General features: G+C 42.1%; 7 protein-coding genes across 14 annotated transcripts in view; 5 read left to right on the forward strand and 2 right to left on the reverse strand.

Moving 5' to 3' along the window:
* Positions 1–1,987: 1,987 nt before the first annotated feature.
* On the forward strand, positions 1,988–11,356 carry unc45b (unc-45 myosin chaperone B). 2 transcript variants are annotated; one of them, XM_053421256.1, is made up of 20 exons: positions 1,988–2,093; positions 2,808–2,969; positions 3,054–3,090; positions 3,186–3,361; positions 4,439–4,528; positions 4,645–4,812; positions 4,942–5,107; positions 5,205–5,375; positions 5,739–5,910; positions 5,991–6,291; positions 6,524–6,618; positions 7,131–7,272; positions 7,355–7,495; positions 7,603–7,730; positions 8,144–8,210; positions 8,424–8,537; positions 9,201–9,316; positions 9,404–9,521; positions 9,645–9,800; positions 11,084–11,356. In XM_053421256.1, exons 2-20 carry the CDS (start codon positions 2,808–2,810, stop codon positions 11,354–11,356), a joined length of 2,793 nt encoding a protein of 930 aa, XP_053277231.1. In that variant the 5' UTR covers positions 1,988–2,093. The 2 variants fall into 2 exon arrangements, with proteins under 2 accessions (XP_053277231.1, XP_053277230.1); XM_053421255.1 differs by lacking the exon at positions 1,988–2,093 and adding an exon at positions 2,332–2,391.
* Positions 11,357–37,360: 26,004 nt separating this feature from the next.
* Positions 37,361–62,826, forward strand: LOC128437702 (phosphatidylinositol 4-phosphate 5-kinase type-1 beta-like). The gene is given in 16 exon segments (XM_053419893.1): positions 37,361–37,668; positions 37,764–37,832; positions 38,981–39,111; positions 42,160–42,277; positions 45,935–46,087; positions 46,563–46,862; positions 53,526–53,728; positions 54,095–54,178; positions 55,566–55,614; positions 55,747–55,773; positions 55,775–55,832; positions 56,688–56,848; positions 58,396–58,455; positions 58,458–58,549; positions 60,841–60,964; positions 61,592–62,826. Coding segments are annotated over 15 exon segments (1,632 nt in total). The 5' UTR covers positions 37,361–37,668; the 3' UTR covers positions 61,595–62,826.
* A 167-nt stretch (positions 62,827–62,993) lies between these two features.
* LOC128437701 (ceramide transfer protein) lies at positions 62,994–83,198 on the reverse strand. Of its 3 annotated transcripts, XM_053419889.1 has the most exons (19): positions 82,829–83,198; positions 82,552–82,744; positions 81,962–82,096; positions 79,078–79,194; positions 72,120–72,227; positions 71,752–71,890; positions 71,070–71,153; positions 70,793–70,950; positions 69,027–69,119; positions 68,772–68,858; positions 68,429–68,521; positions 68,094–68,171; positions 67,346–67,441; positions 66,831–66,963; positions 66,676–66,746; positions 66,446–66,574; positions 65,707–65,836; positions 65,113–65,250; positions 62,994–64,709 (listed from the first exon to the last, which is right to left on the reverse strand). In XM_053419889.1, exons 2-18 carry the CDS (start codon positions 82,639–82,641, stop codon positions 65,123–65,125), a joined length of 1,869 nt encoding a protein of 622 aa, XP_053275864.1. In that variant the 5' UTR covers positions 82,642–82,744; positions 82,829–83,198; the 3' UTR covers positions 62,994–64,709; positions 65,113–65,122. The 3 variants fall into 3 exon arrangements, with proteins under 3 accessions (XP_053275864.1, XP_053275863.1, XP_053275865.1); XM_053419888.1 differs by having other exon boundaries at positions 82,552–83,198; XM_053419890.1 differs by lacking the exon at positions 68,094–68,171 and having other exon boundaries at positions 82,552–83,196.
* On the forward strand, positions 72,125–94,475 carry polk (polymerase (DNA directed) kappa). 3 transcript variants are annotated; one of them, XM_053419886.1, is made up of 16 exons: positions 72,125–72,272; positions 74,017–74,094; positions 86,512–86,641; positions 86,954–87,073; positions 87,225–87,377; positions 87,821–87,952; positions 88,089–88,239; positions 88,373–88,633; positions 89,475–89,599; positions 89,799–89,965; positions 90,060–90,092; positions 90,202–90,298; positions 90,930–91,101; positions 91,256–92,239; positions 93,287–93,335; positions 93,474–94,475. In XM_053419886.1, exons 3-16 carry the CDS (start codon positions 86,513–86,515, stop codon positions 93,553–93,555), a joined length of 2,655 nt encoding a protein of 884 aa, XP_053275861.1. In that variant the 5' UTR covers positions 72,125–72,272; positions 74,017–74,094; position 86,512; the 3' UTR covers positions 93,556–94,475. The 3 variants fall into 3 exon arrangements, with proteins under 3 accessions (XP_053275861.1, XP_053275862.1, XP_053275860.1); XM_053419887.1 differs by lacking the exons at positions 72,125–72,272; positions 74,017–74,094 and adding an exon at positions 85,630–85,758; XM_053419885.1 differs by lacking the exons at positions 72,125–72,272; positions 74,017–74,094 and having other exon boundaries at positions 85,868–86,641.
* Positions 94,476–94,760: 285 nt separating this feature from the next.
* ankdd1b (ankyrin repeat and death domain containing 1B) lies at positions 94,761–100,723 on the forward strand. Of its 2 annotated transcripts, XM_053421715.1 has the most exons (15): positions 94,761–95,265; positions 96,164–96,264; positions 96,383–96,481; positions 96,591–96,689; positions 97,131–97,235; positions 97,348–97,449; positions 97,595–97,693; positions 97,964–98,062; positions 98,518–98,616; positions 98,809–98,907; positions 99,013–99,111; positions 99,352–99,447; positions 99,786–99,987; positions 100,173–100,304; positions 100,408–100,723. In XM_053421715.1, exons 1-15 carry the CDS (start codon positions 95,091–95,093, stop codon positions 100,461–100,463), a joined length of 1,662 nt encoding a protein of 553 aa, XP_053277690.1. In that variant the 5' UTR covers positions 94,761–95,090; the 3' UTR covers positions 100,464–100,723. The 2 variants fall into 2 exon arrangements, with proteins under 2 accessions (XP_053277690.1, XP_053277691.1); XM_053421716.1 differs by lacking the exon at positions 97,595–97,693.
* poc5 (POC5 centriolar protein homolog (Chlamydomonas)) lies at positions 100,460–110,180 on the reverse strand. Its single transcript, XM_053421714.1, has 13 exons — positions 110,052–110,180; positions 108,270–108,353; positions 107,619–107,772; positions 106,824–106,931; positions 106,476–106,675; positions 105,218–105,394; positions 104,857–104,961; positions 104,059–104,238; positions 103,427–103,610; positions 101,919–102,055; positions 101,542–101,643; positions 101,233–101,403; positions 100,460–101,142 (listed from the first exon to the last, which is right to left on the reverse strand). Exons 2-13 carry the CDS (start codon positions 108,351–108,353, stop codon positions 101,008–101,010), a joined length of 1,737 nt encoding a protein of 578 aa, XP_053277689.1. The 5' UTR covers positions 110,052–110,180; the 3' UTR covers positions 100,460–101,007.
* Positions 110,181–122,741: 12,561 nt separating this feature from the next.
* The window catches only part of sv2ca (synaptic vesicle glycoprotein 2Ca), a 20,711-nt gene continuing 15,691 nt past the window's right edge, over positions 122,742–127,761 (forward strand). For both annotated transcript variants that reach the window (XM_053421202.1, XM_053421203.1), the window contains exon 1: positions 122,742–123,339. In XM_053421202.1, coding sequence (XP_053277177.1) covers positions 122,742–123,339 — 598 coding nt within the window. The remainder of the gene's footprint in view (positions 123,340–127,761) is intronic.

Genomic DNA, 127,761 nt, shown 5'->3' on the forward strand with positions numbered 1-127,761 from the left:
GCATGTAATTTACTCATAAAATGGAGGGTTTGTATTGTGATATTGCTCTTGAAGTAAAGGACCTGGTACAATAATCCCTATTTGTCAGCGTAATTGTCACTCAAACTGTAAGATATGTTTACACCAGCAGGTGGCACCAAAGCTCTAATAGTCCACAAATGACAAATGCCAAGGCCCAAAATGAGCTTTCTCCTCTTTGTGCTGCATTTGCATGTTAGAGAGAGAGAGAGAGAGAGAGAGAGAGAGAGAGAGAGAGAGAGAGAGAGACATTTAATAATGCCATTTCATCCTGTAATGAAACTTCAATTATGTCCTATTTTAAATAAAAGACATCAAATTGTTAAAGTTTATTTAGTTAAACCTTACACCCTAACCCCTCACCAGCACGTCCACTCTTCATCTGCCAATTGGCTTGCTGCTCCCTCACTGCGAGGGACAAGTAGCCTCTCAATGTATACAAGTGTATATGTAGGTACGGTTTATATCTGTTGATGTTTTTATGTTATGTTTGTGTGTTAAAAGCCCTGTGATTGTTCTCTGCAACTGGACATAACAATCTCCATTATCAGCATTTATCACTGTTGACATTCCTGCATGACAACCAGTGAGAAAATTGTATTTTACATTACATTTGGAGCATTTTACAGTTAGTGTATATAACATCAGTGAGTGGCCATATAAGGGTTCAGTATCTTACCCAGGTACACTACGGCAGGATTGAACCGCTGACCTTCTGGCTGGAGTACAAACACTCTACCCCCTCATCCAACAGTCTCCCATTGCTGGTGATCTGATAAATTAAACGATGAGTCATGAGACTATTGTGATATGCACATAAAATTAACACAATAGGGCCCTGTATCAGCCATTTCTCCCTCTGACTTGTCAACTCTCGAAATTCTGTAATTCTTTATCAACAGGATGTCCCAGTATGTCTATGAAAAGCCAAAAGCTGGTTTAAAATGCTTACAGGGACTAGAAGAGGGGATCATATTACTCCTGTCTTATCTTATCTGCATCATATACAAAGCCCTAACAATCAGGCCCCTTATTAAATCAAAGAGCTCATAGAAGCGTATTGTCTCAATACATGTGTGTCGGGGAAAGTTGCAGTGAATGAATATCTGGGCTTTACCTCTTTGGGGGCATTTTGTATTCTTCAGTTGTACAGATATCATGATGTATCATTACATGGTTGTCAATATATTATTGCAGAATCACTGTACCAATATTAATATATTATTTATATACATTATATAAAATGGGATCGTGGGCCATGTGTCACGTTTTGTATCATATCATGAGTAGCGCTGCTATTCCCACCGCTAATAATATACATTGACTTTTGTAGTGGGATGACATCCTGACTTCAGTCTCACTGGGTTCTATATAATCGAATGCATTCTATGTAATAAATCAGCTTATAAATTCCCAGATGCTTTTTCCTATTTACACTCACAGTGAGACTGCAGCCTATCCCAGCACGCACTGTGAAGGAGACTAACACCCAGTTCATCAGGTCACCACCTCACTGGAGTGTGGGATTCGGGATCATTCTCTTTCCAGAAGCTACCAGATTCTTCTGTTTGTCACACAGCTGTCGGTCCCTCCTCCCCTCACCGCCACTTTGGCATCAGGCATTTGCTGGTGAGTTCTCAGCTGTCTGAGCTTGAAATAGATCTTATCAGGAGCAGACCACCTCTGACGGGGGTCAGTCTAGCATAATTCATCGAATGGGAAATAACAGTTTCATTCACGAGGCCTTTTATATTTTCAAAAACACTAAAATGATATTTGTTGCAACACAAGTAATCATGGTTTATGATGACCTTCTGTTCAAATGATCTTTAAGGGGCCTTTGTATGCTTGGAATGAACCCCCTGTGTGTGATGGATGGTCCTACTCAGTCCTGTCCCATCTCATTGAGCTGCAGTATAAATATAATTTGAGGTGTTGGTGGGGGGAAACTTACACCAGACAGAAAAAGTCTGAACCGAACACTGGAGACTGGAGGTGAAGGCCGTCTACGTGGGACAAAAAAACTGAAGAACGGATCCATAGAAGAGGATCGAGCAAGACACACAATCCCTAAGGTACAGCACAGCTTCCACAGAAAACTTTTGGTCCCTGTTTTTGCCTGTGTCCATCAGGCATGGATAGGGTGCTTAGGATAAGAGAAGAGTGGGGGGTGGACTGTGCCATATCAGGGGGAGCATGAGGACGTGGTGTCTGTCTATCAGGAAAGAAGCATTTGTTTCAAGGCTCCACTTGGGGTCCGAGACCATGCCCAAATAAGGCCTGCAGGGCTGGCCATTTAAAGTTAGGGATAGCATGTGCGTGGCCATTTGCCACAGGAGAGCCAGGTCAGCAGGACACCTTTTAGCAAAAATGGTAAGTTTTAAAGATTTAAATTATATTATTATATTAACAGGTTACGATCGCTGTCCCATAAATAAGTACTGCTTTTGAACTGGTTCCATACTTATATTCTATTGATATTTACAGTTACAATGGGCAAAAGTATAAAACTGTTCAGGAGGTTTGTTTTAAACCTTTGTATCGTTTGAAATGTTCATTTTCTAACCAGAACCCTCTGTATGTGATTGGAAGGTTTCAGTTTAATATGACGTTTGACACATGCCACATTAACCTGAAATTGTGAAATTGTGCTTTTGCTGGTGAGGTGATGCTGTCAGACACAAGAAGCGTCTGCGTCTTGTCGCGCATGCTGATGATCAATTAACATGAAATTAGAGGATTTATAAGGATTTTTTTATTTTATACATGATGATTGAATTCTCCCCCAGATGGGAGACGCAATCCAGTTAAAAGACGAGGGAAACAAACACTTCCAGGCTGGAGAAATTGACAAAGCCATTGACTGCTACACCGCAGCCATCAAGCCATGCAAAGACAAAAAGGTGCTGGCTGTCATTTACAGGAACAGATCAGCATGCTACCTCAAAAAGGTAAGCAGTTTTTGTTAAAGCAGATTTGTAATTCCTCCGGTGAATAGACTGTGATTTTAATGTTTTCTATTTTTGCCGTTCAAGGAAAACTATGCCATTGCAGCATCTGATGCATCAAAAGGTACCATAATCAATATAAAATCTAAATAACCCAATAAATATTAATTTGAAAATGAAGGTTCCACAAACTCATTGTGACTTACCCTACTTTTTTAGCAATTGATGTAGATGCAGCGGACATTAAAGCTTTGTTCCGGCGATGTCAAGCTCTGGAGAAACTGGGGAAACTAGACATGGCTTTCAAAGATGTGCAGAGATGCGCCACCATCGAACCAAAGAACAAGACCTTCCTGGAGACTCTCCGTAGACTGGGGGCAGAAATCCAGGCCAAGGTCAGTATTAACCAGAACATCAAAGCCACGCACTCATTCATACAGGGCAGTATATGACTGCATACATCACTATACATAAATACATGCAGCATTCACTGCTTTCGAATAAAAAATCTGTTATTACTATTACATTTCATTTAGCTGATGCTTCTATCCAAAGCGACATACAATAAGTGCATTCAACCATAAGGGTACAAACCCAGAACAAAAAGAATCAAGAAAGTAAAATTTCTTAAAAAAAAGCAAAACTACAAAGTGCTATAACTAAGTGCCTTTTAAGTGCTCCTAGATTGTTAGTTTCAACATTTTATTCAAGGTATAGTCGGAAGAGTCAGTGGAATTTTCCTCCAAACTGATAGATTTATTTAACAGCCAACATTCGGCTGAAAAGAAAATCATATTTACCCCTGTCTGGGAGTTTTTTTTTGTTTTTTGGTTGGTTTGTTTATTTGTATGCAAGATTACACAATATATTTTCGATGGATTACCAAATAACTTGGTTGAGGGATGTGGTATATGTCGGGGAAGAATCCATTAAATGTTGGTGTGGATCCACATCAGGGGGCGTTTTTCATTTTTAGGGGGATTGATAATCATGAGTGTGCGAAAATTGCTGCAGATTCAATAAAAATCTGAATCCATCATGAATCATGAATCATTCAAATTTTATTTGTATAGCATATAGGAAAAGCTACCCCCAAAAAAACCTATGATTAGGGAAAAAACATTGAATCCTCAGAGAGAGCCACATGCGAGGGTTCCCTCTCCCAGGACGGACAGAAATTCATTAGATGCCTTATGTAACTGAGCACATCAACAAAATAACAATATTTACAACATTGATTGTAATGGATTTAAATGGGGTTTCATAAGGTGACTGTTGGGCCTTGACAGAGGTACATGCAATAAATGCTGTTCTAGTTGTGACTGCTTTTTTCATGGGATAAGTATGAAATGTTTGGACACAAAGAAAATGGGCAGGGAATGATCAAGGAGAAATGATCACGGGAAATGATCACAGGAAATCATTCCAGGATATCACAGAGCCTTCATTGACAAAACATTTTTTCTCGACAGCTTAAGACAACATTCTCTACAGATTCGAGAGTACAGAACATGTTCGACATCCTCCTCGATGAAGAGATGGAAAAAGACAAGCGGGAAAAGGTGGGTTTTATTTTAAATCTGAATAAAAAATAACTGGGAGATTAGTTAGTTTCCTGGATTTCCAGCAGCGGATTTAACCCTACTTCCACTTTTTGACTCGTTTCTTTTATGTCTAGGCTGCAAATAACCTGATTGTGCTGTCGAGGGAGGACGCGGGAGCAGAAAGGATTTTCCAGAACAACGGAGTCCCTCTGCTGCTCAGTATGATAGAGACAAGCAAACCCGAGATGATCCTGGCTTCTGTCCGTACTTTGTCAGGGATGTGCACAGGACACAAGGCTCGCGTGAGTATAGTCTTATAAATCGCATCTTCTGAATAGAGTCAATATTTTGAAGTGTAACTCCTGCCTATATGATGCACTCAGAAATATGCTTTATACTATTTACATGTTTCTTTTCACTCCCCTGGATAGGCCATGGCTATTGTGAACATGGTAGGGGTTGATAAGATGTGCAGCATCATGGCAGTCGACAATGAGGAGATTGCACTGGCAACCTGCAACCTCTTCCAGTGCATCAATGACTCCCTCACTGGTGGAGACTCTAAGGATTATGGGAAAGAAGAGGCCTTAGTTTTGGGTGAGACCACATCCTCGTCTGTAACTGAGTGACCTCAGCTGTTGGTATTTTTCTCCCTAGCACTACTCACACTTTTCTATCATCTGTCCCTATGCAGACACATCTAAAGACCTGAAATCCATCCTCCTCTCATTGCTGGAGATGGTTCAAAATGCGAAGGTGTCCGGCCATGGCAGAGACCAGGCGCTGAACCTCCTGGCCATGAATGTGCCGCGCAAAGAAAAGAGAGGGAGAGATAACAGTAGAACCCTCTTCACCATCGATCACGGTGAGACATGGCTGCATCACATCGCTCAGAATCCAATTAGACCTGGTTTTAACATGCGGCCAGAGTGAGCCAATCACAAATGGTTGAAACTAAAAGTCCGAACGCACTCAAATGCGTCCTCAGTAAGTCCTGAGATCTGATCACACTGACCACATTCAGAGGTGGACTAGGATGCATGTGACCAGATTCTTTTCACTGTGTGAACCTAAGTCCATCCTTGGCCACATATGTAGGACTCAGCTGACGTCCTCTGACCTGCTGCAGTTTAAACGTATTTTCACAGTCATGTTGCTAGAACCTTGACTCTCTGACATGATGTATTCAGCAGATATCCATGAATGCATCTATGTGCTTGTTCTCCAGGTCTGAAGAAGATCCTCAAGGTGTGCGGTCAGGTTCCTGAACTGCCAGACCAGCTGCCCTTGACAGACAACACACAGCTGATCGCCAGCGTGCTGCTCAACAAGCTGTATGATGACCTCTCTTGTGACCCAGAGAGAGACAACTTCAGAGACATTTGTGATGACTACATCAAGTACGTCCTTAGCACACTGATCCCCGAGTGGCTCTTTTTGCCATCAAGACATAACTGATTATAATGTCTCTGTCCCACAGAGCCAAAATTGACCCCAACAACATGGACAAGACCATTCATGCTGTCAACACAATCTCGGGGCTGCTGCAGGGTCCCGTTGACGTCGGCAATGCACTAGTTGGACGGCAGGGCATCATGGAGATGATGGTGGCACTGTGCGGCTCAGAGCGGGAGGTGGACCAGATGGTTGCCGTGGAGGCGCTGATCCACGCGTCCTCAAAGATGGCCCGCGCCTCCTTCATTGTTACCAATGGCGTGTCGATGCTCAAGGATATTTACAAGAAGACAAAGAATGAGAAGATTAAAATTCGTGCGCTGGTGGTGAGTGTCCCAAGGAAAGAACAGAACATAGAGGAAGTTTGCTAATATAAGACAGTGTATATATATATATTTTTAATTTTTTTTCCACGGTATGAACATAAAGGAAAAGTAAATATAATAATATACTGTTGTTCAGTTGGACTACAAAGTTGTGTTGGAATGTAAGAAAGTTTGATGAGAGCACATAACTTGTGTCTATGTGTATAAATGCTCATCTCAATGTCCCCTGCAGGGTCTCTGTAAACTGGGTTCAGCTGGAGGAGATGATTACAGTTTAAGGCAGTTTGCTGAGGGCTCCACAGAGAAGCTGGCCAAGCAGTGCAGAAAGTGAGTACTCACACAGAGACAATAAGCAAATGTACAATAACTATACAAAAGTTGCAATGGATTTATTCCTAGATATATAGCAGAATATCCCGGTACCCTGCAATCAATGTGCACAACTTTGTCTCATTCAATTTCCTATTCTGAAACCAAAATCAGGCAATTGGTCTGTTTTAAAAATAAAACACCATTCTGCCACTGAAATAAAAAATTGTATTGAAGCATTTTCAGACATGAAATATAATTTGTAAAGAAAGGATCAAAATTCTTTGTGTTCATAGGTTTATTTTTTCTTGATTAGAAACCCTCTTCTAATCATACCCTCTCAACCCTAAATCAAGAAACAGAGAGATTAAAACTTAAGAGGTTATAAAACTATTTCCTTTTACAAAACCTAATTTTTGTCTCAGAATATCAGAAAATCAATTGACACTGAAGTACACTGATTGGCCAACCTACTACTTGACATCATCAGGATACAAACTTGGTGTTAAACCTTTCCTTTGTTCCTACAGGTGGCTCTGCAATCCCCAGATTGATACCAAAACAAGGAAGTGGGCTATCGAGGGTCTCGCTTACCTGACTAATGATGCTGATGTGAAAGATGACTTTGTTGAGGACGAGCTTGCCCTGAAAGCCATGTTTGAACTGGCCAAGGTATATAAATTATAATCAGAAGCGAACCTGCAGTATATTGGATTAGATATGAGTAGAAATAACATTTCTCTTTATTTTCTAGTCGAAGGACAAGACGATCTTATACTCAGTAGCTTGCACACTGATCAACTGCACAAACTGCTATGAGAAGAAGGAAATCCTCCCAGAGCTGGTCCAGCTTGCCAAGTTCTCCAAGCAACATGTGCCTGAGCAACACCCTAAGGTAAAAGAGGAGGCACAGAAAACTCTATCAGGCAGCCGAAATGGGCAGGGCGGGTATTGTCACACGTTCATGTGCATAAACACACTTTGCATACCGTTGTTTCTCAGGACAAGAAGGACTTCATTCAGAAAAGAGTGAATAGGCTGCTGAAAGCTGGTGTCACATCTGCTCTAACTGTAATGGTCAAAGCTGATAACGCCATCTTGACCGACCAGACCAAGGAAATGTTAGCAAGGTGAGGGAAGCTACTGTGGAACTCACTGGAAACACACAATGAACGATGTGACTCAACACAACATGCGATGAGTCATATCATTTATTCTGCAACTAAAAAACGATTTTAGCATTTTTTTCCTCACTTTTTCACATAAATGTTTCTTCAGATAGGATCGGGGAATGAAAGCTAAAAACAACAAAAAAACATAAACTTTGTTCATATAATTCATTTAGGTGTTTTCCAAGTTAAGAATGAAAAATGTAAAGCAAACAATAAACAGTTAAAAGCTATTTGAAGATCACACAGCATAAGAGCACAGATACAGAAATAGAACAATTAACATATGAGAAAAGACTTAAAACAAGATAAGTAAAACACATACAACAAATAAGAATACCTTTCTATTCTTATTTTGTATTTCTTATCTACAGGATTTTCTTGGCATTGTCAGAGGATTCCAAAGCTCGTGGTATCATTGTAGCCCAAGGTGGTGGAAAGGTGAGCGATCGGTTTGGAAATCAATGTTGCATGAATCTACAACATGACACAAAGTCCTTCCACTGTATTCCACAGCTGAATACCCAGAAAAATGTCTAAAACAAGAGTTCATATTTCCTTTACTGCTACAAACCAGACCAACTGGTTCTTTCATAGTATCCACGCTGATGTTTAGCCACTGTCTTTGAAATCAAACTGTTGCTCTGCCCTCAGGCTTTAATACCACTTGCTCTGGAGGGGACAGCTGTCGGAAAGGTGAAGGCATGTCATGCCCTCGCCAAGATTGCAGCTATTTCCAACCCAGAAATCGCCTTCCCTGGGGAGAGGGTAAGATTCGCTGCTTTGTTTTTGAAAGGGGAATGGAAATGTTCTGAGTCACTTCTGCTGGAAGACAGGGCGGGCCCTGGCAATGTTGGAGCCCTAGGCGAGTTTTCAGATTTATGACGATGGTCTTCACAGCTGACTGACCTACGCAAGCCTATAGCCACCCCCACAGGAGATTGTGTGCTTGTGTGCTTGTGTGTTTCTGTCTGTTTAGTCACAACTGACAAATGTGTGGAATAAGTACATAATTAAAGATGGGGAATGTGGGGGCAAAGGTCGGGGAAATTGAAACTCCAGGATAACAGCTTTGCTGCCGGTGCGAACAGATTGATTAACATGGGCTTGGAAAAGAGGCGCACAGCTTTCCGAGGAGCTTTTCGTTGCTTCTGCATCCAGTGTGTCCCCGGGATTAGAAGACGAGGGTGTGACATTACTGCATTGGTTAACGTTTATATCACGTCATCATAAATCAACCTATTGTGGCGGCCTCTCTGCATTTGGCGCCCTAGGCAACGGCCTATGTCACCTATGCCAGGAGCCGCCCCAGCTGGAAGATGCAGAGCTTTCTCAGTGTTTCAGATTGCTGTGATCTTCTGTTGGGGGTTTAAATTATCGTAACTATTAGATTTAATCTAATAAATCTGATAACTGTTGCTTTGTTGACAGGTGTATGAGGTGGTGCGGCCTTTGGTGACCCTCCTCAACACAGAAAATGATGGACTGCAGAACTTTGAAGCTCTGAAAGGCCTCACCAACTTGGCCGGCTTCAGTGAAAAACTGAGGTGACAACTCTTTCCTCAGTAATAATTGTCTTCAGTGCAGCTTTCGGGTCTGCCTTAGTGTGGTTACATTGTCGTCCTGTTTTCTAGAGTAAAGATTGTGAAAGAGAAAGCTCTACCCGAGATCGAGAACTACATGTTTGAGGACCACGACCAGATCCGACAGGCCGCCACTGAGTGCATGTGCAACCTTGTGTCATGCAAAGAGGTGAGAACTGAAAAGTTGACAAAATCCTTACTTCATAACTTATGGTGTGCAGTCAAACATGTGCAAACTGCGGCTTGGTTTCTAGCAGGTGCGGCTTAATGGAACATTTCAACTTTGTTTTAGGTTCAGGAGCGTTACGTGGAAGACGGCAATGATAAGCTGAAGCTGCTGATTCTGCTGTGTGGTGAGGATGACGACTGTCTTCAGATAGCTGCAGCTGGAGCTCTGGCCATGCTCACTGCTGCTCAGAAGAAGCTCTGCACCAAAATGACCCAGGTGGTGAGTACAACAGTGTTTGTATGCCCGTAGCCAGCTATGAGGTCAACAAGGTCTGGACCTCTATAATTGTTATATGTAATAATTGAAACATTTTCACGCACCCGTGCTCAGAAATCCTGTGGTTACCTATACCTCATGAACTTACATCTGGCACTTCTAACCATGGCAAATAATGAGGACCACACACACTTTGAAGCACAATTTGACCTAATTTAACTCACTTCTGCCATTTCCGTGAGTCCGGTTCCATGTGAACCTTCTAATGAGAGTAAAGGTGCAGCCTGAATCTGTCTGTGAATGCGATGTCATAGTAAAAAACTAGGACACTTGTAATCTACCCTCTTGGTTGTTATTTTTGGGGCATCATGCAGTGCTGCCTCATCTATGCTTTGTGGCCAGACATATTATGCACCCCACCATGTCTACCACAGCATTGTTTGTGCCACTGAATGCACAAGGACTGAGGGAGTGAAAGTTTGTGAATTCCGCACACTTTAATTGGGATTTAACAAAATAGCCAAACATCGGTAGCTGGTTTTAACACAGACCTTAATGTGGTTAAGTTAGATCATAAATACAAAAAATGTTTGGACAGTGGGGTTAAGACTTTCTCCAGATTTTGCCTTTTACACATGAGGAACGCAGAAGGACATTCTCTGGTTCAGACGGCAACTGGAACATCTCAGGAGTGTTCGGGTGGTGGGTGGCTTCTGGGTAGATCATGCAGGAGACAAGGCATAACAAATATATTCCCCATATTTAATGTTTTTTCACCCTATCACGTGTTATCGGGTGTTATCCTGCTGTATTCTAACATGAGCTCACTCTGACATTATCCAGAGATTCTAATAGGGAGCTGTCACAAAAAACTACAGTGCATGTCTGAAAGCAGCTTACGTCTATAACAATGTGAGAGGGGACTTAATAACAGAGAAGTGGACTCACAAGTAGTCTCCATTGGTCAGCCTCCAAAAACAATGGATCCTTCAGTTTAATGCAACTTTATGGCATTGCATCTCAGGCTCGATAGGCCGAGTTTGTAATGGAGGCTGTTATAATTTTGTTGAAATAATAGAGATGAAATTAATTTGCCATCATCAGTGACATAGCTTATTTTTTTGATGTTTGAATCATTGGAAATCTCTTTTAAAACAAAAAAGGAAAGAAAATCCCTTCAAAACCCGGATTTCAACCTATCGACTCCGCTGACATATGCATGCAACTTGTGTTTCCTTTTGTTTTCATCATTCACACACTTCACCATGTCTGAACTCTCCCCACAGACTGAACAGTGGCTCGAGATCCTTCAGAGGTTATGTCTCCATACCAACCCTAAGGTCCAGCACCGCGGCCTGGTTATTGTCTACAACATGCTTCACTCCGACAACAACGAGCTGGCCAAGAAGCTGATGGAGAGCGAGCTCCTGGAAATCCTCACCGTGATTGGCAAGGCGGAGGATAATCCCATGAGGCAGGAGCCCATTGACGTGGCGCGCACATGCCTTGTTAAAGCTATGGATCTCGGCCTCATCAAACCCTTCACTAACCCTTCTTAAAATGATGGCAACAACCAGAACAGCACCAATGGACCTTTTTCTTCGTTCCCTCTGTTAAATAGAGACATTTTTCAAAATGCTTTTTCAACATCAAAAATATTAAAGGATTTAACAACCTGTCTCCCTCCATGGAGCTTGTCTCTCTGTTCAACATATGTCCCTGGATGACAAAAGCAAAAAAAATAATACTTTCATAACAACTAAATGTTTCAGTTTCAATATGTAACAAATAAGCCGACAATCGCCTACCTACCTAACTACCAACCTGCTTGTGTGCGTTTGAGATGGCCCTCCTCCCCATTCTTCACTGAAACAGAATGGAGGTGCATTTCAGCTGGGAAGCTTTCCTTTGGGGAGGCACAAGAGGCTGAAGACAAGCCCAAGAGAAAAAGACAGAAAGGTGTTGATGATGAGAGAGACTGTGATGGAAATTCATCTTGAGATTTGAAATAAGGAAATTCTCAGACTGGAGTTGCCATTGAGTCTTTATAATAGTAAGCTCTGCAGAGTTTACACGGGTGCTCAGGATGGAACAACTGGCTGCGAAGGTGAAAAAGCCAGGACTTATACCAAGAGGCGTTTCACAAGACAGTATGAGAAAAAGAAGACATGCCAGAATTAATACAAAGAGGTGCTTCATAAAACGTGATATGAAAAATATATGAAATCCTCCTCAGTGCCTATCTGCTGTGTCCGTCCGCTGTAGCAAACTCCCTGTTTGCCAAGGCCACTGTAGTGGGACAACTGGTCAGTTGAATTTTCCCTTACACTCCCCCATTTGATCATCAATACAAATATGATCACTAACGAAAAAACATCAAGAAACATCATAATCATTATCAATAACAAACATCAAATCATAGAAGAAAATCTGACGAGTCTGCAACCCTGGCACTTTGCGTACATACAGAATCACTGGCGATGAGGCCACAATAGGTAGCCACTGCTGTTTTTGTGGAAAGATAAAAAAGGTTATTTTCCTGTAATGGAGCAAGCATTTAAAATGAAAAAAATATGGAAGGAAATCAGGTCAAATAAAAATCATCTTCTAATAAACCATTATCAAAATTGTACATACTGTATTGATTGGCAAAAGTAACTTATATTAAAATATAATAAAACGTTAAATGTCAACATAAAGTATATCTAAGGTTGAAAATATCCAGTAAAAGCGTTTAAAATAAATGCTAGGAAGTAAAATTGATAAGTCAATAAAACAATCAAATTTCATTGTATAGACCATTCACAAATCACAATTTGTCTCATAGAACTTAAACATGGTGTGACATTTTATGCCCTTAACCCTCATAAAGCGTAAGGAAGAAAACTACTCAAAAAGAAACCTTTTCACAGGGTGAAAAAAAAATAAGTAGAAACCTTAGAGAGAGCCACATGTGAGGGATTTCTCACCCAGGATGGACTGAAGTGGTATGTATATATTATTAAGTATGTACAAACTTCATAAAGTTATTTACATCAACCTTAGAAATTCACAGAGATTTAAATTAAGGCATCACACAATATGAAGTTGAAAGGATAATGGCAGTAGCTGTTTTTGTCTAGTGAAATCACTAAGAAACACATAAGCAAGCTGGAGGGAGAAAATAACATAAAAAGAAATGAAAATGAAAAATAAAAAGTGTAAAATAAAACTCAATTTGAGTATCGTCATCAGAATCATCTGTGCTGTCAGTGTCCAGGTAGGGAGGGATGGGGAATAAGTTACAGATCAAGGGGACCTGAATCACTGTTATGGGTCTGAGAGGACACTGTAGGAAAAGAGGAGTTCGTTAGATCATCAGAGACATTTACAGGAGTGAGTTTAGACAAATTAATGGGCAAAACACTAATCAAGGAGATCATGAGTAACACGAATAGTGAGCCTCTAAGGCCACACAAACCTGGATGTCAAAATGGATGCCATGGTTGTGTCCTTGTTTTCAAAATTAAAAGCAAACCAGTACTGGCTGTCCTTGTGGACAGGAACACAAAAAAAGAAGAAGTCTACAACGGAAAACCATGCTGCATAAGGCTTAATTTGGGAAAGCAGCGTGTATGATTGGGAACAGCCTTCAAATCCTGCACAAACCGCCACTCAGTAGATTGACCTTTGTCTCTAATCTTCTTAACTGGGAACAGTGGAGTGCGGACCGGTGAATCAGGGCAGGGGACATTTACACCAGCCTGCAAAAAGGATTCAAACCCAGGACGTATCCCCTCCACTGCTTCTTGTCTGAGTGGATATTGTTGTTTATATGGCCTATAATCAGATTTTGGGGTGATTTTGACTGGATCACAGTTTCTTATGATGAGGCCCACATCATATTTGTCCTTTGCCTACAGTGTTTCAGGGAGATCTGAAAGTAAAGTAGAAACATCAGAGGGGCTGAACAACATTGCATAAGAATGAAGGTGATTTTCAGTCACAACAAATGAGCGTGTGGCTGGAGAACAGAAGGTTGGAGACATTTTTAGATCAAATGCATTCAGACTGGGGGAATACATTACGTCAGGCGTGGTTGTGGGTTGCCAATCAACGACAGACTGGCATGATCTGACAAATGGGCCTAAGTCTTGCCACTGGTCATCATGGGACTTCGAGAGCGGGATGTGAGGGCTGGAATTTGAGACGCAAATCAATGCCAACTGCTGGTCAGTGAGTGAGACGGTAGCTGCACTTCTGGAACCAGACCAAAAAACAGTAGAGAATCATCAGAAAAAAGCAAAGACAGATATTCATAAACGTGATCTGCTATATCTGTCACATGTGAAGTGCAGTGCAATGAATCAGTGTGCATGAAATCAGAAAAAGGGGTGACAAGAGAGTGTGACCTGGAGAGCAGATCAGTGGAGGCATTTATAGGAAGTTGCAACTGATATGCAAACAGCTGCTCATGTGTGGTCTGTGACATTGTGAAGGTGGGTGAAAAATTATTGTGTGTAACAATTATTGGGCAACAGGGAGACAACAGAAAATCATGTTCAAACCTTGAGGGATGGGATGTTTGTCTAACTGAGCGGCGCATTTGAAAGAATATAAAGCAACCACTCAGCTCAGAAGATGTGGGCAAATCTGACATCCCAACCACAGAATAACCTGCACCAGAGTCAACCATGAAATTAAGTTTGTGACCGTTAACTTGGAGTTAAGGCATTTTCTTAAAGGCATTACTATTGTACTTAACATAAGAACCACAAAGTTGTGTGTAATCTGGTGTGTGTGTGTGTGTGTGTGTGTGTGTGCGTGTGTGTGCGGTTAGTAATGCAAGCTGATACTTCTTTGCAGTGGCATGTATTTGTGTGTGTGCTGGAGCTTCTGTGTGTGTGTTTCACTTCCCTTTCTCTGATCCTCGGTGGGTAGGCTGGACGTCTTCTGCAAAGTTCAGTCATCTTTGGGTATTTTGGGTTGTCGAGAGAGCTTCTCCCACGGCCACGTCCGCGCCCCTCTCTTCCTAGTTCAGTGAGGTTGGCTCTGCTATCAGTGCTATCTTGTCTGCTTGGCCTTGACAGGGTAGACACAGCCTGCATCATGCCGCTGTGTTGATTAAACAGGACAGTCAGACTTGTAAGGAAATCTCCTACGATTTCGTCTGGTTGTTGTTTGCACCCCGTTATTTGGGACATTTTTATTGGGGAAGGTGGTCCTCAGGGCGTTGAGGAGTGTGTTGAGAGCGTTGACGTATGTTGCATTACCCGCATCATCCCAGTCTGGTGGACAACAATTTTCATAACCTTATTAATTAGCTGTGTGAAAAAGGACTCATCAACTATTTTCACAACACTCTAATTTAAGACGTGGACGTCTCCACGAATCCTTGTTTCTTTCGCGGCTAAACAGGAGAAAGCCTTCAACTAGGATGATTGCCACAAAATGGGTCAGATTAACATTAATAATCCACAATAATCCAGAGAGAATGACTAATACACCCGTTCCAAATAAAACCCTTTAAATGTATTATTTCTTATGTTTGATTTCGTATCTGAGAAATCATCTAAACAGTTGTGAAAATCAGAATTTCAACATCTCACCAGATTTAAGATGACCAAAGAGAGGTCTTTGGATCCCTGTGAAGAAGGTCCAGAACCCCAGTCACTTTGGTCCTCTCGTCTCTTAAATGTTAGAGGTAGAGGCAGAAGATTTCTCTCCCGGGTGGCCAGCCACCGAAGACTTCTGGGGTCCAGACGATCTTTCAAGGGATCCTGTTCGTGACGCCAATTTGTGATAGAAATTCATCTTGAGATTTGAAATAATGAAATTCTCAGACTGGAGTTGCCATTGAGTCTTTATAATAGTAAGCTCTGCAGAGTTTACATGGGTGCTCAGGATGGAACAACTGGCTGCGAAGGTGAAAAAGCCAGGACTTATACCAAGAGGTGTTTCACAAGACAGTATGAGAAAAAGAAGACATGCCAGAATTAATACAAAGAGGTGCTTCATAAAACGTAATATGAAAAAGATATGAAATCCTCCTCAGTGCCTATCTGCTGTGTCCGTCCGCTGTAGCAAACTCCCTGTTTGCCAAGGCCACTGTAGTGGGACAACTGGTCAGTTGAATTTTCCCTTACAAGACGGACCAGGTATTGCCCACTGTTCCCACCCAGGATAGAATCAGTATTATATCGCTGTGCTGTTAAATACAAAGACTGTTCTGATCCTGTTCAAACAATGTAATAACCATATATTCTTTGGCTATTATAATGGGACTTACAGGCTCAAGTTAACTACACACCTAGCGGAAGTATCATAATAATATGGTATTTATTCTATAACACATTTCGCTTATGTGGATGCACTGTTTGAGATACACTTCTATAATTTAAATACCAACATTATGCAAACTCAAACCCAATATTCTGGTGATACTGCCTACAGGGCGGTAATGATTAAATCCTGGCTACGGGCCAGGAAGGGATAGTTCCAAATGACGTGAGATCAGCCCACCCTGTCTGTGCCAACCACAATTAATCAGCACTTTCAAGACGGACACAAATATAACTACTGGCTGCTGAACACACTCACTCCTCCTGTGGCTGAGCCTGACTTCTATTTAAGGATTGGAGTGTGTCAGTGAGTGGATTCTTTGGAAATGGTTGTCGAACAAAGGCTGGGAATCAGCAGAGCGTTTCGAGGGTTCAACTTGCCATACCTGTGAGTCGTGTACTTTGTGTTAGCAGTTACTTCAGATGGTTAAAGTTTTAAATTTGTGAGCACGTGCTGCTAGGTTTCCACGCGATTGTCTGTGTCAGTGTATATCTGGATGACTTTTTACTGTCTTTCTGTTGAATGGATAAGATTGACTGGTTTCCATCTAATACATATGCATGGATATCGATATATTGTGCCTATATCTATACATATATACATATATATATACGGTGGAATAAGTTAATAATAATGCCAGAATGGAAGGAGAACAGGAGCAAGGAAGAAAGGAAAGTCGATAAGGAGATAAAGCAGTGAGCATCATGACATCGTAGCTTTATCTCCAGCAAAGTATAGTGAGTGTTGCTGTGTGTTAAGGCTCAGACCCCGGGGAGGGTGTCGAACCCTGGGAGAGTTAAGTGATTTCATTTCAATTGTAATTTATGTTAAATGTTATTGATTTCAAAAGGACCAGCTTAAAGCCGAGTATTGGGGTGGGAGTAAACAGCTGAAGGACCTTGATCAGATCCCCAGGTGCCTTTGTATGTGCCCTGATGCACGTGTGAGCTCATGGTGGGAAGAGAGTTTACTGTAGTGCAATATTGTGTGTTGTGCCCTGTTTGAGTTGCAGTGCTGTATTAAGTTGCAGTGTCCCAAGAGTGTTTAACTCTCTTGTGGTGTGCTAGATTGGCAGAGCCCTTCCACTAGTTTTCTGCCCATGCGGGGGGGCACTTTGGGGGAATAAAGGACTCAGACTGTGATTAATTAACCCGGTGTGCGAAGCTCTGGCTGTATGAACTAAACAATAAAGGTTATCATTTTCTATTACTCCAGGTTTCCAACTCCTATTATTGCGTATTAGTGACACCACTGCTGTCCCATTAAATCGCTCTTCACCTCCACATCACTAACAAACACCTCCATGGGAACCCAGTGGAGCGCTTTTAGGATCGCAAGTACCTCGGCACCTTCTTTGACATAACTGAAATTCTCTTCCAACACAGAGGAGATTCTTAGAAGATGTCAGGCAATACCTCCAAAGGAAGTTATTGACATATACCACATACATTACACATACATTTATTGACTACACCACATACATTCCTTTGACCTCTTTATTAAACTCTGCAGAACAGTCAACACTTTGTACCACACATCCCAGCTCCCTGTTTCAATTCACACACACACAAAGTAGAACACCAACAGCAGATAATGAGCAGACCTTGGCCTAAAATCTCTCTCCCCCACAACACACTAAGGCAGCTGCGTTGAGACAGGAATATTATGACCTCTGGTAGCCACGACAACGGATTGCACGTACGATATCTTCATCAGGCGACATTCCAAGAGGAGGAGGCACTGCCCCGTCTAGATGCAGCGGCCTCCATCTAGTTTCGACCAATCCAAGACGAACCCCAGTCACGCCCAATATATCAATATATAACCTATGTGCGCACTCTGTTTAAGCGCCTCTTTTCCTGTGCAGGCTCCTGCGTAGAACTAGAGACCCATGCACGTACAGTAGCACGGATTGTTCAACCAGCCTCATTACACTGAATTAGCCGAAAGCGAGAGGACGGTGAGTCACTGCTGTCTCATGTGTGTGTGTGTGTGTGTGTTTGCGTCCTTGAGACCTGTGAGTTGTTTACTTTGTGTTATCAGTTACTTCAGATGGTTTTTCATTTGTGAGCACGCGCTGGTAGGTGTCCACGAGATTGTCTGTGTCAGTGTATATCCGGATGACTTTTTACTGTCTTTCTGTCGAATGGATAAGGATGAATGGTTTCCATCTAATATGTATACATGGATATGGATATATTGTACCTCTATCTATACATACATTTGTATTTGGTGGAATTGGTTAATAATAATACCAGTATGGAAATAGAACGGGAGCAAGGAAGAAAGGAAAGTCGACAGCGTGTGTCGCGGATCTCATTGAGAGCGACGCGTGAGACAGAGAGCAAGAAGACGGCTGTCCGTCGGCCAGAGACTGCTCTCTGTTTGTCCGTGTGCTTCCGTGAGAACCGTGAGTGTGCACTGTGTGTTATTAGTTGCTTCACTTAAGTAGGTTAGAGCTCTTTATATGTTTTAGCAGACACACCTGTAGCGGAGCTGGAATCAGAACCGGCAAAAAAGAACAAGTTCCTTGAATACAGTCCTTACATCCAACCCTCACCACACTCAGCATCTGGGGTTCAAAATTGGTAAAATTATACATTATTTGTATAATTGTTTTATTTGTGTGTAGGCCTACTACGAAGAGCACTTTGCAATTGTTAATTGTGGTACTTGTACTTTTACTTTTGATACTTAAGTACATTTCAACACCACAGGCTTAAGATTTAATATTAGCTACTTTAAGACTTTGACTGAGCATCATGAAGGGATCCACCCATTCTGCCAGACACAAGGTGTGGTTAGCAACAAGGATTTTGGGGGGCAGGTGCTCAAATAAAAAAAAAAAGGGCACCCATCGCCAAAATGATTAATGAAATTAAAAATAATAATACAGAATAAATAAATAATGGCTCCCCTGGACCAGGTAGGGTTACTGATTCTCCCTCATCTGTTTTACAAGTTCGTGGCCTGATTCAAGATAAAAGAGAGCTGCTACCCTGAGCTGCTTGCTGCAGTTCCCTGTTCTTCTGCTTTTGCAGTCTCTCCTTTCTTGGCATTATGCTGCAAATTTTGTAAATGAGATAAATCAATGTTGTGCATAATAATCAAGAGTGACTTACATAATCTCCATAAAGCTGACAACACAGTACACACACATTTTTACTGTTTTCTGACAGATTTGAAGCATAAGCAGCATTACACTAATAATATACCACAATATACCTCACCAGACTGTCATGTAGCTCAACTTAAGACATATCTTTCATATCAAAAATTACGATTTTAAATGAAACAAAACTAGTGAACTTGTCTAATTTGTAGAACAGTAAAAGTGCCTTTAAATTCTCTGTCTGTCTGTATCTCTCTCCCTCTCTCTCTTCATTAAACATGACAAACGTCAGTAAACAGCTGGACAAGGCTTTGATATCACGGATTTCGTGAGTTTTTTGTTTGTTTATATTTTAGGGAACGTCGGACCAGTTGCGACTTAACGTTTTCAGCGGCGCTAATGTTGTGGCTCATTTATCACCAAACAACGTCGGAGGATTGCACAAACACCATCATTACGTGTTTGTCTGATGCTGCGGGTCAGAGGAGAAGTGGCTGCAGCCGTTTGGCGCTCAGCTGCATGAGGAGGAGGAGGAGGGAGAGGCGTGGGGGGGGGGATTGTGAGCGCCGCGGAGCACGTCGGGGCGAAATTCTCACAAGAACACAAATAAATGCCCGTCAGATATCAAAAACACATTTGGGAGGAATTGATGACAGAGAGAGTCATTTTTATTCTGAAATATTGATGAATGAAGAAAAACTTGGACTCCTTCAGAAGGGCACTTTTCTCATCCAGGGCAAAAGGGCCAGTGCTTGAGCAGCACTAGGGGTCTATCTGTGCACGTGCCTGGTTAGCAACAAAGTGTAGTAAGTGTTGCTGTGTGAGTACGTGGAGAAGCTTCACTGCGTAGGAGACCTTATCTGAAGCCGGATGAGACTGTGATTAATTAAACCTGTGTGCAAAGCTGTGGCTGTATGAACTAAATAATAAAGTTTATCATTTTCTATTACTCCAGGTTTCCTCCTCCTGTCATTGTGTACACAGTAAAATCATTGTGTGTACGGGCTCTCTACGTTCTCTCACATCCGAGACGAGGTTTATTCCAACATCATCAGAGGGATTGTGATTCAGAAAGCTCTCTCCACACTGACCTCCAACATGAACAGTAGGTGTCTGACAACTCAGCAATTTAAACTGAGATTAATAAAAACAACCACAGAGCCTCTAATTTTATGTTGTACCTTTTGTGTTGACAGTTCAGATCTTCACCGTTCTGCTGTCTCAGTTTATTTCTGAACTCGTTCAGTGCTTTCCAGCTGCAGCAGGTCAGAGAACTTTATCTCTTGTGATTACAAAAAGCCAGAGAATAAACAAACAAAACAAAACTATTCACGTGTGTTGTATTTGCCAGGTAGAAAAGGAGTTAAGCAGTTTTACTGTGAGGATCCAGACTGCGCAGCTCATGTGGCTAGGGTGTTCTGCGACAACGTGCTGGTCTCCTTTGCTGCTCCCATCGAAGAATGTGCCGGAAACCTACCACCGGATTCTGTCTGCCAGCACCAAGGGCGGGCATTCGTGTCCACCGTTTCAGGAGGAACCTGTGATTTCGAAGGAACTGACGTTTATATTAAGACCAAAAAATGCACAGGTATTTACTTCTACTCTCAAGAATCCATTGTATTTTCAAACTGTACTAATACAGGTTTTCATTGCACACTATGCTTGAACATTGAACATTTTCATTTGTCCAGAGGATTTCACAGATTAGGTCTGTTCAGAGAAAATTTAACACTCAAAGTTGTAATAATGTGATGATTATCTCTATGCCGCAATAAACCACATCAACAGTGGTGAATGCGGCAGATGACATCAGGAAGCTCCAGTTTCCTGTTTCACAGATAGTTACTAAAATAAGTAGGTGTACTTGTGGGAAAATACGTCTGCACAGAATGATAAGCAACTTCAAGTTTCTTTATGCTTTTGTTTTCTTTATAGTTTGACAAAAAAAAATGAGCAGAAAAGAGAAGTGTGAACAGAAACACCTTCGCTCAGTGTGTACACTCATTAAAGCTGCGTAAAGGAACGTTTGCTTATGCGTACATCCTGGTGTTTTGCTTGTGAATATCATCATTATCTGTCTTCTCATCTGTGACCAAGATAATTTACCTTATTACTGACACCAGGATTACTGTTACACAATTAGAAGTCAGGACATTTTTGTACATTTGTCCTCTTTGTATATTGATAAATATCTTTGCTGGTGTCTGTAACTGAAACTACACTGACTAATAAGACTTTGTAACACGTGTCTTGTTTTCTCAACTAGACCTCGACAGCACATGTGTTTTTACCAGTGGTGAGTTTTACCTGCAGATACACCCGTCACATTAAGCTAATACAGGTTTTCATTGCACACTATGCTTGAACATTGAACATTTTCATTTGTCCAGAGGATTTCACAGATTAGGTGTTCAGAGAAAATTTAACACGCAAAGTTGTAATAATGTGATGATTATCTCTATGCCGCTAGAAAGACAATAAATCACAAAGGTTAATGCGGCAGATGACAGCAGGAAGCTCCAGTTTCCTGTTTCACAGATAGTTACTAAAATAAGTATGTGTACTTTTGGGAAATACGTCTGCACAGATTGAATCAGTGACAAATTAAACCATAGGATTACATTATCCCTGATGAATATGTTCCTTAATATGAATAATGATGACACTGAAGATAAATTTGAATTTTACACATTTTTGGATTAAAAGTGATCATGATGACCTTTATTATTCCGTCACAGGGTTCAGGTAAAATACCACACAAGATAGAATGAAATACAAAGGAAAACACTACAAAGTTTATATACTGTAAATATATTAATGTCTAAAAGAGAGATGATGACTATACCAATGCATCAACAGCTGAAATTGGTAGCATTTAGTGCTAAACATAACATTTGATAAAACCAAGATGACTTCATTTTCAGATTCATTGAGCCGGCAAATCCATTTAAACAAGATTTCTTAGGACGTATTGGAAAGTGTCGACTCCTGCAGCCACAACCATTTCACTCACATTTGACCGTCTCATTCTCTTGATTAATAATCCCATAGCATAATGATAAGCAACTTCAAGTTTCTTTATGCTTTCGTTTTTTAATACTTTGACCAAACAACTGAGCAGAAAAGAGAAGTGTGAACAGAAACACCTTCGCTCAGTGTGTACACTCATTAAAGCTGCGTAAAGGAACGTTTGCTTATGCGTACATCCTGGTGTTTTGCTTGTGAATATCATCATTATCTGTCTTCTCATCTGTGACCAAGATAATTTACCTTATTAATGACACCAGGATTACTGTTACACAATTAGAAGTCAGGACATTTTTGTACATTTGTCCTCTTTGTATATTGATAAATATCTTTGCTAGTGTCTGTAACTGAAACTACACTGACTAATAAGACTTTGTAACACGTGCCTTGTCTTGTTTTCTCAACTAGACCTCGACAGCACATGTGTTTTTACCAGTGGTGAGTTTTACCTGCAGATACACCCGTCACATTAAGCTTCTCACTGTTTTGTTCGACTATTAACTGGAGTTTTTACCTCTTTCCTGAAGATACCTCACCACCTCAACACCAAGCCTACGTAGTCAGCATCGTCTGTGGAGTTATAGGTAAGTTCTGAACTTCACTTTGTTTGCATGCAGCATGTTTCCTTATCTTCTGAACAAGTAACTGTCAACAGCAGCCACAAATAACTCTTTCCCTTCAACCCCTTTCAACCCACGTCTTTGCATTAACTTTCAGAAGACATGGCTTTTTGATACTTTTCCTACTTGCTCTCTCTCTCTCTGTCTCTCTCTCTCTCTCTCTTGCTGTCGTCTAGCTTTCTCTCAGGGCTTAAATGTTCATCTTTCAAATGCTGGGAACAAGGTGACATCAACATTTTATTGAGCGTTGTATCTATTGTGGATTTATACAAACGTCTTATATATGCATCTCTGGATTTTACAGGGGTTATGATAGTCCTGTGACTGGCTGAAGATGTCTTCTCGGCCACGCAGGACCGTGACCGACTCTGGCGGGGCCGATCCGAGGACCTCATTGAAATTTGTCCTGCGGTAAAACTAGACTAGATTGTGTATCATTCCTGCTATGCTAGTTGAAATATAGACTATAAAAAGCGCTTTTAATTTAAAATGTTGGTACTTTTACTTTTACTTTTGATACTTAAGTATATATCAACACCAGATACATTTGATACTTAAGTACATTTAATATGAGCTACTTTAAGAATTTCACTCAAGTCATATTCTTACAGGTGACTTTAACTTTTTTTCCGGAGTAACTCTAAGGCAGTGGTTCTCAAACTTTTTCTGTCATGGACCACTTTGGGTCTAGAACAGGAGTTTTCAACCAGGGGTCCAGGCCCCCTGGTGGTCCGCGACGGCATTGCAGGGGGTCCGCGAAATTCACTTTGATAACACATTTCCAGATTACTCTAGCCTGACGTTGTCAGACTCACAATTCTAGTCAGAATGTGAGTCTGAGACCGCTCCATTGGGCTGTGATTATGGGGCGTGTTTCAACTGACCAGGAAGTAAAATTCTTCTTCGCTCAATTGGATAGACCTACAACCAATCAGAGCAACGTAGTATGTGACGTATGCTAAGCAACGCATTGTGAGTTATTTACTAACGCCGGGTTCACACCGGACGCTTCAGCGCAGCGCCAAGCCTTAAATAACAGCTGGCTCCCATCCACACCCATGTTAAAACTTTGTGCCGGTCACACCGGAGGCTGAAGCACCGCGAGGCAGCCTTGGCGCAGCGCGGTGCTTCAGCCTCCGGTGTGACTGGCACAAAGCCTTGCAGCGATCTACTGGATCAACGGGTGATATTATTAGCGCTGCCCGGCGGTTCAGCGTCGCTTCAGTGTCCGTTGTGAACAGCCAAGCGCCGGGGCGATAGGGATTAGCGCGGTGCTTTGGCGTCGCCTCCACGTTCTGTGTTCCTCTTTCAAAATGAATGCGCTGTCGATGTCTTCTAAAACAGACTCAATGGCAGCATCTACACATCTCAGCTCGCCAGCGGCAGGCATGTTTGTTGAAAACGAATTCAACCCAAGGGCACTTTGATGACGTGGTTGATTACGTTACCGTTGATCATCTGTCAATCATCATATAAAGCCCGCCCTGAAACCGGCTTTGGGCTAGAAACCGCCAGTAGTTTTCCCCTGTGCACGTGTGTTAAAGGTAGATGTAGAAGAGCGGTTGAGCTAGGTAGACAAACTCTCAGGAGGTCTTGGAGATGTAGTTTGTATGATGGGAATTTTTATTTTCCCCAAAAGAAGGCCCAAAAGGGCAGAATTACTAATGAAAATATTAAATAAAACAAAAGAGCGAAAAAGTACGAAGAATAAGTTGGCATAATAGCCAAAACAATTAATTGCAATAACAGTCAACTTTACCACGTTCGCTGGTTGAGAAACAATTTCTTAGGAGAGCTCTAGACACACACACACAGAAGTACTACTCACGCAGTAGGTCGGATTTGCTGCTGGTGATCATGAGGTTAAACTTAAGTAGACCTCAATTGTTTGTGTGATATTGTATGATTATCATTTGTGACATATTCTGCATTACTTTGTCATCTTCCCTATTCAGTTGTAGCTCCAGTTTATGTTGATTGTTATTGATAACCGTTACTTTAACGTTCTCTCAAAATGTCAGCTACATGTCTGTACATTTAAGTCATACACGTTATATATTGACGTACATATGGTTCTGAGATGCAGTACAACTACAAACTGCATTTTCAATTCTTAAGCACTGAAAATCAACCATTTATTAGTTTTTTACACATTTTTGTAGATTTGTTTGAGGTTTTCAAATAAAATCAACATGGAAAACCAAATGTTAAAACTTCCTTCTATACACGCACGCAAACACACACACACACACACACACACAAACGTAGGCACGCGCGCTTAGGCAAATCAGTGGGCCGCGGATTACTTTCTAGTCAGAATGGTGGTCCCTGGGACAAAACCAGTTGAAAACCCCTGGTCCAGAATATTTTTCATGCCCCACCCTCTCCCCAGCCCCAACAAAATGGGCCAGGTTTAACATGTGTATATACATAACATACACATGAACATTAAATCCACATTACTTTCAGGAATTTCTGATGTGCAAATAAAAAATAATTTTTCACAGAACTTTTTGTGACCTTTGTCGCTTTTTTCAAAGAATAGTGCCATAACTTTGCTTAAATCCAACCCCGGCGCCTGAGAGTGTGCGCTGTACAGGGAGCTACTGCAGAGGGGGTGCAGAGCCTCGGGTTGCCGACCCCTGGCTACGGCGAAAGAGCGATTTGTTTACTGCTCCACCGTTAAGGAGATGCGGACGTTAAAACATTGGTTCGGCTATAATATTAGTTCCGGCTCACATTTCCCCCTGCCGGTCGTGCGCCCCACCTGTTATGCCTCCGCGCCCCACCAATCAAGCTTTTGATTGATGAGACGATTGCATGTGGGATGGTCACAGGACTGGCTACATTTGCAACAACCTGCTCTTGCAGATTCATGCTGCACCACATCAGGAGAACACGTCCCCTTCTAACTCAGAAGGCGGCACAGGTTCTGGTCCAGGCTCTGGTCATCTCACACCTAGACTACTGTAACTTCCTCCTGGCTGGTCTGCCTGCTAATGCCATCCGACCTCTGATGCAGAATCCAGAATGCAGCAGCTTGACTGGACTTCAACCTACCTAAGTTCACTGCACAGCATGATTCTTGCTGTCCTGGGTTTGTACCCTCATAATGCACTTATTGTAATCGCTTTGGATAAAGCATCAGCTAAAGGAAATGTAACGTAATGTGTTGTGTGACTCTAAACTTATACTATAGTCAGGCCCTGAGAGTCCTTACACAAAGTATTTAGTCAAGTGCTGTGATCCAGTTTTGCTTGACTGTAGCTGGAGGACATTGTTAGACATCCAGTTTTTGACATCATTAAGACAAGTAATTAGTGAACTCTGCTGTCAAGGCTCTGTAGGTCAGTGACACCAGGACTACTGGAGGTACGGAAGGTCTGTCTCGTGGCACAAATTCTTCCCTCTTTGTATCTTTTTCCCTGTTGTACTAATATATATGTTCATAGTACCATTCTAATAAATAACCCTTATTAACAATTTTGTACGTTCGTTTTTTGTCATTTGTTTTTCTTTTTGGCGTGGCTTTCATATAAGCCATTACTGGTTCTGGTTCATTGTCAATGGGTGTCAGTGACTAGGTAAAAATATAAAATAGACAATTTTACTCATATTGATCTTTTACCTTGTTCATTAGAAGTATAATAACACGTAGGTCATGTCATTAGATCAATAAACTGTATGAGGGGGGTACCCTGGGCTGCTTTCCATCTTGTAGGGGGTGTCCTTGGCTGAGAAAAGAATGAAAGCACCAGCAGGGGGCGTGGCAGAGTTGTTTATCATCCTTGTATGCAGTGAATGGCAGCGTTGTGTAAAGAGGCAGGGTAGTGACATAGCACACACATACACAGCTCCTTGCTGCTCTCAGTAGAGGTGAGAGTCTTCAGCAGTCCACAGTCCTCCTGTGGTGGAGATACATCCTGTCACTTCAACTGGCTTTTATTCCTCTGTCTGCTGGGGATTGATTGTCAGCTTGAAGGAGAGATCCTCTCTGTGAGGACTGCAGCAGCAGCAGCAGCAGGAAAAACAATATTTCTACACGACTCTACAGCCAGGAGGAGACGATCAGGTGGTGAGATTACACTGTTTGTTGGGTGTATGATCTGAAACTGTGGATATCTTGTACAAACATTCACTGACACAAAGCCCTCACCTCACACACTGTGGTATTTCAGAGTCACTTCTCTGGTTGTTGTCAAGTGAAAAACTGCAGGTGTGCGTTGAGAATGAAGTCACCCAGATGTTCAGGAAACGTATCAGCTGGTCTGAACTTAAAAAGGCAGAATTTCTCTAATAAGGCTCAGCATGTGTTTTGTATGATTGGGTGAAGGGCAGGAGGTCAGATGTTGTTCATTTGTTTCAGAATTGAAGTGAAAGTGAGACTAAAGATGAGTGTGTAGCTCATGTGAAGAAAGGCAGTTTTATTTTGAAAGCACATTTCACACACAGAGGTATAATCAAGGTGCCGTATGGGGACATTAGAAACAACACAGCAGAGGCAAAATGAAAAGAGATAACTTCAAGAGTCAGTAAGAAACAATTTTCAAGCAAATTAAAAAAGGCAAAAATAAATAAAAAGGGCAAAATCTATATTACAGCTAAAGGAGTGAAATTTTACAAATAAAACGAATAGATCTCCTTCAACTTTAAATCACATTTTTTCTGCTGTTATTGTTCAGATAAAACCTGTGTTTCAAACATGGGGAAGTTTTCGTTTTATTTTTGTTATCTGACTCCATCTGTGTCATGCTCCTTTAATGTGTAGCTTGATGGGAAGGAAGTGGAAGAAATGGAAATGTGACCTTTATGAGTGTTGATGTCTTGGGGTCTGACAGCATCATGTCCACATATTGCTTGTATCACTATAGGGAGAATCAAACTGTCTCAGTTGAACTTTTTGTAAGATGTTGTTGCGAAAGTGGCGTGCAGCAGTTCACTGGACCAGGTGGCAGATTTTTATCTGTATTATCTCATGTGATACGTTAATTAAACCACGACCAGGTTCTAATAATGATTTACTGGCCTTGAGTGTCTGACACATCGTCACCAGTCTTCACAGTGAACTGCTACATTTCACCTTCTGGTATTTGACAGCGATGCTCTTTACAATTCCTCCAGCCTGACACATTGCACCAGTAAAAAGGGAGACATACATGCTGATGTTTTTTTAACATTATCCCAGTTTGTCTGTGGTCATCGGAGTGAGCACAAGTGGACTCACTTGTTACGACCCAGTGGCAGCTCCGCAGCTGAGTGTGCGTTTATATGACATGTGATCTTAAACACATTTAATATGAATGTGATATTTCCCTCTTAAGAAGTGTCTTTTTAGAGGGATTCTGTCATAGGTGTAGTCATATTATGTCTTTGCGGTTTGAATTAGAGCAAATAATGCATCCCATGTTCAGATATCTTGGGATTTTTCATTGGAACATTAAAGTCTAAGGCTGATTTGGATCAAAGTGCGATGCTTCCACTGTACGTTCGGGGGAAATTATCATCATGCAAATGTGACTTGTCTTTGTTGCCAGACATTAGGAAGGGCAAGGGCAAGGTGCTACGCATGGATACAAGCATCTGGTTTCCTTTATTAACTTCCTGCTTCTTCCATATTTGCCTGTCGGGGCCAGGTTGGTCAGTTTGCCGCAGAGGATGTTTGAAAGGGAAAAAATCTTTCATGCAAATCCTCTGCTCTCTTTCTCTCTTTGGGAACAACACCTGAGCTCACTGCCCTCGCCAGGCGAGGGTATCTCGCTTGTCAAGAGTGAGCGGCATCTGCACATTATGTAATGTTTTCCAGCTAAGTAGCAGCAGAATTACCACATCACTGCAGAGTAAAAAACTTCTTCTTTCTTTTGTGACCCTCTGGTTTTCACTGTGGTGGATCGGGTTCTCCCTTGAATAAGTGATTGAATTTGAGATAGCGGCCGCAACAGTGACCATTGATCAGTGACAGTGATTCAAGCAGAAGTTGTTTTTTTACACCAACATTATTATAATATCTCGTTGTTGCTGCGAAAGCTTCTTGAGGAGAGGTAGCGCAACAATTTCCGGCTGTTGGGTTTTTAGTGGCGTCTTGTGATTTTGGGTCAAAGAGCACTCTGTGTACTGTGCTCGTACTGTACCATGGGATCCCAGCAGTGATAGGTCCAAAAATAACAGGCATATGAGGCTTATTAAGACAGTTACATAAGTCAGGGCCTTGAACAGCTCTACGCTCTCTCTGTCTCATTTCTGATTATGGTCTGACTGACCCATGTGCCTCGAATCAGCACACAGGGGTGTGGCCCAGTGTTGGTCTGGTTACATTCCAGATACTAATCTGATTTGAAGAAATAGAAATAGCTCACCGTGCTGCTTGCTTGAAAAACTCCATTATGTTCGTGTGTGTTTTAGTGTGACCTAACTCTCTCAGAGGAGCCTCTCTCACTCCTGTCCGCTATCACACTCTGAAAAGTGCTAATATGCTAAATGTGGATCACTACAGTGGGTATGCCCTGGACTCCCCCCCATTCTTTAACATTGAGAGTAGGGATATACACGCTCTACTGACGATCCAGTTGAATCAATGCTCTAAGCATCCTGAAAATAATCTGGCATTTTTTCCAATGGAGAGACATTCATAGAGTTAGGTCACTGCTGGATAAGATGATGTGTTGTGGCATAAACCACAGACTGGTCAGTGATCAGTTTGACCCACATACTACCTTGACCTGATGAGCTTTAGCCTTCACACCTTTGTTCAGAATTACCTATACATGGTCTCTCTCTCTCTCTCTCTCTCTCTCTCTCTCTCTCTCTCTCTCTCTCTCTCTCTCTCTCTCTGTTATCTCTTTTATTGTGCTTGTTCGTTGGTCGGGCTGCGCTCTTGTCAGCACATACCACATACGTATTTGTCTCCTGATAGCCACCATGTAGGACTCAGTCAGGATTTTTATAATGAGCTGTGTTTGATTGTCAGTGCTGTGATCGATGTTCCCCTGAACATATACTGTAGAATCAAAGGAGCCCGAGTCTGGTACACAGCACATGGAGCGTGTTTGAGCTGAGACAATTAAGATAATCATCTCCTTGACATAAAGTCACTCCCTTTATCCTGTGTTGATGTAATTAGTTTATTTGATCCAGAGTACAAGAACCAGGCAGCAGGCTAATGTAATGTTTGTATAAAAACATATTCTGGCACATAGGCACTTTCTGATAACCATGATAGAAAAACATAAAGCACGAGTAAAATGTTGTTTAAACAGGCTTAATAAAATTATTCAAATTCTCTTGGTCTTTAGACCACTGTGTCTTAAATCACTTATCCATCACTGTTTTATGGTTGAAGGTGAAAACAGTCAAATTAATTATTATCGGGGCACTCCACCAATTTTTTACATATGAATCGTTCTTTTTAGTCATAGGGAGTACTGACTGAAAACTGATGTATGTCTCTTAAATGGTTGAATGCTCTAATGTTTGGTTTCTTTCCTTACCAATTAAGTAGCCGTTTTCTGACGAGTGAAACATGCAAACAATCAGGGTACATCTCCTTTGGATGGAACAGAATACTTTGTATCAGTGGTGGTTAGTTGATTCCGTTGTTAATGTTATTAATTTGGATTCTAAGTACTTCCTGTCACCAAGGGAGAGGTATGTTTTTGGGAGATGTTAAAGAAAGTAAATAAATAAAAAATCCTGGATCCACTCCCAGATTCGGATCTGCATATGTTAAACACATCCTTCCACCAGGTTTTTAGGAATCTGTCCAGTAGTTATTGCATAACGCTGCCAACAAAAATGAAGAGTGCTTATGAATACATAACCACCTTAGCGCAGGTAATAAATGCAACTTAAAGCCCCTTTCCACTGGTCTGTAGCCGAAAAACCCACTAACACCTGGACTTTGTCTGCGATGGGAATGGATACAATCAACAAGGTTTTCTATTGGCTCATGCTCGCTAGACTGGAGGAGCCAGGGATCAAACCAACGACTTTTAAGCAACTGGACAACACACGCTAACTCCTCAGTCACAGCTGATGGGATAGCTCTATTTGAACCCTCTTTGAGGGCAGATACAGTTTGTCACAGCAATCATTCACAGCATCTTATGAAATCTAAATGTGACCTGACACATCAACACTCTTTTTCTTTTTTACACTGACCTTTGAAGAGTTAATGTTAATCTTGGATTTACACATTCCAGTGTCAGGGTCTGTTTAAAATGTCCCTCATTGATGCTACAGCATATGAATGGGGATGTAGAACTTTCCCAGTATTATCGTTTTGATCTTAATGACCTCAAAAGAGGAATCCCCCCCCCCCCCCCCCCGTTAATGACCCTACTGCACGTCAACACTGTTTGAAAGGATGAAAGAAAAATCTCCCAAAAGAGGCCTACAGCGCCGATTGGCTCATAATTGTTTCCCTCTGCCTAACGATTGGTTGGCTGGAGGCTGCTGGCAGAGCGTAGGGTTGGCAGCCTTGCAGGAATTCAGATTATTCGAAGGTTGTGATGTTTGTTGTCGTTGCTTGTTGTTGTTGTTGGTTGGGGCCTGCTCAGAGTCCCTCCCCCTGTTCCCTGCCCTGGTAATGATGGATTGTCCTGGGGGCCCACTTGGGGGACCCTGTAGGGTGTGAGAGAGTTGGAGGAAGATAAGACGAAGTAAAGGGTTTTAATGGCGAGACATGGAAGGGTGGGTGAAGACAAACAAGTGGGTGGAAGGAGTTAAAGAATGTGGAAAGTTGGCAAATGTAAAAAATTCCTCCTTTTTCCCTCTTAGCAGCATGAAGGCTCAGATAAATAAAGGCAGGCCAACCTACTCCCATGATCAGCCCCATGATCGATCACTTCTGGGAACAATAAACCTGCACCCACAGGGATATGCTTAGGTAGTAAACCTGCTTGTGGTTTAAAGAAAACTGAGAGGACCTTTGGACTCTAGGGCAGGGCTGAGTCAAACTAAGCAGGGCTTTGCTTTCGATAGACAAGACTCTTATTCGTCACTGGATCATGTTTAACATGAGCTAAATTGTGTATATGTCACCGGTGGTTGATTATATTAATCCTGCGTAAAGTATAAAACCTCGACTCTGCAGTGTATCGCTCCTTCAGGGAAGCCTCTCTGTTTTCCCTCAGTATGCTTATCTGTTCCCCTCCCTCAGTGGAATCATGTGACTGGCTGGACACAGAGGGTGACCTCCTCCTCGCTGCTTCTCATGCAGAGTGGAGCCGGAATGAGACGCTCCCTGAATTACAAATACAGCGACCGATTGTCTTCCTTGAGTCTCTGGTATTCACGTCAAATTCTATTTCTGTGGGTCTTGTGATTACAGATGATCAGATACCATTTTCCACCTCCTGCTACCGATTCCGATACCTGGACTTTACGTACTGTCCGATACAGAGTACCAATCAGATACTAGTGTAATTTTATCTGGGTGAAACTAGTATACTTAAAGGCAGCGGATCGCTGTCGAATCGTTACATACATTTGCGTACTTCCAAATACCGACCCGGCATTTTCGTCAGTATCTGCGAGATTCCTGATACTGGGTTTTCAATCGGAACATCTCTACTTTGGATTATATATTTTGTTGTGTCTCTCCCAAGGAAAATTGTGTGACAAGTGGTCCTACTGTACATTGTTGTGACAGAAATTATGAGTGATGCATCCAACTAGATATTTAAAACGATCACACTTTTTGCTCCGTTGTGTCCGTTTCTCACTGTCATTGTCTTCCTCCTTTGTCTTTTTCCCTCCCTCCCTTTTTCAAGCTCATTTCTTCTGTTCTATGTCACACCTGAAGGCCGAGGTGTTCTTTCATTGCAGTCTTTCCTTACCTCACTGGTCAAATACCATCCCCACAAGCAATACGACTGGTTATCACATACGTCATGCATACCTACATGCCGATACTTAGTAACTGTTGTCAGGGCAGAGATCTGCCATTCTTTACACCTCTGTGATGCCTCTGCTTGCAGCCTCTTGTTGCCCCTATCCAGCAGCTTAATACACCTCCTAAAACTCTTCTTTCTTCCTCAGATTTATATTTTTCAAAAAGTTGAATCGTGAAAAAATGAGTGAACATTTCACGAAGGCAGTGTGGGCCCCTTCTCCCTCTTCACTGAGCGTCATCTGCTCCTCGGCCCTCTCACTGCGAGCAGAACGCATTCTTGAAATATCCACAAAAGCCAGGGGATGGATGATTGTTTTTTAGGTGGTGGAGGACGACATATTGCTTCTCTTGTTATTGTCTTTGTTCTACATGTTATTGTTATTGTTCACATGACTGGGTATTTCAGCTTGGCCGGTGGAGGGAAGCCTGCACACTCGCTGTTTATTTCCCAGCTGCTTGATTCCTAACAGCACATGGCACATTTCACAGAAGCAGTATTTAACATGGTTGAGGTAACTGAGCCAATCATGTAATGACACTGAAAAGTGTTTACACATGACGTCAGAAAGATAATGACTTATGAGGCTTTGGGTGGAGTTATTTTACTCCCCCTGCAAAGGAAAAATGAGGTAGTGTTGGTCTGTTTTTCAGCTGGATTGTGCAAAATTAATGGACAGATATCATGAAACTGTTTTGGTGTGGATCCAGATCAGGGGATGGATCCATGTTTTTTTTTTTTTTTTAACTTTCTCTAGCGTTTTCGTTTGGGATAATTCATGGACCTTGATAAGGGGACTGATATTTATAAGTGTGTACAATGTGGTGCAGAGCCAAATCAAAACCCTGAAATGAGGTATCATAAGGGGACCATTGGGCCTTGGCAGAGGTATGGACTCTACTTAGTGACCGTCTAGTTTTATCTATGATTTCATTCTTCATTTCAGTGTATCACCCTGCTCGTGGAATACAATAGTTTAGATCCTGAAGACAGATTGGAATGAAAAAATCAACAACGATGCAACACGGCAAGTACTCTAGGTTAAATTTAGCTCGGGAGGAGTTTCTGTGAGCAAGGATCAGAGCAGTTAAGTTGATGAAGCTGCTCCCCTGCAGGCTGAGCTAAGCGGACTCCCCATGCATCTTCTTGATTGTATTCATCCAAATCCAGATATCCGTGCTTATCTAACATCTCACAGTCGAGTGTGTGTGTGTGTGTGTGTGTGGGGGGGGGGGTGGGGGGGGGGGGTTTGAAGGTCATGTAAGCCCAGCACTCGACTCCTCCAGCGCTCTGCATCACTGCTCTGCCATTGATTCTCCATTATATGTCCAGTAATGCTCTGCAGTAATCCAATAGGATCTTGGGGCTGAGGCGAAGCAGAGCAAACAGGAACTTCTACGTGTCCTGAAGTGTCCTGGTGACAGAAAGTGTGACATCATGGTGAGATGGGTTGAAAATGAGATGTGTTATCACATTGAGTTACAACAACACACAGAGATAGTTGACTTCTCAAACAATTGTGACGCATTTTGCAGGTGATTGGCGACTTTAATTGATCTGCTAAAGTATGATTATTGCTACTTTGATCACTGGAACCAGTGTGACAAGTTCACTGCAGCTACTTAGACATTCAGATGTATTTGGTCTGAATATTTACCATACCAGACAGCCAACGTCTGCTCTGCAACCACACACTTTTCCTTGCCAGGGCTGCTTGGCTACGGAGTGGCTATTTGACTTCCACAGGGGCTGACACCCTTGGCAATATCCCCGAAACCGTGGAGGAGTTATGCAGCGAGAGCCAGTGTTTGATCTGCACTCAAGTGTGTTTGTTTGAAGGGTGGTAGAGTTTCTGACAAGGGCGTTTGGACAAGTGGGGAGAGAGCTGTTTAAGTAAGAGAATCCTGGAAAAGAAGAGCAGAGGAAGTAAGGTTTATGTATATGGCATCTTTTTAAGAACAGAAGTCACAAAGTGCTTAACAAGTACAACGATGAAGTGAGGGAAAAGGACCAAGTCTGAATTTGGACAAATACCTATAGTCACATAAAGAGCTTTAGTGAGTTTATAAAGAAATAAAGCAGATTTGTAAATCCAAGAACTTTTTCCAAAGGGGATTATTCCTATTTCCATTCAATGTCCCTCAGCATTGTGCAGACACTGTGTCGTATCAAGTCTTTACATGACCTTGCTTGACGTCAGAGAAACAAACAAACCCTCAACTCCACCCACTCCTCGCAGTCTAGATCTTAATGTTTTACTGAACTTAACTTTTAAGTAAACACAGTGTCCACAGCATAACTTTACTGATTTGGATTTCATCCAGACCACAGAACAGCCACCATTCCGCCAAGGGGTTATGGTTTTTATTGTGATTTGTTTGTCTGTGTACGGCTAAATTGACCGATTAAGGAATTAGGGCGCTCTTTTAGTTTGTTTGTTAGTTTATTTGCAGGAGGATGACACAAATATACTTTTCAACCAAACTTGGTGCCAGGATTGAGCCAGGACTGGGGAAGAAGCCATTACATTTTAGTGCAGATATTGAATTTTTCAATTTGTTTCACTGTGTTTTATGATCAATCATAAATTAAGTTTATCAGACCAATTCTTCTCTTTTATATCTTTACTACAAGATGATCATGTGTAGAATTGTTTTTCCACTGCAGAGGTATGCGCTCTACTGTGTGCCATTCTAGTTATATATGTAGCACACAGTGATGCAATGGTTACTTACAACTCACATAATAACATTATTATATACACATCGTTTTACACAGGTGAAATAGTGCACAGTTCATGCGCTCACTTGTTTTCATGTGAAACTCCTGTAAGCCATAGGTTGGGGGGGGGGGGGGGGTACAACAGCAGAGAGACAGGGATGATTAGGACGATCCATCCATCCACCGGTTTCATCCATGTGTCCGTCCATCTCTCTGCCTCTCTTTGTTGGGAGGTGAACAGTAACAACAACAGACCTGCTGTTGTCCACTGCAGCAGCGGGCCTCCCGGGGATTGTTCTGGAAGCAGTCTGTTAGAGCGCCAGCTGGGGTTGTGCAGTCAGGTGAGGGGAGAGAGAGAAAGAGAGAGAGAGACGGAAGGGGGCGGGCGAACACTAGTGAGACCCAGGCCATGCAGGGCTGAGACAGACAGTCTGCCTGCAGGGTTGTTAACATTCCTTAGGTTCAACGCTCACATCCGATGGCTCAGGTGCACCAACACCTCCTTACTCAGAGTCACTGCTAATGACAGGGCCCCAGATCGCTGATAGGATTTGGTTCTGTGGCATTCCAGGTGACTTTGGACTCGTTTTCTGGGTTACCGTGGCGACAGACTGGCCAGAATGAGTTGACTTTCATGTTTGACCTCATGAGGGAAACGCCAAATACAGAGGTGCTGGTGCACAGAGGTGCTGGTGCACAGATAAAGAGTCTGAAGACAACAGCTGTCTGTTAAGTACTTTATATATCTGAATCAGTTAGTGTGTGTCTGATTCTGCCTATAAAGGCTATATTTAGTGATTTTATTGATTCACCCTACAGCATAGGAACACAATGTTATTAATGTGGATAGTTGACACGAATAAGTGAAAATGTAAGTTTCCTTCTGATGAGACGTCACAATGTCAGTTCTGAACCGATGTGGATTTATTATCTGGTCACTGAACAGGTGAACGGAGGACACGGCACTGCGAGCACTGATGAAGCAGAAAGATATTGTGTGTAATCGCAGCTCGGAGGCACCATACCACCTGCATATAAATGCACCTGCAGGCTCACCACAGCTTATCAGACGAAATCCCAAATTTGTCATTGTTTCTACCACGCTGCACCTCACTTCCACCTCAGAGTCTCTGTTTTTCCTGCAGAGGGTAAACACTGAGAAACAGTTATGTCACAGTTTTGTTGAGTGAAATAAGGTGGGGAGGGAGAAAGAGAAAGAAAAGGGTGGTCCAGTTACACTTATGGAGACCATATGAGGAAATATGACTGTTTTTCATTGGGAGTGTGAACACATCTTTCTTGCGTAACACAAGTGACACACACTCTGCAGCTCTGCTCCTGCAACAGTGGCGGATCTATGCTTTTTCTAAACCAGGGGGCATTAAGGGAGCACAATTTAAAAAAAGAGTATATGTGTATCAACAGAAATGTATCATTTCTGATTCAATAAGAGGCATTTTTAGGTCATTCCTTGTTTACTGTCAGCTCCGTAGCTTTTGGGTAAAGCCACACACCATTGAATACATTTAGAAAATGACTTCTTCTTCATACACGATTTGTTCTTCTAAAATGCTTAGAAAATAAAGTTAGTTTGAAAAATTTGTATATTTATTGTTTGTGTGCCAAGTGAGTGATTAGATTTCTTTTAAAGACTATTGACAGGACAGGGGCCAATCAGACTTAAGCTGGGGGCCAGTGCCCCCCTGGCCCCGCCTCGGCCCCTGTCCTGTAATGGAAGAATTTTGACAAATAAACACAGTATATTGACAGACAGGGTGGTATTGTTTCTCCAAAACAAGGCTGTAATAAGAGTAGGTTGGATTGTTATTATACACACATAAGACGTCATGAGTGGCTGTGGAAGCAGGAGTGAGGGTTTAGAAACAGACTAATATCAGACAGAGATTAAGACGAGAGCAACGGCCTCAAACTGAAAGTGCATCGCAGTTAATTAAGGAATCTTTGCTGGTGGCCATGTTCCCTTTCTTCCTCTCCTCAGCTTGTTGCATCTTCATTTTTGCCGCAGCTTTTCTTCAGAGTTTGTTTCATTGTGTAACTCTATTTCCCACTGTGTGTCTCCTTTTCTGCAAAAGGCTCCAGACCTCCTGATGATTACTCAACCTGACAATCCAGAGATGTCGCCCTGATTCCTGTTTGTCAGACACAGCTTTTTTTTAAGCAAGGTAAGTTTATGATCTTGACTTGTTTTAGTTTGAGACATCTGTATAAATAATCCTATTACTGAACTTTATTCCTTTTTAATATGTATCTCTGTCAGATGTCAACCACAACAGAAAATGGAATGGGAGGGCCCTGGAACACAAGCAGGGAGAAAACTTATAAGAAGGTAAAAAATTATATAAGAGCCTCACTGTGTTTGGTTTTATTTTACTCCTATGATGAATGTGAACCTGCTCCCATAATATTTATCTTGGAATGACGCTGTTTGGAGCCAACAAGTCCACAAAACCTTTACTTGTCACATGAGTCCTTATAAATGTCCTTGTGCGGCACATAATGTCCTTACTCCTGCCAGGGCCCACTGCCAGAAATCTCTCAAGTGCTGGTCACACATGTTTTCTTTCTTTTATTTTTGCTTAAAACCTTAGACGCCACTACCACTACCACGACGGCAGCATTTCTCAATCACATGGCTTCTCACAGCGTCACTAACTGTTCAGGTTGAGACTTAAAACTGGTGAAATGTCTTTTAATCGTAGCAATAAGAGTAAGTTTGAGTTCCAGGCTCTAAAAGTGCTTTTCGGTTTGTTATTGATATTTCAATCCATCAAATTCAAGAACTATTTCAACAAGATCCAAGAGTTATAGTCTGAGAAATCAACAAAAATATGGAAAAACGCAATGTTACATGGTAACACATCAAGTAGTTCTTGTGTAATGCTGCTAATCTCAGAGCCCGTCAGACGATGTGGACAAATAAGCTTCTGGGGTAGACAGCGGATATCTGAGTCAAGACTCTTACATTTGCAATACGCTGTTTACAGTCCAACTATTCCACACACGTTGAATGTAATAATAGAGTATACAGTTATAGGTATAGGTATGTTAGTTCCAGCAAGATTGTTGCTAATGTCTATTAACAGCTACCCACATATGAATTCAGATCAATTAAAAAGCCGATAGCAGGGATTTTGTCTGCCTCTTTTACTCTCTACACTCACTTTTTGCCTGCGGAAAACCAAAGCCTGCTCAAACATGATCGGTCAAACTACAACCAGAAACCAGAAGGCTTCTGGCCCCAATCCTACAGGCTCTGTTTGTTCACAGGCAGAATATGTTTATAGAGATTATAATGCTGCTAACTAACAGACAAATAAATGCTGATGAAAACATAACCTTCTTGGCAGATGAGATAACACAAACTGCATGGTAACCATTCAATATTGAGGTCTAGCAGGGACTGTGACAGGGATAACAGTGTCAGTGCACTAGAGCCCAGCTGACGTGATGTTTTCCCTCTTTTTCCCCCTCTAGACCACGTCATCGGCCCTGAAGGGGTCCATTCAGCTGGGTATTGGCTACACAGTGGGCAACCTCACCTCCAAGCCTGACAGAGACGTGCTTATGCAAGACTTCTATGTGGTGGAGAGTGTCTTTCTGCCAAGGTCAGTGCTAGGGTCAACCGGCTCAAACACACATTTATACTGACGCAGCCAGCTCCTATACCCGACCCAATATTTTCTATGATCTTTGTGTAGCGATGGTTTGCACATAGTCACAGACTTTTACAAGAACTCAAGGTTAATCGAGCCAGTGAATTAGAGAAAGAGATAATGCGTAGGTGGTGACTGGCTGCTCTGTCGATGCAATGGTTTCCTGATTCTGCAAAATCAATGAGTGGAAAGCGACTCAAGGTTAATCTCTGATTGTCTGCCACATCACATATGCCACGTCTGGTTCTTGTATTTAAAACATGTAAATCCATTATTAATCATGCTGAATGGAAACTGCAGGTGATGCGCTGGACGTCCAGTCCAAAGAAATCCCTCTGCTTCCACAATGTGCTGCCGTCATCATTTATCAACAAAGTGAATTCAGCTTGTCTAAGTCATGAGGCAGGGATAAAACGGTTCTGGTGGATTATCCTGCCAAGAACTGTGAAATCAGCTTATACTGTGTGCCTCTTACTGCCATAGTGCCAAACATATTTCAGTACAGGGCCGCGCCGTCATCTCGGTCAGTCTTCACAATTACATCATCAGCTTTAGAAAACATTTTATATAATCCACAAGCCAACCAGGGATTCTTTGAAAGTGTGACTCACACATCCAACACATACAGTAAAATATAGCACAGAGTTCCTATATCTTTTTTTACAAAAGTAATAACTGTATAAACATGTCAAACTAAGTCTCTCAATAGCTGGTACCATTGGTCAGTGTATATTTTCTCTATTAAAGCTCTACAACTTACCTTCTATCTCAGTTTTACTGAAAAGCAGTAACAAAATAATTCATGTTTAAGTGATATGTTTCGAAAATAAATATTTAATTTAATAAAACAATTACACATTCGGCACATGACAATGAAATTGTGTGTACATGTGAACATGGGAAACTGAAGGTGTCATGGCAGCAGGGCTCCCATGACACCTTTCAAAAGAGTAATTTTAAATAATTAGGCAAAATTCTCTCAAGAAAAAAATTGAGAAACTTTCTGAGGTAAGTTAACTTAACATTTTCAGCATTCAAACCAGTTTACATGTGATAAGTGACATAAATGATAAATATTATGTGAAGGATATCGAATGAGAGAAAATCATGTCCCTGCTTAATATTACATAGTTATGTGACTATATATGTGGCATTTTTTATAATTTTTGGAATAGAAAATAATAATTCAAACTCTAGAGGGTGGGTAATTTGTTTGATTAGCTGTGAATGTTTCTGTGTTCATTTTAAAATCTTGAAAAACATAAAGATTTATCTAAAAAAAGAAAGAGTGACAATCAAGCTAAAGGTGTTTACTTCAAATACACACATCATCTGAAGAGAATTAGAATCCTACCAGGAAATATTTTGCGGTTTACCTTTTAGAGGCGGCAGCAGGATATGTAAACTAACTATGGTTTATACAAAGCGAGCGCTGGCACGCACACTGACCTTTTAACGCCCTGCTCCTTGGCAACAGCCAAACATGACTCCAAGGTTTGATGTTGGCTGATGAGAATTAAAACCCTCTAGTAGCCTGTTGAGACACTGAAGAGCAAACAGCTGACAGTTCTTCATCTTAAGTTTGTTACATCATCTTCAATCTGCCCTCGATGTCAAGAGCTCTCACATAATGGTGAAATGAAATGAAATAAAAACAGTCAAGGCTACAAATTGAACAAGACGCAACAAATTACACATAAACAGCTTGAGAGAATATTGATGTCTTCTCGACATCAGTATGTGACATAACTGTTCCCTCTTTATTCTTCACTTTCTCTGAGCATTTTGTTCTGTAACGGTAAACCAACACAAACCGCTCTGTGTCTCTTCTGACAGAGAACCCTCAGAGAGCGGCTGAGTGATAGAGGTGGCTCTCAGATGCTTTTATTGCCTCCTTGTGTTTCACCGCTCTTCTCCCCCTCTTCCTCCCCCTGGTGCGGCTCCTCTCTGGAGGCGTCTCTGCTCTTGTTTGTCCCATCAGTCTGGTTTTGTGTGGCTTAGAGACGGTTTTTAGTTTCTCTGTGTATGTATCTCTGACAACCGTCAAACATCTTCCCTCAGGCGGCTGCACACAGATGGCTCCATGATTACACTGAATGAACATTTCCAAGTGAAATGTGTTGTCAAATGGTTTCCATGCGAGGCGTACCTTACCATCGTTGACTGTCAGTCACAGATGACACTCAATCGTCGTTGCCCTCACACTTTAAACAGAGCAATCAGATTTCATTGTAGAGTAATCACAGGTGTAGTGTTACACATCAGGGCCTGGCTGTTGAGAATAGAACCAACACAAAACAACATCACAGCAGCCTCTTTACCCAGAAGTCCATCCAAGTTCCCGGAATATAAACCCGATTTAGAGGTGCCAAATCAAGATTTGTTTCAGATTTACGGTCAGTGAGATTCCAATAAGAGTTTTACTGATGACAAAACTCAACGCCTGACTCACTCCAAAGCTGTGGTGATCGACACAGGTTAGGCTGGTTGCACAACAGGGTCAGTCTCTGTCGAAGTAGGATTCTCCTACGGTCCAAAAATATGTAGGTTGTTGTCTGTTTTTCTGTTTTTGTACTTTTTTTAAACGATCCTTTTTGCAACTCCCTTTCACTCCCGTGGAGGAAAGGCTCATGTGTTGGTTGGTATTGTTGAGACCCAGTAATCAAAGCCTGCTTCAGTCTCCAGGCGAAGAACTCTATACAGGCCAGTTTGTCTCTACAATGCAGGAGAAGATGGGGTTCCCATTCATGACTTCACTGGGTCAGGGTGGAGCTCATTATGAGGGCCCACTGATACTCTTTCCAGGAGTCAGTAGCACAAAGATTAAGTGTTAAGGTTCACATTCTCTGTAATGTTGCCTCTTGTCTCTATGGGATCATTCCTTGGAGAATGACACTGCCACATTTTACGAATGCAATGTCAAATGTCTAGTTGAAGGACTTTAATAATGTCTATCTTTTTGTGTCTCCTGGTGGGGTTTGGCTATATTGCACATACCAGCGAGGGAAGCAACTTGACCCCAGCACATCACTATCCTGACTTCCGCTTTAAGACCTACGCCCCGCTGGCCTTCCGCTACTTCAGAGACCTGTTTGGCATCAAACCAGACGACTACCTGGTAAGGCTACGCTACTGCAAATATTTTTGTCCACCGTTTAAATAAAAAAAGTGCTACAAGAAAGCTCCAACAAACAAATTGAACTGCAAACTAGTGATTAGGACTAGCAGTGATAACCAAAGCTGTATATGTCCTTTTACGATCGGCTTGTTGGCCGCAACAAAGGAGGTAGATGCTGAATGTGAATAGAGTTTATTAAGGAAAATATCAACAATCAACATGGGATGTGGTAGAATCAGGAGCGAGTGTGGGAGCATGGTTGAAGTGATCATGGCGTGCTGCATGTTGGTAGCCTGAACAAAACAGAATTAAACAAAAGAAGTGCAGCCGAAATGCTGGGTGCAGCTTGCAGGGCTCAGGCAGTGGCAATCGCTCAATGGTGCAGGGGTAGGCGGGCTTTAAGTAACTGGAAACACTGGCCACGTGCTTCCAGGTTACTTAATGGTAATGCAGGTCCAGCCAATCTAGGACCTGCAAGACTGGGCACACACACAATATACAGGACCAGAGGTCTTTGGCCGTCACAAGATGCCAATGGTTGTTTCTGGTGTATGCTCATTACACAAAGCAAAAGTTTGCCTGTGGATGAGAGCCCCCCCCCCCCCCAGTGAAAAGGTTTGTTTGCACAGGCCTTAAAACTTGGCCTGAGAAATATGGTAGCTTTATTTTCTTAGTCTTTCTACTTCTAACCAACTTATTTGCATTTGTATAATAATTCAAGAACACATAGAAAGTACAGAACAGTTGAATTTTAGCAACTTTATTGAAAAACCTTCAAGAATGTTTTGGGGGAAATACAGTTGTTAGCAGGGACATCCAGAGTCTGGAAGTGTGCCCAGGATGTCACTCTTCCAGCCAAGAAATAGTCCCTTACATAACCCCCTCAAACCTGCATGGCACCATTTTTGTACACATCAAACAAACCAAATATAATGCAATTTGTGATGGTGACTGGATTTTGTCGCCTTCAGACCCCCTGTTCCCTTGTGTTATTTGTGATGAACTTAGCTGAACCTATCATAAAAAACTGCCCTTTGGCTACAGCTTCATGTTTAAGGCAAATATTCAAGAGTAGGATAAGTAGATTTTCCAAAATGCTAAACTATTGCTTTAAGCTATTATATCTATCATTGCAACACATTTGATAGAGACATAATTGTTTTCAGTTCTTCTATCTTCTAAAGTGTGTTATACAATTTTGCAAAGCAGCTAGTCTGGCACGCCCCCCTAACAAAGCCAGGTGAAGTAAGAGCGGTAGACAACATTTCCTACCTACGTTGAAAGCAGTTGACCAATCACAACAGAGTGGGCCAACTGGCCAATCAGAGCAGACTGGGGATTATCAGAAGGTGGGCCTCAAGGAGACAGGAACTAAAACCAAGAGAAGCTGCAGCAATGGAGAGTATCCGTAGGGTAGTGACGCTTTTTTTTAACATTAGAGCCCATGAACTAGTCATAACCCTAATTAAACCTGAATATGAGCGTGATATGTCTCCTTAACATCATATAAAGCATCTTCAGTTGAAGTCTAGTATTGAACCACACTTTATTTCTGTATATGAACAAGCACATGTCAAAAACAGATATATGATAAATGATGGATGGGGTGCAGTGGCCTGTTGGTGGTCTTAGTCTTGAATTACTTCCCACCGACTGGACACTAAATCCTCCACCTTGGTGCATACTTACTTATTTCTTCTGACACAATCCAATGTTTTTTATTGAACAGTGGGTTGGTAATGCTATGCGCCATCTGTGCGGGGGAACGACTGGATGGGGGGGGGGACGGACGCACAACACTGAGGCGCTGGCGACATTGGATGTAATAACTGAGCTGACGGAAACCAGCAGACGATTCTGTGATTTCCCAGCAGAGTCAAAGACAAACACACACACAGAGAATCGGATACAGGACGGATGAGAGAGTAATGTGTTTGTCTGACTGACATTTTAAGCTTGTTTGCATATTTGCAAATGTGATTCCAAAGGCTTTATTGACATTGGTGGTCTACATGCTGTCCTTTATGTTAATTTAATTTGCTGCTCAGTTTACCTTGCTGCCATATTCATCCCTGGCCTTACACGTCTTGCTCGCAACAGGAATTAGATTCTATGTAATCTTGTTTGGTATACTTATAATAGTATGAGGCCAGTTTTCCATCTGCCTCCAAACCTTCCCACAACCCCAGCAGCTGCATTTTTTTGAATGCCAAATTTGTTCCTGCATTAGTGAAAGACAAAAGGCTCTGGCGGATGAACCCAGACTAAATGTAACCTGAAAGCAGAAGGGGGAGGACGGCGTGTATAAGGCACTGCTCGTGACTGATGTCCTTTAGGTGGTGAGGCATTCATTCAGGCAGAGGCCACGGAGCGCAGCCTAATTAAAAGCGAGAACACACATAGCCTCCTGAATGCAAATGTAATACACTACCGATGTGTTTGTGCTGGTACGCTAATGTGACTGCTGACGGCCATCAGTGGACGAGTCTCTGGAGAGGGAGAGCGGATGCCTCCAGTGTTGCTGCTCTCCTCTGAACATGCTGCTTTCATAACGTGCTGATTAACATCTAGAAGTGCTCTGCTGTTCGCTGCTCTCACAGGCTCTCCCTCCACACGTTGGTTGCCGCGTGGCACTGAAGACTCTCAGTTTGTTCCGGGGCTGTTTGATATACAGCAAAAGCAGCAATCGCTTATATTACTCTCATTTATTGTGGAGCAGAAAAGGCATTTCTACAATTAATGGGGATGTGATTCTCTAACAATACACCAAATGTTAGCTGCTACCATTAATGCGATGGTAATCTGCTATATGGACAAAAATATGTGGATAACTATGTATTTCAATTGGTTTATCATTTCATCATTACAAGCAAAATGTGGTCCATAAAAATGTTTTCCTCATTTTGCTGTGGTAGAGCTTGAAGGGCCTGCAAAAACGGTTTAACACCCCAGGAGGAACTGTAACGGGAAACGTGAGCCAGGCCTTATTACCAAACATCAGTGCCTGACCTCATTACTGCTGCTCTGGCTGAACTGAAACAAATCCCTGCAGCCAGGTTGCAAAACCTTGTGAAAGTCTCCACCAGGGCTGCAGTTATCAACTAGGTCAAAAACTAGGTTTCTGCATTTGTTGACCCCAACGGGTCTCCCACTGATACTGTTATGAATTTAGTGTTTAGTAATTAGTAAGGGGTTGGTGCTCCTTAAATTAAGCACACAAATCAATTCAAGAAAGTCTAGCCTATAAGCAAGTATGATAAATATGTGTCTGTTTACAGTTTTCCCTAAACAAATTTGGAATCTATTAAATTGATTAAAGTAGCATGGCGGCCCCAGTGTGAGTCAAAGGTCCCTGAGCTGTCCTCCCGTCTCCAAGCTGGTTGTCCAGACTGGAACCATACAGGAAAATGTATGCCATTACCGGAGCATCAATGTTTTTTGAGTAAAATAGTTCACATTGTGTATGAGGCTAGAAAAACAAAAACAATCATTTATCTAAAGATTGACCAGTGCATATTTACCACAGCACCATTGTTTTTACACAATGAACCATATGTTCCATTTAAAATTAAAATCCTTTGTTCATTTTCTTCTGTCTTGTGTGTTTAGAGCTAATTTTGTGAGTCTCATAAACAGCATGTTTTTGTTCCTCCTCAGTACTCCCTGGTAAATGAACCTCTCATCGAGCTGGGCAACCCCGGGGCCAGCGGCTCGCTCTTCTACCTAACCAGCGATGACGAGTTCATCATTAAGACCGTCCAGCACAAAGAGGCCAAGTTTCTGCAGAGACTTTTACCTGGATACTACATGGTGAGACACTTGAAGAGGGGTTCAGTCAAGAGGATGCTGCAAACAAATGAATACCTAAAAAGATATTCTGTTTGAGAGGTAATAGGCCTATGCAATATAATACAGTTATTCACAATCTGGGTGTTGCGTTGGTGCGTCACAGCATCAATGTTCCCGGCTTCCTCCCACAGAACAAATGCACGCAAATTGGAGTTAAGTTCATTTATGACGCTAAATGTAAAAGCACTGTATGATTTCTTAGGCTTTTATTATCTTTATCCATGACTTTGTTATCTGCATCTTTATCTGTTTGTGAATTTGATAATGTTTGTTGTTCAGCACTTTGTTACTTGTATTGAAAAGTGCTATTCAAATAAAGTTATATTATATTTATTATTATTAAATTGACCCCCAGTAATCCCTAACAAGGATAAGCAGTATAGATAATGGATAAAGCTCTTTGCGCACACTGACACTATTCTCTTAAAATTCACAGAACTTGAACCAGAATCCACGCACACTACTGCCTAAGTTTTACGGCCTGTACTGTATCCAGTCGGGAGGCATCAACATCCGACTGGTGGTGATGAACAACGTGCTGCCCCGCTCCGTCAAGATGCACTACAAATACGACCTGAAGGGATCCACGTACAAGCGGCGAGCGTCCAGGAAAGAGAGGGAGAAGGCCTGCCCCACTCACAAAGACCTGGACTTTCAGGACATGCACGAGGAAGGGCTGTACTTTGACGCCGAGACGTACAACAACCTAATGAAGACGCTGCAGAGAGACTGTCGGGTAGGTGGTTTGCAGCAGTGTGTGTGTGTGTGGAGCATTCCTTTCTCTTCGTTTGGCTGACTTTTAAATGGCAAAGTCACAGCAGGAAGACAAACTCAGACAGCAAACCGGGAATATAATTATCAGATTACTTCCTTTAAAAGATACCATCTTGAATTAGCACACCTTCATTCCTCTCTGCAATTGTAACCTGCTGCCAAGTTACAATTGCGACTCTAAATAATTTTTAACCTGTAACTTCACAGAGGGACATAGCTGTTGGTGGGATGTCATTGACGTCTCCTTCTCGTAACCGATTATGAAAGCTTTAACACCAATACGTGCAACAATGTAATTCAACCACCACACCTTGTACTAGTTCATGACAGTGTAAGTGCATCTTAATGGGACAAAATATTTTGATAAGACAGTTTGCCATGTGTTTGCCAGTGAGACCGCAGCATGTTTCCACTGTGTGTTCACTCTAAGCTCCCAGTTTTCCCCGGGCACTGTTCTCCATCCTCTGCCCTGCTATGTTTCAGTACATAACAGCTCGCCAAACACTGAATATGATTAAGTAAAGATCCTGGTAGCGTGAGAAACTTCGAGCTTGAACCAAAGATAGTCGTGCAGTCCAAAGGTGTGCATTCCTCTCTATTTTAACGCAGAGACTGGGACACTGTCCACTGGAGAAGTATATTTAGAGTTTAATCAGAGACATGGTATTCTCTGCTTATCATCCATTAGGCCTAATACTTTGTCCATCGACTTTATTTATAGAGGACATGTTTGTTAAATAAAGGACCATGTGCAATAGCTTTTAATATTTTACTGATGTGCTTGCGGATCACAATTCGAAGAAAAGAAAAGTCTCCAGGCTTCAAAAAGGAAAAGTATTAGGACCAAACTGTAGAGCTCATGATCGGTTCTGTTTTGCCTCGAAATAACAACAACAACAACAACAACAACAATAACAACATCGACTGGGAGTTGAGCTTTTAGTCTTTTAAAGAAGTGAAATTTCGTTTAATATACTGTATAGCAAACAGCAAAGATAGGATGAAAGATGCAATTTAAGAGCCAAATCATAACATAATAAGGTCAAGACCTTAAGTTTAGAGAGAAACACAGCAGTTCTCGCTTATAAGTGTAAGCATCAGACGTCTGGTTGCTTGCCTTTATCTCTTTTAGATAAACAGTTGGTCACCAAAGTGCAATGAATCCTGGGATAGGATGGCCTTAGAAGGATCCACCCATTGGGTCCATTTCTACATAGAAGAATAGCGAATGGGTTCAAGTTGCTACCACAGTGCTCAGATTGCCGTCATTGTAAAACTACAGTAAATCTTTTCGCTTGTGTAGTCAGGATTATAGAGTTTATCTAATGTCCAGTGACATTCCCACCGTGTTCCAAGGACACGGTGAACGGCCTCTTGGGATATCCTAATGTGTGATGACAAACTTCCATACAGTGATTTAAAGAGTTTTGTCCTACTGGCAGTCTAATGATGGGGTTTAGAGCTCAAAGCCCTCTGTGTTGTAATCCCATTTGTTCTGCTTGACATAGTGCATAGTAGCTGCACATGCACACACATGGAGCACGTACACACTACTCCGTCACCCTGGATTCACTCCTGTGTGTGTAACTGTGGATTGATGTATTAGATGAGGCCAACCTGCCAGACTTGGCAGCCCCAAGCGGCCCCATTTAGCAATTTAATGACTTCCATTACACAAGGCCTCAGCTGAAATGTCTCAGTTTGTAGTGTGTGGGAGTTGAAGAACCTTTGTGGTGTTATTGTCCAGCAGCGATTGATGGCATATGGAGCAGAGTTAGTGGTAATGAACAGTGTGATGCTCTGGGTATATTTAGTTTACGTGACTTTCTTCTCGTCTCTTCTGGGGTGTTTTAGAAAAAAAATCTCCAGGTTTACAGCAGTTCCATTCCCAAGTCACCATATGTTTACCGTCAGCTCGCAGGGGCGCGTAACTTAGTGACGTCGGATTAGACAAATGTTAATCAATACCTATCGGCTGTAACTCAAAGTGGGCTTGTCGGGGGCACAGAGAGCTGCGTCCTGTTGAAAATCTACAGGACTTTCAACAGGACGCTGTTGAAAGTCCTGCATACACAGTGCCCAGCGCTTGGTATGAACCAGCCGCCACTGCTGTGAAGTGCTTTGAGTGGTCATTGAGAAAGGACTAGAACATTTAAATACAGACCATTTAACTGGTTAGGCGGCACCGTAGTCCTTTGGCTAGCACTGTTGCCTCCCGGTTCGACTCCAGGTTTGACCGGGGTCCTTCTATGTAGGTTTTCTTCAGGAGACCCTAAATTAACCGAAGGTGTGAATATGAGTGTGAATGGTTGTTTGCCCTGTGATAAGCTGGCGACCCGTCCAGGGTGTACCCCGCCTCTCGTCCATGTCAGGCTCATTAGAAAATGGATGGATGGATGGATGGATCTAGACTCATTTGTGGTTTAGTGCGGCTCTTGCAAAAAAGTCTGGACAAACTTGGATCTTGTGGCAGATTCGGATTAACTTCCAGTCATCCCCTCAGGTTAGAGCCTTTCTCATCATCATTAACCAATATGCTGACTTTCCGTTCTCTGTTTTCTTTTTAATGTTTTCTTAAGCACATTGAAGCCAGTATGAAATCCCCCGCTATTACCAAGTCAGTTTTTCCTTAAAGTTTAACCTGTCAGCACACACACACATTGAAAACCACGTACACTAGACATGTGCTGTCTACCCACAGTGTTTGCCACTTACTGTAAACGCATTGTGTGGTGTGTGTGTCTATAAGTGAGACTATTAGGCAGCAGCTGTCAGACACTATGTGCTGCGCAGTTTGTTATTGTCGTGGCTTCCTGCGTTTGCCTCCTGAGCGGGAAGCAAAGTGCCCTCTAAGCAGAATCTATGTCCATTTCCATGAGTAAGCAGCTAACCCCCGTCACCCCAGGAGAGGACGGCTGACCAAAACACAGAGGCGGGGTCAGTACAAGCTTAGCAACTGTGTGTAGAGGCTGTGGGGGGAGCAAAGAAGGGGAAGGGGATTGTTGTCCTGCAAAAGAAAATGTGGCGAGGCTGCTGAAAAAATAAATTTGAGCTATTTTGCAGCAAGTGGACTGTTATGATTTCTCTGATGTTGGAATGTTGGAGGTCAGAGTTGAGTTGAAGCTGAAATCGGAGTGTCGAGAGGAAGAGGAGTCAGTGCAACGAGACATTTGTGCAATGTGGGACACGCGGGATACACTCTGTTTATTATAAGTCTCCTCTCTCCATGCAGCCCCACTGATACTCCCCGAATGCCAAAACAACACAAAACACAAGGCTTTAATAATTCATGTTGAACTCTACTGTACAGGGAGTGTGCGACTGGGAGGGTTTATTGTAGAGTGGGAGTGTGTCTGTTACTGGTCTGGTGCAGCAGAGAAGAGCATCAGGACCCTGTGGTATCACAGCTGTGTCTGAGACAAACACAATGAAGATGGTGATGTGAAGCCGTGATGACGGGTTTGTTCGCAGCACGTGTTTGACAGCAGAGACCTCGTCATGTCGGGGAAAACCCAGAATGAATGACATTAAGATACTTCAGTTTCAGGAACAAACAGACAGATTCAGACGATGCAGGCTTGCTTGGTAGGGTTGCGTAGCAGCTAGTGTAGCCAATCATAAACAGCCCTTTACTGTATGCATCCCCCTCTCTCAGCCAAGTGATCGTGTGACAACCACACAACAGCAACAATAGCCTCTCTCACCCTCAGCCGCAGAAAACAGAGGCTGTGACCTTGCAGTTGAAAGTCAGCAATGCTTCAGCATGATCCTCGGCCACCGGCCACACTGTTTCCACCACAAACTCATTAATTACCCTGCAACTATTGAATATTTACTTGAGTGATGTAATCAGATTATATTCCATTAAATGTGAACACAGTGCTACCAGATACAGTAATTTAGCCTTCTGTACAATCAAAAATGCCCAAATTCCAATAATGTACAATAATGTCATAATTTGTTTTTGGATATTACCCAATCATAACCTCCCAGGGCCCATTGTGAAGTGTTCAGATGTGTTGTTCTTACCCATCAATTATTAAAAGTCAATAATATTCAGTTTATTTGCTATGAGTTTGCGTTTTACATTTGAGAAACTGAAACCAGTGGGTTGTCAATGGACAAGTTACCTGAACAATGATTGCAGTCTTGACGCATCTTAATACAAAGTCGCAATGTGATAATATACCTGTGATAGTAAATGGACTTTGAGTCAGTGTATACAGTACATCCAGGATGGCTCTGGGCCTAAGGGAGTGTTCAGGCTCTGTGTTCTGTCTGTTCAGCAGACAGACTAATAGTTACAAAGCTTACAGTGTTGTAGCGTCACACCAACCAGCACTGTGGCTAAACTGGTACAGTTTGTGTCTTTGGTGTAGGATGCTCACTTCCTACACCAGAGCTGTGATCAGCCTCCTCCATTCACTGCAAGATAACTGAGCTGCTTTTGAAATGAGAGCAGGGGGCAGGTTGCCCAGTGGAGACCCCCCAGCACCCGGCTGTCGCACAGTGTCACACTGACGTAAACACACATAAACAGCAAGTTTCAGAACACAAAGAAAGTCTGTGGCTCTAACAACCATTGAAAATGCAGATGTTTTCTTTCTGTTGTGACGGTTTGATTGTTTGCCTGGGAACACTGGGGCACAGGACGCACAGTGATGGCCTTCTGTAGGCAGCCTCGTGTGTGTGTGTTTGTGTGTCTGTGTTTGTGTTTGTGTGTGTGTGTGTGGCTTTATTCAAAATGGCTGCTGTTGGAAATGGCTGGGGGAGTTCGAGTGACGGGATGCAAATTGTTGATATGGAACAGGCAAAGCTCAGACAAAAGGCCCACTGTTCGAGCCAGTGTTTGCATGGGCACGAATAAATGTGTGTGTCTGAGACTGTGTACAGCAGCAGCAGCAGCATCGCAGATGCAAACTACAAAGGTCTTCTCTAAACAAAATGAGTTATTTAGAGAAATGTAAGAGGTAGCTTTGGGTCAAAGTCAAAACACTGCTGGTCTCACATTCTTCGCAAAACCAGGCCAGATTTCTCTGGTTTCTGGGTCACAAATATTTATATGTGTTGGTGTGGGTGTTATTTATGGACTCTTCATTAGAATGATAGACCCCGATGATAAACGATATTCATCAGTATTAGTTGTAGGAGAGTTGTCAACCCTGTCTTTATGTTTGTTGGTTGGTTGGTTTGTTGTTTGTAAGCAATATTACACAAAGAGAACTTGATCGATTTCCACAAAACTTGGTATAATGGATACAAACTTTGGTGCGGATCTGGAATCGAGGGGCGAATCCAGGACTTGTTTTCACTTTCTTCAGTGTTAGGTACATTAAGGGAACTGTTGGGCTATGGCTGAGGTATACGCTCTACTGATTGCCATTGTGGTTGATTCTTGTCTTCTGGTTGAGAGTAACTAAAAAGATTTAATGGAAATGATTTGCGAACCGCTTCAAGTCCTTTTCCTCCAGTGCAGGTCATAAGAACACATCTGACTACCTGGCACTGACCCTGGCCCCCTTTCTCAGCTGGCCTCTCCTTGTCTCGCCACATGTTTAAGTTGAGCACCAGGAGACGTCAAGTCTCAGAGTCTCTGGGAAAGTGGGCAAAAGGCTCCTCAGACAGGTCAATGTGTAACACTTGGCTCACTGTGAAGAAACACCTTGTTTATTTAACTCAAAACTGGTTTAGACAGAGATTTCCTTTGGCCAGCTCTCTGTGCTTTAAGTCCCTCAAATATGATGCGTGATCAAAGTGTTTTGGGAGGAAAAGAAAGTGCTGCTTTATTTCCCGAGGCAAAACATCCAGTCCAGAAAATGAATCTCTTTAGTGTTCATGCACAGAAAATGTGAAATATTCTGTTATTTCCATTAATGATCAACTAGTGCCTGTGCTAAACGTGTCTGGAACCAGCATCACCACAGTCCAAACTGCTTTTTGTTTTTCTTCCTGAAACTTTTCAACGAGCTCGTCACCTGTTTAAGCAAAGTTCAGTGAAGCCTGGGTCAGTGCGCAGAACCCTGAACCCGTACTTGTGAATCACTTTTGTCATGCGTGATGATCACTCCCAGACGCCGCTGCTACAATCCGCTGGTCGCCTGTTTATTTTTAAGTTTTTTAATATTCAATGTAACGTGCGTCCAATTCACACCAAATCTGACAATGTGCTTTCTTGGCCCTTTAACAATATACATGTCAAGTGTAAAGCCGATAAGATTATCGACTTTTGAGTCACATGCAGACAGAAGCTGGTGTTGAACTTTCTCCAGAGTTTGCCTTTCACAAGCGAACAACGCAGCAGGAGATTCTCCACTGTTTACAGCACATTGCCCTCCTCCTGAGATATTTGTATTCTGTTGTGTCCTCATCAGCAACACATCCACTTACTTGCGGTGAATCCTCCCAAGGATCTTTTATACTAGGGGGCTGGCAGGAGAAGCTCCAGAGAAAGTCCGGAGCCTCTCACACAGACATTTGCTATCTGAAATACAGGCCCTCTGGAGAATATCAGGAGATTGACCGGAGTTCAGTGCATGTCTGAAAGCAGGTAGACAGAGATTTCGGGGATTAAAAGATAGTTGGAAACATCAAGCATCACATTTGCCTTTCTTGTTACTTGTCCCAGGTGCTGGAGAGTTTTAAGATCATGGACTACAGTCTGCTGCTGGGTGTGCACGTCCCGGACCACAGTCAGAGAGAGGGCGGCGAGTCGGGCCAGGCGGGGGGCGACGGTAGGAGACCTGTGGGTCAGAGGGTCCTCTACTCCACCGCCATGGAGTCCATCCAGGGGGACGGCAAGGCAGCGGAGGCGCTCACCACAGACGACACGTGAGTGAGCTAAGCTGGGGGGAAAAACACTCACACACAAACGCACACGCACACACACACACATTATGAACACGTAATTGGGCACACACACTGCCTCTGTCTGTCTCTCGATCTCCACCTTTTCTCTCACACACAGTTATACAACTGTGCTCATACCTCGCACAGGCCGCTCAAAGAGTACACACACAGGCGGGCTCTCACATAACCATAGATACACAAATACAAACACAGCCGCTGTTCTGCTTATTGACACCAATACACAAGTATTAAAATACGTGAAGGGCCTCTTTTACAAACGCTTTATTTGCCCAGAGGTTGATGTGCCGCCCGTCCCCTAACGGCTGCTGTGTTTCATCTGTGTTACAGGATGGGTGGCATCCCTGCTAAAACACACAAAGAAGAAAAGCTGCTCATCTTCCTGGGTATCATAGATATTCTACAGTCATACAGGTACAAACAGATTCTGTCATTTGACTTCTAATACTGGGTCTTTCTTATAGTTTCCGATTGGAAAATGGATTCATCTGTTGACCTTTGAGGACATGAACTCATTAACATCTTTCTGTGATCGGTAGAAAGGCCCGTCTCAATTTCTGAAAAGCAGAATGTTGCATTAATAACTAATGAAGATGACATTAGAGAGGGATTGCCTGGCAGCACGTCGTGATTCTCGCTGAGTGACCTCTTCCACTGATGCCTGCTCTAGGACAAGGCCTCTTCATGGTGAATTATCACCCTGCATTGATCGAAAGAGCTACGAGCCACTTTTCCTCATTCCTAAAAGGACTGAGGGCATTTTTTTCACTGCCCAACTTGATTTAAATGGACACACCGAAATCTTCTTTAGTTACACATTGATTTTTTTTGTCCTGAATCAGTGAGTCAGGAGGAGGAGGAAGAGAAGGAAGACATTTAAAAGTATGACATAAATCTTTGACCTTTTTGGTTCAAGTCATCAAATCCTCATAGAAAAGCTGCTCATGAGGTGAGATGAGGTCAGGGAGGAGGGACGAACAGGCGCTGTTCTGATTACCGTGTCCGTCCAGACTGGCAAGGCCGCAGCCTCGCCAGTCTGGACGGACACGGTAAACAGAACAACAGCTTTCGAGAAGAGGCCTCACTGTGGACATGACAACTGGTGGTTCACTTTGAGATGACTTGAAAGACATGAATCAATTTGTCTTCACTCACTGCCTTCACTGTTAGCTCAACTCACCCAGAAACAAACCCCAAGGAGTCAATTTTAGAATATAATGCAACCAAACGAAGTGTGATGGAATTTCCTCTTGAGATTTGAAATAAACAGAGTCTCAGACTGGAGTTGCCTTTGAATTTGTAATAGTAAGCTCTGCAGAGGTAGCACAGTAAGCAAGGATGCTCAAAGTGGAACTCCCCTCAAAGTAAAAAAACCAGGTACTAATACATGGAGGGGATTCAGGGAACATATCATGAAAACCAGACAGGAAATCGTCATCTGTGTCTATCAGCTGTGTCTGTCCGCCGTGGCAATTGGAAGGAACGTTACCGAATAAGGGCATACACACTGTTTGTAGTCACATGTAATCTGGTCGACAGACATAAATCAGCTGTTGTTTCTACGAATAAAGGAATCGATTTCAGGAAGTCAAGGTCAACACAAGGAGCATCGCCAAATAAGTGCATGAACTTTGAGGTAACATCCTGTCAGGCAGACAGTATCACAGCAGTGAGACACGGATCGGTGAAATTTACGGTTCCAGAAGATAGGGAGAAGAATCGAAGTCTTGATCAAGCGTAGAAGGGAAGTTGTTGTGTAATTGAAAATGTTGTGACAAGACTTTTTCTTGCTCCTCCCCAGGTTCATTAAGAAGTTGGAGCACTCGTGGAAAGCGCTGGTGTACGACGGTGTAAGTTCCCTCAAATCTGACACTGCTCTATATGAATGAGCCTTTTGTCTCTGCACATGCACTCACATACTGAGTCGACTGTCTTAATGAAGAAAAAAAAACGTTTCTCCTTTTTTTTCTACTTCCTTGCAGGACTCGGTCTCGGTTCACCGGCCCGGCTTTCTACGCCAGCCGCTTCCTCAAGTTCATGAGCACGAGGGTCTTCAGGAAGACTCAGCGTAAGTGTGCAGGTCACACGTGAGGATACGGGAGCAACACATACACAGAAACAATGGGGAGGTGGAAAGTAGGAAATCCTGGGCCCGATAGGGAGAGTGAACTCACACCAATGTGTCACCCTGGTTGGACATTCAAGCCACATGATCTACTTTGATTCAATTTCAGGATTTCAGGAATTCTTTTACTCTTTAAAATGAAGAACATCATGTTGGTTATGCAATGTGTAAACAAACGATTACATACCACCGACTTGGATATAAAGGATAAACTCAATAAACTCTTTTAGACCAGTAGCGAGGGCATTGACTCCTCTTCCTTAACGCTCGTCTAATCCTGTACATTCCAGGCATGCGGAGCCGATCTTGCACGTGTGACCGATCCCATGTCCCTTTGACCACAAAACCCTACAAATCTATTCTCAGGGTGGTGGGTGTGGCTGGAGGTCAGAAGCTCTCAGGAACTTCACATTAGTAATGTAATCGTGCAGGAGCTCTGTGTGGAAATCATCACGGCTGAGGCAATGGTTTGTGTTGTTAGCCGTGTCGTGTTCCATCATCTGGAGACGACAGGAAAGGATTGACGGTGTCCCAGGGGACACTTGTGTAATCGTCACTGTGTCGTTTTAAACAGTTGAATAACTCCTCAGCTAATTCTGAAAGGCGAAGCATCAGAGGTTTATTGTGTGTGAACATCACCTCAATCGCCCTCTTTCCTCTGTCTCCTCCAATTATCTTCCCATCTTTCGTTTTCTGCCTCGGCGCCCCACCCCCCCCCCCCCCCCCCCCACACCTCTTCATGTCAACCTCCTGTCTTTTCTTCCCCCTGACTCATGTGTATCCTTTTGTGCTCGGCAGCGCTTCGATTTTCCCCTTCAAAGAGGACCCGCACGTCCATCCCAGCTCTGAAGTCGTCCTCACAGGAGATCCTCTCATCGCAGGCGGATGAGAGGAAGGAGGGGGACAGGAGGGACCGGCTGGGAGGAGCCCGCAGCCTCGCCAGTCTGGACCGGGACAAGGTAAACAGAACAACAGATTTCGAACAGAGGCCTCACTGTGGTTCACTTTGAGATGACATGAATCTTGTGTTTGACAAAGTTCTACCACTGAATAATTTAGATTAGATCAACAGTGAAAACATGCATGTACCTGTCTATACCAATCACATGACCACCAGGTATGAAACAGCCCAATGACGGCCATTTTGTGTTTACCCAGATGAATGCCTTGAAGGCTGAAACCCATACAGGCATGTTTTTACTGTTGATACAGTTCAAAAACCATTAGATATTGAAGGCTTTTTAAATTTGCCACCTTCTTGAATGACTCACATTTCTTCAACTTGGCTAAACTTTTTGGATCATCAAGCTGAAGAGCACCAGAGGGACATTGCACCCGGTTGTCACTCTTTTAGCTTTTAGTTTTTGTACTCAACCAATAAGATTAAACTCCAACCTTAAATGTTGTTATCATAAAACACACACTTCCCCTTTTTACTCTTACTCAACACTCTGAACTGCCTCCTAATCTGCTACTTTCAGCCTCTGTCAGTTGCAGATTTTGTGGCCCTTTAAATCTTTTCAGAAACACTTCAGGCCCATAAACAGCCACATTGACCATTTGGCAATAAAGTGGTTGTCCTCTCAGCATCGTGCCAGGCGAGCAGCTGTCACAGGCTGATACAGTGCTTGGCCTTAATGGAACCAACGCGGGGGCATCCCTTCAGATACATTATAAAATGCTTGTGCGTAGTCCTCACAATCTGAGCCAAGTGCACGGAGGTGTGTCTGATCTGGCGTCTGATAAAGGGTGAATGTGTCCTGAACTTTGTGTTTGATATGATTAGGGACAGCGGTGAACACCGAACCGGAAGATATCTGGGTGTGGTCGTGGTTGTGACAAATCACAGGGTCATGGATCACGGGGTCATCTATCTATCTATCTATCTATCTATCTATCTATCTATCTATCTATCTATCTATCTATCTATCTATCTATCTATCTATCTATCTCTCTCTCTCTCTCTCTCTCTCTCTCTCTCTCTCTCTCTCTCTCTCTCTCTCTCTCTCTCTCTCTCTCTCTCTCTCTCTCTCTCTCTCCTCTCTCTCTCCTCTCTCTCTCTCTCTCTCTCTCTCTCTCTCTCTCTCTCTCTCTCTCTCTCTCTCTCTCTCCTCTCTCTCTCTCTCTCTCTCTCCTCTCTCTCAAAACCTTAATGCCATGCCTTGCCTCAGCAATTGGGCCTATTCACACATGGAAAGAAGAGAAGCATAAAGAAAATATCTTCTTTGCTTGGAGCATCCAGCTCTGCAGCTGTATTAATGTAGCTATGGATATATTGATCATATTGACTGATAAATGGGACACTTAAGGTCTTATTGGGAATTATGGCTGTGAGTGTGGTTAATGTGTTTTTTCTCAGTCAAAAGGGGAACTGCACAGATATAACAAAAAGAATCATAGGTAGTCGTACTTTCAATCTTTGAAACAAAATTGTGTAACTGTTTGGATGTGTACGAGCTTTTGGCCCATCATCTCAAGAAATCTGTTCATGGAGTTTGAAGATGAGTGAAATGCGACTGTTTCCTCCTCAGCTGTGTTCGGTTCGTACCTGCGGCCCGATCTGGTCCCCCGCCAAACCCGTCGTTCTACGAGGGCTCCTCCATGGGGACCATCTCCTCCTCGTCCATCTTTGTCAGCGTGGACCACCAAACAGAGGACAGGTGGGTTTCCCTGTCACACCTCCTTTCCCCCCTACTTGCTTCCCATAGGGTCACTGCACAGAGTGCATTTAGATGTTCGTGCGGCTCACGTGGCCTTCGCAGCGAGAGAAGGGAAGTCTTGTCACTATGCCTCCTAGTCCAACTACTCAACCCTGCCACCCACGGCCACACACGCCCACATAATTGTCACCTTACATCACATGGTCCTATCAGTGATGTGCGTCATGGAGCAGGTGACTCAGCTGGCTTGCACACACTTATACTGTATGGACCGATCAGTGAGGAATGAGGGTGTGAGGGTTGATTTACATGACAGGGAAGAAGAAATGCTCTGAAACTACAACACTAATCTTTCTATAGTAGGGAATAATGTTTTTTACTTACAGGAACAAAATCCTTGGTTAGTTTGACTTTATTTTATTAACCACAATTACTGACTGATTTATTTGATTGATTTATTGACATTTAACCATTTTTTTGTCATTCTGCTATACAAATAAAGTCTATAATTAAAGTTTATTATTATTTATTTAGTAGTGAGACACACTTTTTAATGTCTCTATTGTATTGAGACCACTTTTACAAGTTACTACTTCACATAATGTTGTATATTATAGAATATATATTTATTTTCACTTTTTACCCACTCCTCTACATTGTAGAGGACGGTTTGTGATCGGAAGCGTCCGGACACTTTGTCCTCTGCCCTCTCCGTGTTCCCACCTCTCCTCCTGTCCGGCAGTGTCGGGTTCTGCTCGCTCTCTGAGGCCCCATTGTGTGACTTGTCCGGTCTTGTCCCCTCCGTCAGTCACCTGCTGCCACCCTGACATTGTTCTGTCAGCTGTTTACATAAATATTTAAACAGAAGGCTTTGACACGGCTCTCACTCGGTGCCATTATGCTGCAGAAAGACGGTGACAAAAAGAGGACAAGTGGTTCAACGGGACACTGTGGATCCACTGACACAATAATCACTGTCAGGAAGCTGCTGCGTTACAGCAGTAACACCTCCTGTTGTGATGTTTGAGGCTATAGGATTGCTCTATAATAAAGGTTCACATGTGCATCAATAGATCCATCCATTATCTATACTGCTTATCCTTAGAGGGTCATGGGTTGACCCCTTCCCCCAAGGATTCGAACCAGGAACCTTCTTGCTATGTTTTACAGTAGTAACACATCCCTGTTGTGGAGACCAGGATTGCTCTGAAACAACGCAGCTGTTCACACGTGGTCACATCAGATCTATTTCTACAGGTGTACGTCTCTGTTATTCTCTCTCAGTGGACTTGGGTCAGTCACACGTGACAAAACAGTGAGAACACATCACTGAATTTATCAGGGAGTCACCTGATGAACATGTAAGGCAAACAGCACTGCCCCCTGGTGGAGGCACCAAGGGCATTAATACAGGCATAAATAAAGCCGTATCCAGGATGTGCCGGTTTCCTCCCTGACCCACACCACATCCTTTCCCCAAGTTTGGTAAAATAGTTAAAGTGTAATCTTACTCAATAAGGAAGAATCAATAAAAATAAAAAATCGTAAGCCACTTGGCAGATGTAATACATTTATTTCTAAAGACATTTAAAGGAGTTTTAAGTACACACACTCAAAATAGGTACTAAAGAAAGTACTCATGTAATATACTGTAGTACTGATGACCAATGGCTGCACGGGGATACTAGCATGTCTGGAGTTGCAGGAGCAGGTGATGCTTCTGAAGCACCATCATCATCTAAAACCTATTTCTCATTTTATAGTTTCTGTTTAAATCTTGGTAAAGATCTTGACACATAGATTTACTTACATTTGACCCAAAACGTTGGATGATGAGTTTGTGACGTATTTCTTGCCTCAAGCTAAAACCAAAATGGCTGAAATTGATATCCTTAAATATTTCATTGCCATCTTTAAAGCTATTGTAATCATTTGTGGTTGATAATCTCCCACCGAGGGTCTGGCTCTGACTCTTGAGGACATTATGCTCGTTTCATGTGGAACATTTCAGAGACTATGAGACAATGAGCCTGTGAGCGGAGGCCTCCACTGGGCCTGTCGCCAGGCGGCAGGTTTCACATCCTGCTCACGGTCGGCCCGTCTCTTTGCCTCTTTGATGTCGGGATCTCAGCCATAGCGTGTGATCTGTTTCTTGGGGAAAAGGTTGTTCATCAGTTTTCAAGCAGTGTTTACGCAGCTGCTCCACTTTAACTGGCCTTCACCTGGACAAGAAGCTTCCAGCGCCCTCCACGACAAAGGTTAATGTTAAAAAATATGGCTTCCTGTTTCAGAGACGATGCCGCGTCCAGCTCCACGTTCACCCTGGAGGACAGTGCCATCTGCCTGACGTCAGAGCAGAGCACCATGGATGTGGACATGGACCGTGACGATGGATCTGTGCTGGACGTCTACTTGGTGAGTTTCCTCGGTTACTTAAGGACACCGTCACGTTGGGGTAGTTCGTGGAGATTACACTTCAAAGTACGAATCCCCAAATTTTTGCATCAAAGAGAAGATTAAATACAGCACATACAGCTGTCTGAACAGCTCTCTCTGCCGGATGAACTTTGAACTGACTTATTTAATGAAAAAGTCATCACTGCTATTACAGATAATACTTTATAAATTGGTGCATATTGGCAAAATTCGGTCCGACACCGATATTCACTGGCAAAGCGATAAATCGGTCGGGCTTTAGAGACAACTGAGCATGTGCTGGAGGTAAATCAACAGATCTCCACTCTCTTCTGAAAAATCTTCTGCCTGAACATAATGGTCGGGTGCGTCCGGTCCGGTAAAGGCGTAGCAAGGTTTCTTGGAGAAATTATCTTGGCATAAGATCTAGGCTGTAGATTCACCATCATCCTCCTTATATCTAGAGCAAATCGGACGATCTATACGTTTAACTATTGAGACTTGTTGGCGTCCAAAATGCTCCATTAATTGTCTCTTTTTTAAATGTTCTTTTTGACACTTTTTTTTACCTGCACGTTTATTTCCTATCAACAAAACATGCCGATACTCTTTTCTTTCTCCCTGCAGTGAATAGAGCCGCCTCACGTCATTTCCTCCTGCCAATCATAAGACAATCGCCGCACTCCATTGGTCAGGCTGTGCTGGCCTTTAACGCCACCTCCAGTGCTGCTACATCCATGTTGCCACTTGTCTTGCCAAAACACAAAAAGACTGAGAGACAGAGTAACAGAAGACACAGAGTCACAGTGACGGACAACTGCAGGAACCACGTGACACGATGACGACCACCACGCCGAGCTGAGAGGGGCATTTTCAGAGCACGTGTCAATGCAGTGCCATTAAGTTTTATATACGTATCCTGTTTTCATGGCATTTCCTGACTTTGACTGTACACACACACACACACAAACAAAGGAGACTAGATACAAATCATACATTTCTTTAGATAGATTTTTTGTTTCTGCTGATCATAAAGAAATGATACACTTCTAAAACCTGCAGCCGCACCAGCTGCTGATCAGATGAGGAATGTTTACACTTGTGATGGCAACTTTGAGCCGGATGACGGAGGACGTCACTGCGCCCCACAGAGGACACACACCAGCTCGTAGCCACAGACAACAATATGGACGAGAAAAGACTCACGCGGACAGACTGGATGAGAAGCTACTGAGGCCGAACACACACCGAGCTGGGTTTGAAGTGGCCACCTTCTCCTGACTAGGCCAAAGGACACGTGCTGCTCTGACATGAGGAAAACAGTTACTGGCTGTCGGATGAAGCACAGAGTGGATGGACAATAGACTTGCTCTCATAAAAAGGCACTTTTGACATTGGTTATGATTACTGTAAGAAAGACTTCTCTGAGGACGTTGCTTAGGGGACATCAGCACAGATTTGGATGTGTGAACGTGCACTTTTTCCTCCCCCTCGACCAATGCACACCTCCGTCAGTCCTCCACACTACATGTACAGAGACTATGAAGGAACATTGTGGATTACTTTTGATGCGGAGCTCCTAGTTTTGTCAGGACCGAAGATGCTTTTACTCAGGACGTCCTCCTTTGATACTGATCGAGTCACGAGACATACAGGTCCCACACATAGAAGCCGTCTGATACCTCTTCATCCACATCGAATCGAACTCTCCATGTTGAATTCCACAATCACGTCATCAATTGAGACCATAATTTATGTAAATCTCACTATTTTAACCGTTTGCTGAAAGAAAACTTTCATCGCTGAATGTAAAGACAATGCATATTTATATAGTGAAGACTATAAATAAACTGTTAAAAATCTGTGTCTACTTCTGTTTATCTTCCGAAGCAGTACTTTGCTTTGTTCCCATTTAACATTATATTCTCTTTGTATATCACTGTTTATCATTCATCTGTTTATTATGTTCGAAGCCTGCAATCAGATTCTCAGCAGTGCAACTAAAACACATTTACTTTACAGACACAAATTTACTTTGATTCTCTTGTGAAACAATTTTAATTTACAGGACATTGTCAAATTGCATTACATTTAGTGCAAATAATAACACTTCTGATGTACAACTTAGAAATATACAAAGTATAAAGTGTAGATTACTGAGAAAATATCAAAATAAAAAATGCTTAACGCATTCTTCAGCTGACGTTGCTCTTAGATCTAGCTCTTGTAATTATCAGCAAATCATTGATCCTGATCCTTCGTGACCTCTGACCTCTTTAGAACCAAAATCTGTAGTTCAATTTAAGCATGCAGATCTACTGATTGCAAAACTCCCAAAGCATGATTACGACATGAAACAGAAATCTAGAGCAAACAGCAATCTTGAGGTAAGATGATGTGAAATGCTGACCCTCCCTCCCCTCCCTCCCCCCCGCTTCACTTCAGAGTTGATAAATGCACGTCTGGTGGCGGCTGTACAGTAGAGAGCGCCAGGCGCTAGCATCCCGGGGTCTAAGGCATTATTAGGGGTAGTTTATCAGTCAAAAGGGTGGGAGGCCACTGCACTGTAGTGTGGATGGTGAAATGTTTTGTCAAGACTATGACTGAGAATGTAGGGAGTAGATGACGTCCTGCTCAGCATTTTACAACTTTACCTTCACCTGCAGAGAAGTAGCAGGATTACATTTACAAACGTCACTTGTGACTGGCCAGATTTTTCCCCCTGCTTTTTTGGGGGCTGAAAATTGGTTTAAAAACAACAACTTGAAGTTTGGAAAATATCTCAACTCATCCCTCAGTTTTATATCAACCACTATGGTGCTCATTCGGGAATATCTGTCTATTTTGACAATAAAGGTGAAATATGTGTGTGTGACAAGGCGGTTTAAGACAGACACACACTCACAATCGACCACAACTTATTACCTACAGACCAGTCAACTACATCCTACCCAATTATTCATGATCGGTTTAAATATGGAAAAAAGTTGTTCAAGGTGAGTTCGTTAGGAAAATACTCTTCTTCTCCCACTTCCTTGGACCATTACAGTCATCAAATTCAAGCGCTTAACAGTCAATTCACATTTCTCACATTTGTAAACTAACTGAAAACTTAAGTCCGTTTTCTCTGTACAATACATCGTGTCCATGGTGCTCAGCGAAAAGCTACGTTATAAACAATCTATAAATATAAAGATTTCAAAGCTTTAGGCTCTGACCCTCCATCAAACTGCAGAAGAAAGAGAGAGTCGTCACTAGAGGGACAAAAGAAGGCAAGACAAGAGGAAACACTGTACCACACCTCATCAATTATTTTCCTGTCAAAGTTTCCTGTCTACGCTCCTCCCTTGTGGTAACTTTAGCGACAGCAAAAACAAGCAGCTGTAATACTAGTGATTTGAGCAAAAAACACATAAGTCAGAATGTAGGAAATCATAAGAAATGTACAAAACAATTTACAAAAGAAAAATCGGTAATAACAATTCAAAAAACCACTTTGCAAACTGTTGAATAAACATACAAATGTACCCATGACCAGCAGATGGTCTTACGCCATTAGAAGGTGGCTGGGATTAGAACTAGTGATGGATTAAAGCTGTAAAACCAGTCTCCTCTACAAGCAGGTGTTCTGTGGATGATATGGTGTCCTGCAGGTAGAAATCTGCAAACAGGTGAGTGCATCATCCAGAGCCTGTTCCCTGGACACCATCGTTTCATCAGTGGGAAACCACAGCCCTTCACAAGCCTGAACAAGAAAGTAGATTAAAAGTGAACCCAAATGAAACTAGTTTAAATTCGCAATTTACAGACTTTTTTTTAGATCTGCACCAAATTGCACACGCTCATAAAAACGAGTCCCCTGAATTATTCTCTGAGAAATCCATGAATATGTTGAAAAACACCTTATCTTGCATGGGTTCTTCCTTCATTCATGCCCCGCACCACCCAATTTTTTTTATGAAAATCAGTAAAGTAGTTTGGTTTAATCCTTGCTGACAAACAAGGTAATAATGCCAGATTCTGTACGTCTATCGTCCTTTTCACAGTTCAAAATGTAACATCAAGCAGCAGCCAGGAGATTTAATGACAGTGTACGCAAAGTAAGTTGCTTTTTCATGTCTAAAACAGGATGTTTGAGCTCCTGTTACCTTGTAGTGTTCAGAAGAGGATCGGCTTCCCTGCGGTTTTCTCTTGGACGTAGGAGGTGAAGCGTTTGAGGAACTTGGGATATTCTCTCTTGGCCACAGCTCTGAGAACCGAGGCTGGAGCCCAGCCCCCTGGGTTTACTGTGAAGAGGGGAGATTTTCAGAAACTTTGTGTGCTCACTGATGATTAAACGATGAGTCATAAACCCAGGTTGACCAGCTTCAGTGCTCAGACAGCGGCCCAGGGTGCCCTCTAGTGACTATTTCTCCAAATGCACTCCCACAATGCCTGGCCTCTCTAACAATAAGCCGACTCAGGATTCTTTCTGTGGTGCTGGTGTATGTCACGTCTACAGGATGCGTGTGGGGCTGGGGGGGTTCTTTCGTGTGGTTTTACATATAGTAGTAAGGACTGTGTATAGATGAGAAATAAAAATGTGACCTAAATTGAGAAGAGATTCGGACTCAGTTCTCACTCTAAGGTTGTGTTTTGATTTTAAGGTGCTCATAGGTAGATCATAGTTAGATGGATGACAGTAGAGAGGCTTTGTTTTCTGAGCTGCATAACTTGTCTTGGATACAAGCGGAGGCACATACCATTGGCAACGTAGGTGATCTTACAAAGGATGTTGTCTCTGCTGATTTCTTTATCTCCCTCAGGCGGGCTGACCAGTGTTTGGCAAATCATGGCAACATTGATTTTTGCACGAACACACCTGTTCGTGGGCTGAGAGCAAAACAAAAAATGGTTATGAAAACATCTCACTGTAGTAGATTTGAGAGACTGACTGTTGTGAAGAGGTTGAAAATCATTGTTTCCCCCATTTAGGCTGAAAAAGAGTCAGACATGTTCTGAAGTTCAGTTCCCTGAAATTTCCAAAAGGTGTTGTTCATGTAAACGCAAGTGTCCGAGTACCTGCCAGGCCCCTACAAAAATGACAGAAAATATCTGAGTGAAGAATGTACAGCTACCAAGTGTGTGCTGGAAGAATAGAATCTCAGGATGAACAAGAGGTGCTATACACGTAGAAGACGTAGACAATGTCAACTTGAAAAGACAAGGTTCAAAAGCTTTTGGAGGCTAGGGGCCGACAGTTGAAGTAAAATGCAAACAATAACTTTTTTTTTGGACTTCATGTTTGAAAACTGTTTTTTGAACAAACCCTTGTTTGACTGAGGGATAATTGCAGTTATGCATCTTCAAACTATAACAGTACCAATTAAAAGGTATGAAATTAGGAAAAGTAGCACGTTCATAGAAATGTATTTCAACAACCGGACGCTCATGTTCGATACTGTGTGGTAAGATTAGGTGTAATGCAGTCAGTCATCTTACAAGGGCATTGTCGTGGTCCACAGAGAAGTTGCAAACCAGCCACGTGTCTGGGTCATTTTCATTTGTTGCCATGATCTTCCTCATGGCTGACAGGTAGAGCACATCTCTCTGAGAGGCAGGCCACACTCTCTGAAAAACAAGCATCGGTAACATCAGTCAGGCTTAAAGATTATTACTGATCAATTGTGCAACACGGTTTAAAAACATCAACCAACATTGAGAATATTCACCTTGTGTGTCTGGTAAACTATGACAGCATTATCAGAGAGTGTTTCCACAACGTTGAAATTTTCAATGGTAGCTGTGGGAGGAAGAGCTCAGTCAGGCCACAACATTATAACAGAATGTGTGGATATGATGGTCATGACTGAAATAGTGAACTTACTTTCCCAGTCCATTCGGACATCTGTTTCCCAGAAGTAATGGCAGACCTCGTGTCCTGTCACCCCCTTCACAGAATGTGTAGCTTTTAGAGGATCCAGGACGATACCGTTCTCCTCCACCTCTCTCCTGTACACCTGTTCCACACAGGGCAGAGCAGGAGACAGAACAGATTAGTTTAACAAAGAGTTTCACCTGATGCTTCACAAACGTAAAAAAAACTCGATGTGCATTTAGTTTATCAATTTCAAAGAGACAATGGATAAATGAAACATTTATTGAATACATTTGGTTTTAGCCCAGTAAACTAGATGACTGGAGACAAAGACACCATAAACGGAGGTGCTCTCTCACCTCGCTGCCTTATCAAATTAGCACATTCACCTGAGTGTCATATTTCCATCACAGCTGATCGGAGCCAGACTGATGCAAATCATCTGTCTGTGCTTAAACTGAAACCTCAGTGCCTGAGCTTGAAATACTCAAAAAGGGAAATGATTAGCTTCTCTATACACTCACCTTCATCTCTCCCTCTTCTATTACCAACTGCCAGTTGGCATCTCCACCCATATCCTGAAGAGAGTAAGTCATATGATTCTGCACATTCTCCTCCACCTAAGAGATGGACAGATATTGATTAAAATCACATGTTAGATACTCTTTTGCTATTCTGTCCATTGGAGGACATGCTTTCCAACTGGTTTTGATAACTACATGGGTTCAAACAGAAAAAATATTTCCCTTTCAGAATCTTAAGAATTCTTTGAGAAAGGAAGCCACTGGGCAATATACAAATAAATATTGAATACACAATCCTGCCAAGGGTTTGTTATTCAACATCCCAACGATGCTTTAAGAACACAGTGTATAACCAGTCTGGATTCATGCCTGCACATGCTGTGGAAGTAATGCAAGGTAAGAACAAGGCGGAAATGAAAAGGTTCACTAGATTCCAGCCATGCAACATAAGACTTCTATCAGTGAGATGACGACAACCATTATGTGATGAAGACAAACCACAAAGTCTCTCAAGCAATACAACTTTGTCCAGTTAGTCTTTTAGTGCATCACATCATACTATACTCTTATAGACATGGGTGTAAAACACTACTATAAACAAAGGACTAAAAGCACATGGATTGTCTGAGATCCTGGAGAGACTGGTTAGTAGACATTCTCATGCATTCTCCGACTGTGGTTTAAAAGCAGTAGGTCTTTCTGCATCCCGCTGCAGACAGAGGTGATCTCTGTTGACCAAATACAGTACCTGAGTGCTGAATCTGTGAATGTCATCCGAAGCACTTATTAGCTCAACGGAGGACAGGGAAGAAGAGTGGCTATTGGGCTGTGCACCAAAAAAGAGGTTCGAAAGAGAGAGAAATAAGAAACAGAACCTAAAGAGTTGCTGCTGCAGCAAACCAGAGCAAACAATCACAACCTGCCCAACTAACATTTCACACAGACACGTAATGTTAATCTTAAAATATAGCAAATATAGCACAAAAATCATTGTGTGTGACCACATGAAGCTGAAGGACATATTATAAGTAAATGTTATCGAAGCATCAATTTAGAGAACAACGTGGGAAACATGTTGAGCACCTTGTTGGCATATCGGTGTGTGCCGATGGTGGAGTAGGCGTCTCCGGGAGTAACTGAGGAGGGTCGAGATATCCTGACCTTCTCTGACTGGCACTGAGGGACACAGAAGAGGAGTGTGGTAAGAGATATTAGGAAGACACACACTGAACAACAAATACATGAAAGATCTCTGTGTGTAATGTGTGGAACTGTGCTCAAGTATTTTTTCCAGAAGCAGAAAGAGAAAGATGAGGATGGTAGGAACAACACAATAAGGATTCTAAGGTAAATGTATAAATGTTTTATACATTAAAACTAAAGAGGACATTATGATTGTGCAAACAATTTTTAATCTTCATCAAACCTGCTCCTCTATCTTGTCTTGTCTGTCCAGTGCAGCTTCCACCGCATCAAAGAACTCATCTTCATTGATAAGACTGTTAGGACCCTCCTGTTCAGATGCAACAATAAAAACATGTTGTATGATTTGTAGAACATCCCATGGGAACAGCCCTAATCAAAGAGTATCGGTTCAACTAATAGGACAAAGTGATAACATGACTCTACTGTCGTTTTACCATTTCAAATTCATTCAAATCGATCTAGTTTGACCTCATACCTCATAGTCTGGGCCTCCATAGTGGGACTTCTTCTTCAGTTCATGCATAGCACACTTGTAAGCATCTTCTACCCTCCTCCTCTTCTCCAGTTCCTACACACAGACACAGACATAACAGTGCAGTACGGTTACAATAAACGACTGTGAAAGCATGCAACATAGACGCCAATTAAAATATCTGTGTTGCGGTTAAAAGAGGTCAGCTTATCCTTTACATTCTGAAAATAAACATAACGACTTCAGTGTTGTAGAGCCAGAAAATCTGTGCCACAGTGACAATGCTCCTTTCATCAGATCACAGCTGATAAAGAGTTAAGGAGGAAGAGATGTCTGCCCTTCACAAACGCTCTTCACATTTATACTAAATGTTCCATTTCCTGTAAGATGTAACTAAACCTCCCTTCATGAAAACATAAACCAACAAATTAACTGCCAGATAAACTGCATCAAATATCTATTACGTAAAAGCACGAGGAGCTAATGCATTAGCTATGAAGACTTGGCTCTGGTGAGTCCACTGAACTCTGCTGAGAAAATAAAAAGAGTTCACATTTCAGACAACTTAGTCCCACTGGGATAAAAGCAAGAGCAAACTGAAGCAGTTGTGTCTAAAAGTCCAATGTAAGAGTAAAAAATACCTCTTACCAGACAAGGCTTCAATAGAGGGAAACCAGACAGAAAGAGACACAAACAGAGTCTAAAGGAAGGTGTGGACATGTAACACTTGCCACAAAATAAACAGAGGGTGATCCTGTCGTCAGATGAGTGAAAAAGACAGACGGAGACATACTGCAAACAAGTGGCTGCCCGTCTGTAGGGGGATCCATCTCTGTGCCTGGTACTTGAGCAGCTCTGTCCTCTTTCGTAGCGAGGGCTTCCATAAACTCCGAGATGTCATTTTTGCTTTCTGTACAAATCTGAGCCGGCGTATCCTGTTCCTTTAAGTCTGTGTTTTGTTAGCGATTTCTATTTCCCTACTCCATATTTGCAGCTAAACTTCACACACACACACACACATAACCAGGCAGAGTTAAGAGTGAAGCAGTTTCACCTGAGCGTTCTAGCTGACTGACAGAGAGCTTCTCAGCTTTTGTGAGTTTTAGGGTTGGGCAGCACACCTTCACACACAAGACATAAAAAGTAAAGAAACTGGTCTGACAACATCAGCTGAGCTGATCAGGATGTAAGCATAAGCGGCTCGAAAGGGCGTAACTTTACAGACAAGGCACAAGGTGTGGAGAAGTGTTTAGGGAACTTCAAACAGGTAAAAAAAAAATTAAAAGCTCATTATAGGAAACAGGTGCAGTTTGTGAAAATAATGTGATTAATTACAGCAATTATTGTTACATTTGTAAAACAACAATTTTTACCTCGAGGATCCTTTCCTCTTTCTTAATGCTGGCTAACACAGATGATCTTTTTTAAGACCATCCTGCTTCATTTACCGACAGATCTGAACTACATCCTATGAAATCAAGGGTCGTCAAACATTAATACAGCCAGTACATTTGAAATATAAATATAATCAATAGAGATCACCAGAAACCCATATTTGAATCTTTCCAAAACATCCACTGGGTGTTGACCACAACCTTGTTACCTTAAGGACAAAATATAAAACTCTTGCTCATAATAACCAACTTGTTAAAGACAATAGAAGCAACAATTACTGTAGCTTGTCAGTCTGTGACACAAAGCACCGCCTGCTGACACGCCCACTCAGGAAACTGCCGATGACACTTCAGGGTGACATTTCTTTTATTTACCTTGTCCAATCTCTTCTGCCAGCTGTCCTCTCGTTTGACCATGAGTTCGATGCAGTGGGACAGGGTGGACAGGATTCCAGCTGTTGTGGCCTTGAAGGTAATGGCCTCCCCCTTAAAGTCTATTCCGTTCATGCCTTTGGGGCTGGCAGGAGCAAACACTGGCACAGACCAAATGAAAAAATGTTGGGGCTTTCTCATGGTTTGATTACAAATAAACAAACTATTAGCAGGCCAAGCAAATGAAACAATGAATATTTGTATCTGCAGGATAACTCACGTTTTTCTTTGCTGCCATTGTTGTTGTGATTATATCCACCATCAGGTCTTGTAGTGGTAGGAAAGTCATCGTCATCATCCTCAACTATTGGTATGAAAACAACAGCAATCTTAGATCCATCTTCTATTTATAAACCAACTTAACCATGATAGAAGATAACATGAACACCTAAACCTGGACATATATCGAAAAGCATAATGTTTGTACATTTACACATATTCAACAGGATTAGTAGACATTGTAACTTTTTCTCCCCTCCAAATTTGACAATTGATCAGACAATCCGAAATTTTCTAAAAAAAGTGTCTTTCAGATTTAATTACAGGTTGGTTTAAGCCACATGAGACCAAAGTCGATATAAAAGTGTTTTTTATGGCCACAGAAAGGTTCTGACAGAGATTACACAGCTCACAAAGTGCCCTGTAAGTGAATATTGATTTTTGTTTCTTTTTCAATGATCCCTATCTATCTACTCTTCTCCTACTCTTATACAGCATTTCCTTTGCTAGAAAAAAAAAGATACTAACGCCACCATGTCCACAGAATTTTAAACATAAGCATTTGTGGGTTATAATATCTGTTTTGTTAAAGAAAAAAATTATAAATTTATACCTATGTAAATACTTTGAAAATAAATCTCGGACAAGATACAAGCAATACAAGTATTTATAGCACAGGTTACCTCTGTCTCTGTGAAATTCATCTTTGGAGACGACATCAGCACAGGAGTCAAAGTATTTCTGCAGGGTGTCCACTTGTCTGCACAGAATGTCCCGGAAAGTCTCCATTTCTGATAGTTTCTCATGCAGCCGGTGGCCCTTCTGTGCAGAAACAAAGAGAAGAGCAGAGATGCAAACAACAACTAAAGTAAAAAGTCAACAAAAGGCAGTCTAAGGAAAGAGTAATTTCAGTTAAACTGCGTCAACCATATACGACAATGATGTGAATATCATAAGAAATAGTACAAAATGCTAATTATAATTAATAATATAATTATTAACACTAACACAGTAATGTTACCAGCTTGTCTTGCTCAACTATGTAATTTACCTTGAAGGAGGATGCGGATGTGGCAGACAAGGCACTGGCTGCAGAGGTGAGAGACAACATGGAACCATGACGCCTCAGACTGGTTTCTGAACCATAACCAGACTCAGCCTGAAACCCAGACAAGGCACAAAGAGGGAGAGAATAGAGGAAAGAGTGAGTATCATGATGGAAAATTTGAATAAAGAGAGGAGAAAATATGTGTGGAGAGAGGAGAAACAAAGAGGGGAGGATAGAAATTCAGTAAGAGCTGAAAACACATTTAACAATCTGCCAAATAAAAAGGTCTTATGACAGAGGTAAAGTGAGATCAATTTTATCAGTCGGCAGCAGTGAGTAATGCTGAGCAGCATCAGATCAGGGCCTACACCTACACAAACACAGTCTGTCCAAAGGGACAAACAGACAAACACAACACAACCAGACCTGATACTCGTGGTAATAAATCAAACTGAATCCAATAGTGGACAGATCAAAGCTTGATTAGAGACTTTCTGAGGGAAACATCTATACTGGGACATGTGTGTACTGTCTTACATTATATTAGCATTATAAAACAGATATATGACTGGCCATTAGACACTGCATCATACGTCCATTAAACAGATGTGTTAGGATTGTTGATGCCTGGGAGTGCCAACTTAGCTCAGTGACAAGACTTTATTATACATATTGTAAGAGCACGCACACCCACCCAACCCCACTAATGAAAAATATTACTATTGTTACCTGTTATCCACTACATTACAGGGAAATGGCAAAATCAAACCAAATATTAGAGCCCCACACTTAAATGTATACCTTCACTAATCCAGTAGAAACAGTAACATGGCGCCAGTGTGAGAAGTTTAAGAATTAAATTATTTTACATATAAATCAGGACCCAAACATGCTGTTGGTACGTTCTTTCAGTCTAAATTTATTTGCTTTGGTTTAGTGTGTAATTATCCTCATTTTATTTCAGTAAGGTTTCTGGTGGCTAACTGACATGCAGAGGTTTTACTAAACAGTGAGCAAACACAAGAGGGAGACAAATTACAAAACTGAGGGTGGACACACAAACATGTGCTATAATGAATGTACTACTATGAATGTTAGTGAATAGAAATGAACTCAGTTGAAGATGGTTTATGAACAGGGGATCAGAAAAAAGTTAATTTGCCCGTTAAAGACTGTTTATATTCAATTAATGACCAGTGGCAGGCTGGCAGCTAAACTATGCACGTATGAACTGCAATCAAAAAACTAAACTCCCAAAATGTGTTATATAATTACAAACAACATAAAGGCAGTGCAAAAATGACATGAAATCCATACATTTAAATGAAGATTCAACAATACAACAAATCAACAACATACAACCAATTACTCAACCCAGTCTAAACTAGAAGGGCACTCAGTCAAGTCTAAACCTTCCTCAAGGCCCAAGAGTCCCCTTATGAAACCACATTATAATTCACAAAATCTGGATCATTATTTGGATCTATGACAAAATTCACACACTCAGAGATATCAGTCCCCTAAACATGCCTGATTTTCTTTCATCAAGATCGATGACTGATTGATTCTCTGAGAAGTCAACGAAAATGTTGAAAAACACCATATCTCACAATATTATAGAAAGAGGAGGAAATAATCAGAATCCGTCCCCTCATCCAGCTTTGCACCAAAATGGATCGGCCCAAACAGTATTTGTCTACAAGGTTTTGTGTCCATCCAATACTTTTTATGGAGAAAGACGGCCAGGTAGTGACATAGGTAAACAAATGTTTGACAAGTAGTATTTAGGACTACGGGCTGCTCCTCCAGGGCTGTCAGATTGTATTTGCTGCGATTTATTTTATTTGAACAGACAAAGATATTCATTAGGTTGCTGAAATAATCACTGCTGTATCGCTAGGGGACCACGAGGCAAGCCAACGCACTGCAACGAAAAAACAAAGACCAGACTGTGACAGCCATCTTTTATGCACCGCTGGTAAGCTGCATGACACAACCATGCAAACTAAACACCCACTCATACACAACACACAATATAGCATCTGTGTGAGGGTAATGAGAGGAGTGACCCCAGTGACCACATCTGGGCACACTGCTGCTGAGGAAATCATCTCTTAAGAAAAACACCGGTAGTCCAGCTTACACCCATGCAGCATAAGGTTGATTCACAAAAACATGGTGAACGCTTTCTTACAACCTGCAGAGGAGTTCAATGCTAAAACTAGCCCATCAGTGCTATCAACGGTAAAAACTAAATGCATGTTAGCAGAAAGTGGTATTTTAGTCAATGTATGGATGAGGGCAACTGAAAAGTAACCACTGCCAAACTACTTAAAAGACTTCAGTGATGGATGACAGTGAGAAAGCAGCATGCCAACATGCACCTATATAAGCCCACCATTCTGCCATTCCAACAGCCAAAGCAGAGCAGGACACTGCTGCAGTCCCGGTAGTTTGCTGGCCCCAACATGGCCCTGACGATCCCAAACACGCCCAACGTTCTGATAATTCAGAGGCTCAAATCCAGTGCTCTGCTTTCCCTGGATACAGCTCGCTGAAGCACAAAGGAAAGAAAAGGAGAAGAGAAGCGATACAATCTCAGCTTAGGTCGTTAAGTAAAAAGAAAGAAGCGGTAAGAGAGGGAAAAGAGAGAAGAGGAAAAAAGTCATTGGCCACATCGCGATGAGAGGTGAGGCAGACACTGGCTGCTCGGTGATGCAGAAGAGACGGGAGTGAGCCGAGAGGAAGAGTCTTGTAAATCCTTGGCTGAGCGATGCAGGTCTGCTCTCTGTCACTTCCTCTGCAGACACACACGAACATGGACTCTAAAGACACACTATATACATGCACTTCACTCATGCTGCATTCATTTTTCAACCGACCACACACCCTGATTTGTGAAACCTTTTCATCTTGTCCATCTTTACGTCCCGCACCAATCACCGAGCAAGCAACCTTGACTCTTAGCATTTGCGTGGAAGAGAGAGAGTGAGAGAAGGGTAAAATGAAGTCAGCATGCATGTATTCATGAGAAAGAGCGAGAGGAATGGAAAGACAAGGGCTGTCTGGAGCTGTTTGTGTGCTAAACCACTTAAGTACCAAATGGGTGGATGAGTGCATTATGACAGAGAGAAAGAGAGAGATAGAGGAAGAGAGAGACGGTGTGGGAGGCAGAGAACAACATTTGTTTGGATCCTCTGCTTTGCTTCTATCCACCTCACACTCCTTTCATTCCTTCCTATTTGCTAAAATCCTCTTATGAGGACTGATCTGGTCTGGAAGTAAGAGTCAGACTGTGCCAACAACTCCTCTGATGAAGTGCTGTTAAAAACTACAAATAAATACAAGGGGTTTTCCCCATTCCCCGCCCCTCTAAATCTGACAGAATGGGACAGTCTCCTCAGTATGATCAATGTGTCCCTCTTGATTTTTGTTGCTGTGAGAACGGCTGATAGGAAAAAAATGAATTATTCATCAAGAGCTGCACTTATCATCTGTGCAGTTAGCACACAATTTCCCACCACCAACACAATCACACCCACACATAAAAACACAAATGGACTTGCACAAAAACTCATTTCTTTCCCTTCACAGTAATCAGCCTGATTTTGTTATGCAAATGTTGGTTATCTACCTTTGCAAAGTGTCTTATAGGAGCCATTTAAAATGCTGCAATTATGACTTGTTCAAAATATATTAAACCACATTTCTAGCTGTTAGAAACAGAGATAAAACAAGTGTGGGGTATTCAATATTGGCTAAAACCTAAACTAAGAACCGAGTGCTGGACTCCAAGAGGCTGGATATTTAACTAAAGACCTGTTATTTAAGTCTATCTCACCCTTAATCTGACAAAAGCCAAGAGGACTGTCTCTGCTCTGTTTATATGTGGTATTTTGCCTCCGGTGCTGGAAACCGGAAGTTTCTACTCTATTTCAGAGGAAAATAGAAAGTGTCCAATGTGTAAACGGGGAGGGGTCAGACAATAAATGCAGTTTTTGTTGTATTGTCCATTATAGCATAAACTTAGTCAGAAACTTTTCTGTAAAATGTCTGCAGACGTTCTTGGCTTTGCGCTTTTGTGTTAAATGCCTAGCAACACGAATGGCTTAAGGCTATACCAAATTGATAATTCATATGTTTAATGTCCAAAGAGAAAGATTCTGCTTTAATTTGGTGGGTCTGACAGTCTGTAATTATATAAGAAGTACCTTCATTGTATTCCCGTTTGCACCGTTAGAACTGGCTAGGGATAACAAATGAAAATTTGCCTATAGAGCGAACTCTGGCTCATTCACCTTTGTCTGTTGATTTATAGCAGTAAATAATCAAATCAAATAAAAGTTGGAAATGTAAAAAAAAATAACATTATGACACTATCCAGTTTAAGGCTACACTGGTTCATGGCCTTGTGAGTTCTGAAACAAAGAGTAAACTCTGAAAATAAGTTGGGAACACTCCATGGGGAAAGTCCCTCATTGTCCAGTTGGGAGCAGTGCTGACAACCTCACCTTAAAGCATTAAAGCTTAGTGAGGTTACACAGGGTCACACCCCAGACATAACCCTGGAATACTCTCACAGAGCTGTTAATGGTCAAGCGGGTTACGGCCACTCGCACTCAATTGACATTCCAACGACCAGAAGCATTTATTTAACCATCCATGGCCCCAGTTTTGTTGAGGAGCAGGTCTTAATCAGAGTTCACCGGATAGTGACTGTTTTTCAAAGGTGATGCATTTACCGTGGTCTCTCAGCAAGACAATAAATCAAATGTACATAATTTAGGCACCCTGCACTTAAAGACCCAATGAATTCCTAGCTAGCCAAAGTAATACGAAAACACTATGAATGCTCAACCCAAGTTAATGTACAGTATTGATAAGCTTGTAAGACTTTTGCCGCATTACAGTTTGGTAAGTCGATATTTTCAAGTTGGAATTTCCAGTTGCTGACACCCAAGCTTTCTAGTCGCGTAAAAAAAATATGGCTCTGCGTGTTTTGTATTGTATTTTGGGCTAGTGATTAGACAACTGAACCACCAGCAATGTAGCCTCCTTGCATACAAATATGAAGCAGAGATTTTTGAATTTAATCAGCTCCCTAATGCGTAAATTTACATGAAGAACAGATTTTGTTTATAAATGATAATTTGAATTTGCTTTACTAAATTAAGGCAAATACACTTTATGCTGCCTTTTAGTTTATGACTCTTGATTTACAATGTAAACCACCACTGGCAGCAGTATTGTTCAGTGTGGGACAACGGCCTCTCTAAGAAGTCAGGAGTCAAAAGTAGCAAGTACTCAAGTTAATCATTCTTGAAGAAGTATCAATGTGCTCAATGTGCATCTGAAGGCTGGCGTAACCCGGTCTACTGCCAAGAAGCAATTAAACTCATGACGAGCGAAAACGAGTTCTTCTGACGTCTTCACTGCTGAGATGAATAAAAAAAACTGTCAAACAGCCAAGAATAATGTCTGTCACTGATTTAAAGCTTGAAGAGACCCAAGTCTGAGACATGTTAACTGTCAGTGAAAATGATTATGTGAGAGGAATGAGGGTGGGAGGAGAATAGACTCTATAGAGTGACTCAGCTGACTAGCGGTCACTGGGGCAGTGAGCTATCTTCAGATGTTCAACTGAACAAATATTGTGGTGAGCGGCGAAACAAAGTTACACTTTTAAGTGGTAACGATTGGTTGATACGATTGCAATTTCAAATCCACTCGCTATCACTATAGGTAGTTATACAAGTGTTATTTTGTGTGACGCGCAGTGAATTCACTCGCTACAATGTGACTGAGTCCTTCAGGACATACTGTTCACATCATCAGTGAGCATATTTGTTTTGTTGCGTGATCTGTGAAAAAAGTACCTTGTGTTTTTATGAATACCAGAATGATAAAGGTATAAAACATCGCGAAATAAATAATGTGTAAAATGCCCAAATACTCCCTATCCCACGCCAAGCAGGCACCTTTAAGCTGTCCAGACATCTGAGAAAAAAATTTCATTATTGTCTTATCAAAAAATGTATTCTGAATGTTAATCAGCTTAGTATTCAGCACACACTAGTACAAACCTTGTAAAACTAACAACAAAATGATTGAGGTATATTTAGATGTAATCAGCTAGTTTTTGACTATTATTTCTGTTGCACATATAATGAAGGTGTCTATGCACGCGTTTATATTCCGATCTTGATAAAACAAAGAACTAGATACTTAGATACTATCTACAATCCCATCTGATCTATTTCATCGCATAATGTCTAAGACACATGATCTTTGTGTAATAATTCTTACAGCAACCCAGGCGAAGCGATCCAGCCTTGTCAAACAAGACACCCACACAATGCACATAAAAACCTAAATCCAACCTTTGTCACAATAATCATCTGAACCACGGTAAGCCATGAAAACACAGTTTTAAATCTGCTTATTTTGAGAAACCATACATCATTCGTTAGATGTCCTTACAGAGTGAGCAGCTGCCTGGTATCTGATGACAGGGGATACCCCCACCTCAATACCTCACTCCTCAGATTCCTCAGATTCCCAGGGTAAAGGGCTCTGTGTTAGAATGTGTGTCCGAATCTCTGTCCAGCCACACCCAGCTCACTGAACAAAGTAGATACCCTGTCTGCTCAGAACAAACCGCCTGAACCAAAACTGAATACCTGAAATAGGTGAATCATTTTCATAGCCAAAAAAAACTCACATTACAAATATTTGTTCTGTTACTTGATGAACACCAAGCAAATCAACAAACAGTATCACTGGGACTGGTTTCAGACTCATTCACTATCTGCAGTATCACATTTTCTTGTAAGAGTAATGTAGCTGACTTGCTTACAGGTATGAAAAATTCCCCAAAAAGTCTGTATGACGAGCAAACCCAGGATTTAGATAAAGAAAGTCTGTTTTCTCTGTTGAAGATTAACAAAAGCGAGCTTCTCACCTTGTGCAGCTCTATCGACTCAATCCATTCGAGTCTCTGTTCGGGATCTTCAGCTCGGAGGTACCAAAGGCTGTCGTTCACGCTGATGTCAAAACGACACTCGTCAAACTCATGAGGCTGCACAGAAAGGAGAAGAGGTCATTAATAGTTATTGGACACAGTGTGTGAGACAACTCAGGAAATATGTCCACCAAAAACCAAATATCTTTTATTTCAAAATCACAATGTAGCATTTTCCCCAAATTCTACAAAACCACTGGGGAAAAAGGAGCAAAACGATCCTGCAATAACTCCCCTCAAAATGTGTCTGTCTGTTTACGACACTGAGTGAATAGTGATGACACATTCTTGAAACACATGGATTAAATCAGTGGCAGAAAAATCTCTGCCACACAATAAACAGGAATCTTAATTAAAAGCTGCTGCATTATGTCTCAAAGCACGACCCTAAACGACCGCAGCAGAGCAGTGCAAAAGAAACAGATATTCTTCAGGCGTGCCTTCATTCGATCCTAGGTCATCATACCTTTTCTTCTACTCTTGGGCCAAATCTTTCAACTATTCCACTTTCCTGCTCTGCAATGCACCCCACCCAGCTCCAAACATTGACTGTCACCCAAACACATGCAACAAAGAATTTCCCCGTTTCCTCCGAGACTGGAATTTAACCGCTGCACTCCACCGAGGAGACTCAGGAGAGATCTGCTCTGCAAAAATTTTCCTTATACGAAATACGACGCAGTTGAATCTACTCCCCGTTTTTCTCCTCGCTTGCGTCGAGACTACAGCTGCTCTGTCAGCTGACAAAACCTCATGTTGCCCACGTTTAATTAGATTTGCTGAATGATGCTCATGTGCTGCTTTACTTGCCGTCAGTGACAATGGCGACATACACCGCAGCTATGAACACACAATGTCAGCCTCCATAGCTTCATGTAACATTGTCTAGACACTGGTGTGAACGTTTTTCACTTATATATCTGGGATGCTGCTGAGGACAAGTGATTTTCTCTACTTTCAATTACAGCCTCAGAGATAAAGCTCCCCCATAGAAAGGTATAACATAAAAAAATCCCCTCCAGTTACAAAATTTCACTGCAGAGAGGGCACACCACAGCTACCTCAAGTGCATCCAGGTGTGATGCCATTACTGGTGAGAGAAAACCCAGTCTATCTTACTGTGCTGTATCAGACACGGCCCATAAACCTCTGCTTTACAATCTAGTTTATGCCTCATTCTTTCGGACTGGAACATTCTCCTTCCCCATACGTAAGCACTACTGTATATCTATGCTGCACTGCCTGATTTTCCTGTGGCATCCTCAGTATTAGGAATGAGGAGGTCTTTAGTCAAATGCTGATAGTCACAGTTCACAAAAAGAACATCTAATAATCAAGTTTGTTTCCTTCTATTAGCAGTCTTTAAATTGTTGTGTTCCATGAAAGTTTGAACTTTAGTTAAAATAATATCTGACAAATTAACCATCAATATTCACTATTACTTAAACAAGAGTGCTGTGAGCAAAATATATATAAGAAAACACTGAAGCTTTGACAAGAGCTTGAATTGATGTGAGCTTTAGGAAATGGGTCTTGGTTGTTGATACCAACATTCAGACAGTAACGTTTCCACCACGTTTGCCTCCATACGAGGACATTATGGTGTCTGTAGCCTCACATGACAACAGACTTATTTTAAGCAAGAAGAGTCGCAAAGTTTCTGCATTCCAGACTCATCACACCCAAGCCTTCTTAAACAGCACTGGCTTCAGATATTTAGGAAGTCGGGAGGGCTGCTAAGTTGTGGCAGTGTGGGTTATATTATTACTACTTAAGTGTTAATAAACTGTGTAAGCTCCTAGTTAGCCTACTTTAACAAAATTACTAAACACTGAGGGGCATGTGGAGTTTCATTGAGGTCTGTACAAACGCAGGAATGCTCACTCTGACTAGAAGAAACTAACAGTAAACTTTCCTGTCACAGTAAAACCATTAGTTTGGCCACTGTACTTCGTAGAAGCATGCTCAGAGAAAACAGTGAATATTTAACCAGGGTGTAGGATTTCAGCCAATTTCACCAACAGGAGGCCTGCGGAGGACACAGATCCAACCACTGCAGTGTATGTGGTTGAAGCGTAAATTTTAACTGTAGGGAATGCCGATTTAAGGTAGCCTTTGAAATGACTGCCACAGGGGGGGAGACATGCAAGTGTGCTTGAGCAAGACTGCAACAGCCTCATTACTAGTTAATGTTTACTTTTTTATCTTTGAAGGAATACAAGTTCAAGTCCACGTTGATAATAGGGAAAGACGGGATGAAAACATCCTCAAGAGTAACCCTACGTGTGATACCCCATGTGACAGCTTTTATAATCTAAAATCCATGTAAAATGTCGAATTGGTACGAACTGAACACCAGTCCAGCATTTGATTTGAAAATTTAGTTAAAAGTGAAGAAAAACCAATTAACACCCATTAACAACCGGCTTTTCTCTGCATCAGGGATGGATGCAATCAACATTTACTCTCTGGTTAAATGACTCTGCAGTACACACAGGTTTTCAGCAGCTCCGTTCGGCAGCGATGGAAACGGGACACTCGTGTGAGAATACTTTGGCAAGACACCGAGGTGAGGAAGTGCCTCAGGTTTTGGTGAATTTGTGACATTGATTGAGGTTTTCCTGCATTTAAAAAAAACCTGCGAATACCCTGTGTGGTGGATGTGAAAATGTGAGATTATTGGTTATCAGGATTGGCCATGAGAAGCAGGTACTTATTGGTATTGGTTGTAAAAAATATCCATATCGTGCATCCCAAGTGCAGATATCTGGGCATGAGAGAGCAGATGAGTAATATTCCTTCCTGGAACCATGTAAATACGTACAGTGATGACAGCCTTGCTGAGGCACAGGGACCCCCTGCAGCCGTACTCCCGTTCATCCTCCGACTTGTAGTAGCTCAAAGTGTTGTTCTTCAACACAACCCATCGGTCCTGCCATCCGTGGATGTAATTTGTCCACTGTGAAGGAATAAGAGGCAGAAGACACAATGTGTAGTAACACGTTGGAATCAACAGACCATATGTCTAAATAATAATAGTATGAATAACAATACTACATTTTGTTTCACTGAGCCTTTCTAGAAACCCAAGGACACCTTAAACTCTGTCATACATAAACATATGAATAATTCAAGTTTAATTAGGATTAGGAGACACAAACGCCTATCAATACATCACATGTACCAAAAGATCAAGGTTATAATCCCGTTAAGAGGCAAAGAATCATAACACCACATCATATGTGAACAGTGAATACAAAAGTGAGTTAAAGCAAAGGTGAGAAACTGTGGGGGATAGATAAGATGTTATGTGCATGCAGTGATTCTCGAGTCAATATCCTCTTTGCCTTCACACCAGCAGCTCAAAGTTATTTCTGCAGCCTCCACATGCTAAAGTAATTGACCTAACGTTACCTTGCTCAACACGCCTCCATGCTCCGCTTGCTGCCCAGATTCCGGGTCCACATCCTCGTCCGAACCGGACGAGGAACTCTTCTCGGACATTTAAATCGGAGATGCGAAGCACAACAAGGGATTCCGCTGGGATTCTGGCTCGACGCTAGCTGCTGGGTTTTAGACACCAGCTCCAGCAGCGTCACAGTCCAACCTGCTGACAGATTTAACTTTAGCCCCAACGCCACTGAAAACAACGTCAAGTGGGCGAAACAGCAGCGGGATAAACGTAAATTACACTCAGTGCTCCAGCCGAAGATGGTAGCGGGCTGCAGCGGAGCAGAGTCTCAACTTCACGGGGGCTTTGCAAGCTTTGTTTTGAAACTGACGTCGAATGCCAATGAGACTAGCTAGTTAGCGTTAGCTGTCAAACGATGCCACTAGCTAGCGTTAAGTTAACGGGCAACTTGTGAGCGCGCTCGTTAGCTCCGCTCGATGTGCAGCTCTCCAGAGTGAAGGAGAGACAAGGCCGCGGTGTTAACAACGAGCCTGAACTTCAGCCGACATGTGACAAGGCTCCGCGGGTTGCTTCCCTGCTGTAGTTCCGCAGCTGAGTGAGCTGGAGCGCAGGAGGGACGGGCTCGTGTTCACTGGGCTCCGGGGGCTGGGAGAGCTGCGGCCACGCTACACTGTGTACCTACTGGGAGAGAGACGTCAAGCTGGGCGGAGTCACGGCCGGTGCGGCTCATTCATCCCTGCCCTCAAAGGCATTTCCTTTTCATGTTTGGGGGAAAGGAGCAACAGTAAAACCGCTCAGATAGGTACCATAGATTATATGGTAGGTAGATTCCTTTTAAATTAAAAAGTCTGCTCCTTAAATTTGCATTTTTATACATTAAGGATGATTTGTGTCTGACTTACCATGCAAAATGATTCTATTTTGAAAGGGAAACACCGGAAACTAGATTTTTATTTTATCTAACTTGACTTCGACTATGAAAACAGCTGAATTTTCCCAAGTGCGTTTTGTAGTTTAAACACAATATAATAATAATATAACACAATAAATCCCAGTGTGGATCTGCGTGAACTGCTACAGTTTCATTTATGGACAATTTCCAAAATATTTCCTCCCCAGTAACCAGCTTTTCAGAGTGAGCTGTGCACATTACACACATTTATATCACCACAAGAAATTACCACTAATATCAACTCATAAAGCCTGAAACTAGAGTGTTTTAGGTAAAATTAAATAAATAATAATTTCCAGGATTAAAAGAACCCCCTAAATAATTTATTAAAAATAATGTACTTATTTAAGACAGAGATCCCACGACTCCCTGTAACCACAGGAGGCCGCTGAAGAGAAACTAGATATTTCTAAATTCAGACTATCGATTAGTAATAGTAGTGGTAGTAAATCTTTTAATTTCATATTAACATTGGTCTCTGGAAGCTGCTCGAGTTTGTAAATATAATCTGTTTAATAAAATAAAATAAATTGGATTGGAAACTTGATTTCAGTGGACCATGTTCATGTTGGGTTATATTACTTGATTCATTTGAAAGAAATTTATCATTTTTTGTAAAACTTCTCTAGATGGCACGGTTGTCATATCAAACGCACATTCAGTAAAAAAAATCTTTAACTTTAAATTATTCATATATATTATGTATATATAACTTATATACAGTGTTGTGCAAGTTCACACCTCTCATGAACTAGTTCAAAGTTCAGTTTATACAAGTTCACCATTTAAATACTGAACTAGTTCATAGTTCAGTTCATTTCATAGTTTTAAGGTGGAAATTGAGAATGAAAGATGAACTTAACTTGTTAAAGAAAACCTTATCCATCACTACCCCTTGCCTTTATGGAGGACCATACATGACTTAAGTAAAAATAAATAAATAAATAAATGTATAAATAAATACATAAATAAATAAATAAATAAATAAATAAATAAATAAATAAAAAAGGAAATAAATTAATTAATACAGAAATAAATAAATAAATACCTTAATAACTATGGAGGACCATACATCACTTAAGTAAAAATAAATAAATAAATAAATGTATAAATAAATACAGAAATAAATAAATAAATAAAAAAGGAAATTAATTAATTAATGCAGAAATAAATAAATAAATACCTTAATAACAACAACAATGTCAAAATAAATGTCTTAAATATATTTGCACATTTATTTATTCCCTGATACAGTTCCTTTTCATTTGAAGTGTCCTTATGCTAATGAGAAAGGCGGGCCTAACCGCAGTCTCATGCAGGATTGGTCACAGGAGTGTAATGATCCAGCCCTACTACTGGTGTCCAGTAGCTGTTTGCAGCGTTGAGCCAGTTCACACTTAAAATGAACTAGTTCAAGTTTAGAGGGTTAGTTCAGGTTATTTTTTATTGGGATGATTTAGGTGTCGGTATTTAATTTATAGTGGAAGATATTTTGCAATTAACAGGAGAAATCCTGCCAATTTTAAGAATTCTGTATATTGCCTGCTTGAAAATGGGAAAGAGTGGGATGCGAACCCGGGACTTGCCAGCTACAGAACTAACGCTCCATCGACTAGGCCACACCATAGGGCCACACCGCCTGCTGATTGTCGTGAGGACCTAAGCACACTAACAAGATGGACAAATTATCGTGTGTCTGTGTCCGTGTCATTTAATGCTGCTTTTGATAAACACTTCAGAGAAAATATTTTCTACTTTACTACATATATTTGACAGCCTTACTTAAAAGTTATTTGTATATTTTTGGCTTTTAGATACTGGATGATTTAACATACTTTAAAAACCTATTGTTAGAGAACCCAGTACTTTTGCAACCTTGTCTTCGGACGAACACGAATCACAGTCTGCTGTGATGTCCTGAGGCTGCCCCCTGCTGGCTGCTGGGTAAATAGTGTGAAGCTAATGAGGTGTTTTATAAAGATGTGATCGAAAACGTCAGACCAAGTGAATCCACTTTATTTCACTATGAACAGAAAAAAAAGAAGGGAGTTTCATTTCACTTCACAACAGTTCCTCCTAGCAGCATGATGCATACAGAGAGATGAATAAATACCTACTCATTTTAGCAGCAGAGTAGGGACATTTGCTGATGTCACCAGCCGTGGCTCCGTGGACAGGCAAGCAAATATTAAATTATCAGGTGCACAATTCAGAAAGCACCGCAAAGTAGAGGAGGAGAATAAAGAACAATATAGAGGTAAGAATCACCCCGATTGTGGACATCATTAATGTTTATTTGTGTCGACATGACATGATATGCTATCAGTACAGAACTCTTTTGATATTTTTTATTATATATTTGTATTGTTTTTTATAGCTTGCAAATTTGTCTGCCTGTGTGTGCATCTGTCTACAGTCCAAACGTTATTGGGTAGGAGTGTCGGAGTTACGAACAGGAAGTGTGTCGTGTTCGCTGGACTTTAATAAAGTTACACATAAAGAGAGAAGTTTCCTGTCATCTACACGCGAGGACGCCACAATTTGAACGTGTTCACCGTTCAAATTAATTATTTGTCATTGAGTTGCGTTCAGTTAATCGTTCTCATAAAAGTGAAGGTGTTAAATGAACGCGTTCGTTCATGCACAACACTGCTTATATCCTATATTTATATATAGCGAGTCATTCGAATAAGCCCCGCCTCTTCCGTTGATGACGAGTCTATGCGGAAGTGCAGTCGTTTCAAAACATGTAGGGACACGATCGTCAGACAGACTCAGGAGATCCACTGTTCGACAGCTGATACATATTAATATTGATATATAAAAATTGTTGATTTTGATTTACTGATGGTTATTGGATCGAGCTGGAGAAGGCGCTCATATGACGCGAAACCCAGCAACGTTGTCTTACAGCTTTATCTGCTAACTTTAGAAGAGAGTTAAGATCGATGTACATTGGACCATACCGGCAGAAAAACAACTATTTTCACATTAAAAGACATTTCTACAGAATGGAGAATGGGGTCGACTCCTCCAAAGGAGAGGGCTTCCTCTCCAGAATGGCTCTCAACGACAACAAGGCTGGTATGGAGGGTCTGGACAGGGACAAGATCAACAAGATCATCATGGAGTCGTCCAAGGTAAACTCAAACAAGTCAAAGTCACTTGTTCAGTTCGTTCAAACACACATGCTCCCAGTGATCAACACAGACTCAATTGTGTTACCAGCATCATAGTTAACTAAGGTATGTGTAGAAAAGTACAAACCAGGCTCTCGTGAGCTGTGGAAGACGTGTGATGTCCACTGTTACAGATTGTGTCCAGCCTTGTGTGAAAGTCCCATATCCCCAGAGTGATGACACAGTCCTGGAACACTGTAGCTTTTCACCGTGTCTGTGCTGCAGGATCTGTAAATCCTGTGATTCTGTGTTGTCCTTGTTGTTCTGCTGCAGGGATCGAGGTTTTATGAGAATGAGCGGAAGAGAGAGCAGCAGGTGAACCAGCGCATTGAGAAAATGATGCTTCAAAAGGCACAGATCACAGATCAGCAGCTCAAGACGGCTCAAGCTCAAGTAAGACATGTTATGGCCAGTAACTGGTGACGAAGGCTTTGGTTTCTTTGATTGTTATTTAAAACACACAAGCAGACAAATGGGATCAGGGGTAAAGCCTACATTTCAAACATCGCGCTATAAGTGTTTGTGATCAAATCTCTCGGTGCAGGTGGACAGGATGACCGCAGCGCTGGAGAGGGGTCGTGATCTAAGCCGTGCGATTGTGCATGTGGACATGGACGCTTTCTATGCTGCTGTGGAGATGAGAGACTGTCCTGAGCTGAAGGACAAACCCATGGGTGTAGGATCCATGAACATGCTGGTAGGTTGATATTTTACCTCGGAAATAATCTGTATTATGACCCAGTTTCTTTTTTTTGCTAGCTGTGTAGGTGCACCAGGTATTGAACATGTCCAGAACACATTTAACAACACAAGCAGGTCAGGGGAGAAATGGTAATTGTTAAATATAAACTGCGATTTTCTGAACTGCAATTCATAACAAGCAGTAATTGTCATCATGGTTGAAATATTTACTCCGTCTTCATATATCTTCAAAACATAGGTCATATCCTTACTTTGTAGGAATAAGTCATTATCACTTACTTAATTCTTAATGTGTTGAATTAAGTTCAGAATATAATAATAAATTTGAGATCATTGATTTCAAACGTAACCAAATTTAACATTCAAACAAGAGTTTTGTACCAGTTTGCCTTCCCTATGTAAAAGTGCTTTATTTGGATCTCACACTTTCTTTTTCAGTCAACATCTAACTACCATGCCAGGAAGTATGGCGTCCGAGCTGCTATGCCCGGCTTCATCGCAAAAAAACTCTGCCCTAACTTAGTCATTGTTCCAACCAACTTTGATAAATACAGAGCTGTGAGTGAGGAGGTAAGAGCAATGCCACAACACACACACACACACACACATACAAACACATATATAAGCTCAAAAACAGCTCTATGCAGCCCTTTGTGGCTTCTTGCTTAAACTAACAGGTGCTCATGAATGTGTTTCCCTCTGTTAGATCCGGCAGATTTTTGCCGACTATGACCCTCACTTCCAGCCAATGAGCCTGGATGAAGCCTATCTGGATTTTACAGACCATCTGGACCAGAGGCAGAGCTGGCCGGATTCCTCTCGTACACATCGCTTCCGCCCCACCAGCACTAACACAGGCAGGACTTAATTATACGAAAGTTATTTTATGGTGTGATCGTTTTTTTTATTAGAATTTATTTTTAAATAGGATAGAACACGTTTTGCATTTCATCTGATTATTGTATGAAACAATTTCTCTTCTGTAAAAAGGTGAAGATCAGATTGAGATTCACCGAGAGGCAACTCCAGAGGTGATCGACTTGTCTCCAGTGCTGTTTGAGGACAGCCCCAGCTCCTCTCCCTGCTTGCTGGGCTCTGACGCTGCTGGTAGTGGTGGTGGTGGTAGTGGTGGTGGTAGTGGTGGTGGTAGTGGTGGTGGTGCTTCCGAGGTGTTTGGGACGTCTCTGGAGGAAGCTGTGAGAGAGATGCGCTTCCGAATTGAGCAGAAGACGATGCTGACTGCCAGTGCAGGTGAGGGGAAAACTAATCAGGTGTGATTGTTAAAACTCCATCCTTTATTGTTTCTCTTTATTTATAATTACTTTCCAGATTAATTTGTCAATATCACGTTTGTATGCATCACCTCCTCTTACTCATCAGTGCCCTGTTATATTTGATCCTTTTGCTTTTCTCTATGAGTTCTACAGTAGTATTAAAATATAAATTCTATTCAGGTTTTCCTCCTTCCAGCCACAAACTTTGCTGTGTAACCAGGGATTCTGCAGGTTTCAACAAGTTCAATTTAGACTTTAAGACCTTTTTATGATCACTTTGAACAAAATTTAGCGCGACAAATTTGAAGGAATATCATAGTTACAGAATATCTTTACACTTCCCCATAACTGAAGATACACTGAAGTAAGCAGGTGGAGAACAAACCTCAATTAAAAACCACAGTACTATTGCAAACTACAAGTAGATACAGTCGGAATTGATAGTCTCTATATAACCACAGTCACTCTCAGTGCACTCGATTCAATTCTGGCCGGTATGTTAATAGACTATCGGTTATTAGTTCCACATTGGTCTTTTTTCTAGTTTTATTACAGCGTGCTAATATCTGTATCACTGAGAAACCTAATATTTTAACATATTTAAATTATTAAAATTCATATTGCTGAATTTTGGACTTTTATACCCCTGCGGAAACTCTCTGTAACTCCTTCTTTACAATAACAAAACTGCTCAACGATAATAATAAAATCTGCAAAGTATGTCTTGATGTTTAGAATTATGATCAACATTATGCACATGTTTTACCAGCTGTTCATCTGCAAACACGCCTCTCAGTCACATTACTCACTCTCCCTAGGCATCGCTCCAAACATGATGCTTGCCAAGGTGTGCAGTGACATGAACAAGCCCAACGGCCAGTACAGACTCCCGTCCACCAGAGCGGCGGTCATGGACTTCATCCAGAATCTTCCAATTCGCAAAGTACAGTGCACATTGATTGCTCAAACGAAAACATAAACAGAGCCTTGTGGGGTTGCCGATAAATAATTATGGAAAGATGTCAGAATGTAATCATGAGTTTTTGTGATTAATGATGTGCTGCTGACGGGGAAAAGGTTGTTGAAAGAAAATCTATGCGAATATTCAAAAATAGTGGAAATGTTTTTGGGTTTTCCTTCAGGTGTCTGGGGTCGGGAAGGTGAGTGAGAAGATGCTGAACGCCCTCAGTGTCAGTAGCTGTTCTCACCTCAGACAGCAGATGGTGCTGCTGTCGTTGTTGTTCTCTGAGACAGCCTGGCACCATCTCCTGCAGGTTTCCATGGGTCTAGGCTCCACATATATACAAAGGTAATGTCTGTTTATTTGATCAAACTCAACACAACCGATTAAAACAAAAGAAAATGTCAGAAATAGAGATAACTCTCATGGTCTTTGCTTTCAGGCACGAAGAAAGAAAAAGCATGAGCACAGAGAGGTTTGTTTTAAAAAAAGGCATAAATTGACCCTGACAGGGTTTAATTTATTCTTTTGACATCTGGCCTCTGAACTCTTATTCCCTTTATTGTGACATTGTATTCCTACAGGACATTCAGAGAACTCAATACAGCTGAAGAGCAGTTTTCTTTGTGCAGGGAGCTTTGTGAAGATTTAGCACAAGACATGAAGAAAGAGGACCTGAAGGTAATGAATGTCAGAGCCGGTTTCTTGATGCAGTAACACTGAGCACATTTTCTGTACTAGCAGGGAGAGTGAGAACATACAGCATTTGATCTTAGACACTGACCTGGTTACATCAGCCATGCATGTGGTTTTATTTTATAGCTGCAGCAGACTGAGCTCAGCTGGGTGTTGCCTCAGAGTTCTAGAAGAACAGTCTCAAAAGAAATAAACGACAGAGTGAATTTGAACGCTACAAAATCAGGGTTTTTGGTAAAAACAAATCCCATTCCAGGCCATCCTAGAATTGCCCTGTTCCAAACCAAATCTCCAACTCTTTTCCAAATCGATAAAGATAGGACGGGATGGCCCCAGCGTGGCCATAACCCCCCTGCCTGGGTCCCGATGTGGCCGTGATAGCAGGGAGGAAATGGAGGGCCATTAAGGAAACAGCAGGGGCTTCTATCAGCCTCGGAAATGTCTCCATAGGACATGATCACATTACATGAAAACGCTTTGTGGCGTGTTACAAAAAGCATTCTGACAAATAAATCGCTGATGCGACAGATTGTACAGGTTTATATCTCTTCTATTTATGTCCCATTGGTTATGTCACAGCTGAAATTATCATAACATTGAATTTTCTTCATTTTAGGGTAAAACGGTGACGCTGAAGCTGAAGAACGTTAACTTTGAGGTGAAGAGCAGGGCGCTGACGCTGCCGTACGCTGTCGCCACAGCAGATGACATCTTTGCTGTTGCTAAGGACCTACTGAAAAGCGAAATAGAAACTGAAATCCCCCAGCCACTCAGACTGAGGCTCATGGGTAATAAGATTTTGCAATTAAACTGACATATCAATTAATATAACTGTCTTGAAATAAATCAAAATGTTCTGTGACACGCCCGCTTGTGGAAGCGATAACACGGTCGGCGTTCATTTGAGAGTTTTCTCCGGATCATTTGTTTTTGTGCTCGTAGGTGTTCGAATTTCTGCTTTTGTTACCTCTGATGACAAAAAGCCGCAGCAGAGGAGCATCATTAGCTTTCTTCAACCAGGCAAGACAGACTCCGATGGCTGCGTCAAAGCAAAGCAGCAAAAGCCCGAGAGGGACGATCTCTGCAGGGGCTCCGTCCAAACCTGCACCGTCGACTGTTGTCCCCCGACGCAGAAACAGGAGGAAGTTCCCTGGCAGAGCAAGAAAAGGGGGTTAGAGGGAGGCCGGACGGGTGAGGAACCCCAACTGTCTTTCTTCCAAAGGGCCCAAGAGAAAAGATTACAACTGCAGGTGGCAAGTTCAAGCACACATGTGGAAGGACACAGGGAGAATCCACCTGTAATTACCTCCTTAGAGTCTGATGGTGAAAATATTCTAGAGCCTTCAACAAATGCCTGCACGAATAGCGACTCTGATCTCATGGAAAATGAGCTGGAGGCCAAAGCATCCACATCAGACTGTGGTGCCTCAGTGTCAAAGAGCTTCACTTGTCCAGTGTGTTTCAGGCAGGTGGAGACAACAGATTTAAATGCCTTCAACAGACACATAGACCAGTGTCTGAGTGGAACCTCAAGAGAGCCCCACCAAAGCACAGATCCGGACTCAGAGTCAGATTCGGACTTGGAGAGTTACCAAAAAGAACGTGAGGTAAAGGGAATGTGCAGGGAGGAGCGTGAGGTCAGAGAGCTGGAGGCGAACACGGTCGATCTTCAACACCAACACAGCTTGAAAACAGATGATTCGATTCAAACTGTCTTGTCGAACATTGAGAATAAAACTGCTACCTCGCAGCAGTTGTGCGGCGTCCTCATGTGCCCGGTGTGTCAGCTGACCCAGGACACAGACGACCTCACCGTCTTCAACCGCCACGTCGACCTCTGCCTCAACCAGGAGGTCCTGAATGAGCTGGGGGGACGCACGTCATCGCCCATAAATCCTCCTTCAGTAACAAATGGCAAGGCCACAGGTGAGTGTGTGTATATCAAACACTTAATCACTAATATCATGAAGCACTTTTATTGTGGTTCATCAGTTTTGCTGCATTTTGTGTTTTTGAGGTTTGTCTGTATTTAAACTTATGGATCGACACTCTGTCAATATTTATTAGAGCCTGACTGATTTATCGACTGGCCGATTAAAAACGAGCTGATATGAGCCCAGACATATCAATGACTGTGCTCATAATTACTGATGAGTTTATTTTACAGAATACACAATGCAGATGAAATGTGCTTTTATCGCTATATTTCACGTAAAAAAAAAATGGTTTTCCTCAATCTAATCTAAGTTCTATATTAGTTTTTTCTTTTTCTTTATAGTTGATGGGTAGACTTGAAAGCCTCGATTACATTTTCTTGACATAAGGGATTGAGAGGGACTCATAGTTATCATTGCCAATTTTTCTATATATATGTATATCAATCAATCAAATTTGATTTGTGTAGCCCACATTCCCAGCACACAATTTGTCTCATGGGCTTAATATAATGCAAGATCCTCTGTTCACAACCCAACCAGAGTGAGGAAAAACTACCCAAAACCCATCACCTGGAGTGAAACAAATGTAGAAACCTTAGAGAGAGCCACAAGTCAGGGATCCCTCTCCCTGGACATAAGCCGATATATTAGTATTTGAAGATTTTTACTTCTCAATATTGATATCCGCATAAGCCCCCAAACAATCCACATCAGTCGGACAAAAATGCAAAAATCTGTGCTGATGATAGATCCTGTTAGTTACGTCTATAAGCTGGGGCTGTGTGATTTGGGGGGGGGGGGGCTCCCTTTTCCCCCGATCTCGGAAATGGCAGAATCACTTTCTCACCTATTCATTTCCTACAATGAACTGCACCCATGGTTGCCTCTTAAACAATCCTGCCTCAGAGATTGCTCTCCTAATTTCCCTGAGGAGGTTCTGTAATTGTGTACTTCCTCAGTGGATGTCAATTTTTTTTTGTCAGACAAGAGATACAAATTAAAAAAAAGGTTTCTATCCATCTGTTCCTGTTCACAGAGAGAGGCTCACTCCTGCCAAGGCAAGCAAGTAAAGGCAAAAGCAAAAGGTGAGACTGCTTCATCACACGTGGCTGCGGCACAAAATAGCAGCACATGACATTTAGCATGTCCCATATGAAAAGATATATGAGTTTGCAGTAGTGCCAACATGTTTTAATCAAAATGTTGATTTCATGGTCATTTAGACAGGACTGTCCTTCCTCTCCTCCATCGAAGAAGACTAAAGGCTCCGGTCCTGTCAACACCATCGACAGGTTCTTCAGGTGACAACATGCGCACATCCTTATCGAGGGGATACCAGGGGAAGTTTTCTCCACGTTCCCTTGGTGTCACTGCACAGGTTTCAATCGTGCTGTGGACTCTCCAACTCAAAGTGGATGTCCCACATCCATCCCTCCATCATCTGCACCACTTCTCATTTGAGGGTCAAGGGGGGGAGTTGGAGCCAATCCTAGCAGACAGTGGACTAGAGGCAGGTTACGCCCTGGACAGGTCAGCAGCATATCCCAGGGCCAACATACAGAGACAAATTATTCAAGATTCAAGAGTTGTGCACAACAATAACATTCACACCTACGGTCAGTTTAAAGTCTCCAGTTAACTTACTCCACTCTGCAAGTCTTTGGACTGTGGGAGGAGGCCGGGGGAGAAAACCCACGCAGACACGGCGAGAAAATGCAAACTCTTCACAGAAAGACAACGGCCGAATCAGGATTCAAATCTGGGAACCAGCCTGCTGTGACACAACAGTGCTAATCACCATTGATCAAAAACATACGGTCTTAAAAAAAAAATGCTTTTGTATTTAAAATCACTGAAATAAGAAAATACGCATTTGCACTAATAAGCCTTGACAAACACCATCTTTTGTTTTAAGTCTTTCAAATTAATAGACCTTTTTAAAGACCTTGTTGTCTCTTGATGCCAGTTTCATGTCAATTGCATATTTTATGTTCCTGAAAATGAGCCTCATGTTTTTATTTGACTGTACGCTTGAAAATTAGGATATTTATTAAACTATTTCGAAATGTTTTTTGAGCTATTTTACTCCGATATTTCCAGTAATTTCCATTTGTATTTATTACATGTTCCAACGATAATATTATATATTTAATAATATAGATAAGAGAATCCTTCTATCATGTAAATCAATGTGGCAATAAATGACTGTTTTTATTATTTGACAATGAATCGCCCTCTCTTTGCGTGAACCAAGTGAAGCTGGGTGTTGATTAAGTTTGTTTTCAGAACATGTTTGACTGCAGGGCGGCTGGTCTCTCAGATAAACCTGCTGCAGGTGAAGCTTCCCAGTTGCCAAAAGCAACAGGTTGTGTGAATGTGAGACTGCTAAAAAAGACTGAGTGTAACTAGTCAAACATCCTTGGACAAACAAGTTCAACTACTTTTAGAGCCTTGTGTTGACCTTTGGTAAACATTGCACCGGGTTGTCTTATACTTATAATATTATCATGTTCCCGATCATAGTCACGGAGCACAGGGGACGAGTCATGTTGAATACACTCGTTTAGTATCAGCAGCCAGCCTCTGAAGGGTGGGAGCTGGTGAAGCAAACAGGGATCGGCCCTCCAGCGTTTAGAAAGAAGCTGGAGCACACTCGCATTTCAACGTTTGCTGTCGACTATTTGAAGATGCCACAAACCTGAGCACAACACGTTCTCCTATTTATTTTGTGCTTCTTTTCTCCTCGGGTGTTTTGCTGTCCAAGGAGTTACAGACTGTTTGTTGCATTAGACTAAGTCCGCCCTGGGTACACGCTTAAGGACATTTAAAGAGCTTAAAAAATGGAGGGGAAAGCTTCGGCTTTGAGGGCGGTTATCAAGAAGCATTGCCCGACCAAGGAGAACCTGGACCCCAGGACGTGGATGAGAGAGGAGGATTTGAGGGCCTTCTCTGACTTCATACTGAACAAAAACACGGACAAAGACATCGACAGGAGCTTTGACAACAAAGAGATGTGTGAGTACATAAAGGGCGATGGACATTTTCTCACTCACTCCGTCATTTAACTTACAGCATTTACCTGTTGAGGTCCTGACAAGATATTCAATCAATATAAGAGTTACATTGGGGCCCAGCCCTTCAAATGTGCTGCGACTTGGAATAACTAAAACCAAAAATCAACGCAATAGCAGACAGCAAGGCTGGAGGATTTGCATTCACACTTATGTCACATTAGTAAACAGACAACAAGACAGCACACCATACCACATAACACAAACATTACACATCATTTACACAATAGAGGACGATCCGCCATCATTTTAGTAAGATCAAATACAACTTTGGACAATAAGGATGTATAGACATTACTTAACATGTGTACATTTTATATTGACATCAAGCATCAACTGTCAGTTACATTTCTACCATCATTCATTTGACACAAAATGTGTTCAAATGATGAAATGTTAATCATTTCATTGAGCTTTCCATTGTGAGTCTTGCAGTTGGGATAAGACCAACTTTTAAGATACTGAAATGCTGTTGGACGCATTAGGTATCGGTGTTCTGTCACCAAGGAGAGAGAGTAGTGGATCTGATAGTAGAGCTGAATTCAGTATTTCAGTTGTTTCTCAGCAGAATGGATGAACCAAGGAACAGTCATGTGCAAGTATGGGCCCAACTCACTTTTATACCTCCATTGGTTTTATTGAGAGTCTCAAGTATATTTAATGTCCAGAAATATCTGTCCACTATTTAATATCGGATAAATTATTTATACATTTATAAATTGCAAAACTATGACCAAACATGTCTGTTCAAGCAAAACATGAAAAAAAATAAAGGGGGGGAAAACCCCATCAAATAAACTATAAATTGTATAAAATATAGATATTTATTATCTGTTGTGCAGTGCTTGATTCCGAGAGGGCGTTTATGAAAGCAGCAAAGAGGAATGATGTGCAGACCATGAAGAACCTTGGGAGAGGTCTGAATCCCAACGCAAAGAATGTGGTGGGTCCAATAAAAACAAACTCCCCTCTGCACCTCATTGCTCCACACTGTATAATACCACTTAACATTTCAAGGGTGGTTCAACAAATGATTTACTTTACTGAGTGGTTTTTCTCAGCACAACAGGACTGCCCTTCACTACGCAGTGGCTGGCAAGAACAAGGAGGCCGTTCAGCTTCTTCTGCAGCGCAGGGTCAAGGTGGATCAGAAGGACAAGGTGAGAGGAACTGAGAGTTCTGCGTGTGAAGAGTTGAACGTGAGAATAGCGTCACCCTTCACGTTGTTAAATAAGAGCAACTCTCCACTTTGTGTTCTGTGTGTGACAGCACGGCGTGGCACCCATTCATCTAGCTGCCTGGTTTGGAAGTTTGGAGATCTTGAAATTATTAGTGAAGGCCGGAGCTGAGCAGAAGGTCGAGAACGAGGTAAAAGAACACAAACCTCGAGGCAGACACACAAGTACTTGAGCAAGACGCATGAGCATATCACCCCTGTACCTTTAGCTTACAAGTTAACTTTGACATTTTATTACTCACCTATACGGCCCAACCCTGAAATGCATTATTGAATTATTGAGCATGTATGTGCCTTCCTGGTCACTGAGCTCTCAGATATGTTTGATTTGCATTCAATTATACTGCTCTTATTTGTTTAGTTCATTTTTTTGCTGCTTTATCTAATATGTAACCAATGTCCTTTTAGTCATCTGCCTTGTCTGGTTTTTAATTATTGGACATTAAAATTTATATTTAATTTATTATTATCAAAATATCCTTTTGTTTCCTGTCTCAATTCAAGGTAAATTTCGTTCAACACAGTGTTTGATTAAAATTGAATAATATTGTTCTATTTGTCTTCTGCCTCAGGAAGGACTGAACATTTTGCACTGTGCTGCCATCAACAACCACACTGAAATAGTTGAATATATTGTAGATGATCTACAGATGAAAGAACTGGACAAAGATGACCTGGTATCAACCTAAACCTAAAAAATGTTTATAAAAGCAACATAAGAGTCACTTAGAGGACGACCAAGGAACACCCACTAAATACTTCAATTGTACCCGGACTCTTATATTTCAGACAGGCCACCAGGCGTTTGCGTTGGCGGCAGAGCACGGATGTGTTGACATGTTACAGATGCTGATGAATCCATATGAAATGGCCTCCATGAAGCCCAACAAGGTGTGTGTGTGTGTGTGTGTCTGTGTGTGTTGCTCCTGTTTAAACACCCTTCTGCCTGACTGCATGTTTCAGTGACACACCTGCTGGAGAGCTGAAAGTCAAACACTCTTTGATACGAGCGGTTTCCCTCCCTCCCTTCTGCCAGAGAGGCGACACGCCCCTGCACTTAGCTGCCAGGAACGGCCACTTGGACGCCGCACATCTGCTGCTGCAGAGCTTTGATACCCGGGATGAAGTCAACATGGTAGACAATCAGTGTTAACATGCTCTCTATCACGGTTTGCTTTGTGACGAGTGTGTGCTCCGGGGCTGATCCAGTGCTGCGTGGAGGCTCCGCTTTGGGATCAATTAAGATGTATCAAACATGTGCTGGTTATTATCCTAGAATAAAGTAAACAGTGCTGTGGATTAAACTCCAGCTCTGACTGGGGATGCTGGGTGTTCTGCTGGACCATATAAAAAGGGTCATCCAGCACCACCGGTACTTTTAACTGATGGATCCTCTGTGACACAGGATGGTGAGACAGCTCTGTACCAGGCTGCAGACAACGCTCATGAAGAATGTGTGCTGGCCCTGCTGGAGGCCGGCTGTGACCCCAACATCGCCACAACGGTACAGTAAAGTCCTATTCTGATGCTCTGATCCCTCTCTAGTGTCCTGCTGTCCATCTCATTATTATATACCAACCCATTGCCCATCCCTTCACTGGCTATACTAGCCCCATGCACAGACTTTACCACTACATATTCTTATATATTTATATATATATATTTTTCTGCTGTTTTAATATATATATACATTTGATATTTTATTGTACTATCCACTCCAGCAGCACAAGAACACTTTCCTACTGGACACTGACACAATCACACCATTCATGTATCTGTAAATTTGTTCTCCGTATATGATTTATGTATGTATGTCAATGATGTGTTAAGTGTACAAGCTACTGGATGATCCGAATTTCCCACGGGATTAATAAAGTATCCGTCTATCTATCTATCTATCTATCTATCTATCTATCTATCTATCTATCTATCTAATGACACTGCTCCCTTCTCCTGTAGGTCAACTGCAGTGCTCTCCATCCAGTCTCAGAGAGAGGCGACAGATCGCTTGTCCAAGTCCTGTTAGAATACCAAGCCCAAACTGACTTTCAGAATCAGGTGAGCAATCACAACCTAGGTGGCAGTAGTGAGCTCTTTCAGTTAAGTTTTCTGAAAACACACACGCACACATCCGTTGTGCTGTAGCTAATCCACTGTCCGGATGCTTTTCATTGTAATTTTATTATAATCAATATTTATTATCGACGCATTCCCTTCTGGACTCATGTAACGGGATCTGTTTGCCCTCAGAACCTAGAGGTTCCTCTCCACCTGGCAGTGACCAACAGTCACATCCCCGTCATCCATTCACTCCTGCAAGCTGGCTGCAACGTCAATGTCACCAACAAGGTTTGATCACTGCACTAACACACTTAAAAAAAGGTGTCAGCCGACGTGAACCAACATTTAAGTGCATGGGTAATGTGTTGTGCTGTTATGTGTCTGTACTCTTAGAGGTCCCAGACTGTTATGCATCTTGCTGCAGAGCTGGCCAGGTTGGAAGTTGTGGACATGCTTCTTAAAGCTGGGCTGGATCTGACAATCAAGGACAGGGTAAGAATTTAAACCAAAATTTGCTACGTAAATATGTGGCCTTTTTACACACATTGTTTTATCTTGATCAAATCCTCACAATCAGACGATCCAAGGTTGGATAAAAAACACTAAATGACTAGTTTGAGACATAACATCAGCTTGCTGCATTGAAAACATAAGAAAAAAATAAAGAATCTCATTCATTATTGTTCTTATTCAGGTTTGTGTATTTTGCTGTATGTGTTGGGTGTGGAGTAGCAGGGTAAAACAGCTCTGGGTGTGGCAGCCAGAGCGAATGAGGTGATTGTTGTGGACATGATCATCAAAGCAGAGAGATATTACAACTGGAAGTTGGTGAGAGATAACGAAATTACTATTTTCATTCGTGCTATTATCCGTTCTTGAAGCTGTAAAAATCCATCATTCTGATCATTACAAATGATTCATTTATTAACGTCACATTTCTGAATTAGCTGAATCTCTTCTAACATCTAATTTGACAGCCAAAAATGTAATTAACTATATCCCCGATTCCTTTCCCCCTCTTGAATTTCAAAATGTTGACGTGTGGCATTCATTTTGCAGATCACCTGCATGACTGTCTTTCCAATAATCACTTTCCCGGGCCCCTTGCGCTCTCTGAGGCTGGTGGCCTTTATCAATCTGCTGACATGATTTAATTGCCCTTTCAGAGCAACCCTGGGCTTGATGAGAGTGTTCATAGCGAGTATCCGCTAACGTTTAAACTCGACCACCACAATGATACCAGGCAGCTCCGTTCCATGGCCTGGCGCCTGGCGTACGAGCTGCTGAAGCCGGGAGACTGGAAGAAACTGGCAGAACACTGGAACTTCACTAAGGAGCAAGTGTGGGCCATCGAGGAGCAGTGGACAGGTGTCACGACTCACAATGACCATTCAGGATTTATCACTCTGCTTCAGGCAACTCACTGAAGTATTCTGATAGAAATTCAGATGCCTGACTTTTTTTCAAACAGACTATTTTATATTCTGATACATGTTGATTTCAGAGGGTGATTTGTTTTTCTTGACTGTACAGTGTTGTGTGTTTGTCCTCAGGTCGGCAGAGCTACCATGAGCATGGGAACAGGATGCTGCTGATCTGGCTCCATGGTGAGCAGTTGGCTCAGACGAACCCAGCAAAGGAACTCTACCATGGCCTCATCTTGACAGGGAGCAGGAAAGCTGCAGGTAAAATCAGCTTTATTTTAAAACAAATATTCTTAAGAATATATGAACATTTAGCTCTGTTACCTTGGGAGGTTCATAACAGAAATGTCGATTTGTCTTGCAGATAAGATTCGGATGGAAGCAGAAAGTGTCGGCCATAAGAGCTGCAGCATATCATGAGGATGAACAACATTTACTCCATGTTTACATCTATTTCATCTACTCCCGAAATAATTTATTTATATATATAAAAAAAAAAATTCTGCATCAAATAATGGACAAATGGCTTGGGTTCAGTCAACAACCTGTGGTCTCAGTAGAAATCATCAGTATCATCATCAGCACAAATATTTAAAATGATGTGGTTTTACACATGACAACCTCACCTGTGCATAATTTATATTAAAAACATTCACTGAAATAAATTTTGTAATACTTAACTCTGCCACTGTTCATTATTCATAACTAAAAACATCCACATGTGCAGTTCTTAACACCTGTGTCCATTTGCATTTGCATCCATGGCATTTCACATTCATGAAGGGAAAGTGAAAAACAAATGTTCATTTAAAATGTAGAGACAAAGAGCAAATTCAACACTTCAATATAAAATGGACCTGAGGCCAATGCCAGAATAACGATTTCTAACGTAGTTGCATTGGGTGAGTTTAATCTTAGTTCTAATCAAGCTGAGCCTCACTTTCTGACAAATATGCTGGTGTGGTCAGTCAACTACTTTGATGGAGTGAACATGGCACGTGCTGGTTTGTGGTCTGGAGGGGCCTCTGCCTCCGGTGGAGCTGTGGCCATGTTGGGTGGAGTGAGGAAACTTTGCAGCCGTGGCCTGACCGATTGTGAGCTGAGAGAATGAAAGAGAAACAAAAGAAAAGGTAAACGCATTATAAAACAGCGTAGACAGTTATTCGCAGCGGTGCAGACTGTTTCATACCTGCGTCACAGGATGATGACGTTCAACTATCACAGAGCTCATGGGCGGAGCCACACCAGACACCTGCAGGTTGCTGCGTGCAGTCTTACTCATGTCAGCTCTGCCTGTGACTCGAGCAGTTATGGATTTTGTGGGTTTCTGTTGACTGGCTGTCACAACACGACCACCGACCTGAAACAATCAACAGTCACATCAAAATGGAATTTAATGTGTGTTGCTGGTCAACCTAGTGATGGCAGTTTTTTGATGACATAATTACGTAGCAGTTACTCATCGTGGACAGTAGCCTGACTACAATCTAATGCTAACCTGTTTGTTGGAACTTGCAGCCCCCCCGAGTGGTAGGAAGCTGTGCACCACTGTAGTGGGATGGGGAACTTCTGATCTGGCCACAGGGACACCAGAACCCAACTGAAAAGGGAGATCATCAGTGAAAACAGGAAGAGGAGTGAGATTAAGTGCAAGTAACAGATCATCATAGTACAGTTAATAAAAATAGATTGACTAAAGAAAGAAGCAAACAATACAACATAAGAATTTCTGTTTTAGTGGTATCTACCTACATCTTTGTAAGTTTAGTGTATCACCAGAATTGATGGTGGTATACGAAGGTAACATTTGAGAAGAAATTGAACTATGGCATAGAGGAGCTATGGTGTGTAAATAAAGGTATGTCAGGTTCTCACCATATCCTCTGTGTCACAATGGGAGGGAGGGTCCGGGCGGTCAAAGTGAACGGGGCTGAACCGCGTGGAAGAGATGGGATACGCTTGACGTTGAGCCAGTGCAGCAGAGCCAGGCTCATCCTGAGGAGGCACAGGATCTGTACAAAAAAGAAAGGTTTATAAATTGTCACACTCTGACACAATATATCCTTGATACAAGTTTGGTACAGTTATTACTTCAATGTCTCTTTGTCGTTTGAAGATATGTTAAGAAAGTGCCAACTACACATTCCTGCTTTGGCAAATTAAAAAGGTGGGCGACCATTATCAATCCAAAACCCCTCTCAACTATCTGTACTTGAGAAATAGACTTAAAGTCACATCATGACAATTCATTTTGAGTTTGTCTGGTTGGCAAAGATGTGCAAGTAATGAGAGATATTAAACATGAATTAAGACTTGTTCAAAGCAATAGAAATGAATATTGAATTAACAGCCCTGTTTGACCGTCGCATAGTCAAATACATCTCAGGTTGCAAGACTCATTACAGCTGAAAGCAAATGGATGAACAGAAATACATGCCCTACAAGATAGTGGGGCAGTAAGATTCAACTTCAGAAGACATGTGCCATAAAAACAGTGGCTCAGTGATCTGTGTGCCATGAAATCTAAAGAGTCAAGAACTCTGCAGAGAATTTCTTGTGCAGCCCAACATTTTTTGTTTGAACACCGGAGTCGAATTTTTACCTGATCTGAGGAATCCTGACTTTTGGTGGAAAAAGCTAATGATTGCAAAACCATCATGAAGCCATTAATCTATCCTGGTTGCTTTCAGTTGGACGTAGTGGCGAAAATGGTGCAGAGTGAGCATTTAGGTCAAGTTCTAGACTGATAAACCATATAGTACTGCCACTTAAATGCTCTGTGAACCATAACAGCATTGCACCTCATATTTGGGATACCCCCGAATATAGAAGTGTTATCGTCTGCTTCTTACCTCAGCCAAGGACCTTATGTTTTCATTTCAGGCAGTTTAGGGAACTGATATTTGTCATTTATCCTGAATATATCCTATTGTCAAATATCCTGTATTGTCCCAGGCTCATTAACCAAGTGTTCACAGCATTGACATTTTACAAAATAATGTTTAAAAAATGCTACATTGGAACTTAGGAACTTATCTAGTGGCGCTCAGTTCCACATCCAGGTTATAACCTCTTAAAATGACCTCTCAGTCTAACTCATCACACCATTAAGTAAGTTAGTAAATGACACCAAGAAAAGGAAAGAGGCCCATGTCCACTCACCTAATTCATCAATCTACAAAACTGTCAATAGGACAAAGGCTGAGCTTTAATGGAGAAAAGTATTCTCTGTTCGTTTCCTTCATGACAGCTGCGTTAAATCAATACAGCACTGAGAGAAGGGTAACACTATGGTACAACTCGTTTTGTTTAGTTGTGGCTCTTCTGATGAGGACATATGGATATTCACTAGAAATAGGTTTGTGTAAAGGTCTTTTACAGACCGTGCTGATCGTGAGCTGGAGGTTGCTCGGGCGGTCCCTCTGTAGTGTTGAACATGCTGAGAGCCTCCATGTTGAGAGCACACACGCCCCTCATGAAGGCTTTCTTCATGGACTCCTCATAGCGCTCTCGCTCCAGTCGTAGTCTCTGAATCTCGGCCTGAGCCCTTTCTATCGCCTCGCAGTGCTGCGGAGACAGGAAGCAGAGAACCACATCTGTTTATATGGCACTTTCATTTTGAGTCTTGTATCCCACCCTTGATATTCACCTTTAACACCATCAATAACACTTCAATGAACCTTTACTTCGATTTTCTTTATGGTGATTTCACTGCAACCGTTTAATTTACTTTAGAGTTGCATTTATTTACTGAAAAGTTGGAACTCTATGTATTTATAACATGTAACTGAATTAACCTTTAAATATAAATCTATGTAAGAGACAAAGCAAACCCAGTAGCTATAGTGGGTTTCACTGCAGGTGACTCAGCTCTGATTCTCTTCTCTGAGTCGCTGACTGACAACAGATGCTGTGATTCATGCAGTAAAACACATCTGGGAGGTTGAGTCAAGTATGAATTCGGCAGTGCAGCATCGCCAAACACCTGCTGTTCCATACGCAGGTCCTTGTTTACCTCTGCCAGCTTGGCCTCATACTCAGCAGACAGTTGCGCACAGACCTCTTCAGCCCTCGCGCGACAAGCCTGCTCCACCTTGACCTTCCAGTGTTTCTGGATCAGAGTGTGCCAGCCCAACCACACCTTCTTCTTCAGCTGCTGATCGTAGTGCTGCTGTGCTACCTGAGCAGCATAAGCCTGGCAGGAAGAAACCACGAGACCATGAAAAATATTCACCAGAGAATAATTACAGCCATAATTCATTCTCTGTGCAGGTGCAGTGTATTTTCTTGCGTTGGTCGCAACTGAGACAAAAATATGAGTCACCCACTTAGTTTTCCATTTTAAAGAAACACACATTCTGTAAATTCAGGAGGGGAAAAAAAACTTGCACAGCCATATTTTAAACAAGGTAGTTCATCAGTGCACTGACAAAATTCCAGGTGTGTACATTTTGTAAGAGAAGATATTTGTGTCATAAACAATTACACTGTACTGACTGTAATCTCGACATTCTAAGAAAACTATTGCATTCCTTTACGCAATGAATATACATAAATAAATAGTTAATAAATACAAATTAGAGACATGGACTCTGGTAATGAGTAAACTATGAAAAGAACAAAGACAAGTGTGTGTTGTTCAAGATGTGAGAGTTTGAAACTTGAAAGAACAACAAACACTGAGTCAGCAAACATGTCAGCCATTTGAAGGATTCCGTAAATATGCTCCTTGCAATTAAAAGGCAATGAAATCAACACAAAAAGTCCACAACCACCCCCACCCCCACTGTAAATATCGATTTGAACTATGTACCTCTTCTTTGGCCTCGGTGTGTCGAAGTCTCCAATGTGTGAAAGCCCTCATCTTTTCCATCTTCTCTTTCTGTCTGTCCAACACCTGGCTCAGGCTCACAATCACCTGAGGGAGGACACACAACAAGTCAGTCCAAAATTATTCTATTATCATTATTTTGTTAAATGTTCATAAGCATTAAAAGACAAAAAGTGGAAGTTAGCAAAGGATAAATGTATGAGGCTAAGTCATGTATTAAGCCTACTCAGCCCTACACTAAAACTTCACAACAATGAAAACGAGTGTAAATTAAACCTCAGTTTGGTCATTAATCCAACAAACCACATCATGTACTGGAGGAAGTGAATCCACGTGCAGTCACCTCATCTTTTCTCTGGTTTGATGTCTCATAGGTGTGGAGCAGCTCCTTCAGGCTGCTCTGCTCTGCCTTCAGGCCAGCTGTCTGAGCGGCACACCTCTCCCTCTCCTGCTTCATCTCCAGCTTGTGTTGCTCCACGAACACATGCTTCCACCTCCGCAGCTCCCTCAGCACATTTGACTAATTGGGGAATAGACAGTGGGACAGACATGGTCTGGTCATTTCACCACTTTAGCAATCATGAACAAAAATACACACACGTGAAGTTGTATCATAATAATAGGAACAGTTGAGCAGGAGGGTTTGTCACCAACAGGAAGCACAAACTGCATGAACAGAACAGGTTTCATCCAAAGTCTTTTTCAAACTCCACATGATCCCTAAAGGTTTTTACAGACTAAGACGTACCCAACACCCACAAATTTAAACATGGTTCATAAACCCAAAAGTCTCAACACCCTCTACTACAGTCCATTGTTCCCTATTTTCTTTTCCCAAGGCCGGCTCTACTCTTTTATTAGCTCTGCTTGACAGATCGTTGGTTGTCATCTGCCCTTCACGAATGAGCTGTACAAGATCAGGAGAAAAGGGCAGGAAGGACGCCCACATCCTCCACAAGTCACTCCACTGGGAAACCCAATTAAAAGGTCACTGCTTCCACGAAGAGTAGAGTTGTCATTCAATTTAGAGAGACTCAGACACATGTACATTCCCTTTATAAGCTTTGACCTATTCATAACTTCAACTGTCAATGTACCTGTTCCACAGCACTTCCTGCAGTTAGTTTAGTAAGTAATTACAATTGCCAATTTATTATATGAAACTTTTTCCATTATTCGCTACTTTGTTTTGTAAATGTACGTCTGAAACACTAAATATATATGTCAGATACAGCATCATTTAATTATTTGCTTTTAAGATTGCTCTATTTAGGCTTCATTAATCTGTCAAAACTGCACCATAGATTTGACCACTTATGCAAAACTCTTGATTATGATTAAAATACCAGTTTTCAAAGTAAATAAAAGATGTGATGTCATGGCTTCATTCATCAAGAACAAACATGTCAGCTCTGACTTAAATTCGCTGCCAACTGCTGTATCTCAAAACCCATCCCTGCTCTTTCAATGCACACCACGTTCAAGAAGTTATTACTCAGCTACGTCAGAGCACCTAAATTTAGCCGCACAGTATTATTTATGGTCCGCTCTTAAGCAGACAGCAAGTAAGAGCCAGTAAATTGACGAGAGAGCAGATCAACCTTCAGATTGCTGCTCCACGTGTCCAGAATGTTCTCCATCTTGCTGATGTTCTCCTCCGAGATAAACATCTCTGTCACAGCCGATGCGAGGGGGTCCGGGCTGTTTGGCCTGGACCTCTTAGTCGCCGCCTGCAACCTGTCAGAGGCAGCGTCTGAGAGCAGTGACACCCTGCCAGACGAGTGAGCCCCCATCTCCTCAGCTGAGCGGCAAAGGGAAAAGCAGACAGAAATTAGGTAACAAGATGGTCTAGATATTTATGAGGTTATTTTATATTTAAAAGAAATTGATATATGGTTAGATAGCACATATAAATATTTTACTTCTTTATAGTTTTGATTAATTTTTACCATGAAGTTCCCTGGAGTGTGTGGGAGGCTCAACAATCAAGGGTGAGGCCTGTGTTGATCTCATGCTAGTGCTAGAGTGCCTCCCGTCTTTAGCTTCCGAGGAAGTTCCTGAGGGCAGACAAAAGAGAGCCGAGGGAGGGGAGTCAGCAAGACAGTCGCAAAGGTAAAAAGACCAAAAGGACACTTTGACACGGGATAAGTGAATAGAATAAGGTAAAAGTAAAAGATTGGAAAACAAAGGACCCTTTCAGAAATAAAGAGGTAATGGAAAGAATGCTGATTAGGGTGAGCGCTGTCCTCATCCAGGAATGCATTTATGTCAATATCTTAATTAAATACTGCAGGGAGAAGAGAGAGAGCCTGCACTCTAAAGAGCAGTACGGGCAGGGCGCCAGCAGATCATTACCAATCAGCCCGTCTGCTTTCTCCATCCCTGTGCATTACTCCATGACAGTTAAAGCACTAAACCTCCAATAAGAGCTGCAGCTGGAGCGGGAGCTAGCGGGGGAGCGTGCTGGGCTGTTTAAAATGCAGGCATCGTAGGAAACAGAGATTGGGGGGGGGGGGGGGGGGACAATCTGACGGACTGATATCATGTACATCTTGACGAGAGTGGTTCACAAGCTGAAAAAAAAGAAAGCGGGGCTGATAAATACAATTTCTTTTTCATGTTGTGATGCCAAGTCCTATTTGATGGATGATCATCTGATGGGGGCTCAAGTTGTGTTTCTGTCAGAGGGGCTTAGTGAAATGTGTGCACGAGTGTGACCTGCACAGGAGGGGAACCTACGATACCTGCTGGGAGCTGGGATTTGGTGTCATCTTTTCTCTGGGACTTCCGACTCTCTGCAGACAGATGCGAGACGCTCAGCCGCTGCAAGTGAGCAGTGGTGAGCGTCTCAAACCTAGGAGTGACCACAGCGGAGCGGAGGAGCTCCTCATACTCATCCTGTTGATCCAGAAAGAGACAAAAAGACCAGTGGGATCAAGTGTTTTATGATCACTATTACAGAGGCAGTTTTTTTTAGAAGCTTGCTTTTATTTTCATAGTTTCATAGTATTTTATGTAGCAATCAAGCCAATTGGTTATGATTACATTTCAGTCATCATCTTCAATTTTGAAAAAGAGTGTATAAGAGTGTGCATCAAAACCAAACGTACTGGTAAGTGAAAACTACAATGAAAGTTAAAGTTACTGGCCCTATTGAAACATCACCTGATGTCACAACTTTTGACTGCTACTTAAATTCACTAACCACAGTTAAAATACTTTACCATGCAACAGGCTGATCTAATAAGATATTTCATGTGTATTTCCTTTGTAAGTGGACTTCATTGTTGGTTGAAACTGGGTATACCTTTGAAACTGGTATGACTGGCACGAGTTGACTTCAATGTGTATAAAAGCACAGCAACTGTAAAAGTGTGGTTTGTTCATTTTATCACCTGAAGCTCAGAGGACACAGAGCTGCCATGATCCGAGTCCTTGGGCAGAACAGGACTGGTTGGTTCCTCCTCGTCTGATGACATCTACACATACACATAAATGACAGGTCAATGAAACACCAACAACAGCGTGAGCTAACGTCAGGTCCCAGTGTCTAACCCTCTATGTTAGTAACACATGATCATTTTCATTAAAGGTAAACAGCAGACAGACAAAACTTAGTTACCCATTTCTACATAAGTTACTGATAAAGAACATGCATGTGTGTAATGGAACATTTTACCATCATACCACACTATATATTAGGTCTGCTTATGCATATTATTTCTGCTTGTGAAACTGTTAAGATTAGAGCCTCAAATCTGACTAGGTCTGTTTCCCACCACCAAGACTTCGAAGAAGCCTTCAACCTGTGTCCAGGAGGCCTTCAGCATGTGTCTCTTTAATTAGCTTATAACAAAAACAGTCTGAAAGGTTTCAAGTCTCAGATTCCAGGGCAAACATCTCACTTGCTAAAGGTGAAAAATCAAAAATGGAAAGACTCTTTGCTAAAAAATAAATGTCAAAATGTCACTGATTGGAAAACTACTAAAAATGCATCCATACTATATTCCCCCCAACTGCATGCATATCAAAAGCATTGAGTATCTGATTTCAGGCCCTGCCAACAGCAATATCCATTGAAAACTGAAGCCATAATAAACATTTCTCCAGTTTTTGAATCATTATGAAAAGCAGGAGTTATCATTCCATGCTATTACTCACAAGTAAGCACTCTTATGTTTCACAGGAAAAATCTTAATTGCAATATGTTCGTCAAAAGTTACTTTTCTGGGTCATCTGATCACAGCAGAGGGCAAATCCCTCTCACATATTGAGACTAGACCGAAGCAGATGAACAAAGACTGGACTAAGACCAAGCACCTCCGAGTTCCATATGAGCAAAGAGAAACACGCAGATAATGTAAACGAGGATGGAGATAGCAGGACTTCACCCCTGTGGGTGAGGTCATCATTGTTTGTTTCTACCTGAGACAAATCCCCACGGTTTTCCATGATTTCTGTTACGAGTGTGATTTCTAGTAATCAGACAGTGAATTCTTATAATTCTAATAACAGTGTTTCTGTTGCTTTAACTATTCTAAACGATTTACAGGACTGTTAACCTTTTTGTGACTAATTCTATATAATACTTTGTAATGAATTCAATTATTTGAGTCCCAGTTTAACTGTATGTTTGAACATATCTTTTAAACATAAACACATGATCGCATATAATGTTCAGTTACATGATATTCAGTATACAAACCTTTGACACAAGCCGGAAGTTAACGTCTGCTTGTGAAAACACAAACGAGGCTTCACGTGCAGCTTCTACACAGCAGTTACAGATGCAGAACACGGATAGTCTGTGGCTCAGTAACGTGGACTCACTTTACATTGATGTAACTGCAGAATCGGGAGGTAACTTTAGGGTCGCACATTTAACAGACAACTTATCGGCTATTTAATCTGCGAGATATAAATTGAGACACATTAAAAACCGCACATAAGATTCAAACAGCCAATGAAACAGTTGGATGAAACATGAGACTGTTAGTTTGCTCCAGTTTCATGTTTCGGGTTCGAATCCCAGGTCATGACCTTAAATCTGCACTGTCCACAACACGCTTCCTTCTCAGCTGCTGTAACGTAATCGGACTAAGTCTGTGCAGCGACTAGTTCTCGCTGTTTACAACGATCCGCTAACTTATAACCAAGCTGTTCCCGGACATGTTTACCTGGCAGATGTAAATACTGCTGCTTGTTCCCACAGGCTGCCTCACTGCTCCTTCTCCAACAAGTTATTCGTCAGTTTAAATCAGAGCTTGCTTTGCCGTTTCAAACCACTCGACTACTCAACAACAGACTCTCCGATTGGCTACTGTCTCTGAAGCTTCCTGCCAATTTCGTCTTTGATTGGCTGATATGTTTTCATGGCAACGGGAAGCGGAACAACGCTCAGCTCACCAGCTGCTCCCAACAGTGTTCAGGAAATACGATCTGAGTCTGCTGTGATTTCTGATAGATAGATAGATAGATAGATAGATAGATAGATAGATAGAGGGAGAGAGAGAGAGAGAGAGATAGATAGATAGATAGATAGATAGATAGAGAGAGAGAGAGAGAGAGAGAGATAGACAGAGAGAGAGAGAGAGAGAGAGAGAGAGAGAGAGAGAGAGAGAGAGAGATAGATAGACAGATAGATAGAGAGAGGGAGAGGGAGAGAGAGATAGATAGATAGATAGATTGATTGATTGATATAGAGAGAGAGAGAGAGAGAGAGAGAGAGAGAGACAGACGGATGGATGGATTGATTGTTCTATTCATTGATATATCTGTGGATTCACCACCAAACGTCTCATGATCAGAGTCCAAGCCTGAACAGCTCTAGGTGTCAATATTTCCTGAGTCATTATTTATTTTTTTCAGGCAAAAGGCAAAACGCATGCAACACTTCAAAATGCATGTGCTCGGGCCTGCTCAGTGCTGCTTATCGGTCCTAGAAATTTTAGAAATTGTATTTTATAGTTGGTACTTTCAAGGGTTGAGCAATCCTGGTTATTATTATTATTTTTCAGGATGTTTAGTAAGAACTTTCTTTTGGACTTGCAACTCTCGCTCGTTCCGCTAATCCGTGTCATAATAACCTCATGGGTCAACAAAGAAAAAGGAAAAAAACTGATGTAAATGTTTTTATTGGAGGGTTTTATTCTAATTTCCTATTTTGAAAGTGGGGTTTTAACGGAAGGGGGTTCTTTGAGAGGAGTTCTTATGGAATGAAACAGATAATAAACGGGTGTGATGTCTCAAGTTAATGACCCTCTCTTGTGTCCTCTTTCGGCCGAGGCCTGATATAATACGACAACAACACGCTCGGCTACACAACTCATATTTATGTATATATTTATACAATAAAACCCTTTGGGAACCCCTGCTCTAAAGGCAAACTTACATAAGCAGACCTGGTGCTTAGCAGTATTAAGACACATATGGGAGATTGGCCTGATGGCTTGGCAGTCCCCAGACATGGGCAGATTTCAGAGAAGAGACATATGGCTCCTCTCAGCCGAGCTGTGACCAGTCCTGTTGGACCGCGGGCTCCTCGCCACCTGGCCGTGAGTACATCGTTGCCTGAAGGTGTCCTGTCAGCGTTGTCATGAGGGAGACCTGTGTGCTGACTTTGAAAAGGAGGAGGAGAGGTAGCATCATTGTGACAGTGGTGACAGTGCAGAAGTGTCCCCCAAAACACGTGTTTACAAAGTGTTGTCTGCCCTTGAATCATACTTATAAATCGGACACATTTTATGTAGAAAAACATTTATTTTTAAGAAATGAACAGGATGAAAAATTTGTGCCAGCAAGTCCTGGCGCAGACACCCCTCAGTGCGCACACACATTTTACTATTACATGTCTTGACAGCTGAAGCCAGCTATGAATTTGATCCAGAATCGTGAGGCACAGAGGATAATCCTCGCTGCTCTGTGGGGAGAGGAGGTTTCCTGTTGAATGACAGGAAGCTGTGGCTCCCACAGATTATTTATTTCCATTTCAGAGCAGATGATTCACATGTTTTGAAAGGTTTTGGTCTGACGTGTTCATCCCAGTTTCTCTTTTACGGTGATATCTGTCATCCCAACCTGGCTTGTTAGGTATGCTGCTTTTTTTCAACATGCAATTGATGTTGAACTACAAATTTCCTCATGATCCTCTGCATTTGTTTAAGTTATTATAACAAGGACTGACTAGAAATAGACAACTGCAGTGTTTGCTCTATGGTAGCCAGCATATTCAGGGACTGATACTGACTGATATTTATGAGTGAATGGAATTTGGTGAAGATCCAAATAAAAGTCCTGATCCAGTGAATTGTGGTCTCACATGGGGACTACAGGGCCTTGGCAGAGATAAACACTTTAATGAGTGCCATCGCAGTTTAATTAAAAGGACAAACAGGCACTTTGATAAACATGAGCACTTTGGTCCATCATTTAAATATGCCAGATATAACTAAACAGGCTCATTTGAATTAGCAGTCCCTGGCAGGTTGATAGCATATAAAAAAACATTCAAAAGCACAATCAAGCACATTGTTACAGACAAGAACACACAAGCAGTATAACAAGCAAAGTAAATAAACACATAGGACTTGACAATAGCACAAAGTCATATGAGCACAGGCAGGAGCACATAAACAAATACACAGACAAAAGTACATACACGCAGACAAACAGACAAACGGTAAAACAACGACACAGCTGCTCCTACAGATTATGACATGTTTGATTGTCCAGTAACCGTTGTTCAACAGATTTGGAGAAAGAGTCTTCATGTGACATGTGCAGCATCTGTATTCTAGTAGTAGTCTAGAAAGACTATACGGTTTAATTACCCCGTGTTGGATTATATCAAATTGCATCAAATTTGCATCAGTCACATTTAGTTACATCAAATGTCTCAGATATCGACAGAATATTCTGTTTGATCTTTAATTAACACAAAGAAGTTAAGATCAGACGAACGTGTGTTGGTTATTACTCCAATCTTTTAATCCACATGGGATGAACTGTGAATAAAATAAAGGAACTAGCTTAGACCAGAGTTTAAGATATAGATGATACGGGCAGAAGTCCACTCTGTACCTATTCTGTGTGTTTTCCCTTTGTGACAGACAAAGGTAATAAGCCACTGTTGATAGTGGTTAGATTAAAGCCTGTGTTGCCGCCTCAAACCTTTCTTCAGATCCCCTTTTGTAAATTCACCCTCCTTTCAGCAGAGGAAATGCACCTGGGCTTGTGGGTCGAAATGGGATTCCGCTCACTTTCTTCTCTCATAGCCTGTTCAATCTGTTCCAGGACAATAATCACAATCCATTTGACATCCCCCCCCCCCCCCCCCCCCCCCGGTATTTTAGCTCAGGTACGTTAAACTATTCAAGACCTTGCAATGCCAGACAGAACAGACATTTGGAAATAACACTCTGCGCTTGTACAGGTTGACTTTGTAAAATAAGTTTTTCCTACAGTAAATGTTTTTCAACAATTTTTTTTTTTTATTTGACGAATTCCACAAAAATGTTACAGTTGTTTTGTATTCGTGTCATTTCCTCTCTTGCATTCCTTTCGTAAAACTGCAGATTGCGAACATGGTGTGAAATTGTTTGTGCCTTTGATCGATTTTCAGTCGGACGTATTTACAGACAACCATAACTCCCGAAGACAGCAACTAATGTCCTATCATCAATCGCAATGTTATCAACCCATTTTTCACTCATATGGGACAATGATGACCTCCCATTGAACACACTGTTGCCAGAACTGGTAGCAGAGTTATTCTGAGCTGCCTGCTGTTTTCAAATTAGTTTTCATTACATTTTGATGGAGCAGGACTTCCCCCTTGGGCCTATCTAATCCATCACATCTCTCCATCAGCGACACCAGTGTCCTTTTGTTTTGCTCTCAGAATGCCTGAGCACAGAACATGTAGTATCAACAACCAGGTGAGAGACAACACAGCCGCATAATTTCTGTCTTTACTATGGAGCATATCCACGTGTGGAGGCTCTGAGGAAAGATCGAGTGCACTGATCAGCCGGAGCCTCCATCTCCAGAAGCCTCAGTCAATTAGCATCAGTGTCCTGGTCGGTTTGTTATTATCTGGATGAAGATTAGCAGCAGACTTTTGTTCTAGTCTACATCCACCTCTCTATTTATTTCTTTATATAAGCTCACACTACAGCGAGTACATTTTAGATCTGATGTAATATATTACAATTCACAGTATGTCAGTATTTGAAAATGCTATATTTTTTGCATTTAAACCTTGAATAATGTCCATGCAACAGAAATCCAGAGGTTTTATATTGGGTATAATAGAACCAAAAACGTACATACACATGTTTGGTATATCATAGACTATCTGAAAGCAATTCTGTTCAGGACAATTCAAATATGACCTAAAAACAAGATAATCGTCCACTTAGAAAATAAAAGAGCTGTTCAGTTGTGTGGAGCTACAAAGTTTACAGTTACATATGCCTTTTGTATATATGCATTTCATGTAAGAATGTAACGCATTTTTATTCATATTGTATAAAAGTATCAACATGTATTTTTTCATATCTAGAAGATGAGAGCTATGATTTGACTAGTACTGCTCAGCCGGTAGAAGTATATACTGTTTATTTATATATATATGTGATATTCCAACACTGTCACTTTCTTATTACAGCACCTACAACCACTATAAGGCTACATTTGCTGCAAGCAGTATATGGGAATTCATTACACTGACAGCTATATTCCGAACATGTCAGTATGCAATGTGCAAGCCCCAGATAAAGGAAATCGTTGTATTTTCACTGTAATAAAAAGACAGAACATTTCTTACTTGTTGATGTAACAAACAGACGGGTATAGAGCTTATGAGAAAGGAGGCATGCGCAGTGAACTCTCTCTCTCTCTCTGTGTGTGTGCGTGTGTCTGAGAGAGAGAACCATTAAGCATAGAGTGAGAGTGAGGATACTGTGGGACATTTTGACTGGTCCTCACTTTTTCAATGGACTGTTTGAGGGCTAAGACTTGGTTTTAGTGTTTGGGTCAGGGTTAGGTTTAGGTTAGGGGCAGGGTATGGTTAGAGTCCGGGATTTAGTTTTGATCATTAAGGTGAGGGTAAGAGCCCAGGGAATGCATTATGCCAGGTCTTGCCCTTACCAAGATAGAAGTACAAGAATGTGTGTGTGTGTGTGTGTGTGTGTGTGTGTGTGAGAGAGAGAGAGAGGGGGGGGGGGGGGGGGCGGGTGTACTGTCCCCTACATTAAGCTAAGTGCTCCTCAGCTGTCCCGCACTAGTAAAAGGAGTCCTATGGCTTGAGGGGGGGTTTGTCTCCCAACTCTGAATCAAAGGCAGAGAGTGTCCCAGGCCTCAGGTCACTGCTTCTGTCAATCATCAAATTCAGAGGAAAAAGATAGTTGCTATTTTTGCTCATGTGTGTCCTTGCACACTTTCCAGCTGTGTGTGCGTGTATGTTTGTGTGCACACTTTGTGCATCATTTACAATACATATTCAGCATCATTTGTGGGGAATGTGATGCACAACCAGTGTCGGATGCGTGCATGTGTTGGTGTTTCCACTCAGGGAGCAAATGCACAACCAGGCTGCACTGTGGACTGCATTTCCTACATATAGGCTGTTTTAACTTGCAGCAATATAGATATAGTTTTTCTAGAAGGTTAGAATAAGGAATCAGACGGACGGGGAGTGTAACATCAAGACAAGAGCTCGCTCACCACCATTTCTGCAGTGGAGTTGCACTGGTGCAGCGGTACAGTTTGCAGGCTTTAACGACGTGAATACTGAAAGGCTGAATGTCCCTGTGCTTGCATCAGTCCGTCATCTCCTCCTTTCCTCCCTCCCTCCCTCCCTCCCTCCCCTTCGACAGGAACCACTCGCTGGTTTCAGAGGCGTTAGGATCTGACATAGCAGGCACACAGGCAGCCACCCTCTCACACTTTATCTAAAGAGCCTACTCATCGCAAAGAGCCTGCGTTAGGTTATGCAATTATTGTAACAGGATTGTATAATCCTTTCTGTGGTGTTCATCGATAGTATTACTCCCTCTGCGGTCATCATTTGCAGCCACAAGAGGCCTGAAAGTGTTTTATTGCACCTCAATTGCATTCGAGAATCAAGGGATTTACCTACTGCACAGTCGTCAAGTTAAGCTCAGTGGAGTGCAAACAAAAAAAAACATGCTAATATTGAAAGGTCATTTTTTTTGTAAACATAAACACAAACCCCAAACACTTCTACTGGCACTGTTGTGTACAATGAGAATAATGAATGTGAATGTGGTTGTGTGAATTCTGAATGAGGTTTCATATCAGAACCCTTCTTTCATCATATTGTCTTTTTTATCAGTGTATTTCCAACTGGTGACCGAGGGAGAACTCATTGATCCAAAGTTACATTTATATCTGCTCTATTCTGGGATGTGTCCTCCAGCAACAGGGGTCCTGCATGGCCCTCAATGAATGGCAGCGGGTGAGCAGGTTCGTTCAGCTGTGAAGAAAAAGTTTAACTTCAACCTCGAGCCTAAACTAGAAGCATATTCCTCTGCCAAGACCCAATGGTACTAAAATTCATTCAAGTTGCACTAAATTGCTTATACACCCATATATATATATATAAATCCCCTAAACATGCCTGATTTGTTTCATCAATGTCCATGACTTATTCTCTGAGAATTCCCAGTAAGGTTGAAAGGTGTCTGACATGTTGAAGAAAGGGAAATTAAAAAAAACCTGGATGCATCGCCTGATCTGGATCTACCCCAACATTTTAATTGTTATCAGAAAAAAATTATCCTAAAGAAAAAACTCTTTATAGGATTATAGTGCCTGTGATCTTCTAAACATGTTAATAATTATATATACACTTTAATAGCCTCCCTGTCTTGTGACCCAAACCAAACGACACACCTAACTTCTGATATTTTACAGGGATATTAATATTTATACAAATTTACTTCCAATAGTTCCCACGTCATGTGACCCGCGTGTCCTGCCATGTCTTCTTGTAGACATGCACAAGTGAAAAGCTGAATGAAGCCCCCTCTTCCCCACGGTGTCTCCTCTTCATCACGGGGACACTGTTCTCCTGCGCTGAGATAAACAGTCACCGTTCATGAACCGGTGAATGGATGAAGAGTGAGGGTCTGCTCAGATCGGAACTCTCCTCTCGGCTCTTCGCATCCGTGCGCTGCGGCTCCACGTCATTCAGTCACCTAACCGGAATTACCCGCATCACTCAATGAAATACAATTATTGATTACCCGGCCCTCCCCCCGCCTCCCTCCCCCTCCCTCCCAGCATCACTCTCTCTCTCTCTCTCGCTCTCGCTCTCTCTCTCTCTGTCTCTCTCTCTCCTCTTTTTTTCCTGAAGTGCTGCAGCGAGAGGACTGCACCGGGGGGGAAAAAATAAAAAAATTCATTGTCGTGCTGCAATCGCAATTAGACAACACATCTGATCCTATTCTGCACGTGTAAAGCAAAGAAAAAAGGAAAGAAGCACACAAGACTGTTTCTCGGAGTCTGATGCAATGGGTTCCCATCAGCTCAGCCCACTCCTCTCGCCATAAATGACGGTAAGTGCGGACTTTTCTGCTCTGAAAACACGCTGACTGTGTAACACTTGTGTAAAAAAAAAAAAAAACAGTGTTTGCTGTTTCCCTCCTGTGTAAGCAGCCACATGCGGTTCTTGTGAGGGATTTTGTGAAGTTACTTTCATCTTTTTTTCAGTGAGATATCACATGGACGCTGCATGGGCTCATGCAGGGATTTCCTCATTATTTATTCATAAGTTTGTCTATCATTTGTTAAAAGTTGTTTCCGGGGATGTTTTTTTTTTCTTCTGTTGGTGCAATATGGCTCCTGCGAAACAGAGAGACACACTGGTATCATTAGCTGGATACAGGCAGAAGAGCTGATAGAACTGGATGTAATGAGTTTCAGTTTCACATATTCTGATTTCTGGGAGAAACAAAAAACTCTAAATTCATCTTATATTATACATTTTGATGTAACATATTTGGTTTATGCTGCATAAATAAGTATTACTAGTATTTGGTCTACTTGAATAGTATTTAATAAGCTTGAGATGTTAGTTTAGTTTATGAACTCATAATTTACTTCAATGTATTTCTGGATATATGGTGGAATACATGTCCTTGGCGTGAGCATGAGTTCTGGTTTGCTGGCTGCAGACTGTGCATGTTGTATATGGTGCAACCCATGCAGCCACCTGCCCTGGGGCAGTTAAAGCACTCTGCACTACCGCCGGAAAGAGGAGAGGATGCGGGGAGCAGGCAACTGACTCATCCGTGAATTGCACCTCGAGAGACAGTGAGCGATTGACAGGCACACAGCCGGTGAACTGGAAATCTGTGGCAAAGTGCTTCGTCTGCAATGTGGAGGCTGCTGTAGTGAGGTCCTGCTGAGTTAACAGTGAAGGTGCCCATCAATGGGAAAGCATTAGATGACATAAAAAAAGTTAGTGCAGGTTGCAGAAATAATTCCAGTGGGCGAATTTTGTTGATGTAGAATACACTTTTTCTGCCATGGTAAACAGAAATCTCACTGAGATCCTCTGCATCCATCTCCTTCTCAAGCAGCTCCTGACCTGTGATTTTGTTGGTTTTCCTAAAGTTACGCAGCATCCCAATTTCTATCCCAGTGTCTCAGAGTTAAAAAAGGGAAAGGTGTCAGTACAAAGTGTGCTGGTATCTCAGGAGCCATTAAACCCGACAATTTTCACAACATTAAATGATCCTCTTGTCATCCTTGCCTCTGCTATAATGACTTATAAAGAGGGATTTCCTCTCTTGACATGAGGCGGTGGCATGTAAGGTTTTATATCTCCCATATAGAAGCAATGCGTTGTGTCAGCACAGTCTGTCATGATGCAAAAAAAGAGAAAATATGATAGCACTCTTTCTTTTTCAATGGAAAACTAATCTTTTTTATTATTTCCATCAGAGACAGATTCACAGCTTTAAAAAACGCTTTCAGTATCCTTTATAGTTTTAATCGATGCATTCAAAAATATAAATATGAACGGAGGGGGAAACCTTTCTCCTCAGCAAACCATGGTCCAGAGGTGATTGGAGTCAATACTAACATTATCAATGCTAGCACTCGAGGAAAGGCAGATGCCAACCTGCTCCAGCTGCATTATGTATGCACAGATATATTATTGATGCATCTATAAGATGTAACAGAATGGCTTACAATCAGCTGTGCCTCTGAATTCGATCTTTTTCTGGTGGAGCTTTACATGTCGAGAGTCCCGATTCCCATCAAACGTTTTATTCTTTCCCCCGACCGTTGGACAACCATTTTATTAACCGCATTAGAATCTTGGTAATAATACCCCCCGCCTCCCCTCGCACCCTCCTCCAAGTCAGTAATGGCCTCAGTGTTTGATGAAATCTCTTAACAGAGGACGTCCCAGGCTGGCTGGGCTCCTGCTTCCCAGATGAGGTCATGGGCTCTCCGTTCTGATGGGATTACATGCGGCTCTGCCCACTTAGAGATTGGACCTGCTCCTTTCTGATGCTAATAGAAGAAACTGGCCGTCGAGCCGATGTACTTGCTCGTGTCTTTGAAAGGACACGACAGTGACAAGTCAAGCCGGACGGAGATGGAAAGCATTAGTGATTCCAATACAGGCCAAACTCTAATATTGAGAAAAAAGAAAGAAAGGTAGAACATTTAATATGACTTTGAGTTGCTGTGCATAAAAATATGTTTGGGTTAATTTCTCGAACCAGAGGAGTGCTATTGATTTTCCTTCAAGATCTCGTCAAAAAATTGTCTCCTCCAGCAGTTGTGGGTAAAACAACCTGAAATTCTACAACATAATAGATTTTTTAAATTCATTTTCTAACAACCTACTCATACCGTGACTGCTGCACAACCCCAATGTTGGCATCAATCCTTTTGACAAAGAGCCATGCTGGTAGGAAACTCTAATTGTACCGATATATGCTTCGTCAGGTTTTAGGTTCTTCTGACTGAAGCTGTGAATTACTATTATAATAAATTAGTTAAAATGGACAGAGTTAACAACATTTTTTTTACTTCTCCGTATTTCTTTACCTGAATTGGATTCTGGTTTAAGCCAAATCTCCCGTGTCCCTAATCTCCTCATCCATCTGTATCTTCATGCAAGAGGACGTTTAGGGCCAAGTGGCCTGACCTAGTGTTTTTTTCCAGTATTTTTAAAGAGGTTGAAGGAAAGCAGGAGCAACATCCATCATGCAGACAGAGGGTATTGCCAGAGCAAGGCCTATTTTCATCCATCGTCACATGGTTCATATCGCAATGCTGCACCCACCATATTAACTCTAATTATAGAGTATGCCCTGGGTTCAATGTGGATACCGCTGCTTTATTCTTCTCATTAACTTGTTATCAATAATCAAGTTTAGTTTGTATGGTTGTCCTGGAGGGAAGAAATGAGAGGTGAACAAGTTGTCACGAAGAAGGGTATGACAAAAAATGACCAGGACTTGGTGGAGAGCTTGTGTGAAGACAACTTGGAGATAGAACTAATAGTCTTCAAAGGCAGACTACAGGATTTTGAAATGTAAGAATGTAAAAATGTTCGGGTAACAACAGATGCAAGATGGAAGTGAAGCAAGAAGATGCAGGATACAATTAGTTGCAGTAGAGAATGGCACCAAATTTCACACACTGAAATTTGGCATATATATGCCAATTTCTTTCATCAAGATCCATGAATTATTCCCTCTGGAAATGTAAAAAGGTCACATCTGCTCTGTGTAAATTAATAAGAGCAAACTTTACCCAAGAAGACCTGAACCCCAGATAATAAATTGCGTCCGATCAGTGACACCGAACTCTGACATGCCCCTAGCAGGGTGTTAGACCACTGAGTTTACTCTGCACCTCAACATTGTTCCAGCGAACGATCGATTTTGCACAGAGGAAATAAATTGCTAAAAAGCTGTTGCGATGAATCATCCTTAAAGCAGGATGTCTGCGGCGCCACCGGTGTCACTGGCGGCATAAAAAATGATGGGCCTGTGTATAAAGGAGTGTGCTCATAACTACAGAAGTCATCCAATGGGCCAAAAGGAGATTAGTGGAGTCACCTTGAATCAGCAGTGTCATTTTGCCCAGTAAAATGGCATTATGGGAGCTGGAGCTGGCCCTGTGATTTGTGTCCTCCTGACAAGGCTTCAGTGTTCATTATAGAGGCTGTGGTGAGCAGCTCCTCAGACACACGGGAACCGCACACACCCCGGACAGCTCTGACCACACTCACACTCAAGCACACACACAAACGGAACAGCTCTGACCATCTCCACTCTACCTCGAAGTATATCTATCTTATTCAAATGTATTATTGGAATTGAGGATTTTCTCATTTAGCCAATTTTAATTCACAGTCATGTTGTATTTGTTTAGCAATGGTTTTGTCTCTGGGCAGTCACAGATAATACAGTGAATAAACAGGCCACAGTGAGAACTGTGGAGTCAACGTGATGATAACGAACTATAGATCAGAGTTTGAACACACATGAAATCATGTTACATCATTCAGACTGTTAGGCTGGGGGTCTCCCGCTCATCAGTCCTGGCCTTGTCAGATGGGAAAGGGCTTCCCCATCCATGTAACAGGTACGTGTGGGTCACACATGTGCATGTTTTTAACAAATAAATAGATATCCCAAGAGTTAACAGGCTATGCACATGTGTGACACGTGCATGTGCATAGCATGGACAGGGAAGCACTTCCCCGCTGACATGGCGAGGGCATATGGGAGGGAGACCCCTAGTCTAACAGTGAGTCATGGGAGTGTTCAAACTGTGATCTACTTTCATCATCATCACGCTGCCTCCACAGGCCTCTCTCTGGTCTGTTTATTCCCTGTAATATCTGTGACAGTGCAGAGACGAGACCTTTGTTAAACAGATACAACATGACTGTGAATTCAAATGAGAAAATTCCTCAATTTCTCACATCACATGAAACATTTGGATAAGATAGAGATACTTATGAGTAGAGTGTAGATACTCAGAACTGTTCTCTTACTGTGTGTGTGTGTGTGTGTGTGTGTGCGTGTGTGTGTGTTTGTGTGTGTGTGTGTGTGTATGGGCTCTTGTGCATTTATCTACGTAGCCACACTTGACCATTTCTCCGTCCCTCCTCTCTGCAAGGATTGAAGATGACAGTGCCGTTCCGGTTGGATCGTCAGTCCCATTATAATAAACCAGCTCTTTATTGGGGGCAAAGTGATTTTGAGGAGAGCCTTGTTTATTAGCTTCTGTTCCTCGGCGCTGATCATGAGTCAGCAGATTCAGCGTGTACCCGCAAAATGTTCATCTCTTTCAAAACTACATCTTATTCATGAAATAAAGATCAAGGAATTTGAATGTTCATTTTGAATACAAATTGAAAGCTTTACAGCCAAAGCCTTTTTTCCCTGACATCAATCCCATTGATTCAAAAGGCCTATGCAGAATGGCAGGTGAATGATTAAAGAGTGTATGTGCTGTCTATAAGATGTCACCTGTAAGTTTGGGATAGGAGACATGACTCACTATCTGATGAACGTCTCCCTCTCTCATCTCCCCCCATCCTCTTTTTTTTATCTGTCTCTTACCCTTCCCCCCCCCCATCTCTTTCAGCCAGGCCAATGATTGCCACAGCCATTGTGGGTTATCTCCCGTGGTGACTGCAGCCTCAAGAGTTTCCTTCCCCGGCTGCATCTTCAGACCCACCGATCTCGCCGTTCCTACAATCCTCCCGTCAGCGTACATTCACCTCTCTTGCCCCTCTCCCCCTTTTCTTCTTCTGCTGAGTATCTATTGAGGCCCTGTGAAAACCTACCTGCGGAGCCAAAATGGAAGACACTTACAATAACAGGACTTCTCTGGCTAAGGGGGCCAAGGACATAGTCAAGGAGGCCAAGCGGCATGCAACGAAGAAAGTAGGCAAGGCGGTGGACCGCGCAACCGATGAGTACTCGTCCCACCGCAACTACAGCCGATTCCAAGACGAGGAGGATGAGGATGAGGACTTCTACAAGAACCCGCCGCGGCAGCACGGAGAGGGCAACCAGGACAACGAGGAGGGCTCCAGCGACGCCACAGAGGGCCACGACGACGAGGACGAGATCTACGAGGGCGAGTACCAGGGGATCCCCTCGGCAGGAGACAGTAAGCATAAGGACGGCCAGGTGGCGCTGGGGCAGCTGGTGTCGGATGCCACAAGGGACCGCAAGGAGCTGGACCAGGAGAGAGAGGCCGATGAGGAGGAGCTGGCCCAACAGTACGAGCTCATCATCCAGGAGTGTGGCCACGGGAGGTTCCAGTGGCAGCTGTTCCTGGTTCTCGGGCTGGCACTCATGTCAGACGGCGTGGAGGTGTTTGTGGTGGGCTTCGTGCTCCCCAGTGCAGAGACAGACATGTGTGTACCCAACTCCAGCTCCGGATGGCTAGGTAAGGCTGCTCATGTGTGTGTATTTGAGTCTTATTACTGCATACTTTGCAGAAACCCATACACATAATACTTGCAGTAGGACACACATACATGCATTTTCTTTATTTCAGGTCATGCAGAAGACTTCGACCCATCCTTTTTTACAATAACAAGACCCTTCTTATTAATAAAAACATAGGCTACATCTTTTTGATGAAAACTGTGGGTATAGATACAGCTGGGATATATGTTATGATGTCATACTGATGTCATGACGGATATATCAGCTTGAGCCTGGAGACTACACATTTAAAACAGAAAGTGTTACTTTTCAAAGTGGTGATGTAGAGTGTGAGGCTGGTAATGCAGAAACATACAAGTTGAAGTGTTTTTAGTGTTCGACCCATGTCTGGTATGTTGGATATCTTGGGCACTGTTCAACAACTTTGTTGTACAGGCAGATTGAATTGATGGATGATCCCTTTCAGAGACTATTGACTAGTGATCTGCATGTGATTAAAAGTGTCACTTCAATTTCATCACCCTGTTACTCCGAAATAAATCACTTTATCAGAAGACGTTATCTTCGGTACGGTGGATAACTAAGCAGTGACAGCACTAATAATGACAACACAAGCTTTTTTCTGGTGGTCAGGGCACACTTGAATATAAATGTGCAATTGATCCCAAACTGTGAATAGTATTCAAGCCTAAAACATAGAGTGTATGGAAGACACCTCTCCTCTTCCTCCCACTATCCAGAAATCCAGGAGCCGAAACTTCCTAAATACAAATGCTGCCATCTTTCACTCAATGTTATCTTTTGGAGCCAGTAGCGATCAGGAGCGGGTTTCGTGGCATTGAGTTCCCGCCCATTCATGTGCTTGACCAATTACGAATCTGTCTCAGCTGTGAGATATGAAGTTTTACACTAATTTAATAGCATCAAATATGTTATTAAAACCAGACCAGAAACATGAACCATTGAACATGCATCAGTGTGATAAGAACTACCGGAAATTATGGACTATCGTTGAGTAAATGTATTTGATATGCACTTTGACTTTTTAGTTGGGTTCGCATCTCATGCAATTAAAAAACAACCACATTCAACTTTAAAGGATTTTACTATGCAAGAATACTAAATTGATTTTATTGTTAGCATGTTACATGTAAAATAGACGAGATTTTAATTTGCCTGCCACTTGGACGAAAGGGAGGGTCATACTTCTTTCTCACTCTATCCTATAGTCTTTCTCCACGTGTGTGAGGTGTTTCGGTCCACTGCTCTCCGCACCAGGATTAAGCAGGCAGCTAGTATTCCCTCTGAGCTCTTTGTGTTGAGCAGGAGTCCCAGCAGGCCTCATGGCTGCAGGTGTGTAATCCATCACCACAGAGCTGTGTGTGCAGGGGCAGACTCACTGTGTCTGTGTCCGAGTGGCGAGGACATTAAATCAGGAGCGCGGTACCTTTCATACTCACTGCCACAGTCAGACGTGACAATACATCAACCGCGCCGCAACATCCGACGCCAAATTGATACGACAGGGCCAGTTTGAGGGCGGAGGCAGTGAGAGGAAGATTTACAAATTGGATTTCAGAGGGTGAATGTGTAGAATAAATACTTCACACACACATTCATTATCATAATTTAGATTTTACTTATAGTTGATGATTATGACTTACTTATATTGTTTATTGCATATTGGGAGTATATCTGATAAAATAGTTTTCTATGTCCGTGTGGAGTCAGAGATAAATCCTCACAAGATGCTGTGCATCCTCACTTTTCCGTCGCTTTCCAACTATCCATGTTAACTCTCCTCTTCCTCTTTATAGCCAAGCAACGTCCTGGAGGCTTTCATGCTCTATGCTCTGCTTCTCCTTGTTCGTGACTCCACTCCTCACCCCCTGTCCCTCCCTCTCACCCTCTCATCTATGTGCCTCTTTTCTTCTCCCATCCTCCCCCATTCTCCCCTCTCCTTTCTCCCACTGATTGCCCAGAGGCTCCTCCCTGTTGAGGTGAACATGATTGGTGTTTGTGTGTTTGTGTGTGTGTTTGTGTGTTTGTGTGTGTGCATGTCTGAGCATAGCCTACATGATTACTATGACCTTGCTGCTATCCTTTTGGAGTTTTCCACACTAATTACACTTAACTACAGCCAACCCAATGTGGCGAGCTGATGTTTTGCAGGTGCCATGGTAATATCTTATCGCCTTGACGTGCAGAGATTAACAGTGGCCAATTATATCAGAGAATGTTTTTTTGGTTGGGATGATCACATTTTTCATTTGGTTGAGCTTTATTTAACAGAACAGGACAATGAAGCTATTATTTGATTAGTGACAGCCTCACCATAAGATGTCCTCCTACTGGAGTTGTGGATATATAGAAACGTCTTCAGAGCGCACACTGCAGAGGTCTGGGGACAGTTTGGTTCTCTCACATCTTTGGAGCCTCTGTGCTGGTGACTCTATACTGGTCGTCTGCAAAGAAGGAGTTGAGATGTTGCAGAGGAGATGAGGTTACCCTCCTCCAGGTTACAGTGAACTTTCTGTTGTAATCAGTTTTTTTTAAATATCTTCTACTAAATAGATTATAAAAGACAAAGCGCATTTCTTGGCTATTAATGCAGAACAATTTATCTCATGGATGTCTGCGTATCAGCAGCTGCTTGAGAGAGATGTAAGCTTTGGACTTTAGTGATATGTTATTTTCCCCTTAACATTTGTTGATTGAGAAATCAGATTTTCTACTGCTTTCATTCAAAAGCCCCAGCTTGTGCTCAGATTGGCTCAGCTTGTTTTCAAACTGCGTGATTTCTCTCAAATCTTTTGTCGCTTGGACGGAGACAAATAGCACCCCCTGAAACAGGTAACATCCAAATAAATCAAACATTTAAAAACACAGTTGACCACTGAAAACATGAAATTATCTATTCTATTAGAAATTTCAGAGTCTGAAAGCATTTGGATTAAAAATCCATTTAGTGTTTGTGTAGTTCCACCTGAGCTGCTCTCCCACCATAGTTCCATGGTGCAGCTCCATATAACAGGCAGTGACAGAGTCAGGCTGCGCGGACTGAGCTGGGCGTAATGGGATAATGCAGTACGAAAAACGCAAAGGCCCGAACAGGATGGATGAGTAAAATACTGATTAGATTACTGAATTCAATTTGGTCCCAGCCGTATCCAGATCTTCGGGGGAATCTTTAATGAGACATGAGGACGGAGAGTTTGGGCGGGAGGAGGTGAATCACTGTAAGTCCTCTAGATGCCAGTGGACGATGTGGGTAAAGGACACGAGAGGGAAAAACAAACACACGGCGAGACGCAGTACGTGCAACGTTCAGAGGAGAGGTGGAGGAGGAAAGACAAGTTAGAGTGGAGTAATGGAGAGAGGAGCTGGTGGACTGGAGAGGAGAGGTGGAAGATTGGTGGTATTCAGTGCAACTACAATGTGCGGGAGAGGCTCAGCTATCATCTCAGATACAGCAGACAAAGGGAGCGCATCGCCCCTCATCATTACTTATTTGTTCTCTTGAGTCTGTCTCTCCCCTGCTGAGTCGCCCCTCACATCCCTCTCTGAACTTGCCACCTCTCCTTCTCTACTGTTGCCTCTTCCTTTCTTGTTACCACTTTAACTTCCTCTTTTATTCCTCTTCCCTACTGTCGTCTGATCTCTATTTTCTCAGTTTGGCTGCATTTTCCATCTCTATGCATTTCGGTCTCCATCTTTCCCCCTCTGTCTCAGTGAGCCAGCTGGCAGGCTTTGCGGGACTGGGTGGTCCAGGGGCAGCTGAGCATGGCTAAACTGCAGTAAGCTCGCAACGTCACTACGGAGATTACGCTACTTGAGTAGTGCAGCTAGCGTGGGAGAGGAAGGGTGTGTGTGTGTGTGTGTGATGCATTTCAGCATATGGACCAAACCTGCTGCCACCAGCAATATCAGCCACAAGTAAACCATGTCTAACAGCTTGCTCTTATCGGAGGTTCATGGCATCGCTGTATTTCATGCGAATTATTAATAGTCTTTAATGTAATGAAGGTTGGATCATTACTGGTGCTGAGGGAGTCATTTTAAACCCTGCACTCTAAGCCCCACCATGAGTTACTTCCATATAGACTTCATTGAAATCCTGCCCCCACTGATGTGACTTAAATGTGACAAAAAGCTTCAATCTGTTTTTCTGCGGAGGTGGCAGAAGACAGAGGCATGAATCCGATCAAACTGACACCATGTAGTACAAATGTGATTACACGCTGCTCAGTGTAAAGGAGCTGATGCCAGTGGAGCACAGAGGAAACGAAGGCAAAATAAATGAGAGGGACGCACAGTGGAGGAAGGGAAAATGAGAAGTGAGCCAAGAAATTGGAAAAAAACGATAGGAGAGGGCACACGCTGCGAGAGAGAGAGGAAGGGAGGTAAAGGGAGGCAACAA

Source organism: Pleuronectes platessa, chromosome 4 (assembly GCF_947347685.1).
Source record: "Pleuronectes platessa chromosome 4, fPlePla1.1, whole genome shotgun sequence".
Lineage (NCBI taxonomy): Eukaryota > Metazoa > Chordata > Actinopteri > Pleuronectiformes > Pleuronectidae > Pleuronectes > Pleuronectes platessa.

What these genes read in the sequence shown, in the direction of transcription:
- unc45b (XM_053421255.1), top strand. Translation starts at nt 2,332, where the DNA reads ATGTGCGTGGCCATTTGCCACAGGAGAGCCAGGTCAGCAGGACACCTT. An exon ending in GCACAGGACACAAGGCTCGC is followed by an intron (nt 4,813 to 4,941) that starts GTGAGTATAGTC and finishes TCCCCTGGATAG; the next exon opens with GCCATGGCTATTGTGAACAT. An exon ending in CCATGTTTGAACTGGCCAAG is followed by an intron (nt 7,273 to 7,354) that starts GTATATAAATTA and finishes TTTATTTTCTAG; the next exon opens with TCGAAGGACAAGACGATCTT.
- LOC128437701 (XM_053419889.1), bottom strand. Translation starts at nt 82,641, where the DNA reads ATGTCCGAGAAGAGTTCCTCGTCCGGTTCGGACGAGGATGTGGACCCG. An exon ending in AGTCGATAGAGCTGCACAAG is followed by an intron (nt 72,228 to 79,077) that starts GTGAGAAGCTCG and finishes TCTGGGTTTCAG; the next exon opens with GCTGAGTCTGGTTATGGTTC. An exon ending in TAGTTTACCAGACACACAAG is followed by an intron (nt 66,575 to 66,675) that starts GTGAATATTCTC and finishes CTTGTTTTTCAG; the next exon opens with AGAGTGTGGCCTGCCTCTCA.
- polk (XM_053419885.1), top strand. Translation starts at nt 86,450, where the DNA reads ATGTACATTGGACCATACCGGCAGAAAAACAACTATTTTCACATTAAA. An exon ending in ACAGAGCTGTGAGTGAGGAG is followed by an intron (nt 87,953 to 88,088) that starts GTAAGAGCAATG and finishes TCCCTCTGTTAG; the next exon opens with ATCCGGCAGATTTTTGCCGA. An exon ending in GATGCTGACTGCCAGTGCAG is followed by an intron (nt 88,634 to 89,474) that starts GTGAGGGGAAAA and finishes CACTCTCCCTAG; the next exon opens with GCATCGCTCCAAACATGATG.
- ankdd1b (XM_053421715.1), top strand. Translation starts at nt 95,091, where the DNA reads ATGGAGGGGAAAGCTTCGGCTTTGAGGGCGGTTATCAAGAAGCATTGC. An exon ending in CTTTGACAACAAAGAGATGT is followed by an intron (nt 95,266 to 96,163) that starts GTGAGTACATAA and finishes TCTGTTGTGCAG; the next exon opens with TGCTTGATTCCGAGAGGGCG. An exon ending in ACGTCAATGTCACCAACAAG is followed by an intron (nt 98,908 to 99,012) that starts GTTTGATCACTG and finishes CTGTACTCTTAG; the next exon opens with AGGTCCCAGACTGTTATGCA.
- poc5 (XM_053421714.1), bottom strand. Translation starts at nt 108,353, where the DNA reads ATGTCATCAGACGAGGAGGAACCAACCAGTCCTGTTCTGCCCAAGGAC. An exon ending in CAAACCAGAGAAAAGATGAG is followed by an intron (nt 104,962 to 105,217) that starts GTGACTGCACGT and finishes GTCCTCCCTCAG; the next exon opens with GTGATTGTGAGCCTGAGCCA. An exon ending in ACACCGAGGCCAAAGAAGAG is followed by an intron (nt 104,239 to 104,856) that starts GTACATAGTTCA and finishes TCTTCCTGCCAG; the next exon opens with GCTTATGCTGCTCAGGTAGC.